The 141,037-nt window shown below is 53.5% G+C and overlaps 3 protein-coding genes and 1 long non-coding RNA gene across 6 annotated transcripts; 3 read left to right on the top strand and 1 right to left on the bottom strand.

Moving 5' to 3' along the window:
• Positions 1 to 2,840: 2,840 nt before the first annotated feature.
• On the top strand, positions 2,841 to 7,672 carry LOC128842714 (uncharacterized). Its single transcript, XR_008446096.1, has 3 exons — positions 2,841 to 3,233; positions 6,528 to 6,575; positions 7,488 to 7,672. It is a non-coding gene; the product is annotated as an uncharacterized LOC128842714 (long non-coding RNA).
• Positions 7,673 to 43,557: 35,885 nt separating this feature from the next.
• Positions 43,558 to 106,943, bottom strand: LOC128843732 (fibrinogen-like protein 1-like protein). Of its 3 annotated transcripts, none has more exons than XM_054040807.1 (4): positions 106,902 to 106,943; positions 46,641 to 46,784; positions 45,806 to 45,868; positions 43,558 to 44,649 (listed from the first exon to the last, which is right to left on the bottom strand). In XM_054040807.1, exons 1-4 carry the CDS (start codon positions 106,906 to 106,908, stop codon positions 44,021 to 44,023), a joined length of 843 nt encoding a protein of 280 aa, XP_053896782.1. In that variant the 5' UTR covers positions 106,909 to 106,943; the 3' UTR covers positions 43,558 to 44,020. The 3 variants fall into 3 exon arrangements, with proteins under 3 accessions (XP_053896782.1, XP_053896783.1, XP_053896780.1); XM_054040808.1 differs by lacking the exon at positions 106,902 to 106,943 and adding an exon at positions 48,161 to 48,253; XM_054040805.1 differs by lacking the exon at positions 106,902 to 106,943 and adding an exon at positions 48,134 to 48,166.
• Positions 77,243 to 82,591, top strand: LOC128843733 (fibrinogen-like protein 1-like protein). The gene is made up of 3 exons (XM_054040809.1): positions 77,243 to 77,336; positions 79,889 to 79,999; positions 81,387 to 82,591. Exons 1-3 carry the CDS (start codon positions 77,333 to 77,335, stop codon positions 82,064 to 82,066), a joined length of 795 nt encoding a protein of 264 aa, XP_053896784.1. The 5' UTR covers positions 77,243 to 77,332; the 3' UTR covers positions 82,067 to 82,591.
• Positions 106,944 to 114,837: 7,894 nt separating the features above from the next.
• Positions 114,838 to 119,656, top strand: LOC128843598 (fibrinogen-like protein 1-like protein). Its single transcript, XM_054040542.1, has 3 exons — positions 114,838 to 114,931; positions 117,480 to 117,590; positions 118,977 to 119,656. Exons 1-3 carry the CDS (start codon positions 114,928 to 114,930, stop codon positions 119,654 to 119,656), a joined length of 795 nt encoding a protein of 264 aa, XP_053896517.1. The 5' UTR covers positions 114,838 to 114,927.
• The last annotated feature ends 21,381 nt before the right edge of the window (positions 119,657 to 141,037 follow it).

Here is a 141,037-nt window from a genome sequence, read left to right as displayed (position 1 = left end):
CTGCTCTAATTGACCTGCATCAAGAATGTCTTTGTTTTACTTTCGATTTTCTATAGTAAGGCTATTGGGATCTCAGCATTAAAATACCGCCTCAGAAGGATTTTTTGAATGTTTTTAAGAAATTTCATAAATGGAGCACTGCACTTCCCCCAATTAATGAGTCTGATGTTTCATTTTTTAAGACCAAAGGTCCCTGCATCTTCCACGTATTAGAGTGAGTTGTTTTCCAGAAACCCAAAGGTGGAAGTTCATTAGCAATCTATTTGTGTGTAATACATTTTATAGTAACAAATAAAAAGGAAGTCACAACTGGTCTAGTCAAATTTGCTTCCTGCCCTCTAGTCAGGGACATATCTCCCTGCTGTCAACAGTTCTCTCCGGAAACAGCAAAAGAAAGATGCCAGATCAATCTATGAAACTGAAAAGGGTATTCCCAGAAACACTGAGAAAATAAATGCCAAGGGCTTTTGTTACACTTTTACCAGTGAGATCAGGAGTGAATAGGGTGACCAGATGTCCTGATTTTATAGGGACAGTCCTAGGGTTACCATATTCAAACATTTAAAAAAGAGGACGCTTCACGGGGTCCCAGTCCCGCCCCGCCCACCCCAACTCCGCCCCTTCCCCGCCCCCGCCCCATCCCCATCCCTTCCCTTCCCCGCCCCCCATTCCAACCCCTTCCCCAAAGTCTTTGCCCTCTCCTCTGAGCACCCCGCATTCCCCCTCCTCCCTCCTGCTCTGATCTTGGTTGGGGGTTGCTAAGTGCTTCCCTGCTCCCCACTGGCCCTGCAGCCCCTGCACCCCCCCACCCCTGCAGTTTCTGTGGCCCCTGCTCCCCACTGGCCCGGCAGCTCCTGCACCCCCCCAACCCTGCAGCCTCTGTGCCCCCCCGCCTGCCCTGCTCCTCCTTGCCCTGCAGCCTCTGCACCCCACCGCCTGCCCTGCCCCTGTGCCCCTGTCTGCCCCTGCCTGCCCTGCTCTTCCTCGCCCTGCAGCCTCTGCACCCCCCCCCCGCCTGCCCTGCTCCCCTAGCAGCCTCTGCCTGGTGGGGGCTTCGGATTCTCAGCGGCGACCGGGGCACTGTGGGTCCCTGCAGCCCCGGCACACGCCGCACTCCCTGCCCCGTGCCGCAGCCTCCTTCCTGCCGCGCGGGGTGACGGGGCCGCAGGAAGGGTCCCCCAGTGGCCGGGGAGTCCCCGCCCATGAGGGAAGCCCAAGCTGCTGGCTGGGCCCGGCCTCCCCATGGTCCTGCGGGCTCCGCTGGGGTGCGCGGTCTGCCTGGCCTGCAGGGGCAGCAGCGGCCCCTTCACCGCCTTCTGCAGCTGCGCCCCTCTACCTGAGCTCGCTACAATGTAGCTGGGCAGCTGGGCTGCACTGCGGACCCGACAGGTTGTGCTGGGGCCGGGCGGACCCTGGCTTATGCTGCCTCCCTATTTCCCCGGACAAGTCCGGCTTTTTGGCAATTCCCCCCGGACGGGGATTTGAGTACCAAAAAGCCGGACATGTCCAGGGAAATCCGGACGTATGGTAACCCTAGACAGTCCCGATTTTGGGGGCTTTTTCTTATATAGGCTCCTATTACCCCTCACCCCCGTCCCGATTTTTTACACTTGCTATCTGGTCACCCTAGGAGTGAATGCACCAAACCGAAAACTCACTGCTGCGGAAATAAACACTCAGGGCTAGACTCTGCTTGGAGACAGCAGAATCTGCTACCATTTGCTGCTCTGAGGTGTACAGTACCTCACAGAGCTGGGGAAAGGAGGCAAGACCATGGCTGGCAGTGCAGGAGAGAGTAAGGTGCATCGCTGGCCTCCCCTCTGCGCTGCTATGGTGCCGAGCACCCCCCTCACCAGGCCCCCCAGGCGGGGGGGGGTGAGGTGACACCCCCACGTGCCCCAGGCCGGGTCAAGCCGTGGTGGGGTCCCTGTGCCTTTAAGAGCAGGGCTGGGCTGAGCCGAGCCGGCGGGGGGGGGCTCCGCTCCCGGCTGCAGGCTGATGCCGGAGCCTGGCCAGGCTCGTCTCCTGCACCAGCTCCGGGCGAGGCTTTGCTGCAGCTCCTCCACTCCCCCAGGGCCTGGCCGCCGCACGGTGGGGGGGAGGGGTTGCTTGAAGCAGGGCAGGACCCTGTGGGGGCCGAGGGCTGAACAGGCCTGGCAGGGCGGTGCGGGGGCTGCTGGAGGGGGGAAGCTGGGGAAGGGGTGGCACGGCCTCAACCCCCTGGGGCTGCCTGCCCCGTGGAGGAGGGAGAGGGGCATAAGCCGCAGCAGGACCCCAGCCCCCCGGGGGAGAGAATTAGGGCCAGCCCAGGGAGGCAGGGGCAGCCCCAGGGGTGCTGGGCGCGTGCAGGGCAGAGCCCCGGGAGAGCCCCAGCCCCGTGGCGGGCAGTGCTGCAGAGGAGGCGCCCAGGCCTCCCAGCGGGCGAGGGGAGCCCCAGGCAGGGGGAGCCGGGCCGCCAGGACCTATCTCTTGCGGCCGCTCCATGCTGCTCCCAGTACCGCTTTCCGCCGGTGCGGCTGCCCTGTCAGCCGCTTTTGGATCTTTAAATAGCCATCTGGGGGAAATCCCGGACATTTTTAGCTTTTTACAAATTACCTCCGGACGGCTATTTAAAGACCCAAAAGCCGGACATGTCCAGGGAAACCCGGACGTATGGTAACACTAACAAAGTCAAACATATCCTTCAATGCTGCTACTGTTAGCAGAGCTGCTGAAATGATTGAACATCTTAATCACCAGAGTCTCAATGTCAACTTGTAGGGTATTGCTAGCATGTTTCACGGTGTTGTGCACAACATGGGCAGGGCAGGTTGCTGGCAAGATATTTTCATTTTGTTTTTTTCAATTCTGGTACACTGATTGTCGCTTTCCATAATTCATGTTTGCATTATCAGCACTGTAGGAAGACACTTTGTTTAGGTCTAGTTTGTGTGTCGTAAGTTTTTCCAAGATGTGTTGCTTATTGCCTCTGCAGTCTCTTCGCTTTGCTCATAGAAGTCTAACAGTTTATCTTGGACCTCATGTTCAGGTGTCCAGTATCTCAGTGATAAGGGGAAGTTTTCACATTGCCCTTGTTAGATGCATCTGTGGCAACTGAGAAATAGGGACCATCTGGCTTGCTGAGGTCTTTTAAAAAATTTGTTGAGAGCGGTGACAGCAGATTTTTGATCGATGCCTTTGCTTTCGTCCGGCCACAGCTGATGTGCTTCGCAATCGTTGAATCTGGATACAAGGTAGGTGCCAGTTTAAGTTCACAGTCACATGAGCGATGGGAGTGTTGATGGACTACTGTATGGTAAACTTGAGTTAGCTCAGTAGCAATAACCTTGTTATTGAAGGATTCATTTGGCTTGCTGGGGAAAAAAAAAAAAAAGTGAGTCCAGGGTATTGCTCTTGTGAGTCTGGGTGTTTTGTCCATGATTTTTTGATTCAGCATGATGCTTAACATCAGACTCACCGCCATGGCAAATGCTAAATTCCTTCCTGCATGCTTTACAAAAGGCTTTTGAAACACACTCATAGGATTTCCGAATCCAGGTGTAAGTGGCTTCCCATTCTGTCCTGTATCTGCACTGTCTTTTTTGTTTTTTGGTACTTGGCTCCTCCCTTGCCGTTGCCATTTCAGGTGGGGTTTTTGGCTGAAGACCGTTAGCTAGATAGCTAGCCACTGAAAAGAACTGCGCAGTCTCTGTGCTTCTTACGTGTTATTACGGGCCCACTGTAGTTTGTCCTACGGTATGCACCGTGGTTCACAACTGTAAACTACATATTCCTACCGTAAATTTACATTACATCGGAAAACAACCTGAAAAACCCAAATTGCCAGTAGATAACCGATCACAATCGGGTTTAATGGGACATTCCCAATCAACTAATTTTCTATTTCACTACCAAATGTAAAATTTTACCTGACTATCAGGACAAATGGTGTCCCAATTGTACCTCAAGCAGATGTACACTGCCAGGGGCAATCCCTGCTTGCTAATGTGGGTAAGTGACCTGGGCAGCAGCTTAGCAGTGCTCAGCCCCGGCCTGCCCTGCATAGAATCAGCATCTGCAGAGGCAGGTGCCTCCTTTCTTTGGCTCTGCCGTGAGCAAGGTGGACCGGTCTGCACACACTCTGCTGGAGAGGAGGATGCAGCCTCTGACACTTACCTCAGGGACCTGCCAGCTGCTTCCTGGGAGCCACCTCAAGTAAACACTGCTGGGACCCACCCCTGCATTCCCTACCCCCGCCATCAGTTGAGGAGGTGAGCAGCAGGAAGGGCAGGGCCAGCCAGGGACAATGGGGCATGAATAGCATAGCCAGAGGCACACTGGTCTGGCTGGCCCTGTGCTACCAGGATGATCCTTCCTATTGGGGGTGGGCCCATGCTGCACCACACACCTCCCCTGCCCGGTGCCCCCTGGATCCATTATGCTTTGCACCCCCTGAACCCACTGTGCCCAGAGCTCCCCCACAACAAATGCGCAGTGTTGTGCACACTACCCCTACCCAGCACTCACCCACAGCCCCACCACAGCTGCCCAGCACCCCACACAGAACACCCCTACTCGCTAGTCTCCCAATACACAGATTTCCCCTCCCTCCCTGTGCCCTTCCCCACAGCCCCACCACCACAACTACACAATGCCCCACACAGAACCCCCCCGGCCCAGTGCCCTGACACACCCATCTCCCCCACTTCCCAGCACCCCCCCCGCAACAGGCCCCCACTGCCTAGCACCCCAAAACAAAAATCTCCCCCACTGCCCAGCGCCCTCCACACCCTCACAGCCCAGCACCCACACACACACACACACACCCCCCTCCCAGACACTCACTCCATCACACCCTGCCCCCTTCCCTGGCTGCACTCACCAGCCCTGCCCTGCTGGGAGGTCTCTGGCTCCTAGGGTGAGAGGAGTCTCCAGACTCTCCACGTGCTGCGCCCACCACAAGCATGAGCTCCGTGGCAGGTGGCTCCCATTGGCCAGGAAAGGCGGGCACCAGTGGGCGCTGCCAGAGTGGGGCTTTCAGGCACCGGCAGCATGCAGAGCCCTCCCCTCCCCGAGACAGAGGGACCTGCCAGGGGGCGAGGTAAGTCCCAGCGGTGCTTACCTGGAGCGGCTCCCAGGAAGCATCTGGCAAGCAGGTCCCTCTGGCTCCTAGGGTTGTGGGTCAGGTTGAGGGGGGAGAATGGGGGGTCTCTGCCTGCAAGCCCCGCCCCTGCAGCGGGTGGCAGAGACCTCCGCGCCACCTCTGTGCCTGGGGCTGCACTGCAGGCTCCTACCGGCGGGCAGGCGCCGGGAGCTGTGCTGCCCCAGGAAGAAGAGGTGAGCAGCGCCGGCAGCAGCTTGCGGTCCTTCTCCATCAGACGGTCCCGATATCGGGACAAAGTACATCCTGACCAATGTAAGGTCAGGACACTGGACAAGTCCCCTAAAATCGGGACTGTCCCGATAATATCGGGATGTCTGGTCACCCTAGGGTGAGATCCCTCATTTTCCCTCTGTTTCCTTTTCTACCTCGGGTATTAACCTTTAATAATGTAACTTATTTTGTTTAGGCTCTCCTTGAGTAGTTATCACTATTAGTCCATAAATAACTTTACTCTTGTGTTTGTATCTTCCACATTTATTCTGCAGCAATGCTTCTTTTATCTAAGCTACAGATCCCTGTAGCGCCCAAAAATACTCTGGGGTTTGCTCATCAAGTGGGTTACTACCAGTACGTTTGTGATGTAAGAGTGGGGATAGGGACATGCTAAATCTGGGATAAATAAGTGTGTCAGCTTGAAAGTGTTGTTTGACTCATTCCATTGGGCACACAAGCAGTACATTGATAGACTTATACAACCACCCCACCTACAGAAGAGTAACCCTAATAAATGAGCATACCCCAAAGTATTGTGCAAAGCTGGTCACAAATTGTTGAACGCAGGCAGCATGTGACCCTAATCACATGTTAATTGTTGAGTAGTTGCTGTGGAGTAGGGAAACTGAGGCTCAGACCTAAGCAAGCTCCTTTTTCAGACCAAGCTCCTTTAGCTCGCTCTCTCTCTCTCTCTCTCTCTCACACACAATCTCCTGTTAAGAATCTTGCTTAGAATACCTGTAGAACTGTGCAAGAAGGAGTTAAGCGTTGTGCCTTAAAAATAAAGGTTTTACAGCAATACTGTTAGTAGTGAAAAAGAGGTGCTTTACAACAGCTTTATACATAAGCAGTACATGAACAGAATTATCAGGAGGAAAAAACCTAAACAAGTAACCCCAATAAATGAGCATACCTCAAGTAATGGGCAAATCTGGTAAAAGTACACAAATACTAATGGTCTTCCTAGCTAACTGCATGAATAATCAAGAATCTTTACAATAACTGTATAGTCATTTCTTAAATGGTTTGCATACCTGTAATCATGGTGATTTATTTATTGCTCCCCATTTCTCTATTGTTTATCTGTGTGGTCTCTGTCTGGTTATTTCTAGTGGGATTGATTCATCAAATATTACTGAAATTGTGCCTTTACTTTTATCATGTGTTGTAGGTTATTGATGCATATTTGAGCTGTGTGGTTGAGGAAGCAGATGGAAAGGTAGGCTACTTACTATGATGGTACATGAAAGTATACATTGATTCAATAAGTAAACAATCACATGTGGCACAACATATTTAAGTCCAAATACCCTGGAAATATCAACATAAACCTGAAATTGCAACATTTCAGTGTATTTACTGCTGCCAAACATTTACTGAAATGTATTTGGAGGTGCATATTGGACATACAATACTTGACTAACTGAGGGCCACAGTTAGTGGCTGTACAGTTCAGTGGGTCCATTAAACACAAGTATGCGAACAGCTTAATCAATTTTTTACATTAAGTAAGACAGAGCACATTGATTACAAATCTTTGTTTTTACAGGACTCTTGCATATCTGATTTGTAACACTAAGGATCCCTTGCATGTCTGTCTATATTAAATTCATTATGTTTTTGATGTGCCAGAATTATTAATGCATTAATAACTTTGTTGACTGTCAACGGGTACAAGCCATCTCATCAGTAGTTTCCACTGTCATTCTCTCAGGCAGAACACCACAAATGAAAGTGAAGGTAAATGCTAACACTTTCGTACATAGCATTAATTAATAAATCAAGATTTGCATTTTCAGTGTTGGTTGTAACATTCATCATTTCATAGCGATATATTTATTTTTAAGAAAGGGTGGAGGACTACTGCATATACTGCAACCTTGTCAACTGTGATAAGGAAAGTGAGGATTGCACGATGCTAAGAAATATAGCATTGTATAAGAAATAAATGCCATAAACTGCCCAAGGATCATGATTCTTGTAAAAATTCCATAGCAGTAAACATTTTAATCATGCTGATAGGCATATGTTAGGAAATGCTGACATGTGGAAGGAATAGCATGAGTGACTGCAAAGTATGTTGTCATTATAACTTCTGTGATTTCATTTTCTCAATTGTTACTTATCAAAGGCCCAGTGTGATTCTTGCAAGAGGTGGGCACATATGCCCTGCATTACAGAAGGAACCAATCAAGACTACCTGACTGATGAGAAGAAAGTACAACTGCAAAAAAAAAAGTGCATAGTTCACTTCTTTACAAAAAGGAAAAAACCACCATTATGTTTAAATGCCTCTTGTTCAAAACATAATGCAACCAAAATAATTTTTTAAATTTATATACCAGATTATAATAAATGTTTTTTATTTTAAAAAAGTTCTCTGTATTTGTGTTCATGTGTATAATGCCAATCATAAAAGCAGCAAGGAGGAAGCAAATCATGACTGTTTTCGACCACAAAACCACTTCCCTCCTGATTCGCAACTATCCCTGGACCATGGGCAGTCAAGTCATTGGAAATATGCAAGGAGGAAGCCAGTGAAAAAAAATGAAAGGGGTCACTCTGGTAGCACCTTGGGCTCAGGGGCATGCTCTGTACCCCCAAACCTTACCTCCCTCACTTTTCACGTATTCACACACAAAAGTGAAACAGCGCGCCTCAATCATCCAATAGACCAATTTGTCACATTAGCCAGGAGGAAGCAGATCATGAGTGTTTTTGACCAAAAACCCCATGCCTCCTGATTCGCAACCCCATGGACCAGGCAGTAGCAGGTCCTGAGAAGTAGCCCAGATTGTCACGTTGCATGGCGGAAACTGCACCTAGTTGCAGAACAGGAGGGTTGCTATGTATTGTCACACCTGGAGAAAAGATAAGATCATCCCCAAGCCCACAGCCCAGCCTGGGGGGAGAAAGATGGGGAGGATGTTATGCAAAACTCTGAGGCCAGGGTGCTGTACAGCAGCCCCGCGAGTCTGGGGAGGGGTCCTGGCCCTGAGCCTACCTGCTGCAGGGAGAGGTGCCCCACCGCTGCCCCCTCCCCATGACCCGAGGTGGCCAGGCTCCCCGGTTCCCCCGCTACACGGCCACTCCTGGGCACTGCCCTCCCTGCAGCCCCTGCAATCCCGGCTCCCCCTCCCGTGGAGAGGGGCACAACGGTCCCCAGCAGGGGGCTGGCAGTGGAAGAGCCCCTCCGTGTTTCCCTCCCCGCCCCCCATGGGCCAGCCGCAGAAATCAGAGAGAGTCCAAGCTGTATTGGAAGGGATTTAGCCAGGTCTGTAGTTGCACTTAAAGTATTAGAAATATTCCCAAAATAATTGCAGGGTTTAAGCAGTTGGGGTACCTGAGTGGCACCAGTGCTACTCATGACACACATATAACCATCCTATGCTCATCTTTTGAAGCAAATGAGTACATTAACAGCAAAGAATACTACTCCATTATGCATGCCTTTTGGACACCACAACACATTCATGGATGTCTACATCAGATGAACAGGCAGGGTGCATAATGCCAAGGTGTTATGAAGGTCCAGCCTGTCTGAACATAGACAAGTTGGTACATTGTCCCCCCCAATACAGTTATCAATGGGCTGACCTTCTCCAATGATTTTAGTTGATTCCGCATACCCTCTGCTGCCCTGGTTGACAAAGTGTTATTCTGATTTACACTAACAGGACAAGAGGAAGTTCACAGCACACTGAGCAATTGGTGGAATGTGCCATTGGCCAATGGAAAGAAAGATGGTACAGGATCTGTTACAGCAATAGCCATGAAGGACACCTTGTGTGGTCACATTCTCAAGCTGCATGGGAATACACTGGTTAATGGATGTGTCTGGCACACTAGGGCTGGTGCTAGAGATAAAATATGTTTATGCATGCATTAAAGAAATAAACATTCCTTCCACTTTAAAGTTTATTGAAGCTAAATGTGGAGAGACCAGCTGGTCTAGTCTGGTTCAAAGATCATAGGCAGTATATTTTCTGTATTAACGTTAAGTGTGCAAGTTGATAAATTACAGTTAACAAGAGAAATCATTAGCTGGTGTAAAGCAGCACAGCTCAACTGAAATCAGTCAGTTGTCACCACATGAAGAGCTCACCCTATGTTTTTAAGTATATGCCAAAATGCCCAGATGTGCCAAGAGTTAACAGGACTGTAGGAACTTCATATTTTATTTTCTTACTTTAAAACACCTGTTTGAGTTAAGCTTTCATTTAAAAAAATATCAGTTGAATAATATTGTGCAATCCCACACCAGAAAAAATTGCAGAAATATCTGAAGACAGTAGGACCATGGTTCTTCTGTCTAATGGAAAGACTGTTTTTTGGGAGGATTTTATTATTTGTTTCAGTAAGACATTAGCAATCTCTCATATGCTATTTTAGTATTCAATAGTTAGCATTAACTAGTTAACTTTACATTTCCAACACACTCGACAAATTCTAATCTTGAATTCATATGTAAAATAGTCAAATAGCTGAAATTTCATTTGCAAATTGCAAATTGTGAAAGTTTAGAGACAGATTCTGCAACCCTTACTCCTATTGAGTAACTTATCCATGCAAGACAGGTTTCAGAGTGGCAGCCGTATTAGCCTGCATCAGCAAAACAACGAGGAGTCCTTGTGGCACCTTAGAGACTAACAAATTTATTTGGGCATAAGCTTTCGTGGGCCAAAACCCACTTCATCAGATGCATGGTGTGTAACATACAGTAGGGAGGTATAAATACACAGCATATGAAAAGTTGGGAGTTGCCTTACCAAATTGGGGGGGGGGTCAGTGCTAATCAATTCAATTAATGTAGAAGTGGGCTATTCTCAACAGTTGACAAGAAGGGGTGGAAATCATTTTTGTAGAGCTAATGAGGCCAGTGTAAACAAGGTCGCCCATTTCAAACAGTTGACAAGAAGGTGCGAGTATCAGCAGGGGGAAGTTAGTTTTTGTAGTGATCTGTGACAGAGTTGGGACTCACCACCGCTGCACCTCCCACTGGTTGCTCTGGGAATTAGCTCAGTCCATGGGGAGCGCCCTCTGCTGGTGGTGTCCCGTCCATTGTCTGTTCCTCCCTGGTGTCTGGACCCATGTTGCTCCCCATTCGGCGGGATCCTCTTCAGGACACTGCTCTCTAGCAGTGCCCCCTAGTCCATCCTCACCCCCTTCTGGGGGGGGGGTTTAACAGCAGTCTTTCTCTGCACCCCAGCCACAGTGGTCAACCACACCCCAAAGTGTGACCCCCATGTGTCAGGGGTCTGGTGCAGTTTGCTACTGCCACATCCAATAGCTGGGTGTCCGTGCAAGGGGGGGACCCAGGCCCACCCTCCACACTGGGTCCCGACCCAGGGACCGTTTGGCAGCAGCCTTCCTGCCCTCCTTCTCGCCCATTGTGCATCTCTCTCCCTGGGCCACTTCCCCTTTGGTCCCCTTCAGCCTGGCAGGTAGCGGGCTGGAGATTCCTTCGGCTCCCCCGAGGCTGCGCTGCGCTGTAGTCACACAGAAGACAGACCTTCACCCTTTGAAGGCCTGGGAGAGACTGCCTGCTCCTCTCCTAGGCAGCCTTTATATAGGGCCTAGCCTAGCTCTGATTGGCTGGCTCTAATCTCAGCCCTGATTGGCTCTCAGTAGGCCCTTCTCTAATTGGCTGCCGGCCTGTGCAGCTGCTCTGGCCTACTCTAGCCTCCTCTCGCATGGGGGTGGGGCAGCCGCCCCACCACATGATCCATCCTCTCCCAGCATTTATTCAGGCCTAATTTGATGGTGTCCAGTTTGCAAATTAATTCCAGTTCTGCCGTTTCTTGTTGGAGTCTGTTTTTGAAGTTTTTTTGTTGAAGAATTGCCACTTTTAAGTCTGTTATTGAGTGTCCAAGGAGATTGAAGTGTTGGTTTTTGAATGTTATAATTCCTGATGTCAGATTTGTGTCCATTTATTCTTTTGCATAGAGACTGTCTGGTTTGGTCAATGTACATGGCAGAGGGGCATTGCTGGCACATCTACCAATGTGATACATGCCATCATGTGCCAGCAATGCCCCTCTGCCATGTACATTGGCCAAACCCCCCACTTGGTAAGGCAACTCCCATCTTTTCCCATGTTTTTAAATAAAGACACAGTTCAAAGTTGTGGCTGCAGCAGGGCAGTCAAAACCAGGAGAATGGGAAAAGATTCTGGATTTGTTTTTTGGTAACAAAATAGCAGATAAGAGATGTAGTAAAAGAGAGAAAGACAGTGCCCCACACTGAGCCTTAAGGTGGCTCTGTGTAATTAAACTGTTGCTTTTCTAAGGGTACATAAAAACTCTGTGAGCACAAAAGAAATAGTTACACTTTATGTAAAAATTGATATGGCTAATGTTATAGAAGTTAAACTATGAAAGGAATGTGCATTTTCCCCAGAACATGTGCAGTGTATATTGTAGAAGGGGTAAGAGAAATGCAAAAACCTTATAAACTTGCTCTGCTGTATAAAAGGGGAAACTGAGGCACAAACTCAAACATTAACAGAAGACGTTTTGGCACTAATTCAGGAAACAGTGTTCAAAGTTGCCTTAGACAAGGTTTAGTTGGTGCTACCTCAGGTTACACACCTGGGCATAGTCATTGGACAAGAAGAGGGACAGGTAGATCAGAGGAAGGTAAGGGCACTGGTAGAAATGCTGGCCCATACTGAGACCTACTCTTTAAGAGTACTGCTAGGAAGATTCAATTTTCTTAGCTCACACATTTATAAATATGCTGAAATAACTCACTCATTGTGGAAACTGCTAAAGAAAAAGACAAAATGGGAATGGGGAAAAGAGCAGGACTCCACTTTCACCCTGCTAAAACAGAAGGCTCTCAGAGCCCCAGTCCTGTGTTTCCCTGATGAATCACAGCCTTTTGTTATTCATTTGGCAGCTAACAACATGGCCTTGGCTGCCACACTATTACAAAATATTGAAAATCAGGCATGTAAAAGCCCACAACAAGGGAACAGGCAAGGAAGCCATTTGGAACAGTCAGGTAGATACAATAGCCCAGCAACATAGTATAGCAATTGTAACTAGAAGCCAAGCTAAAGGCACCCCCACGGAGGCCCCTGAGCCAATGGATTCTGCTATAAATCACTGCACTCCAGGAAAAGTGGAAGGGCAAGAGCTGATTAATGTATCCCATCAGTTCATGCATGAGGGAGTAAAAGGAACCTGGAATAGGGTAAAACAAGTTGCCGAATGGAAAAACGTGGAAGATGATGTTAGAACATGGGTAAGGAATTGCATTCGGTGTGCACAGGTTAAAGCACGACCCCATGATGCACCAACAGAGGCTCGGACCCTGGCATAGACTTCAGATTGATTTTAGTGACAAGTTGCCAAGAAGTAAAGGCGGCTTTCCATACTTGTTAATAATAATTGATTCTTTTTCAGGATGGGTAGAAGCATTTCCCACTAAAACTAATAGCACCAAGGTGATAGCTAAGAAGGTTTTAATGAAGCAGTATGTAAATATGATACCCCTGAAATAATAGATTCCGATAAAATGGGGGGGGCATTTGTGGGAGAAGTTTATACATCAATGTTACAAGCATAAGAAATTTAAACAAAAATTAATATATCATACCGCCCACAATCCTTAGGTCAGGTAGAGCACATGAACCGCACCATTAAGGAAGCATTACGGTAAGTAGTAAGCCATACCAGAAAGGATTGGCCAGACAAGCTGCCTCTGATTCTAGCAGCTATCTGCAGCAGCGACAGGCTGAAAACCAAGCCTTTCCAAGTCATGTTTAGACACTCAATGCACCTTATGATTGACCCTCGCCACCTAATACAAGATCAGGGAGAGACCCCTAATGTAACACAGCATGAATATTTGCAGTGGCTTAAACAACTGCAAGAAGATAAAACCACTCTTCAATATAGGGTCAATCAAGCTATCGAACAAATGAATAAAAAAATCCATGCACAAAAGCATACCGAAACAGCCCTATGGGAAACAGGGGATCAAATCATGTATCTCAGATTGGGAAAAAGGGGCCACTCCCTGGAATTACAATGGTCAGGACCCTATTCCATAGTGGACCACCTCAGCCCATTGGTATACCATATTGAACTTTTGCATGAATAATAATGTCTTGGACTTTTTACAAGAAAGGACTCCTGGGATTCGGAACATAAGACGCTGCTCGACCACTACTACCCTCCAAATCCATGAAACATCAGATTTGGCAGTCCCTGTTCATGGGGGCCTGTATGTCCCAGCAGGGCCGGCTCTAGGCACCAGCAAAACAAGCTGGTGCTTGGGGCGGCACATTTTTAGGGGCGGCATTCTGGTGCAGGCCATGCCACCCCTAAAAATGTGCCCCGGCCGCCCTAACTCACCTCCGCTGCTGCCGCTTGAGCACCGCTGCTTGCCGTCCCTCCCTGGCTCTCAAACCCGTGAGGGAGGGGGAGATCCCAAGCGGCCGAGGCGCGCGAAACAGCTGATTCGCGTGCTGCGGCCGCTCAAGATCTCCCCCTCCCTCCCGGGTTTGAGAGCCTGGGAGGGAGGGGGAGCAGCGGCGCGCAAATCATCTGTTTCGCGCGCCGCGACCGCTTGGGATCTCCCCCTCTCTCCCAGGTTTGAGAGCCTGGGAGGGAGGGGGAGACCTCGAGTGGCTGTGGTGCATGCGCTGCTTCTCCCTCTCCCTCCTAGGCTTGAGAGTCTGGGGGAAGGAGGCAGGGCTGGGGATTTGGGGAAGGGACGGAGTTGAGGCGGGGCTGGGAGTGGGGTAAGAAAAAAATGGGGATGCGGGGGGCAGCCAAAATTGTTTTTGCTTGGGCAGCAAAAATCCTAGAGCCGGCCCTGTGTCCCAGATATTTAAAAATATCTTGGGGGAGCACACTGCAATCTCTTCCCTGGTCAAAGATAATTTCCTCCTAACTAATCAATTATGGATCCCCGTCAGGGAACCAGGAATCCTCTTAGAATGTATGATAAATATACAAAACAAATCCTGAGGCCACTAGGAAATACCAATATTTGTGCCTGGGATGGGGAAGTGGGACTTAAGGTTCACCTTATGAACATCACAGGAACAGCTGGAATTGGGAAATAAAACTGCCTTAGCCATGGGATGCACTGACATGCAGATTCTCAGTTTAGCATCACTTGAACATGAAATGTTCTGGATAATATCAGGAAATGTTAAAGTATTGGAACACCTTTTAAAACAATGGAAAAGATCTTTGTTTGATGCATATAAGCATGAATGGATACAGTAAGTCTCTAGCATGGCTAAGCCTGGACTATTACTCGGAAAAAATATTGTCAAAATTGCCCATCAACAATCTGTGGAGGCAGAGCAATGGAAAGTCAGTCCACTACCAAAATTGGCCATGGGATCTTTCTGGTTACCTAGCATTATGGGTCAGTGGGCCGGGAAAGAGAAAAGATTATTAGACACATGACAGTGTACAGAGTGGGACCCTCACAAATGGGTATGCCTCTCCCTGCCTGCCACCACAGAACCATGCAGTAGGGACACATCGCTAGGCACATGTGTCTGGGATGAGCTAGAAAATGTAACTCGTGTGGTATATAATGGACAATGTGTATGTGTTGTGTCCTGGGAAACAATATTTTGAGAGGATTATAGTATTAGCTGGCCACCAGTGGATGAGTGTAGATGCAATGTAAGCATTTTATACACTAAGAATCACACTTATTACCTTCCCAAGCTGGAGAAAGTCCAAAGTACTATGATTGCCCCCTTAGCTAATTTCTCCACATCTCTCCGTTTGGATTGGCAAGAGTTAGCTGATCATCTGCTTTTAGGTGCCAAAGTAACGCACTTTTTGCAAAAAAATCAAAAAGATATAGGGAAAGCGAGATCTCCAAATAACACATATAAATGGAGGCATGATTAAAATTGCTGACTCTGAAAGTTAACTCACTGCATATCATTGGTATGATGTTTTTACAGCCTGTTCGCCCACTTTCAAAGGCATATTCTCAATTATGCTTCATCCATTGTTAATTGTATTGGTACTATCCTGTACTTGCCTAATTGTGATGTTCTGTATGTGTTGTTGGACAAAAAGAATGTTTGTTAAATTGCAACCGCAAGCTCAAATTGCCTCTCAATATGTGGCTATGAAACAATTATATAAGATATGACCCACTCAAGAATTGTTCTTGAAGGGTTTAAAGGGGATATGAAGGAGCAGGATTTTATAATTGTACTAAGAGAATTAATGTATGATTTGATTTCATCCTGCCAGCCACTCTTTTTGAATAGCAGAAAGGAATGACCCTCTGGGACTATGGGATTCCATTTCCCATCTGCATTACAAATTGGACCCTTTTAGTTTTTTGTTTTAAGGTTTAGTTAGTAAGAGACAGGATCCTGTATTGTGTCTATGTTAAGTAGATTTAGAGGAACATTGAAGGCCTGGGCCTCAATGTGAATGGTTTTGGTTATAAAATTTAGCAAGGTTTAATTTACAATGTCTTTTCACTCGATATAAAATACCGCTGTTTGTATTCTCAAAGGTCTCCGTAAAAGACTGTTTGCGTGAATGAGGAATGCATGCATCAGGAAAAGATAAGGTGTGACGGCCATTGTTAACCAGATGGTCAAGAAAGGAGGAGCGAAGACACTTATCGAGACTTAGTGACGCAAGAGAACCCTCAACGCGCATCCATGATTGAGGATGGGCAGATTGACGATCCTGAGGTGGAGGCTGGCACCCCTAAAGACAATTGATTAAATCAAATCTGGGACAGGATGACCCTCAGGTGTTTTGGAATGTTAACATCAAAAGAGAATACCAATTAAGGAATAACCGGTCATAAAGTGACCCAGCAAAATCCATAGACTTCAACTGAGAAAAAGGACTATAAGAACAGGGTGCTTTGCCATGGGGCTTTGGGTTCATCTTGCCACTACTCCAGGAGCATCGGCTTGCGACCGACAGAGCCCGGCTCCCCTCTGCAACCAATCTGGCTGGCCACTAGATTGATCAAGACTCTGGACTGGTAACTATAAACATCGACCGACGGGACTTTGTGAATGGTGTGTGTGTGTGTGTGTGACTGAGAAGCATATGCTAACTGCTGTATTCTCAATAAATGCGGCGTGTTGCCTTCTCCCCTATAAAAGATCTCGTGTGCTTTGTTTAAGCATAACAGGGCCAGGAGTCCTGGGGCAGACTACAGGGATTGTTATGCCTGTGGGAGGCAGGGACATTTGAGAGGGCACTGTCCCTATGTGTTGGGGGCAAGCAGCCTCAGCCAGAACAGGGGAAGGGACAAGACCCTGGGAAGGCCCGTTGGGTGAAGAAACCCAAGAGGGGATGGACATGTTGGACCTGTGGGCAGTGAGGGCACCTATGGAGGGATTGCCCGGACCCAGGAAGCACAGCCCAGGGCAGCCCAGGGAGGGCTAGGCCCAGGAAGGAGTTGGAAAGGCCCGAGGCCAGGAGGAGGCCAGGAGTTTGCTTCTTGTGCCAGGGGAGGGGCCATATTAAGAGGCAGCTCTGGGAAATGGCTGTCCCGAGGAGCCAATCAGGCAAAGGCAGGTAGCAGCCAATCCAGGCCTGGTAGGGCTGGTATAAAAAGGGCTGTGAGCTAGGAGACAGAGGGTCTCACTCCAGCCTTGGGATGGGAAGGACTGGGCTGCCTGGGAGTACAGGGTACCGTCAACAGAGCAGGGCTGGGGAAGGGGCAGGCTGAGCTGGGGAGCTCAGGCCTGGCGACCTCCTAGGCTGAGGCCTGACAGGAAGGCCTAAGGAGGTACTGGGGCTGCAGGGAAAGACAGCAGGTTTAACCCCCTAGCCAATGATGAGTGGCTACTTCAGACTGCAGTTTGCCCAGAGTGACAGGACTAGATGAAAACTGGCAGTGGGTCACTGAGGCGAGGTGGGCTCTGGGGAATGGGGTTCCCTGGGTGAGGAGCAACACCCTGAGGTAAGGGGCACTGTAATTTGTGAGGTACATGAGGCCTACACAGGGTGGAAAGAAAGGGACTTCAGAGAGGCAGGTAAGAGCAGGGAGAAACCAGCCAGAAGAGGGTGCTCCTGAGCTAGATAAGTTAATTCCTGACTGACTAGGGTTACCATCTTTTAATTTTTAAAAAGGAGGACACTCCATGGGGCCCCGGCCCCACCCCAACTCTGCCCCTTCCCCGCCCCCAGCCCCGCCCCAACTCTGTCCCCTCCCCTGAACGCTCCTCCCCCTCCCTTGCTTCCCGCGAATCAAATGTTCGCGGGAAGCCTGAAACAGGGAGGCAGCAGGTAAGCTGGGGCTGGGGCGGGGTACAGCACGGCCCAGTCCGGCCCCCCTAGCCGAGCAGCTCCCTCTGGCGGACGGTCGGCCCAGGCCAAGAGTCTCTGGCCCCGGCGTCTCCCGCCTGGCTTGGCTTGGGTCTTGGGGCACTGGCCCCCGGCCAAGTGCCCGCGCCCCCAGCCCCAGCCGAGCACCGTGCCCCCGGCTCCCGGCCCAGCACTGCACTCCCGGCCCGGCCCCCGGCCCAGCACCGCGCCCCCGGCTCCCGGCCCCAGCCCCCGGCCTGGCCCCCGTCCCAGCAACGCGCCCCCGGCACCGCGCCCCCGGCCCCTGGCCCGGCACTCCCGGCTCCTGCCGAGCAGTGCCGGGCCCGGCCCCGCACCGCCGGCCCCGGTCCCAGCGGCCCCGGCGGAGCACCGCCGAGCCCTCCCTCCCTATTTTCCTGAACATGTCAGGCTTTTTGGGATTTCCCCCCGGACGGGGATTTGAGGCCCAAAAAGCCGGACATGTCAGGGAAAATCCGAACGTATGGTAACCCTAGGACTGACCAGCAGGAGGCGCTGCACTGGTGAGTCAGCAGCCTTGCTACAGAGCTGCTTACATTCTCATGCCAACACACGATTGTCATATCTAATGCACATTCTCATATAAAAGTAAGGTCTGATACTCAGATATTGAGTGCCTGCAGCTCCTACTGACTTTGAGCAGACCTACAGAGCTCAACAGCTCTAAAAACCAGGCCTTAAACCCACTGATATTTTAGTGGGGGAGGGGGCAAACAACTTGTGTTGATGTATGGTTATTTTCTAGTCCCACAAATGAGAAATTGAATGTACTCAAGGTACAAAACAGAACTATTTGTATTACTTTTCTGCCTTAGCAGCTGACTCTAATGGAAGAATTTGTCAAGTACTATTGACTAGTGTATGAAAGCAAAGTATGCTCTGTAGCCTGAGCACCAGGAGCACTTACTATAAAACACTGCCCTACTACAGGTACTAGAATTGCTTTTGAAACACATAGTGCATTGGAAAAATGTACAGCTGAGGCAAAAGAGAAGAAATGTTTGTTGCTAAAGGAAAAGTATGTAGGATTCTTGGGCTGGGATCCTGGATAAACAAATAAGTAAAGATAATTAAAAAGTTACCAACAAATACATATATATTTAGGAATTTCTTGGCCAAACTCAATACAATTACATGGACTTCAGTGGAAGTTTGCCTGAGTAACAAGGAAGTTGTCACTCAACAGTGGGCTCAGGATTTGGATGTATACCCCATATACATAGGTTGCTTTAACTGAGTTATAAGGGTTCAAATAATAGAGCCCATGCATGCCTACTGCTCTTTAACAATAAGTGTTTGTCTCAAGTACCAATCTCTCAATGACCAGATTACTCTGTGAACAGTGCTTAAGAAACCTGAGTAGAATTTTTCATTCAGTGTTCATAGGTTGATCTAAAAGGAATATGCAATGAGACAGGGCTCCAAGGGAGAAAAACAACAGGCCTTAACCAAAAGCAAACCAAATTGCCATTATAATTGTGATAAATGAAGTGTGTGTGTGTGTGTGTGTGTGGGGGGGGGGGGGGTTAAGAGCTCCCTTTTATGGACAGCCAGCCAGCCAGTTAGCTATAAAAATTCCTTAGTAGTTGTTCTCTACTTGCTTTACCTGTAAAGGGTTAAAAAGTCTCCCTGCATAGGTAAAAGGAAGGGAGTGGGCACTTGAGCAAAAGAGCCAATGGGAAGGCTAGAACTTTCTAAAATTGGGGGGGAAACTTCCCCTTTGTCTGTCTGTCTGTTGTTCTCGGGAAGAAGAAGGGACAGATCAGCGATGCTGTAAGAAGCTTTGGGCCAGGTATGAAAAATTATCAGATCATACCTAGAAACTACTCATTTAAAACCCCAGATATGTAAGTAGATCAGGAAATGTCTAAGAAGATGCAATTAGGTTTATCTCTGTTTGTTTCTTTATGGCTTGTGGACTCCTCTATGCTAACCCCAAATGCTTTTGTTTTGCTTGTAACCTTTAAGCTTGACCTCAGGAAGGTTATTCTTGATGTTTAATTCTTCTAAGTGGGTTTTTTAAATCTAGGAGTAGCCTGAGTTTTCAAATGTATTTTCTTTTCTTTTCTTTTTTTTTAAATAAAATTTACCTTTTTTAAGAACAGGATTGGATTTTGTGTCCTAAGAGATTTGTGCACATGTTGCTGAATTAGCTGGTGGCAACGGCTGATTTCCTTTGTTTTCTTTCTCAGCTCTTCCCCGGAGCTGGGGTGAAAGGGCTTGAGGGTACTCCACACCTTCTTGGTTTCTCAAAGGGGTTTTTGCACTTGGGTGGTGGCAGCATCTACCGATCCAAGCTCGGAGAAAAGCTGTAACCTTGGGAGTTTAATACAAGCCTGGAGTGGCCAGTATTAATTTTTAGAATCCTTCTGGGCCCCCACCTTCTGCACTCAAAGTGCCAGAGTGGCGAATAAGCCTTGACAACAATATAGCCATAACCTACCATTCTGTCAGGGTAAGGCAGCCACATCTCAGTTTCCCTCTCTAGTAGGATAATCTAGCCTTCTGGTCAAACCAACCCACATGTTCCAGGGTTTTAAGAGCCCCATAGTACAAGAGCTGTCCCCTCAGCAATCCTCCACCCAGTTCCTTATTCTGGGCCACCAGCTTCCCTCCAAAGCTCTGTGCACCCTCACACTGAGTCACAGTCCTCTGTCAAGGGTATATCAGCCTTCTTCTCTCTCCAGGGTACAGCAGTAATACTCTGTCTCTCCACCAAAGCCAATGTAGAGCTCACCTACTCCTTTCTATGACTCCAGCACAGTGGAACAGTTGTCTGGTCTGACCCCAAGCTACCCCAATACACTTTGCCCCACCTCAGGGTATTCCAGGAAACCCTCCAGTTGCTATCCCCAGCCAGGCTCAGTACTCAAAGACCAGACAGTTTTCTCCCTCCTAGGCTTTTCTTTTCTTCTTATGTGTGTGCACATCTTGGGCCTCCTTCTAGGCCCTTTTCACAGGCTTCTTCCAAAGTTGACAAAACTCAGAGCACTTGCTCATTTCCCAGTTTTCCCTTCAGTAGATGGCCCACAGCCAGCTCCTTCCTGGCTTATCGCAACACACAGCCAAGAGCAAGTCTTTCTCCCTCCCTAGTGATTCCCCCTCACACAGCAGAAACAGACCTGTCTTTATAGTTTCCTTTCCCATTATGCCTGACTTATAGGTCTATAGCTCACATGTGGCCTGAGCTTGCGTTCAGCTAACAGGCCACATGTTACCCTGCACATTCGTAACATCCCATGCAAGACTACACCTTCAATGTCTTCAGACCTGGCTCATGTCTGTTTATACCCCAGCCAACACATTGTTTCCAAGTGAGCGACCATACCTGAGAGTTCTCAACTGGTGGAAGGATCCTCACAAGATTTGCGTGGAAGTCCCCTTTTTGCATCTGCTGCCATCAAGTGTCATCACCCCAAACACCTCCTTCTGAGCTGGGGTTCCCGTTTCCAAGACTCCACTGGGCAATAGACTCCAATGCATCTCTCTATGTCAACATTCTGGAATGCAGGGCAGCTTGCTACAGGTATCAGTACTTCCTTTGCAACATCAAGGGCTGCTCAACAACAGGGTAGCAATGTACTACGTAAATCATAAAGGGGGAGCAAGATTCCAATCCTTATGTGCAGAATCACTAAAACTGTGGAACTGGTACATTTCCCACTGCATAGACATCTTGGTGGTCTACCTTCCAGGTCTGCAAAATACCATATCAGATTCCTTGAGCTTGATCTTTCAGAACATTTGTCTGTCATGGGGGTCTCGCAGAGGTAGATCTCTGCATTGCTATCCAATGGTAAGTGCCAATGGTTCTGCTCAAGCAGGTGTTATGATTTAACACTGTGGGGGATGCCTGCTCATCCCAAGGCCTTGCACCTCCTTGTAAACCTACCCTTTACCATAGATTCTCAAGGTCCTGAACAAACTGAAACAAGAGCAAGCAGTAGCTATTCTCTTAGCATCACCCTGGCTAAGACAAGCATGGTTCCCAGATTTAATTCGCCTCCCCCTGCAAAAAGAAGAACAGGAGTACTTGTGGCACCTTAGAGACTAACAAATTTATTAGAGCATAAACTTTCGTGGACTACAGCCCACTTCTTCGGATGCATATATATATATATATGCATATATCTCTAAGGTGCCACAAGTACTCCTGTTCTTCTTTTTGCGGATACAGACTAACACGGCTGCTACTCTGAAACTCCCCCTGCAAATGACTCTCTGCCTTCCTCTCAGAGCAGATCTCCTGACACCAGCACTATAATCCATCCCAACCTCTGCACCTCTAGGTCTAGCTACTCAATGGTTCTCAGTTATAGAATTGGACTGCTCTCACAAAATCAAATCCTTTCTCCTGGGCAGTAGAAAACTGCCTCAGGGAAACTTACCAGCAAAAGTAGAAACATTTCCAGACCTTGTGTACTCAAAGATCCACATCACCTTCTGAGTCCTACCTACCTCACAAATGTACTTGACTACCTGCTGAATTTAAAGATGCAAGGGTTGTCAGACAGCTCAGTTAGAGTACACCTGGCTGCCACTACAGCATCCACCCATCCATTGAAGAGTTTTCTGTTTTCATGCACCCCACAACAACTCGCTTGTCTACCTGTTTCCTCAAATCAAAGAACCTACCCTTCCTTGGAAACTTAACCTAACTCCTAACCCCTTAAGGAATCCTCCATTTGAACCTATGTGTAGCTATTCATTCCTCCATCTGTCCTTCCAGACTTTGTTCCCTGTAGCCATATCTTTAGCCAGAAAGGTAGAAGAGCTAGAGGGTGTTCATGGCTGACCCTCCCCCCACTTTATGACCTCCACTGATAAAGTGATCTTGTATCCCCATCCTCACTTCCTGCCTCAGATCTCCTTAGAATTCCATCTCAGTCAGGACATTTGACTGCCAGCATTTTATCCCAAGCTTCATTCCTCAAGGGAAGAGGCTATCCTCCATACCCTTACCTCTCACCTCAATGGAACTAGAGCCCTTCGGGGCTTCCCCCAGACTCTATTTCCTTCACTGACAGAATGAAGGGTCAGCTGATTTCAACTCAAAAACTCTATGTGGATTTCTGGATGCATTTCAGCTTGTTACAAAGCTTCTGGGGTGCATCCTCCTCCAACAATAACTGTCCATTCCACCAGAGGTTAGTCCCCTTCAGTAGCCCTTCTTAAAGGCATACCCATCACAGACATCTGCAGGGCTGTGAACTGGTCCTCTGTTCACATGTTCTACAAGCACTATGCTATCCTGCCTACTTCCAAGATGGATATGGTCTTTGGTGATGCTGTTCTCTAAACAGTGCTGCATCCAATTCTTCAGCACTTGCCTTTATGTTGAAATACTGCTTGGGTGTCTCCTACCATGGAGCTCTCATAGAGATAATAACTCAAAGGAAAAGGACGGGTTCCTTGCTGTCCACCCTTCCCTACATACCTTTGCAATGGAGCATGATGATATATAGTACACAGGCACGGCCACTGATGAAAATCTCCAATCAGGAGTGCATGGGTGTGCACACATCTTAGTGGCGGAGCACCCGTAAGGACAAAAGATGTTGAACTGCAGTTGCTGTACATGTATGTAACCTCTCCTTTTGTGGCGCTGAGTAAAAATGTGAGGGCATCAAACCTCAGTAGCAATGTCACCAATCAGTCTTAAAGATTCTCTAATCACAGTAGACCATCTGCTCAGCTGATGTAAAATGGCAGAGCTTCATTGAGTCTGGCCCTGTATTTGTGAAATTGATGAGGATCAATTCCTTCATTACTAGCTGGGCAGTCCAGATTCCTGAGAGTTCTGCTTCAGATATTATTTTCCATGGATTTGCATTTGATGTGCAGATATTCATGGGGCTGATTCTCCTCTCACACTGGTGAGAAACATAAGTAACTACTTTGAAGTCATTGGGCCAGATCCTGAGCTGAAGCCAATGGAGCCAATTTACATCAGTTGGGAATTTGGCTCAAAGGAGCATAGATTCATACATTCCAAGGCCAGATGGGACTATTGTGATCATCTAGTCTGAACTCCTGGATAACACGAGCCATAGAACTTCCCCCAAATAATTCCTGTTTGAACTAGAGCATATCTTTAAACTAAACAAACCCCACAAGATTTACCAAGGTAAAACCTACTTAAATGATGGGTATTGGGTACATTATCTTTCATCTCAAAGATAAATTTATAAGACTCAGCCTCTCTAGCACGCAAGCATTTTCTAATTAGGCTTTTCCAATCTCCATGTTTTTGGTTGATAGATATCATTTTACAAAACAACGTATTTTTCATTCGAGCTTTTAGAAACAAGGCTTCATTTCCATGTGTCTAGATGGCCACAGGGGCAGAGCTTTATCTAAATCCTCTGCTGAAGAAAATAGAGTCACATTGGTGTAACACCAATGAAAGAAAGATGAGAATTGGACTTAGTTAAGCTACCAATATATAAAGGACTCACATGTGCCACTTTAGATGTTGAGGGTGTTCTGAGGCAATCAAGAAGAGATACACAACTTTTAAGTTAGTGAATTTAATTGTATTTATGTATGCAGTTTTAATGGCAGGTGTCTCTGCATGGGGATAGAAGAGAAATGGCTGTTATGAACACTTAAAATTATGGCTACTCTGGATTTTAGAGTGAAGTAATTGAGAAAAAGGGATAAATATGCTAAACTTTTGAAGGTTACTAAAGATGCAGACTGATTGTGCTGTCCCTGAAGGGAATGTCTGTTACTAATACATTGCAATCAAGATTATTTAAAAAAAAAAGTTAAGGTGGGTAAGTTGTTAATAAAGGGAGAAAATAGTTTGTTGGGACAGCAGGAGGATCCTTTATTGAATTGCACCATAACACAATACTAAATATGAAACACCTGCTAAGGCGGAGGGGGCTAGTCCACCACTTGTCTCAATTTCAAAAGAAATAAAGAGTGATCAAACCCAATTATTTCCATAACCCCATTTCACAAAAGTTCACACGTTGAGAGGAAAGTGGGAAACAATAAAAACAAAAATAATAAACAAACAAATGGATATTTGCAGGCTCATCACAAATTGAAATGACAAATCCTTAAACAATTATTTATGTTTCAAAGTCTAATGAAGATAATTGGAGAGCCAAAGCAAATGACAGGAAACAAACAGTGATTTCAGAGCCAGATTCTCTCCTGCACAGCCCTCATAATTTGCTATTTGTCAATCTTTGCCATGGAAGTCAATGGAGAAATGTTGATTGACAGCAGCTGGGGGGGGGGGGGAGGTCTGGCTCCATGGCTTGTTCATGTACTATTTCTTTTGACTATTCAGTGGTGCATGGTTGGTTGCCTGCGGAAGTCAGATGGTATTATTGCTGATCCCTGATTGGATAACTGAAACAAAAAAAAAAAAAAAAAAAAAAAAAAAAGGGGAGAACAACAGTGAATAATGAATCATGCACTTCCAGGCTGACTTTCTAGGATTTGAGGACATTTTACTGAACACTCAGTGGTGGTCCGGAAGGGAGTGGGGCTGCCTGGGCATAGAGATGAGTGGGAGTAAACAAATAAGGCGGTGGTTTGGCATGTGGCTTGGGCAGAAAGGATGAGGTGTAAGAAGCAAAGATCATAGAGGAGTAGACTAGGGTTACCATATTTCAACACTGAAAAAAGAGGACACTCCACGGGGTCCTGGCCCTGCCCCAACTCCGCCCCTTCTCCACCCCCGGCCCCGCCCCAACCCCGCCCCTTCCCCAAAGCCCCTGCCCCAACTCTGCCCCCTCCTCTGAGCACCCTGCATTCCCCCTCCTCCCTCCCGCTCTGATCTTGGTTGGGGGTTGCTAAATGCTTCCCTGCTCCCCACTCGCCCTGCAGCCTCTGCGCCCCCCGCCTGCCCTGCCCCTGCACCCCCCTGCCCCTGCAGCCTCTGAGACCCCTGCTCCCCACCCGCCCTGCAGCCCCTGCACCCCCCTGCCCCTGCAGCCTCTATGCCCCCGCCTGCCCTGCTCTCCAGCTCACCCAGCAGCCTCTGCCTGCTGGAAGCTTCAGACGCTCAGCAGCGCGGGTCCCTGCAGCCCCGGCCGCAGCTTCCTTCCTGCCGCCGAGCACGTTCCCCGGCCTGTCTGTCCCCGTGGGAAACAGCTCCCGCGGCGCCGGGTTCCGAGCTGCGCGGGGCAATAGGGCCGCAGGAAAGGTCTCCCAATGGCCGGGGGGGTCCCCGCCCGTGAGGGAAGCCCGAGCCCCCCCCGTTCCCCACCTGAGCATTGTAGCTGGGGCAGCTGGGCTGTGCTGCGGACCCGGCGGATCGTGCTGGGCGGACCCTGGCTTATGCCTCCCTATTTCCCCGGACATGTCCAGATCTTTGGAAATTCCCACCCCCCCCCGAACGGGGATTTGAGCACCAAAAAGCCGTACATGTCTGGGGAAATCCGGACGTATGGTACCCCTAAGTAGACAGAAGCTAGCATGAACAGAGCCTTGCAAGACAAGGAACATGAAATGGATTTGGAAGACAAGCTAAGCAGAAGCCAAAGAGGGATTCCAAGAGGGAGTGGAGATGGTTGGAGTGGCAAGTGAAAGAGATGGTTTGCCCAGCATTGTTGTACACAGACTGAAGAGGGGGTGCACAGGAAGCTTTGCTAGATTGGGGCCAGGGAGCACAGCAACTTGCAGGGTCAAGCCAAAGATGTGCAGCTGGGCAGGTTTTGGCGAGTAGAGGGCACACATGGGTGCCACAAAAATTAACTATTAGTAGGCAGTGCACTCTCCATCCACAATCATTCCTTTACTGTCAGTAGCCCAAGGTTTAAAAAAACAAAACTGTGGGCTGTAGGCATAGCACTTAGCTTCCCATGCCTCTTTGTAGCCTTGCTCATACTACTAGGCTGGAACAACTTGGTGATCCCAGAGTAGCATGCTCATTAACATTTGGGGTCCCTAGAGCAGCATGTCCTGCTAATCCCTTTTGACTTTGCATTTATCTATGCAATGCTCTGCACCTGCACTGCATAGTGATCAAAACCTGCGTAGAATGATTTGTCTTTAATTTTTAAAAAAGGCAAAATACTCTTTACTTCCCGAACCTGGTGATAGGTACATAATTTCAAAGGACCTTCCCAACTACACCTTCAAGATCTATGGATGTGTCAGTCATGTGCAGATGGAGTAACTGCATTTAGCTGCCTGTTGCACATGCATTTACCCAGTGCCTACATGCAAACATACACTCATCTGTAAAAGAGGGTCTTTGCAAACACAAACAGATGCAACTGCGTGTTTTGTAGGTGAATTTTTAGAGGGCTTTCTAAATGTAGGACCCTAAATGAAGTAACATTAAGCACATGGTGTGCAACAACAGGAGAGCAACCCCATTGGTGAAAATTGTATTTTTTTCAATTGGAAACTCACAAATGGGTCACTTTGCTACTTCTCATTAGAAAATTCAGTAGGGCTCCTTCCTTCGAACTCTTGCTGCCAGGAATGGTCAATTACAGAAAGCACTATGAGCTTGATGCAATGTTCATTGAAGTCAATGGGATCCCTTTCATGGATGCCAAAGGAGATTGGATGAGCACCTATGTTGTTAGCATTTGCAAAATCCGGTCTTTAGCTTTTAATTAAAAATCTTTTTGTCAGACCACAGTGAGATTATGATGCAGTCAGAAATATGGATGATGTGCTCTGGCTATCTGTCTTGCTGAGAGACTGAAAAGCCTGCTTTCCAAAGCTAGTCAAATATGCTATATTAGCATAGGCTGTTGTGGGATTGGTAGTCCATTGGCTCCCCTTGTATGAAATTCTGTAACACGGGCACAATAAAGGTTAGTTTAATTCCAGAAACAAAAACTTTGTAATTTAAATGCCTAAATTACAAAACTCAAGCACTTTAAAAACAAGGCAATAAATACTTAAGGGCATCATAAATCTTGCACAACCCACAGCCATAAACACAGTCTTATTAAGCAAAAAGAAACGTTTTTAACATAGGTTGTGATATATATATATATATATATATATATATAAGTTGTTTTTCATGAAATATGTATTCCTTATTCTTGATAAGAATTACTTACTATGTGGGCAGTGTAAGATTTATGATGCCTTTAGCTATTCATTTCCTTGTTTGAGCCGCTGGATTTTGTAAGTGATGACATCCATAACGAAGCTGTTTGTCATTCAGCAGTTTACTTGGGTTTTGGTTCTAGACACAGCTCGTAAAGTTTTAAATAAATCGAATGGGACATGTCAGCAGATTATGACACTATAAAGGAGTGAGTAATACTGGCCAACCTAGTAGTGGCTCCTGCAGAATCCTGACAAGATACACATGTCCACATAGCTAAGTTAACCACCCATGCTCACAGATCACAGCCTCAACTTCACACTACAAAGGAAGTAAAAATCATTCAAAGTCTTGGGAAATTAAGTGTCAGACTCAAACTACAACATACATGGCTTAATTTCACAGCCAATGCCCAGCCCAGTACTGCTTCTCCATAATTAAGATGCAGAAGAATCCCATTCTGTGAAAATGTCACTGAAATCCCATAGTATATCACAGGCCAGACCTTAATATGCTACACATATTTTCTGAGTTTTTTTTTAAACCTTGTAAAAGAATTGAATAAAGCTGAAGTAAAATCTGAAACAAAGAGTCAGAGTCAAAATGTTTTGACTTTTTTGGAATTTTGGATTTTTTGACCAAAACAATTTGACACATATGATGAAATATTTTGGTTGACCCAAAATCTGCATTTTTGGCACACAAAAAAGGTTGCATCTGAAACGTTTTGCCCAGCTGTACTTTGGATGGCAGAGACCTGGCAAACTGGATCATTTGAGTGGACTGTAACAATAAACGGCGGAGAGGAGGCCACTAAGGTGGATCTTGTTGGACTCTTACTTCACAGCCAAGCCCTGGGGGTATTTGAAGATGGTGGGTCCCTTTGTGAGTTTCACACAGAAGCAAGGACACATCCTTTTCAGAGGGGAGGGTAGTGTGGTGAATCCATAGGGAGTGAATCTGTGGCTGCTCTGTTCCTACCACTCAGGAGGCTCAGAGGGAAAGGAAAGCTGTGTGGCAGTTGGGGGCCACAGGAGTAGAGTGTGTGGGGCTGTAGTGGGGCGGCTGCCTCACTCCCTGACAGTGTGGGCTGCCCTTATATAAATCCATGGTATGCCCACATCTTGAATACTGCATACAGATGTGGTCTCCTCATCTCAAAAGAGATATACTGGCATTAGAAAAGGTTCAGAGAAGGGCAACTAAAAATGATTAGGGGTTTGGAATGGGTCCCATATGAGGAGAGATTAAAGAAGCTAGGACTTTTCAGCTTAGAAAAGAGGAGACTAAGGGTAATATGAGAGAGGTGTATATAAAATCATGAGTGATGTGGAGAAAGTGAATAAGGAAAAAGTTATTTACTTGTTCCCATAATATAAGAACTAGGGGCCACCAAATGAAATTAATGGGCAGCAGGTTTAAAACAAATAAAAGGAAGTTCTTCTTCACACAGCGCACAGTCAACTTGTAGAACTCCTTGCCTGAGGAGGTTGTGAAGGCTAGCACTATAACAGGGTTTAAAAGAGAACTAGATACATTAATGGAGATTAAGTCCATTAATGGCTATTAGCCAGGATGGGTAAGGAATGGTGTCCCTAGCCTCTGTTTATCAGAGGGTGGTGGTGGACAGCATGAGAGAGATCACTTGATCATTATCTGTTAGGTTCACTCCCTCTGAGGCACGTAGGATTGGCCTCTGTTGGTAGACAAGATACTGGGCTGCACGGACCTTTGGTCTGACCCGGTACGGCCATTCTTATGTTCTTACATAGAAGTCTGTGGCCCCTAGACTTCTTAGACTACACATGTGTGGCCTCTACTTCTGTATTCATATCACACACACCCCACACTTCTGCATTCAAATCACCTTGAGATCAGGCTTCTAGGTGCTGTGCTGTTGAGATTGGGAATTCTCAATATGTGAGATGATCAAGCCTGTTCACTATAGTTATTTATAATATCTGATGAAATCATTAGATATTTTTGGGACTTCCTGACAGAAAATTCAATTTCTATTTGCTCTCTAATGTACTTGGGACTCGGATGTATGAATAAGATCTGTCATCAGCTTTTTGACTGTATATATGACATTTGGAACACAACACTGCAGAATCACATCCACTAGCAAGAGGATCAACAAACTCAGTGTACAGAACAAGTTTCCAAAGTTTCAGCAGCATTACACAACTAGGATATGGTCATCTATAAAGATGAATTGGAGACAGGCTCAGCTCATTTATTTTAAAAAGGAGTTAAGGAAATTCTAACTGTAACCCTTCTGCCAGGCCAAGTTGATAGCAGCAAGGGCCGGGTTCAGTACATAGGGGTCCCTTCCCAACAGCGTGACACAGAACCAGCTCGAGCCCCCACCCAGTGACCTGGGAAAATCTTACACAAACCCCTAGGCGCCTCGAAGAGGCAATATTTCCCCTCTCATAAGCACAGAGCCTCGGTGTAGCAGAAAATGTTTAATAACATGAGGTAAACGACATAGCATTAAATTGGGAAAACACCACAACTAGAGTTCATAGACCAAACCATGAGCGAAGACCCACCCCAGCAAATTGGGCCGTGTCCTCTCCCGTTGGTTCTTGAAACCAGCGACCCAAGAATCACCAAAGTCCCAAAAGTCCACCAATCCCAAAGTCTCTTGGGTCTAGCAACCCAAGAATCACAAAAGTCCCAAAAGTCCGACAACCCCCCAAAGTCTCTGTCCCTGATCAGTGCAGCCCCAGAGTCAAAGGGGGGGGGTGAGCAGGGTGTTAAGGGGCACCTTACGTGATCCGAGGCCAACCGGCTGCTTCTCCGTGGGGTTCCACCGCAGCCTTCACCACGAACTGCTCCACTCCACCCGCAGTCCCACTCCTGCCGTCCCACGAACTGCTCTGGCAGCTGCTCCGCTCCGCTCACCGACCTGTGAGCCGCGCCGCTCCGCTCACCGACCTGTGAGCTGCACCGCTCCACTCCAGCCGTCCCTTGGGCCGCTCCCACAAGGCTCTGCTCTGCTCGCTGCTCCTCCAGCCGCTCCGCTCACCGACCTGTGAGCCGCTCCGCTCCGCTCCCCCCCCCTAAGCTAAGTTAGCTTAGCAATATAGCTTCAGGCTCCCCCACTAGTTAACACAGCCTCAGTGATCTCAGCTCTTAAATAGCTTTAGCTCTTTTGTGATGTCAGCTCTTAGTGATTTCAGCTAGTAGTAGGGGAGCCCCAGTGCTGGTGCACTAGTGGCCCAAAGTGAACTCAGCTCAGCAGTCTGTAACTAGACTCCTAAGGGAATCAAAGTTAGCTCTGACATTCAACAGTGGAGAGAGGAGGAGGAGGAGGAGGAGGAGGAGGAGGAGGAGGAGCAATTGGTGTTTCAGGCCCACAAAAGGGACCCGCACCACCAGGTACCAATACCTGCCCCCAACCTCTCTCAATTCACTGGGTTTTGTAACCCATGCCCCTTGACAAGCAAATGCTACTTAGGTAATGGTGAATGACTCACTCAGTCCTTCTGTCATACAACAGTTCCACTGGCCTTGATTCACAGAATCAGGGTAACAAAACTTTATTCTTCCTGCCCCAATAACAGAGAAACTGGGGATCCCACACCAGCCAAAGTAACCACTTTGAGTTGCTGTTGTTTCATGCCAGGCGAGTGGGTGTGCCTATGCAAACAAGATCAGCCCCTGGAGTTCTTTTCCACACTCGCCATAATTCACCACCAGATGTCAGGGTAGAGCTCATCCTGACTCTGCTTACATAACTAACACTGCTGCCTGTGGACAATCTTGACTATGGGTGTGGGGGGCTACATTCACTTTCTGGAAAATGTTGCTGCCTAATCTCTATTTTTCTAGCATTTATGTGAACTAATTTTAAATAAATAGATCAATCTTGAAGAATATTTATTGACCTGATAGGACTTTGCTAAAATCTGTGGCTTAAGGGGCAAGACCCAATGGATCTTTGACTAACATGGTCTTTCTCCATATCAAGATTACAGCCATTTCCCTCTGGTCAGGGTCACACATTGGCCAGCTCACGCACCACCAGGAGCAATAGTTCTTAAATACAGATCAGTGTCTGTTATCTCCATGAGTTAAAATCACAGGCATGTTGTCCATGACTCAGTCTCCCAGACGTGAGTATTCACTTGTTACCATTTCCTGGAAAGTTTGTCTATAAATCAGTTGCCTTACTCACATTGCAGCTTGGGGCATTGGAGATCCAGTCCATCTTTTTCCTTGGCGATTTGGATTTTCTCTTCAGTGGAATTCTTTCCACAACTCCTTTTCTCCAGACCGTCCTCGAGTTGGATTTTAAGGCACCTTGATGTGCACATAACAGGGAGCAATGCTGAGATGAATGTGGATGGTGCCTGAAGAAACAGCAGTCCCATGATGGGACCACGGGCAGCCACCACTGAGTATCTGCCCAGCCCCCAGAGATGTGAAGTCATAGAAAATGTTCCCTCTGAACAGATATTAAATATCAACATCCACAGTACCCCCAGTGCCTCCCTAAGGAGCTAGAACCATTCCACAGGAGAGCAAAGTATTAGTACAAGAGCTAACTCTACTCTGTAATGTGATGGCGTCAGAGGAATTGTAGGAGTGTAACCAAGGACAGAATTTGGCCCAGTGACATACAGCTGAGCAGCTGCTCTATATCCTCAGTCATCCACTGCTTCTCAGTTACATACTCCAAGAAGCAATGTAAGTAGGAGCCAGGAAAGAAGGATCCGTCTTTATCAACTGCATTTGAATGTTCTTATTTTTAAGAATTGCTGGGGAGATTTAATGGAGACCTAATGACTACTCATGAGGGAAGATGGTTGAAGTACAGCAATTTGCCTTTGCCATCCTGCCTCATAAGGGCTCTGAAATGTGCACCAAAGAGCTATTAAAGACCATACCAGGATAGTGTTTAGATCCCTACATGTGAAAGCCTTTCACAAAAGGAGGCTAAGTTTAATAATCACCATTTTCTACTATGGAAACTATTTCAAGGAAGCCCAGTCCTTCTCCAGTTCACACCATATAGGAGTGAAAGACCTGGGAAAACAATTCAGTTCAGCTTAAACTTGATCTAACAGACAAAGTAAAGTGAAAAAGGCCACTCAAACAAAATTAAGAGTGTACACGCAAGGGTTTGCACTGGTTTAACTAAACTGGTTTAAATGAACTTTAGTTAAGCTGGTGCAACGCTCCACATAGACAAGGCCAACCTCTATGGCTGTGCAGCTAACTGTGCAATATACATTGTTTCCTTGCACAGGATCTCTCCATGGAGAGAGGGAATGAATAATCTAGAGACAGGAATGATAGAACCATCCAAAGCCCAGGCCTACATATCAGCAGCCTTGATGTTAATAAGGAGGCGGCAGTGGCAAAGAGTAGATGATGGAGCTCATTGTGTAATCCTGAACCTGGGAAACAAAACACCACCAGTTATACCAAGGCCATATTGACTGTGCCTTTAAACTCTACAGTCACCACTTGCAAACCTAGGTGTCTAAAGTTAGGCTCTTAAATCCATATTTAGGCATCTGAATTAAACTGCCTGATTGCCAAAGGCTCCCAGTTCCCACTGAAGACAGTGACAGTGACAGAGGTAGAGGCTCAGCATCTTGAAAAATCAGGCTGTTTACTTAGTTTCTTAGATGTAGATTTGGGTGTCTGACTTTCAGTACCCAAGTTTAAAAATATTGACCAACACCCTGCATTTCCCTAATCCTCCGTGTGGCTCTGCCTGGTCGGAAGGGAATTAGCAACATGGACCTCTAATTCTGAGTATTTCAGGCTGCATGCACATCAATTGACTTTTAACACAATGGAGAATGCAAGGCTCTTCATAGTGTAATGGAGAGATTTAGGTTAGATAATAGGGAAAACTTCCTAACTCTAAAGATAGTTAAGCACTTGAACAGGTTACCAAAGGTGGTGGTAGAATCTCAATCATTTGGAAAATGTTAACAGATTAGACACGTACCTGTTCTTCTTAGAGTGATTACTCCTGTGTATTCCACAGTAGGTGTGCGTGCTTGCCATGTGCACTGGTGCCAGAAGTTTTTCACTTAGCAGTACCCGTACTGGGGGAGCACCGCAGCGACCCCTGGAGTGGCGCCTGTATATCACGCTATAAGGGGAGCCACGGGCTCCCCCCACCCTCAGTTCCTTCTTGCCGCCAGTGAAGGTAGTCGGAACTTTTGTGCTCCAGCTCTACTGCAGCCCTTCTTCTCGACCTTAGTGGTACCGTTCCAGATTGTTCTTCAGTTGTTAGAGTGGGCTTGGGGCATGCCCCGTGCCCCAGGCTTCAAGTCGTGCGACTCCTGTCGCTGTTCTATACCCAAGAGCAACCCTCACGCTGAGTGTCTTCGCTGTCTGGGCGAGGCTCACATCAGCGACCGTTGCAAGATCTGCAGGTCATTCAAGCCAAGAACCAAGAAGGAGAGAGACCTCAGACTTCAAGCTCTCCTGATGAAGTCGGCGCTGACTCAGACACCGGTGCGCAGATCGGATTCGGCGCCATCCGCCACGTCGTTGGTACGTAGCAAGGCCCCTTCAACCAGTCGGCACCGCTCTCCCTCCAAAAAGCAAGGGAAGGGCTTGGCCTCACAACACCGCCGCGATAAGGACAAGGGGGAGGCTGGTCCCGCGCTGGTCCCTCGATCCCCCCCCGGGCTCAAAGGCTCCAACTCGTGTGGAGCGGAGCAGCCTGGTACCGTCGACCCAGGCATCCCCGCCGGTATGGATGCCGTCATCGCCGGAGGCAGTGCACACTGCGAAGGACATTATGTCTCTGCCCGTCCCAAGCTCGCAAACGGGTATGAGTCCTAGGTCATGAGGCAAGCCCCCTTTGGGTGCCCACCCAGGATGGGTGCAAGGATGTTTCATGCCCTAGGCGAAACTTCCACCTTGTGCCCCCCACCCCGAGCCCTGTGGCAGCTCTCTGCACCCCCCCTCCACCCTAAGGTTACCCCCCCCGCGGCAGCTCCCCCCGGCCCGCCATCGCCGCTCCATTTCTCCCGCCTCCCAGGCTTGCGGTGCCAATCAGTTGTTTGGCGCCGCAAGCCTGGGAAGGAGAGAAGCAGAGCGAGGCGGCATGCTCAGGGGAGGAGGCGGAGCAGAGGTGAGCTGGGGCGGGGAGTTCCCCTGCATGCCGCCCCCTGACCCTTACTTGCTGCAGGCAGCCCTCCCCACGCTCCCCTGCCCCAGCTCCCTCCGCCTAAATGCTGCTGCTGACTGGGGCGGCCGAAGATCCGGTTGCCGCCAAAGGACCCAAAATGCCGCCCCCCAAATGCTAGCGCCCTAGGCGACCGCCTAGGTCGTCTAATGGGTTGCACCAACCCTTTGCCCACCAGACCTCTCAGAGCAGCCGCAGTTACTGCTGCAAAGAGTGTTCCCTGCACCGCTCGGCGCGCAGCAACCGCTCTTCTGACAGCTCCCAGCCACCCTCGATGCCAGCCAGACCGTCCAGGCCGCTGTCGGGACGGGAGTCACGGGGATCCTCTACGTCGCCTGCCAGTGAGCGGAGGCACCGGGAACGTGGGTACTGGAGCCAATCTCGACGGGACAGACGTCGGTGCTCCTGTTCCAGCTCCCGCTCATCTAGACATCATGCCAGAGGCTCCCCTCAGGGTACCTTGGCGTCATGGCACCGGGCTTCACATCGCCGTTACGTGTACTGAAGCAGTTCGGTGCGTGGGTACCTTTCGTCGTCGAGATCCCGGTCCCGAGGGAGACGACGCCACAGACATCGCTCCTACCGCTCTCACACACCGAGCATTCTTTGGCAACCTCGGCCTTGGCACCCATCCCCCCAACCTTGGCACGCACCGTTCCACCGGGGCACATATTGCCATCCCACGCTCAGCCGAACCAATGGCAAGGGACCTTGTGGCAAGGACAGTGGTGCCAGTGGGCACCGTGGCCGTCGGTGCCAGCCCAACGGAGGCCCGTTCGGTCACCAGAGTGTCCTGGGCTCCATCGGCCTCCTCTGGCTGCCCAGAGGACAAGTCGGCAGGTCACAAGTCGGCAGACCCGCGCCAGGACTCTGACCTTGGTCTCGATGCCCCAGCACTGACCGAGGCACCCAGCTCCATACGGGCCCTGTCTCCAGTACTGGATGACACCATAGCAGTGCCTCTGCCATCGGTCCCGCAGGAGGACTTCAAGGCGCACCAGAACCTGCTAAAGCGGGTGGCTTCCAACTTCCAGCTGCAGGCCGAGGAGATGGAGGGTCCGTCTGATTCCCTCTTTAACGTTCTGTCTCCCTTGGCGTCGGGCCGTGTGGCCCTGCCTCTGCACCAGGGTATTGCCAACATCTCAAACTCCCTGTGGCAAACTCCTGCCTCCTTGGCCCCAATCTCAAAAAAGGCAGAGAGGAAATACTTTGTGACGGCGAAGGACCATGAATACCTGTATTCCCACCCGGGACCCAACTCACTCGTTGTGGAATCTGTAAACCACAGAGAGCATCAGGGCCAGCCCGTGCCCACCCCCAAAAACAAAGATGCCAGGAAACTGGACTCCTTTGGCAGAAAATTGTATTCATCAGCTAGCTTCCAGCTTCGCATAGCTAACCACCAGGCCTTACTGAGCAGATACGACTCCAACCTGTGGGAGTCCCTGCCTAAATTTGAGCCCCTCCTCCCAGACCGGGACAGGAAGGACTTCAAGGCTCTGAAAGAAGAGGGGTCGGCGGCGGCTAAAGCGGCCCTGCAAGTGGCATCCAATGCTGCTGACACGGCGGCCTGCTCGATGGCTTCCACGATCACCATGTGCAGGGCTGTCGACGGAAGCGAAATCACTGATGCAGGACCTCCCGTTCGATGGCAAGGCGCTCTTTGCAGACCAGGCAGACATCAGGCTGCAAGGGATGAAAGATTCCTGCACTACCTTGCAGACCTTGGGCCTCTGTCCCTCCGGCTAAGAATAAGGCCAAATCGCTTCCGGCAGCTCAGCCTGCAAGGAGCAGATATGAGCCCCCGTACAAAAGGCCCAGAGACCAGAAGCGTCGGTCTCAGCGGCAGTCCCGCTCTGCCCCGCGGCCTGGTCCCTCTAAGGGCAAGAGGCAGGGCAAGAGGCATTTTTGACTCTCTGCAGGGGGGCACCAGGCCTGTTGCCAGGGAGACCCCCCCCCCCCGATTAATAAAGTTTGTGTTCTGCAACCGATTGTTTGCCTTCCTCAGGGCGTGGTCCCACATAATTTAAGACCAATGGGTCCTCAGTACCATTTCCAAGGACTATGTGTTGCAGTTCACCTCACCCCCGCCAAATCACCTGCCCTCCATGATAGCCTGCGTCAGGAGGTGGATCAGCTGCTCCACCTAGGGGCAGTGGATAGGGTACCAGTTCAGTTCCAGGGCAAAGGGATCTACTCCCAATACTTCCTGATCCCGAAGGTGAAAGGGGGTCTCAGGCCTATTCTGGACCTGCGCAACCTGAACAGGTTCCTAACCCGTTCCAAGTTCCACATGGTGTCCCTGACCTCTATTATCCCCTCCCTGGATCCGGGGGACTGGTATGCGGCCCTGGATCTCCAGGACGCGTACTTTTACATCCATATTTTCGAGGGGCACAGACGCTTCCTCCGATTCATGGTAGGGATGGACCACTACCAATTTGCGGTCCTCCCCTTTGGCCTATCCACGGCTCCCAGGGTTTTCATGAAATGTATGTCTGTGGTGGCGGCCTACCTCAGGCAGGAGGGCATACAAATCTTCCCTTACCTGGACGACTGGCTCCTCAAGGGGGAGTCTCGTTTCGAAGTGGAGTCCCATATGGAACTGCTCCTCTTGACATGTGCTGATTTAGGCCTGGTCGTGAACGAGACCAAATCAATATTAGTGCCCATTCAGCGCATAGAGTTCATTGGGGCCCTGCTGGACTCCTCCAGGGCCACAGCCTCTCTCCCCCTGGACAGGTTTGAGACCTTAAGGGATCTCATCGCCTCAGTTACGGCCATCCCGGTGACCACGGCGAGGGCGTGTCTTGGGATTCTGGGACACATGGCGGCATGCACTTACGTGGTCCATCATGCCAGGCTCCGTATGAGGCCCCTCCAGGTATGGCTGGTCTCCCAGTTCTCCCAAGCTTGGGACGGTCTGGACAAGGTTTTCACAGTCCCGTCCCCGATACTGGCTTCCCTCCTATGGTGGTCCTGCCCAAGCAATATGCTGCAAGGGGTTCCCTTCAGGGAGGCCAACCCATCCATAGACCTGATGTCCGATGCTTCAGACCTCAGCTGGGGAGCCCACATGGGGGACTTGCAAACCCAAGGAACGTGGTCGGCCCCGGACTTGCCCCTTCACATAAACTTCAAGGAGCTCAGGGCGGTACGGCTGGCGTGCGTGGCTTTCCTCACGCACCTCCGAGGCAACATGGTCAGAGTCCTCACGGACAACACTGCTGCCATGTACTATATCAACAGGCAAGGCGGGACTCGCTCCCTAGCCCTCTGCCGGGAAGCCCTGAACCTATGGGAGTTCTGTATAGCCCACAATATCTCCCTGAGGGCGGCTCACCTCCTGGGCGCCCGCAATAAGCAAGCGGAACGCCTCAGCAGGGTCTTTTCCCCCCAGTACGAGTGGTCGCTCCACTCGGAGGTTGCTCACCAGCTCTTCCAAGAGTGGGGAGCTCCCCAGATCGACCTGTTTGCAATCCATCAGACCAGTGTTGCCCCAGGTTCTGCTCCAGGGGAGGGGTGGGGGAAGGTGCAATCGCCAATGCGTTCCTCCTGAGCTGGTCAGGCTAGCTCCTTTAAGCCTTTCCCCTATTCCCCCTCATCGCCAAGGTCCTTCAGAAGGTGAAAGCGGACAAGGCAAAAGTCACTCTCATAGCCCCGGCGTGGGCCCGCCAGCACTGGTACAGGCCCCTCCTATGCCTCTTAGCGGCCCCCTTGAGGGCGCTACCCCTCCGCCCGGACCGCCTCTCCTGGGATGGAGGGGGTGCCTCCTCCATCCCAATCTGGCCGCGCTTCACCTGACAGTGTGGCTGCTCCATGGCTGAATGAGGAGGAGAATAGGTGTTTGGAGCAGGTAAGGCGAGTCCTCCTGGAAAGCAGGAAACCGTCCACGTATCGGACGTACGTGGCGAAGTGGTCCAGGTTCGCCAGGTGGGCGAGTGAGCGGAGAATGTCCCCCTTTGCCGCACCTCTCCAGTTTATCCTGGACTGCCTCTTATCCCTTAGGGCCCACGGACTGGCACCTGCCTCTGCCAGGATGCACCTGGCGGCCATATCGGCCTTTCACCCGCGGTGCAAGGCCACTCGGTCTTCTCCCACTTGATGACCTCCTGTTTCCTGAAGGGCCTTGACTGTTCGTTCCCATATGCTAGGTCCCCCGTGCCACAATGGGACCTCAACCTGATCTTGTCCCGTCTCACGGGACCCCCCTTTGAACCCCTGGCCACGTGTTCCTGGTCACACCTCTTGTGGAAGGTGGCCTTCCTTGTGGCGAGCACGTTGGCCCGACGTGTCTCAGAGCTCAGGGCCTTAACCTCAGTACCCCCTATATGGTTTTCCATAGGGATAAAGTCCAGTTCCGCCCACACCCGACGTTCCTCCCGAAGGTGGTCTCTGCCTTCCATATGGAGCAGAGCATCTTCCTCCCCATGCGCTGTCCTAAGCCCCACTCCTCTAACAAACGCTGCCTACACACGCTTGATGTGCTTGGGGCATTGGCTTTTTATCTGGATCGGACTAAGCCATTCCACAAATCCTCTCAACTCTTTATTGCCTTAGCCAAGCGGGCAAAGGGGCAGCCCATCTCCACCCAGCGGCTTTCCCACTGGATCACCTCGTGCATACGCATGTGTTATGATTTGGCAGGGATTCCCCCGCCACCGATTGTCCAGGCACACTCTACGAGGGCTCAGGCCTCATCAGCTGCCTACGTCGCCCATGTCCCCATCCAGGACATTTGTAGGGCAGCCACTTGGGCCTCAGTTCACACATTTACTTCACATTACGTGATCGCCTCCCAGTCTAGGAATGACACCAGGTGTGGCAGGGCAGTACTTTGTCCCAAACCATCGTGAACTCCTACCCATCTCCAACAGATATTGCTTGGAATCACCTACTGTGGAATACACAGGAGCAATCACTCGAAGAAAAAAGGACAGTTACCTGTTCCGTAACTGGTGTTCTTCGAGATGTGTTGCTCCTGTCTATTCCACACCCCGTCCTCCTTCCCCTCTGTCGGAATTGTCCGGCAAGAAGGAACCGAGGGTGGGGGGAGCCTGTGGGTCCCTTTATAGCGCAATATACAGGTGCCACTCCAAGGGTTGCCGTGGTGCTCCCCCAGTACAGGTATTGCTAAGGGAAAAACTTCCGGCGCCGGTGCACGTGGCGAGCACGCACACCTACTGTAGAATAGACAGGAGCAACACATCTCGAATGCCAGTTACAGAACAGGTAACTGTCCTTTAGGGATAGTCTAGGTTTACTTGGTCCTGTCTCAGTGCAGGTGGATGGATTTGATGACCTCTTGAGATCGCTTTCAACCCTATATTTTTACAATTCCCCATTGAGGTGGCACAATAAGCAACTGAGGGCTCTTAATACTGTACTGATGCTCCCCATTATTTTAGAGACATACGTAAATGTTCTCCTTATTTCTGTGACTATATCAAAAAGAAAATTCTAATTTGCTAGCCTACTGCTTGGTGTTATACCCTTGGAAATACCTGTTGTGTCTACACTGCCCTGCAGTTTGGACTGTGAGGGCGTGAACAGCTTTGTGCACAAAGTGCTGTGCTGTAACTCCCCTGTGTGGATGCTGCAGGGGTGAACTTAAAGGTCCTGAGTTTGCACTAGTGTACACACCAAGCTAGCTGGGCCTTAGGTCCTGGTGCACAGCAGTGTATGGGTACTGCACAGCTGCTTACTACCTCGACCTTGGGAGCAGGTGGCAGGGGCGTGTGCAAAGCCTGAGCTCCACTTCCTGGAGCAGAACCAGGACGGGACACTGAACAGAATCACCCTCTCTCTAAAAAACAGATGGGCCCTCGTTTGCTGCCAGCACTTGTGCTGGTTGGTAGGATCTGGCTGGGTTGCTTCATGCAGCTTCTCTCTATCTGTAAAAAGCAACAGAGGGTCCTGTGGCACCTTTGAGACTAACAGAAGTATTGGGAGCATAAGCTTTCGTGGGTAAGAACCTCACTTCTTCAGATGCAAGTAATGGAAATCTCCAGAGGCAGGTATAAATCAGAGTGGAGATAACGAGGTTAGTTCAATCAGGGAGGGTGAGGTGCTCTGCTAGCAGTTGAGGTGTGAACACCAAGGGAGGAGAAACTGCTTCTGTAGTTGGATAGCCATTCACAGTCTTTGTTTAATTCTGATCTGATGGTGTCAAATTTGCAAATGAACTGGAGCTCAGCAGTTTCTCTTTGGAGTCTGGTCCTGAAGCTTTTTTGCTGTAAGATGGCTACCTTTACATCTGCTATTGTGTGGCCAGGGAGGTTGAAGTGTTCTCCTACAGGTTTTTATATATTGCCATTCCTGATATGTGACTTGCCCATCTGACTCCAGAACTCCATCTTGGAGCTGGACTTTGCATAGGAGAGAGGAGGGGGTCTCCACCTGCAAGAGAAAGTCTATTTAACCCCCTGGGAGACCCCTCCATTTTGTCTTCAGCTGGCTAAAGGGATAGCCTCTCCACCCCCAAGAATACCTGAAAGAGACTGGAACAAAGGACAGTAACTACAGGGAGTGTGAGTGATTGCTGGACCCAGACTAGAAGGAGACTAGTCTGTAAAAAGGAGCATTCTGGAACTCGGGAGGTTTTTATCTGTACCCAGTTGTATTACTGTATTAGACTCAAACATGCGTGTTTTATTTTATTTTACTTGGTAATTCACTCTGTTCTGTCTGTTACTACTTGAAACCACTTAAATCCTACTTTCTGTATTTAATAAAATCACTTTTTCCTTATTAATTAACCCAGAGTATTTATTGATACCTGGGGGGGGGGCGGCAAACAGCTGTGCATATCTCTCTATCAGTGTTATAGAGGGCAAACAATTTCTGAGTTTACCCTGTATAAGCAAGGGTGTGGAGAGGGGTCGAGGCAGGCAGGGACAGGGAGCGGGGTGGTTAGATGGGTCGGGGGTTCTCGGGGAGCTGTCAGGGGGGCAGGGGTGTGGAGAGGGGTCAAGGAGGCAGGGAGCAGAGGGGGTTGGATGGGTCAGGAGTTCTGGGGGTCCTGTCAGGGAGCAAGGAGCAGTTGGATAGGGCATGGGAGTCCCGGGGGTCTATTTGGGGGGTAGGGGTGTGAATATGGGGTGGGGGTGTGGATAAGGGTCAGGGCAGTCAGGGGACAGGTACGGTCCTAGGGGGGCAGTTAGGGTGGGGGGTTCTCAGGAGGGGAGAGTCAGGGGACAAGAAGCAGGGAGGCTAGATGGCGGTGGGATCCTAGGGGGCAGTTAGTGGCAGGGGTCCCAGGATGGCGCAGTCAGGGGACAAGGAGTGGGGGGGTTGGGCGTTCTGAGCGGGGCAGTCAGGGGGTGGGAAGTGGGAGGGAGTGGATGGGGGCGGGGCAGGGCGGGGGCGGGGCTAGAGCGGGGCTCCCCCCCATCCTCTTTTTTGATTGTGGAAATATGGTAACCCTAGCAGACAGGCCCCAGGGTGTGGGGGGGATGAGCTCCCTATAGAGCAGCAGCAGCCCTGAGAGAGCAGGTAGCATCTCTGTGAGGTCGACTCCCGCTGTGGCCGGGGGTCGCTGCCTTTTGGAGCGCCGGGCAAGGAGGATGGGGAGGGCCTGGCTCCCGGCTCGGCCGGAGATTGGCTGAGGTGAACAGGCTCGAGCTGCGTGCCCCAGCCACAGCCGCCCCCGCTCCACTCCCTGCAGAAGGGTGACAAGACACCCTACCATGCCACCTTTCCTTCTGCGCTGCTGCTGACGGCAGCACTGCCTTCAGAGCTGGGTGCCCGGCCAGTAGCCGCCGCTCTCCGACTGCCCAGGCCTCCCCACACACATGGGTCCCACGGGCATGGACAGCCCCCTGACCACGGAGCCTTCCTGGACCATTGCACCCTGGGCAGTTGCCCACTCCCAAATCCAGCCCTGCTCATTGACTTTCAATGGGCTCTGTGCTCCTAAGTAACTCGTGACCTTTGGAAAATCCCTCCCCCCATTTTTGCTTGTTGCTATGTGACTGTCCTACTGCGGCCAGCAAGCAACAGCCCTTACAGGAGACAGCCCCTGGATCTGTGACCTCTTCACCGAAGCACATGGCCAGGCAAAGCTGGGGGCAGAGCCCTGATTCTCAGGCTGAGGAGCGGCTCCGCCTGCTGTGGGAGTGGAATACACCCCGTGTCTGCCCCACAGGCTCTCTCTGGGTATTGTATCGACAGCAGGTAGCCCATAGTCTCCTCTCCCAGCATCCCAGTCTCTCCTCCCCAAAACGTGAGAAAGGACTGGTGGCCCAAGGAGTTACTTTTGGTGCAGTTGGCAGCAATGGGCCCATCCCAACAACCCTACACTAGGGCCTGATCCAATGCCCACTGAAGTCAATGGAAGATTGTCTGTTATCAACTGGCTTTGGACTAGGACCTACTTGCACACGTGGACAGTAATTCAAGGTACTGATTAAAGGGCCCCTCAGGCCACTGCTGCAGCTACCCAGATATCGTCAGACGTGCAGGCCTGGCTTTTAAATCCTGCTAGGCCATTGCCGAAAATTCCCTCACAGCAACCTGCAGACCCCTAAGACTGTGGGGCAACGAACCCAGCCAGGTCTGCCAGCCCAACTCCCCCAAGGCAGGACAGCTGAGAATACTGGGAATGGATCTACGCAGTACGGTGCCCACAAGAGCACAGCAGAGAGTAAGTGGCAGGGAACAGAAAGTTACCAACTGGGGCCACCACATTTAAAATGCCTTTTTAATGTGAAGCTTTAATCCCTGCTAATGAGCAGTAGAGCGGGTGTTTATAAAAACCCTTCTGTGTTTCTGGATTTCCCCACCCCTGTGACCTCTGGAACTGCCCATGAGTCTGAGAGCAAAAGACACTGAAAAGTCACTACGGATCCGAGTCATTTACTCTCCCCGGAGCTTCTACATCTGGATACTGCAGGTTTTGCAAATGATTCTTCTGATTACGAAAATCACTAAGTCAAGTCAACGCAAAGCACAAGTGCCCAGCAGAGATTAGCTCGGAAAGTGCACGGAAGAAAAGAAAAGAGAAAGTTGCCCCATTTTGGATAAACATGATACTTCCCCCTCCGAGTTGGGTGTGAGGTTTGGCCATGACACACGCTGACCCTTTTCCCTCCCTTTGTGGAGCAGGGGTTGGCCTCACTGCAGACAGGAGGGTGGGGAAGAGGTGACTAACAGTAGGACGCTGGTTTGATGAGGATGGCAGAGGCTTGGCAGTTCCCACTACAGAAACTACCCCAAGTGATGCTCCCTTTGACGTTCAGTCGAACAGAATGACAAGCCGAGTACCACCAGCCCCCCTCATAGCTAGACGCACAGTTCCCACTGGAAGTGTCCTGATCCAGGTCTTTAGCAGAGAACTTCATGTTGTCATGCACGGTGGTAGGATTGTTTGAAGTCATGGCGTCCCCTGCAGTCCCAGTGTAAGAGCCCAGCCTCAGCCTGTAGCCATTGGACTCGTCTTCCAGACCGAAGAGGTTGTAGTCTGCGTATTTCATGGTGCCGGATGAATCGTGGATGACAAACCTGACCTGGTAGACCTTCTGCTTGGCGATCCGATAGATGTACTCCGTCCCCAGCCAGTAGTCATCCTGCACGTTGCCAAAGCCGTACTTGTAGGTGCTCCAGGACTCAGCCCAGGTGATCTGTGTGTCGTGCCGGTTCCGCTGGAGGACCATCCAGCCCTTGCTGGTGCTGTTCAAGTCACAGTAAACGACAATCTGGTGGAATCCTGTGGGCTGGATGACGAAGACGCCACTGACCCTGTTCCAGGTTATCTCGCTGCAGTCCTTGGGCCAGACTGTGCACAAGAGAGAGATCGCTTTCACTAAACCCCGTGGAACAGAACCCTGCTCAGCTCTTCCCACCCTGGGTCAGTGAGAAAGGGCCCCTCCGGTGTGCCACAGACAGCAGTGTCTGCACTGACACCCCGCATGCTTTGCCAGCCCATTGTCAAAGAGGCTTCAACAAGGGATGCAGACACTGAGCCCGAATCTGCTGGCACAGCCCTGGCATTAGGTCCTGTCACCCACTCCTGGGCAGTTTATTCTCTAACTAGCTACTTTGTACGTGCACACGTAGGTTTCCCAGAAGACAAACAGGCCCCTGTTCATACTCTGCAGGGGTTTTCGGGGAGGTGTTTAACACGGCAGACACGATGCGTGGGACACTGCGAGCTAACAGCACCGTGTGTCCTGTGGGGTGATTGTATCTTACAGCAGCGGGTTCTGCACCCCCTCAGCTCTCAGCAAACTCCTGTGCCAAGGGCTCTCCAACAGGGCGTGTGTGCTGAGGCCACCGACACCAGCTGTCAGGGAAAGGAGGAGTCTGTGGAGTCAAAGGATCTTGCCACTCATCCCAAATTTTGGCTGCAAACTCCCCACACCTGCAGTAGTGAGGGACACGGCCCAGTGGGTCACAGCCCTGGGTCCTGGATCCCACACAGTCTATCAGTGGTGCCACTTTTCCTGCAGAAAGATCATGACCCAAAGCTTCTCCTCTGCAGGACACGTTACAGCCTGTGTGTATCAAGCCCTTTCCCCCACACCCTCCCACCCTCTGTCACCAGAGTTCCTGCTCCCAGGGGCCTGTATAATCCCTGGGGATTCCCCTATGGCCCGGTCAAACAATGCATCCCAATGCCTTGTTCTGCCCTGCAGGGAGAAGCTGTGTGAATAACTCTTGTTGTTCTTCATATCAGAGGGGTAGCCGTGTTAGTCTGAATCTGTAAAAAGCAACAGAGGGTCCTGTGGCACTTTTAAGACTAACAGAAGTATTGGAGCATAAGCTTTCGTGGGTGAATCTTGCGTCTGATGAAGTGGGCATTCACCCACGAAAGCTCATGCTCCAATACTTCTGTTAATCTTAAAGGTGCCACAGGACTCTCTGTTGCTTCTTGTTGTTCTTGCATCTCATTTCTGCAAGGCGTGTATAGGTGAAGCGTGGGATACTCTTACCGTGGGCCTCTGGTAACTGCGGGTCACTGGCTCGGCTGTGCCGCAGGTTCCCTTTCCCCTGATCTGTAGGGACAGGAATTGGGAGATCCGCGTGACATGAGGGGTTTTCAGAGACTGTCTCCCAAGCACCAGAGAGTGTTAGCAGTGCATTCGCCTCCCCTTCTCCGTGTCCCTGAAACCCTCATCCAGGACAAACCGTTCTTCTGCCCACACTTTTGCAAACCCCCCTCACCACTCTACCTGGCTTCCGTCTGCTCCTCTCCAGTCTGGCCCAAATGCAGCCACCAAACTCACCGCCCGCTCCCATGGCTCTGCCCACACCACCTTGTGCCTTCCAGTCCCTTCCCTGGCTCTGCAGCTCCTCCTGCAGCAGCTTCCAGCCCCCGCGCCTCCCCTCCAGCTCTGCACAGCCCTGCCCTGCCTAGCTCGAGCTCTGTGTTAATTCTGCACCAGTCGCCCTGCTGCCTGCGCACCCCCATCTCATCCCGTCTGCCCCTGCCTGGCTCGGGCCCACGCTGCACCAGTTCACTCCTCCGCGCCCCCTCTGCTGCCCAAGGCAACCAGCACCTCCTGGCTTTGTCCCATGCTGCTCCCTGCACTGCAATGGGCCAGCCCCTGTGCCCCCCCGAACCTCCCTCCCTCCCTCTCCTCCCTCAAACCACCAAAGAGCTCAGCGTGGTTTGAATAGAGAGCTACGGTTGGATTGTAATTTCTCCCAGTGGCTTCAGGCCTCTATAATCCCCAGGCAGCCAGTGAGTGACGTCCTGGGGCCCCAGGGCTGGCAGGGACCCCTAGGGCCAGAGGGGAGGGCTATAGAAGCAGACACATGACACACCTGCCTTCAGGTGCTTTGGGTGGATGTTCCGGATTGCATGAGTGGGTCCCTTTAAGATGTTCAGGTTGTGTATTTCCTGGGTGAGAACTGGGGCTGACAGGGCCAGCAGGCCGGCGAGGAGCAGGAGACGAGGGCACCGGGCAGCTGCAAAAGGGAAGAGCCGGTGAGAAGCTGGGAACACAAACCCGCCCTTCAGGAGCCGCGACTCCCAGTTCCCTCTGGCCTGGAACATCACAACCGAGAGCTGGGACTGCTGGACCCTCCCGCCTCGCCCAGCACAGACTGGCACTGCCGCCCTCGCCCATCAGTCTGGCTGGGCAGCCGGCCACCGGCCAGCCATGCACGGGGCAGAGAGGAGACGCTAGGAACCGGCCCCGTTGGGACAGAGACTCCCAGGAGGGGGGCGGGTGCTGAGGAGTTTGGGACTCGCCCTGGAGAAATGTTCCCGCCCCACAGAGACACCCCTGTGCCATGGAAATAACCGGGCAGGGGAGGGCGGGAGAGTGGGTGAGAGAAAGGGAAAATGGAGATTGGGGCTGGGGGGGCACTGAGAGCCCTGGGAAGGCCTGAAGGGTGGGTAATGAGAGCCCCACGGACAGGGGGGTGGGGGGTATGGCCACAGAGCCGCAGGGAGGGGAACCCTGAGGTGTGGGGGCTGGGTGGGTACTGGGAGTTCCTCCTGAAGGGACGGGGGTTGGCCAAGGTCACTCAGCCCCGGGGTGTGGGAGGGGGACTGGCTGAGGGCACTCAGAGCCCCAGGAAATGGGGGTGGGGTGGGGCTGAGGGGAGGGACTGGCCAGGGGCACTCAGAGCTCGGGGGAGGGGCTGTCCGGGGGGGGGGGGCACTCACAGCCCCAGGAGGTGGGTGGGGGAGGGGCACACAGGATTTCAGGAATTCCCTGGCAGTGAAGAGCTGCTGGCGGCAGGGAGGAGCCAGCCGTGACAATCCTCACTTGGGATCCCTGGCTGGGCTAGTGGCTATGGGGGCCCGTGGCCCAGCTGCAGCGGAAGGTGACCTGAAGGAAATGCCTCGGCCTCCGGCTAGGAAGGGCCTGGGCCAGACAATGACCCACCGCGCAGTGTCCCAGCTCCCTGCCCCACACCTGCGGAGCACGGCCCATCCTCTGTAGGGAGGTTGGCATGTACCTTAGTGATGCTTCCTCCATCCCCAAAGGCCTCTCCCAGCCAGTCTCTGGCAACCCCTGCCGTTCAGTACGCACATTACCCTGCTGTGACATACCGGGGGGGGGGAACCCCTCGGGGATGGGGGGGCTGTCACACAGCTGGGCAATTTAACCCAGCTGGGCCGGGGTGACTGTCTCCCTGGAGCTGGGGTCTCTGCCCAGGTGTCTCTCTGCCCTTCCCCCCAATTGCCCCAAGTTGCGTTCCAGCCCCACGTTCACACCCACAAGTGCTGGTGGGTTCCAATCCCAGCTGAACACGCCCACCCGGCCCTAGTGCGGAGCAGAATGGCCCAGCACTGCCCCACAGACCCTCTGGCTCTCCGAGCCCACTGTTACCCATCACCGCAGCACGTCTGGCCCAGACTGAACGCTGCTGCTCTGTGCAGAGAGGCTGGCACTTCTCGCTCCTGCCGTACGAGGGGCAGGTGCTGCTACCGACTGCTCTCCCTAACCCCCGCCCTGCTGCGCTCTGGGGATGCTGCCCTGCTGTGGAGCTCTCAGGTGTCTTGAACTGGAATTTGTTTGGAGAGACACTGCTAAGGAGCCTTATCAGCCCCGAGCAGAGAGTACCTGGGAGCCTGCCTGGGTCGGGCGGGTCTGGTACAGCCTCCCCGCAGATAAGGCTCTTCCCTGGACCTGCCACCCATTGGAATCTGGAACGATTCCCTCCGAGGTAACACACGGGGCAGCCAGGGCAGGGCAGGGCATGGCCTGCTCCTCGGGAGCGTTAGGGCTTTCAGGAGTCAGAGGTGCCAGCGGAGTAGGTTGTACGTTAAAGCAGCGAAGGCAGTTGGGGGGCAGAGGAATTGGGTGCTTTGCCATTGCACTTGATCAGCTCAATTTGAAAATTCTTTCAAAGGAAATCCAGATGTATAGATCTGACTGGGGTACATGTACACACATACACACGCACACTCACATGTGCACACACTCATGTGCACATACACGTACACACATACATACCCACATGTACACATACACATATATACAGACGTACACATACATGCACACACGCTGTCCCTGGAGCGCCCCAGGATGCGACTGACGGGGTGGCTGGCTATTATGGAGGCAGAAGGGGGTTGGGAGAAAATAATCAAGAAGAACTTTTGCTGAAAATGCAAACCTAAGCTGGAAATCTGTGCAGGGCTGGGCACAGCGAAAATGATCTTTTGAGCTACTCTTATTAACCGTGGTCCTGTACTTCCTGGTTTGCGTCAGACCCAGGCAGGAGACTGGGCTGCTGTCAGCTGTAGAAGCCATTGGAATGAGCCAGGTCAGAATGAGCCAGGCCCTCAGAGCCTTCTGCCACCAATCGCCCCAGCAGTCACTGATCCATACCAAACCACGTCCTTCCAGTTAGGCAGTTTCATATGCACACGTCAAACCCTTGGTTTGCCACTCAGACACTACGGTGATGGGCACAGTAAGGACCGAGAGACGCTAAACGGACAGACAGACAAGGAAATAGTGGCCCTGCCTACAGGTGTGTGTGTGGTGCAAACGGATGAACACCAGTTGCTGGCTGAAGGCACAACCTTAATTCCCGCATCTCCTGTCTGTCAGCTATCGTTCGCTTGGCAGCCTGAGCTCCGATTTCTAACGCAGCGTTTTGCTCTGGCCTATTGTGGTTCTCATGTCCGGGGGCGCCTTGGCCCCTGGTATCAGGAGCGGTGCAAAGGAGGCTGCTTTTCAAAGGTCCTTAAGTAGAGTTGTCAACTTTTTACTTGCACAAAACCAAATGCCCTTGACCCAACCCCTTTCATGCCCTTCCCCAAGGCCCCACCCCCACTCACTCCAGCCCAGCCCACCTCCCTCAGTCGCTCGCTCTCACACCCTCACTCACTTTCACTGGGCTGGAGCTGGGGGTTGGAGTGCAGGGAGGGGTGAGGGCTCCGGTGGGGATGCGGGCTCTGGGATTGGGCTGGAGATTAGGGGTTTGGGGTGCCAGAGGGGGATCCAGGCTGGGGCAGAGGGTTGGGGTGCGGACTCTGGGAGGGAGTTTGGGTGCGGGAGGGGGCTCAGGGCTGGGGTAGGGGATTGGGGTGGGGGTGTGGGGTCTGGGAGGGATTAGGGTACAGGAGGGGGTTCCGACCTGGGGCAGGGGGTTGGGGTGCAGGGTGTGAGGTCTGGTAGGGAATTTGGGTGTGGGAGGGGGTTCCGACCTGGGGCAGGGTTTCTGGGTGCGAGCTCCGGCCAGGCGGCGCTTACCTCAGCCGGCTCCTGGTCAATGGCACACCGGTGCTAATGCAGGCTCCTGACCCCTGGTCTCCCTCCGCTGGCAGGCTCTGAGCAAGGCCTGCCCAGAGAACCTGGATGATGAGCTCTCGATCCTGCTGACAGCACCCCCCAGCACAGACAAACTCCAGCACATCTTGGAGGTGAGCAGAATGGGGATGGGCCGCAGGGGTTTTACCTTAGCCCTGGGGACTCCGAGAAAGAAGAGACTGGAAAATCCATGTTTCTATTGGATCCTTCCGAGTACGCATTTGTGATATAAACTCACTGGGTGACCTTGGGGTAACTCACTTCCCCCTTACGGCAGCAGTCTTCTCCACTATCAAATCTACACTGGGGAAGAAGGACAGAAGCCCCGACAATCACCTTCACCTCTGGGTGTCTGGTCCTGGGAGCCGAAACCAACTGGACTATCTGCCCCATCTCCTAAACTGCCCTGTCTTTCCCTCCTAGGGCCTTGTCCTTAGTGCTCAGCCTGGCCCCTTCCCAGCTTGTCCCTGACTTTTAAAGGACGCTCCAAGCCCCTCCCATGCCCGCTTCCCTTGGGGTCTCTCTCCTGGCTGAGCACTGGCTGCCCTTCTATCTCTCAGCAGGCCTGGGTCCTAGTCACAGGCTGTGTCTTGTCACGTGACCCCCACACTTATTCCCTTCACCCTAGGGAGCTGCATCACCTGGGCCAGGTGCAGTTGAGCTCCAACCCCTTTCCTGGCCATCTCACCCTGGGACAGGTTGAAACTGGAAACCTGTGGGTAACAGTAACTGGTTGCTCGCAAAGGTGCTGAAGACACAATGGAAGAGGAAATCCTTTGGCCTGGATTGAAATTATTCCGACTGAAAGCGAATGAGAGAAAATAGGTCCAGAGTTCTCTTCCTAGCAGCAGAAAATGTAGCGATTGATAGAGGTTCAGGTCAGAAAGGACCATTATGTGCATCTAGTCGCCCCCCTGTATAACTCAGGGCCTAGAATGTGACCAAGTGGTTCCTTCAGCCAACCATAGCATGGGACTGAGCCAGAGCACGTCTTTTGGAACGACATCCACATGCAGGAGAGCCAGCTGGCTACCAGAAAATCTCTCTTCTGCAGTGACGTGGGGTCAAGGGACACGGGGGGGGAAAGACATGGAGGCTCTGACTAAACTTAGAGCAGCAAGGCCAGGAAAACCAGGGTTAGGTCCCAGACCTGGCTATCAGATCTGCTGTTTTCTATTCCTGGCTTTGGGACCATGAGGGAGTCTCTGCACCGCTGGGTGCCTCGGTTTCCCCAGCTATCAAATGGAGCTAATCAAGGTTTTGTTTGTTCTCCCCATTTTACAGGGTGGGAAACCGAGAAAAAGTTGGGACCTGTCTACACTACAGGTCTGTCGTGCGTTTGTAATCTGCTGACCCCCACAGAGCCTATGGACAACACAGCTCCTAAAGGTACGTTTGTTCTGTGCTTATCCCCTATGTACCAGCAGGGCTGGACAGCATTTCTCACTGTGATGTGGGGAGCAGGTCCTGGGTACTAAGGGTCTGAAGAAGCTCTCAAGGACTAATTTTTTTTAAATAATTTTTATCAATGAATTGAGAGAAAACATACAATCACTGCGGATAAGATTGGGGGGTGACAAAATACAGGCAGAGTGGTAATTCTTGATGGGGAGAGGGCAGTGATACAGAGCGATCTGGCTCATTCGGGCAGCTGGACCCATTCAAAGAAAACAAATTTGAGCAGAGCCCAATGCAAGGTCCTATACGTGGCAACAAGGCACGCCGGCCACACCTCCAGAATGGGGACGTGTATCCAGGAAAGCAGTGACTCTGAAAAGGATTTAGGGGCCAGAGTGGAGAAGCCACTCAACATGAGCTCCCAGTGTGATGCTGTGGTGAACAGGGCTAAAGCCATCATTAGACGAAGGAGCAGAGCCGTGAGTAGGATAGGGAGGTGACACAGCAGCAGTGAGACTGCTATTGGAATACTGCCTCCAGTGTTGGTGTCCTCCTTTGAAAAAGATGGTCCTAGAAATTGGAGCTGGGCAGCAAAGAGCCACCAAATGTTCTGAGGGCTGGAGAAAAATGCCTTCTAGTGAGCTATTGAAAGAGCTCAACCTGTTTAGCTTATCAAAAGAAGATTGAAGAGGACTTCATTGAAGTGTTGAAGTGCCTTAATGGAGAGAAAATACTGGGTATTAAAGGGCTCTCTAGTCTAGCAGAGAAAGGCAGAACAAGACCCAATGGCTGGAAGGTGAAAAGAGACAAATTCCTATGACAAATAAGGCACAAATATTCAACAGCGAGGATGATTGAACACAAGAAGAAGCTACCAAGGAAAGTGGTGGATTCTCCATCTCTTGATGTCATTAATAAAGACTAGATGCCTTTCCGGAATGTGTTTGCCCCCAAAGTAGCTATTGTGGTAGACAGGAGGCCTGTGATATGCAGGGGGTCAGATTAGATGCTCTAACTGTCTCTTCTGGCCATAAAGTCTACTCATTTCTGAGAAACCGAGTGTAGCATTGGGAGCAGCCTCTGCTGTTTTACTGTCTAGCCGGCTTGCTTCCTAGAATGAACACTCATTGAGCGGGGTGATAAACAGGGAGTAGCTCAAACCTCCAAAGTGTCTGCCCTGTGGCAGGACATTAGCACTGCAGGGGAGGGGTGGGTGTGGCAGTGACATCACAAAGGCCTTTTGCAGGACCTCAGACTATTGGCCAAAGGTGCAGGGGAGGTGGTGACCTCACAGGGAGATGCTGACATCAGCCAGGCAGGACAGGGGCGCAGGGCTAGGGAAACCTCAGAAACCCCTGTGGCTTTGCTTCAGCAAGTCTCCTTCTCGAGATCTCTCTTTGAGGTCTGAGAGAGTATTTGGGTTCATGTATGTGACCACCAGGAGGAACCTCTTTTGAGTTTTCTCCTTTCTTTTTCCTGATTTCACTAGAAAACTGACGTCCCTGTTTAGAAGGTAAGAGCCTCCGAGAGGTTTGGAACCTGTTCAGTCTGCTGCATCTGGCGCCAGCTGAATTTTAGGCATGGAAAACACTAGCTTAAGGTGGCCAAATTTTATTCCCCACCTGGGATTTTGTCCCTTAGAATCTCTGGGGACATTAAGGTTTGTCCTTTTTCTTTTACCTTTTCCTCCATCCCTCCCTCCTTTCTCTTCATCTCTTACTTCTTTTGTCCTTTCCTCTATTCCCCTCCCACCACCAGGAGGGGGGTGTGTGTGTCGTGGGGGGTGCTCTACAACTCCCATTGTGGGAGGTCCACCGAAAAATGTGGGGCTGAAATAGTGCTCAGACAGTGATCCCCAGCGGTGACCTGGGCCATCCTTTGGGCTCCCTGGTGAGAACCCTCATCCTCCCGCCCCTCGGTCTCTACCCTGATTGGCTGAGCAGGGGGTTATTGACAGGGAGGAGACTCAGGTCCCTGTTGTTTTCTTTTAAGACCAAGTAAATAGTCATAACCAGTCATATGTTCGACAAATTTTGCTGCTTCTCTGCAGTTCATTATTTTCTCTACCATTCCAGTTCTCCTAAAATACTTGCTGAATAATTACTATGAACTCTTGCTGGTCTGGAACTCACTTGAGAGCACTTTATTCAGGTCATTCAATGTCTGAAATTCAAGATCCGATGGTTAGTTTGAAAATCAGGGCTCTTGGGTCCTATTCCCAACTCTGCCACGGACTGGCTGTGTGACCTAAGACAAGTCAATTCTCCTTTCTCAGCCTTAGTTTCTCCCTCTTTCAAGTAGGGATAACAATCCGCCCCTACCTACCTCCCGGCGGGTGGAGGATGGGGATCTATTGGAGAGTGTCCCTAGGAGCAGTGCATAAGATGAGGTGTCCTATCGTGTTTACTCAGATCAGATTATGACATAATAGAATGGATGAAATAGTCTATTTTATTTTTTATTATGTTGCAATTGTTAAGAGCAGCAACTACTTAGCTCAGACTGAAACATCTCATCTAATTTTTGAGATCTAAGTGTCTCCTCTTTGTGTAGCTCAAACCTCCAAAGTGTCTGCCCTGTGGCAGGACATTAGCACTGCAGGGGTGGGGTGGGTGTGGCAGTGACATCACAAAGGGGTTTTGCAGGACCTCAGCCTATTGGTCAAAGGTGCTCGGGAGGTGGTGACCTCACAGAGAGATGCTGACATCAGCCAAGCAGGACAGGGGCGCAGGGCCAGGGAAACCTCAGAGTTCCCTGTAGCTTTGCTTCAGCAAGTCTCCTTCTCGAGGTCTCTCTTTGAGGACTGAGAGAGTATTTAGGTTCACGTACATGAGCGCCAGGAGGAACCTCTTTTGAGTTTTCTCTTTTCTTTTTCCTGATTTTACTAGAAAACAGACGTCCCTGTTTAGAAGGTAAGAGCCTCCGAGAGGTTTGGAACCTGTTCAGTCTGATGCATCTGGCGCCAGCTGAATTCTAGGCATGGAAAACACTAGCTTAAGGTGGTCGAATTTTATTCCTCACCTGGGATTTTGTCCCTTAGAATCACTGGGGACATTAGGGTTTGTCCTTTTTCTTTTACCTTTTCCTCCATCCCTCCCTCCTTTCTCTTCATCTCTTACGTCTTCTGTCCTTTCCTCTGTTCCCCTCCCACCACCAGGAGGACTCTGTGTGTGTGTCGTGGGGGGTGCTCTGCAGTGGGAACAGGGACAATTCTCCAACTTTGGGCAGTCGAGAGCCTGGGTGAGATAAGGGGCGTTAAAGCCCTTTGTGAAGGAGAAAGGGGAGTTTCACGGTGTTGAGCACCAAGGAATTCTAAACTTTGCTAAAACATCTAGTCTGCAGAAACCAGAAATGGTCGAGGCCACATTGTAACCATTGTCTTTTTTAAAGCCCATTGAGGGATGTGAGTCCCACCCTTTTAGGTATCTGGGGTGCTGGGAGAAGAAAAGAGGTGCCCGTCTCCATTTTATGGCCTCAACAAACTAAGTGCTGTGCCCCAGTTCTCGTCAGAGATCCCTGAAAAAGAACATCTTCCCATCCATTAACATACCTGGAAAGATACTGGAACTCCTTATTAAACAATCAGTTTGTCAGCACCTACAGGACAATTTGGTTCTTAGGACTAGTGAGCATGGACTTATCAAGAACAAATCATTCCAAACCAATCCTAGCTCCTTCTTTGGCAGGGTTACAGGCCTAGTGGAGGTGGGTAAACAGTAGATGTGATCCATCTTGGTGTTAATAAGGACATTCTCACAAACAAACTAGGGAGATGTGGTCTAGATGCAATTAGTATAATATGTGTGCCCAGATGGTTGCAAGCCCATACTCCAACAGCCCAGAACCAAACAGCAGGAAGCAGATCATGCAATGAACTCCTGCCAGTGCGTGTAGATTGCATTACGTGCACCCCTGTGGGGGAGGAGGAGCTGCTCTGGCTGGGGCAGGGATGGGGAGGGACCAAACAGGCTGGTTAGTGAGAGGCTGCCTTGACCCCAGACTCACGCCCGCTCCCCGCTCGGTTCCAGGATGGCCAGGCTCCTGAGGATGTTCAGGAAGAAGGCTCTGCAGGTGGCCCCAGAGCCTGAGGGAAGCAGCTGCCATCTTCCCCAGGAGCAGAGCGGCTCCTCCGTCCCCACTGGCGGGGAAGGAGCTCCCGGCCAGGCCAGGAGGTGGAAGTGCCCAGCCTTCTGGCGGAGAAAACCCGCTCCCAGCGCAGGCGCCGAGGTGGGAGAGGCCAGGTCGAAATGGAGCTGGGCCAGGATGCGGCTGGGCAGGCAGGACCCAGCGCAGGAGGGGAGCCGGGCAGGGTGACTCTGGGGCATGTTGTGTGGGCAGCAGCGGCCCCAGGAGCCCAGCCCTGATTCCCAGCAGGAGGCATCGCCCTGCCCCGTCAGAGAGGACCTTCCAGCCTCCCCAGGGCAGGAGGTGGAGGATCCCTGTCCCACCACCAGCAGCTCGGCCCGCTCCACAGGGGACAGCAGCAGTGCCTGGGACTCGGGCAGCAGCGAGGCCGATGGGCGCCGCAGCTTTGTTCCAGGTGAGGAGTCAGGCTGGGCTCAGGGAGAGGTGAGGGCGGGGCTGTGAACACCCTGGGCCCAGGCCCTCGATCAGTGCTATGGGGGTGGGTCCCCAGCCCAGGGGTCTGGCCTGAGCCACATGAACCCCACTGACACTAGATGCTGCCACTTTGGTCCTTGGTGCTCCAGTTCGGGGGAGGCACCTCTCAGGGAGTCCAGGACAGTCTGGGGGGGTCTCTTTGCTATGGGCTCCTGAAGGAGTTGGCTTTGGGGAGAGGCTCACTCCCAGGATCAGATACAGAGGGGCAGCAGGGTCCAGGGAACAGGTGCTATTCCTGCCACTGTCTGTCTGAGAAACCTTGGCCTTGTCATTCCCTGGCTTGGTGCCTCAGTTTCCCTTCTTGCCAGCCTGTGCCTATTTCACTGCAGTTTCACCTGCGTGTTGGTGCCAGTCCCATCCCCGCACTGCACAGTCTAATACCGGCTCCTCTCTCTTGCCAGCACCATGACGCCTGCCCTGGAGCCAGAGCTGGAGACCCACCTCCTCCGAGGTGCCCTGCACGCCGTCTTCACCCTGGGCATGGAGAAGGACACCGCCCAAGTGCAGGTAGATCATGCTAAAGTCATGGATAGATGAGCCAGCTGTCATCCAGCCATGAATCCTTGCTAATTGCCTGCAGTGGGATGTGAATGAGAGAGGCCAGGATATGTGTTTGGGGTCTCACCAGTGCTTCCCAGAGACCCCACTTCCCATCCTGTGGCAGATGTAGCCCCAGTTTCCCTAACTCTGACCCATGGCTCTCCCTTGCTTTCAGGATCTGCCTAGGGTCTTGCCAGACCTCCTGGACGCCATGCTGGGGAACCTGCTGGCAGAGTCCCCAGACACCGACAGGCTCCAGTACATCTTGGAGGTGAGCCCGATGAGAGGGATGGGGGCAATTTTACCTTCACTCTTAGATCCATTTTCCAGTCTGTCCTCCTAGCTGGGCCCCCAGTGGGCATCCTTGGTCAGGGCAGTCAGTGCAATGCCTCCTTTCCCCACAGCACATTAACTACTGGATCGTGTCCAGGGGGCCGCGAGAGAGAGCCAGGGCCGTTAAGAGCAGCACGGCCCTGCTCAGATCCACCATCACCCTCCCTGAGTTTGACGTAAGTGACCTCTGACCCCAGCTTCCTGACTCCAGGGGTAGGTGGGCTGGCTCCGACGGACTGTAGGATCTGCTGCTGCAGGGGCTGTGGGTTAGGAGTGTTCCTCTTGGGGAGGCAGAGGCAGAGCAGAGAGTGAGCCTGGCTTGAGTCAAGTTCTTCTTGTCCTAGTTAAGTGGTGACTCTGGGCTTTTAAGGGGACTGTGCTCCAGGTTCATGCCTCCCTGTCATCCTGGAGCAGCGGGAAGCAAGTCCTCATGGAGGGCCCTGCCCACAGCCCTGTGCTCCAGGCTTCCTTGGGGGCAGAGGAAATTAAGGGTCTGGCTCTAGCTCCTATCCTCTAGCATCTCCTGCAGAGGGGCTGAGGGGAAGGAGAGTCCTGGCCCGGGGGGGACTGGGAGCTGACAGGAAAATGCTGATGGAGTCCCCTCTCCCTCTCCCGTCCATTAGAACTCAGCGGAATTCCCCAGGATGGGTCACCACATGGCACAGCTAGCTCTGTCCGTCAGTGACCCAGCCAAGGACATCAGCCGGCAGGCCAGGGAGGGGGTTTACCGGCTCTACCAGCTGCTGCTGCACCAGAGGGGTAAGGAACCCAGCTGGGAAATGGCACCCGCTAGAAGAGTGAGACTGGGACCCCAGCCAATTTCTCTCAGACTGACCCCGGCTGGAGGATGAGTCTCTCTATCTCTTTCTGTGTTCCACACCACGCCCTGCAATTCTGTTGGGCCGGGCACGCAGCGAGGACTCTGCCCACTGTGCAGCCACCAATGGGATTGGAAGGACACAAGCCCTGCAACCAGAAGGACAAATGTGTGTGTGTCTCTCTCCCTGTCACCTACTCCCTCCTGGGGGAAACCCAGCAGCTGATGGGGGACAAGGTGAGCAGCTGCATTAGACTCAGGAGATTGGGGCGGGGCCCAGGCCTCATTCCCATCCTGTGGCCATTCGCTGGCCTGGCACAAGGAGCCTGGTGGGGAATGAAAGGGAGAGCAGGTGCTCCTGGGAAGGGAGATGAATTCACCTCCATGAGCAGGAGCGAGCCAGCTTGTCCGTGGAGCAGCTCCACCCAGCTCTTTAGCCAGGCTAATTAACGACAAGCTTTGCCTCATCCCAGACTTATGTTCTTAGGACAGGGTGCTATCGCTCTTGGGAAGGGCAGGAGAGTCCCCCAAGTGCCCTCTGCGAGACTCTCCTGTCCCACAGGGCCGCACCCAATTCCTAGTGGTCTGGTGTCTGTGTCACCTGAGCCACCACCCAGAGTTGCTCCCATCACTGGCAGCCTGGGAGGCCAAGGACTGACGGGTGATGGCGTCTGACCAGGCAGGGCTGAGGCACATGGGGCGGGGGGGACGCTTGTCCTGCTGCTGGCAAGGCTGGGCCCGTTCTGGAGAGAACAGGAGGATTCAGTCAGCAGTAGGGTTACCATGTCTAATAAATAAAAAAAGAGGACCCTCCACGGGCCCTGGCCCCGCCCATTTCCCCACCCTTAGCCCCGCCCCAACTCCGCTCCTTCCCCGCCCTAACTCTGCCCCCTCCTCCCTCCCACTCCCAGCCATGGGGAAAGGGCTGCCCCAGCGCTACCGGCTTCACGGTTTGCCGGGCAGCCCCCAGACCCTGCGCCCCCGGCCGGCGCTTCCCCAGCGCAGCTGGAACCTTAAAGTCTGAGAGGGGAGGAGCGGAGCAGCTCAGCTGGAGCCGGGGAGGAGAAGTGCCTGGCCCGTGGCTCGGGGTCTGGAGGCAGGGGGGGCTGCCCGAATCCGGTAGCACTGGCTCGGGCAGCTCGGCTCTTAAAGTCTGAGAGGGGAGGAGCGGAGCAGACCAGCCGCGGGAGGGGAAGTGCCCGGCCGGCATTTTCCCGAACATGTTTGGCTTTTTGGCAATTCACCCCGGACGGGGGTTTGATTGCCGAAAAGCAGGACATGTCCGGGAAAAACCGGACGTATGGTAACCCTAGTCAGCAGGGGCTGCCGATCCGTCCCATTCACCAGGGCTGCCATCCTGCGGCTTCCGCATTAGTGGCTGGGGAAAGGGAAATGGGATGGGGGTGACTTGGGGAAAGGTCTCAACCTCCCCACATCCCACTTCACTGCTGCCAGAATCCCTCCTGCCCCCCCCCCGCTACAGTCCCCTCCCTACCCAACCTGGGTGGGGCTGGAGGAGAGGGGTCTGAGAACTTGAGCTGTGGATTGGAGGTGGAACAGCTGTCAGGGGCACTGAGGGGGAAGTGGCAGGAGCTCCCCGTACAAGGAGGGCGGTTGCCACTGGAGGTCACTAGGAAGGACAACAAGACTCCATCCTGGGGGTCAGGAGGGGGAATCCATCCCTCAGAGGTGGGCAGGGGCTGGGTGGAAATGCTGCTGGTTCCAGGGGCCGTTAATCCCCCCTGATTCCTCGGAGGCGTCTGAGTCTCAGACAGGTTCTCGTTCCCTTGCAGCAGGAGGACGTCACGGCCAATGTGATGCGCCAGCTCCGTATCATTCGGCACTTGCGCCAGGTGCCCGAGGCGCTGCAGGGCCTGTGCCTCTGAGGCCACCAGCAACTCCCACTCTCTGCTGCAGGTACTGCTGTGGCTCTCTGTAAATGGGGAGCTAGTGGAAGGGGAAATGGAGCCCCCTGGCACTCACAGAAACCCTCTCCCCTCTCTGTGGAGCAGGGTCCTTTCCTCTGCCCCCAAATTCCTTCATCTGGGACAGGAGCTCTTTCCCTCACACCCATTCCCCTCCCCCCTTTCCTTGATCTACCCCCATCCCATTCCCCCTGCACCCAGGCAGAGCTCTGCCTGCCCCATATGGTGCAGAAAGGCCTGTGATATGCAGGGGGTCAGATTAGATGCTCTAACTGTCTCTTCTGCCCATAAAGTCTACTCATTTCTGAGAAACCGAGTGTAGCATTGGGAGCAGCCTCTGCTGTTTTCCTGTCTAGCCGGCTTGCTTCCTAGAATGAACACTCATTGAGCGGGGTGATTGTGACAATGCGGTTCTGGCGGAACCCAACTGAGAGTGCCAACTCAGGACAAATTGCTCAAACAGGGCAGTTACAGCCCAAGGCTGGGGTTTTTCCACCTCTAAGGCAAACCAAACCAGCCAGACTAAGAGGACTTCGGTCTCACCCCACTGGCTAACCGCAAGTCTCACAAGCAATCTCCTTAGACACTCCAGTTTCCCAGTATTACCACCAGTGCCACTCCTTATGGGGACAAATGGTTATGAAAACCAATACCCCAGTAAAAGAAAAAGGTTCTCCTGATCCCAAAGGATCAAGCCCCAGACCCAGGTCAATATACAAATCAGATCTTACCCACAAATCACGCTGTTGCCAATCCTTTAGAATCTAAAATCTAAAGGTTTATTCATAAAAGGAAAAAGATAGAGATGAGAGTTAGGATTGGTTAAATGGAATCAATTACATACAGTAATGGCAAAGTTCTTGGTTCAGGCTTGCAGCAGCGATGGAATAAACTGCAGGTTCAAATCAAGTCTCTGGAACACATCCCCCGCTGGGATGGGTCCTCAGTCCTTTGTTCAAAGCTTCAGCTTGTAGCAAAGTTCCTCCAGAGGTATGAAGCAGGATTGAAGACAAGATGGAGATGAGGCATCAGCCTTATATAGTCTTTTCCAGGTGTAAGAACACCTCCTTGTTCTTACTGTGGAAAATTACAGCAAGATGGAGTCTGGAGTCACATGGGCCAGTCCCTGCATACTTTGCTGAGTTACAAGGCGTATCTGCCTTCTCTCAATGGGCCCATTGTATAGCTGATGGTCCTTAATGGGCCATCAAGCAGGCTAGGCAGAGCTAACACCAGTTTGTCTGGGATGTCACCCAGAAGCATAGCATAAGTTTGAAATACAGACAGTATAGAGCCAATATTCATAACTTCAACTACAAAAGTGATACACACATATAGACAGCATAATCATAACCAGCAAACCATAACCTTGTCTTAGACACCCCATTTGACCCCCTTTATACAAGATTTGCGTGCCACTACAGGACCTTGGTTGCAACAATGATCTATATGGTCCCAGATTATATCAATAACGTCACAGTGATCCACAGGGAGTAGCTCAAACCTCCAAAGGGTCTGGCCTGCGGCAGGACATTAGCACTGCAGGGGAGGGGTGGGTGTGACAGTGACATCACAAAGGCCTTTTGCAGGACCTCAGCCTATTGGCCAAAGGTGCAGGGGAGGTGGTGACCTCACAGAGGGATGCTGACATCAGCCAGGCAGGACGGGGGCACAGGGCCAGGGAAACCTCTGAGTCCCCTGTAGCTTTCCTTCAGCAAGTCTCCTTCCCGAGGTCTCTCTTTGAGGACTGAGAGAGTATTAGGGGTCACGTACATGAGCGCAAGTCCGAAAATCCTATTCAAACTAAACCAGTTTGTTTCTTGAAATCAGAACAAGTGGCAATGAAAATTCTTTGTCACAATGTGTTAAATTGTCTCGTGGCACTCAAAGAGGAGACACTTAGATCTCAAAAATTAGATAAGATGCTTCAGTCTGAGCTAAGTAGTTGCTGCTCTTAACAATTGCAAAATAATACAATACAAATAAAATAAACTATTTCAGCCATTCTATTATGTCCTAATCTGATCTGAGTAAACATGATAGGACACCTCATCTTATGCACTGCTCCTAGTGACACTCTCCAATAGACCCAGCAGTCCTTATTTCCAGGCCCCTTCACTAACCACTGCTGCACACTCCCTCCCACAGCTGGCAATTACAACCAGGCCCTCATGTCCGGTCCCCCTGCTTTGAGAGGGAGTGTGCTCTGCTGGAGTGATTGGAGCAGGGAACTGGGAGTCAGGACTCCTGGGTTCCATTGCTGGTTTCCTATTGACCTGTGGGACTTGGGGTAAGTTGCTGCCCCCTCTAGGCTCTGTCCCCAGCAGTCAAATGGGGATTTCATACTTTCCCACTATTGGAAAGTGCTGGGAGAATCCCCCAGCAAAAGCTGCTCTGACAATGCTAAGCAGCATCTGTTTGCTTGTGAGAATGTCCTATGGGACTGTGTCAAAAGCCTTATTAACACCAAGATAGATCACATCTACTGTTTACCCACCTCCACTAGGCCCCTAACCCTGCCAAAGAAGGAGCTAGGATTGGTCTGGAATGATTTGTTCTTGACAAGTCCATGCTCACTAGTCCTAAGAACCAAATTGTCCTGCAGGTGCTGACAAACTGATTGTTTAATAAGCAGAGGCTGCTCCCAATGCTACACTCGATTTCTCAGAAATGAGTAGACGTTATGGGCAGCAGAGACCGTTAGAGCATCTAATCTGACCCCCTGCATATCACAGGCCTCCTGTCTACCACAATAGCTACTTTTGGGGCAAACACATTCCGGAAAGGCATCTAGTCTTTATTAATGACATCCAGAGATGGAGAATCCACCACTTTCCATGGTAGCTTCTTCCTGTGGTCAATCATCCTCGCTGTTGAATATTTGTGCCTTATTTGTCATAGGAATTTGTCTCTTTTCACCTTCCAGCCATTGGGTCTTGCTCTGCCTTTCTCTGCTCGATTAAAGAGCCCTTTAATACCCAATATTTTCTCTCCATTAAGGCATTTCAACACTTCAGTGAAGTCACCTTTCAATCTTTTTTTGATAAGCTAAACAGGTTGAGCTCTTTCAATAGCTCACTAGAAGGCATTTTTCTCCAGCTCTCAGAACATTTGGTGGCTCTTTGCTGCCCCAGCTCCAATTTCTAGGACCATCTTTTTCAAAGGAGGACACCAACACTGGAGGCAGTATTCCAATAGCAGTCTCACTGCTGCTGTGTCACCTCCCTATCCTATTTACGGCTCTGCTCCTTCGTCTAATGATGGCTTTAGCCCTGTTCACCACAGCATCACACTGGGAGCTCATGTTGAGTGGCTTCTCCACTATGGCCCCTAAATCCTTTTCAGAGTCACTGCTTTTCTGGATACACATCCCCATTCTGGAGGTGTGGCCGGCGTGCCTTGTGGCTACGTATAGGACCTTGCACTGGACTCTGCTCAAACTTGTTTTCTTTGAATGGGTCCAGCTGGCCGAATGAGCCAGATCGCTGTATATCACTGCCCTCTCCCCATCAGGAATTACCACTCTGCCTGTATTTTGTCACCCCCCAATCTTATCCGCAGTAATTGTATGTTTTCTCCCAATTCATTGATAACAATTATTTTAAAAAATTAGTCCTTGAGAGCTTCTTCAGACCCTTAGTACCTAGGACCTGCTCCCCACATCACAGTGAGAAATGCTGTCCAGCCCTGCTGGTACATAGGGGATAAGCACAGAATAAACGTCCCTTTAGGAGCTGTGTTGTCCATAGGCTCTGAACAACATGTGGGGGTCAGCAGATTACAAATGCACAACAGACCTGTAGTGTAGACAGGTCCCAGCTGTGTCTCGGTTCCCCACCCTGCTCTAAGTTTAGTCACAGCCTCCATGTCTTTTCCCCTGTGTCCCTTAACCCCACGTCACTGCAGAAGAGAGATTTTCTGGTAACCAGCTGGCTCTCCTGCATGTGGATGTCGTTCCAAAAGACGTGCTCTGGCTCAGTCCCATGCTATGGTTGGCTGAAGGAACCACCTGGTCACATTCTAGGCCCTGAGTTATACAGGAGGGGCGACTAGATGCACATAATGGTCCTTTCTGACCTGAACCTCTATCAATCGCTACATTTTCTGCTGCTAGGAAGAGAACTCTGGACCTATTTTCTCTCATTCACTTTCAATCGGAATAATTTCTATCCAGGCCAAAGGATTTCCTCTTCCATTGTGTCTTCAGCACCTTTGCGAGCAAAGAGTTACTGTTACCCACAGGTTACCAGTTTCAACCTGTCCCAGGGTGAGATGGCCAGGAAAGGGGTTGGAGCTCAACTGCACCTGGCCCAGGTGATGCAGCTCCCTAGGGTGAAGGGAATAAGTATGGGGGTCACGTGACAAGACGCAGCCTGTGACTAGGACCCAGGCCTGCTGAGAGATAGAAGGGCAGCCTGTGCTCAGCCAGGAGAGAGACCCCAAGGGAAGCAGGCATGGGAGGGGCTTGGAGCGTCCTTTAAAAGTCAGGGACAAGCTGGGAAGGGGCCAGGCTGAGCACTAAGGACAAGGCCCTAGGAGGGAAAGACAGGGCAGTTTAGGAGATGGGGCAGATAGTCCAGTTGGTTTCGGCTCCCAGGACCAGACACCCATAGGTGAAGGTGATTGTCGGGGCTTCTGTCCTTCTTCCCCAGTGTAGATTTGATAGTGGAGAAGACTTATGCCATAAGGGGGAAATGAGTTACCCCAAGGTCACCCAGTGAGTTTATATCACGAATGCATACTCGGAAGGATCGAATAGAAACATGGATTTTCCAGTCTCTTCTTTCTAGGAGTCCCCAGGGCTAAGGTAAAACCCCTGCTGCCCCTCCCCATTCTGCTCACCTCCAAGATGTGCTGGAGTTTGTCTGTGCTGGGGGGTGCTGTCAGCAAGATCGAGAGCTCGTCATCCATGTTCTCTGGGCAGGCCTTGCTCAGAGCCTGCCAGCGGAGGGAGACCAGGGGTCAGGATTATGGAACCTGCCAGGATGACAGCAGGCTCTGTAGTCCTTGCCCAGAGCAGCTCTCTGCAGAGGGCCTGGTGCACAGCAGTGTAGGGAACAGCCAAGCTGCTAGGGATGGGAGCTGGGCTTCCTGGCAGAGTCCAGCACCCAAAGCCCAGCATCTGCAAGGAAGGGATTCCCCACAGAGGGGCAACATCATCTCCCACACACAGGGAGTCTTCCCCTGACACTTGATTCATCCTATGGCCTGTTCCCATCTCTGCCCACCACACTCCCAACTCAGCAGCTCCAGCTACCGAAGGGAGCACGAACCAGACGCCTTCCTGCTCCTGTGACAGAGGAGTAGGTTGATGATCTACCTGGATGTGAGCGTAGGCCTTCCCCATGCCCAGGGTCTAGACTCCATTCAGGGCAGCGCACAGGAACTGCGATTCCTATTCTGGATCTAGTGGCAGCTTCAGTTTGCTGGCAGGAGACTGTACATGAGACCTTGCAGTTGCGGGGGTGACACAGGCACTAACATGTGCATGGGAGTTTGAGCAACAGGGCAGAGGCCTGTGTGGGGCAAGGAGGGCAGGGATTTGGGAAGCAAGAGCAGAGGATCAAACCCTTTCTTAATGTGGGTCGGGATGATCCCCATTTCAAAGATAGAGAAAGTGAGGCACCAGGTGGGGGAGTGACCTGGCCAGGATCACGTTACCGCTCAGTGGCAGGACTGCAAACAACCCGTTCCCTGATCTCCTCACTGGACGCTGCTGCCCCTCCTGTATGACCCCTCCATCCATCCTCGCCCACAGGCCATCCCCACCACTCTCCAATACCAGGCTGTTTCCACAATGGAAGCAGGCTTGTAACAGAGGTCACTCACCGAAAGATGCCCCTTCCTTCAAGGCCTGGGGTCACAGATTTCTTGGGCTAGCACGCTCGCCATCAGGTTTTTGGCTGGGAACTCAGCCCTTCGGTCAGGCGACCATCTTTTAGTCCACTCCTTCCTGGTTTGCGCTCATCCCAAACGAAAAGTCAAAAAATGTCTTTAACTGAAACAAGATCCTCTGTCCCTTGGGGGATTTTCCTCAGCCTGACTTTGGCTCAGCCTGCCCTTGCTGGCCTTGGTAGCCCTTCCTATGGCCCTGTACATCCCCTTCCTTAGAGACCATGGGAGAACCAGTCCTACCCTGGATTCTAGGCTCTGCCACAAGGCCCTGTACCGAACAGCTAGGCCTGCTCCTGTACCTTTGTTGCGGTTTCCCCAGGATTCCCCTCAGCTGGAGCTCACTCTGTAATCCATTTGGCCTAGCTCCAGGCTTTATAGCCCACAGGCCAAGCCCCCCGTTATATACCCTCCTCCTTAGAACCTGGCCCACGCGGGGGCAAGTTCTATTCTTCTCCAAGCTTCATCCCTCCTCATCTCATCGCTGTCACCGGCTGCGCGCTTGTACAGCCTGTGCGCAGTGTCTGCAGCTCCACTGCCAGCTCGCTCGGGGCAAACCTTCTCTTCTGCAGTATCCCGACGCTCTTCCTGCAGCCACTCAGTCTCATGAACAGCTGCTTGCAGAGCCTCTTCTGAAGCCTTTAGCGTCTTCTGTTGCCTTTTTGCTACTGCCGCTGCATATGCCAAAACCTTTTCGGTCAGGGTCTGAGAACCCCCCATGGACTGCTCCACCCTTGTGTTTGTTCCTCCTCCAGTCTGCTTCATCTCTGGGCCAATCATTTCGTCCTTCATCTCCCTGCAACACCCGACAGGGTGTGTTGGTGGAGGGTCTGCAAGGTCCATGGCCACGCCAGCCACGTCCACCTTACCTGCCTCATGGGGGTTTGTGTCAGAGGACACCTTCTCCTTTCTTTCTAACTTCTTAGGGCCCTGGCCCCTCGTTCAGCCACTCAGCAATTTCCTAAGCAGGCCGTGTCTTTTGATATGGCCTGCTTCTCTGCCCCCAAAACAAAGAACTCTTGCTCCCATCTTGGAATTAGGCCACGCTTGTACACTTTCTCATGCCCTTCTCCCTGGGCTAGCCTTCTCAGCACAGCCCAGGCATGCTCTCCTTCTCTGCTCTTTTTGTCCATGGGCATAGCAGACCCTGGGTTGATTTCCCTTTGCAGGATCTCTCACAGGTATTGCTGCTGCTGCGTCTGTAGCTGCACCTGCACTTCCTTCTGCGTCTGTTGGTTTTCTAGAAGCTGCTGGAGAAACCCCTAGATCTGCTTTGGCTGCTTAGCCAGTCCCTGGAACTGAAGTGGGAAATCCAGCGACCAGCTTGGTCCCTTGATACACCTGCTTGAGGGAGGGATAGCTCAGTGGTTTGAGCATTGGCCTGCTAAACCCGGGGTTGTGAGCTCAATCCTTGAGGGGGCCATTTAGGGATCGGGGCAAAAAACTGTCTGGGGATTGGTCCTGATTTGAGCAGGTGGTTGGACTAGATGACCTCCAGAGGTCCCTTCCAACCCTGATATTCTATGATTCCTTCAGCAACCAAGACTTCCCTCACGGATCACAGGGGGAACTCAATCCTGCCAACTATGCCAATCATAAATGAATCTACTCATCGTTAGGTGCCCCCCGGCGGCCAGGCATGGCATCACAGCCCTCTCGCTGGGCTAGCGTCCCCCATCCATGGTCGCTCCAGCACCACGGCAGTTTCTCTGCCTGGTAACTCAGGCCAGGTCACCACCTTTAGTCCACCCTTCTGGGGCCCAGCTTGCCTCACACTAAAAGTCCAAAGAGGTCTTTCCACAGACAGAAGTCCCTCTGCCATCGCTGGGGCACTTGCTCAGCCTGTAGCCCCCTTGCTGGGCTTGGGAACCCTCTCCAGGTGCGTGTACGCCGCCTCCTCTGGGGCCGGTAGGGGAATCCAGTCCCACCCTGACATTGATAGCAGCTCAGGGCCCTGGACCCAACAGCTAGGTCTGCACCTTTCTCTTTGCTGCACTTTTCCAACCTCTCTTCTCAAGTTCCCCTCCAGGCTTTCCTTGCTGCTCTGAACTTCCTACCTTGTTCTCAATCCTGTTGCTACCCCAGCTGGGGTGTATCACCACTGAAGTCTGGCTCTTTAGGGGAGTGGATATGGTGCCTCTCAGTTCGGGCTCATTCTGTAATCAGCTTTCTGTGAGTGCCAGGGGGCTCCATTTCTCCTTCCACTAGCTCCCCATTTACAGAGAGCCAGAGCAGTACCTGCAGCAGGGAGTGGGAGTTGCTGGTGGCCTCAGAGGCACAGGCCCTGCAGCGCCTCGGGCACCTGGCGCAAGTGCCGAATGATACGGAGCTGGCGCATCACATTGGCCGTGACGTCCTCCTGCTGCAAGGGAACGAGAACCTGTCTGAGACTCAGACGCCTCCGAGGAATCAGGGGGGATTAACGGCCCCTGGAACCAGCAGCATTTCCACCCAGCCCCTGCCCACCTCTGAGGGATGGATTCCCCCTCCTGACCCCCAGGATGGAGTCTTGTTGTCCTTCCTAGTGACCTCCAGTGGCAACCGCCCTCCTTGTACGGGGAGCTCCTGCCACTTCCCCCTCAGTGCCCCTGACAGCTGTTCCACCTCCAATCCACAGCTCAAGTTCTCAGACCCCTCTCCTCCAGCCCCACCCAGGTTGGGTAGGGAGGGAACTGTAGCGGGGGGTCAGGAGGGATTCTGGCAGCAGTGAAGTGGGATGTGGGGAGGTTGAGACCTTTCCCCAAGTCACCCCAGCCACTAATGCTGAAGCCGCAGGATGGCAGCCCTGGTGAATGGGACAGATCGGCAGCCCCTGCTGACTGAATCCTCCTGTTCTCTCCAGCAGGGCCGGCTTTAGGAAGGGCAGGGCCCAATTCGAACATTTTTGGCGGGGCCCCGGCAGGGATGACTAACAAAAAAAATAATGTAAAAAAAAGCCTTTCATTTCTTCCATGTATTATTTACTTTCCATAACTATATAAATAATAAAATTATATATTATGTACATTGCATCATATATGCTGTTGATCGGTTATTAATGAGCTTCGTTTCACGTGTGTGGGTCCCCGCCACTCCCCGGGGGTGTGCTAGGGTGACCAGATGTCCTGATTTTATAGGGACAGTCCCGATTTTTGGGTCTTTTTCTTATAGGATCCTATTATCCCCCACCCCCTGTCCCGATTTTTCACACTTGCTGTCTGGTCACCCTAGTGGTGTGCACATGTGTGGGGCCCAGCTGCTCCCTGCCCCCCTCATTGAAGCAGGTGTGCAGGGTTACTGCCCTGGGAACTGCAGGGCACCAGTGGACATGGGGCTGGCTGGAGGCAGGGCAGGGCTCACTGGAGGTAGGGTCTGGCTGCAGGCAGGGCAAGGGGTGCGGGGCTGGCTGGAGACAGGGGTGTGTGGGGCTGGCTGGCTTTGGGCAGGGCCGCAGGGGTGTGCGGCAGGGGTTGCCTGGAGACAGGGCAGGGGGTGCGGCAGAGGCTGGCTGTGGGCAGGGGGTGCAGAGCTGGCTGCAGGCAGGGCAGGGGGGCGGGGCTGGTGCGGGCAGAATGGGGGGGCGGGGCTGGAGGTAGGGCAGGGGTGCAGCAGGGGCTGGCTGCAGACGGGGATGCAGGGCTGGCTGGAGACGGGGCTGGCTGCGGGCAGGGCAGGCGGTGCGGGGCTGATGCGGGGACGGGGTGCAGCAGAGGCAGCCGGAGCCCCGGCCCTTTAAATAGCCCCCAGAGGTCTGGTACAGCCTCCCCCGAGATAAGGCTCTTCCCTGGACCTGCCACTCATTGGAATCTGGAATGATTCCCTCCGAGGTAACACCCGGGGCAGCCAGGGCAGGGCAGGGCACGGCCTGCTCCCCGGGAGCGTTAGGGCTTTCAGGATTCAGAGGTGTCACCGGAGCAGGTTGTGATTGTACGTTAAAGCAGCGAAGAAAGTTGGGGAGGCAGAGGAATTGGGTGCTGTGGCCCCCCCATGCCTGGGGCCTATTTGAAAGGCAGCTGTCACACTGTCCCCTTTATCGGGAGTGCCCACTACACCCATCTCATGTAGTCCTCGGCACGAGAAGGGGGAGCATGTTCCCAGCTGAACGGCGTTCGTCCAGGACTCACCGACCCCTATTCCAGGATGGGGGAGTGACTTGAGAGAGAGGTCACCATGTAGCCTGCAATTATCAGTGGCTTCTGGATTCCTCTGGGAAAGGGTTAACCAGGGGCTTAGTTTAGTCCACACTTGGCTTTCTCGGCAGTGCTGGACTTTGGTGGCAGGGAGGGGTCCAGCTCGCACCCTTTCACCTGGCAGGGAGAGTGACCTAAAGGTTAGGATGTTTTCACAGGCTATCGTAGTTACTGGGACCTTGGCAGGGAGGATTGGTGGCTTGTGGGGCATCGGATACCTCCCCTCCTCCTAGAGCTGTGCAGTAACCAGAACATTACCCCTGCGAGGAGAGGGTTTCGGGGACCCTGGGATCTTGGGAGCCAGGGCTTCTCTCAGCAGCCTGGAAGCCCAGGCCCCCCATCAGCCTGTCAAGCAGGTGGGCAGGCGGGTGAGCTGGCAGGGAGCCAAGCAGCTTTCCTTGCGAAACCTGCCTGCTTTCTGTTGGAAGGTTTGTCCAAATCGACATGTTCCCACGAAACGTTTGGATTTTGACAAGCTGGCAATTTCTGATGGAAAAACAGTTCCACTGGCAAATTCTGACCAGCGCCTCTCCTGACCGCACAGCTCCCTGCATCTCTGCCGAGCGTGGAATCAGAATGACTAGACACAGGTGGTTGTGCCCTGGGATGCCATCTCAGGCCAGCTCCCCCAGTGCTCCGGCGCTCACACTCTCCTAGTGGTGACGTCTGACCCTGGGGAGATGAAAGGCCTCTGCAGGTTGTTTCCTGCAGTGTGAGCTTTGGCTGCAGGCTTCTGTCCCCAGCCATGCCAGGAAGGAATCTGTCTAGCCAGGCTGGGCGTCCTCCCTCATCTGTGGTCAGAGGTCACACGGGCCCTTCCAGTGACAAGGTGGCAGCATCTGGCCCTGGGAAAACAGACATCTGCTGTGTGCTCACCCCAGAGATTTCTTTCTTTCTGCAAACTGAAGAGGCCTCTCTCCTGTAGCCTCAGCAGAGGCTGCGAGGAGGCCAGCAGGCCCTGTGGCCTCCCGCAGACTGGGGGAGGCCCTGACCAGTAGCTCTAAAGGCCAGAAGACCCCACAGGACAGGTGGGGAACGGGACTGTGACGTTACGTTGCTGTTCCATGGTTCCTTTCTCCTCAGCTGAAGAAGAAACTGAGCCCTGAAGCAAGGCACCAGACTGGCTTGTCCGTGCGGCTGACCCAGTATTCACCAGAGGTGGGAGAAGGAACAGTGAGGCTGGTGGGTTCCTTCTTCTAAAAAGAAAACAAATCAGAGCATGTTTTTACATCCGGCTTTTGACTCCCCGGCCAATGGGTGTGATCATCCCAGGTAGAAAAGTCAGCCTGTAATGCCCGGCTCCTGCTGGCTGCTCCGATGGAGACTCCACTTCCCCTCTCCTCCCCGTAAGGCAGGGGAACTGCCAGCCACTGCCTGGTACTGTCTGCACCCAGCAGCAACACTCCTCTACCTCCCACTGCCTTCTCCTCTGCTGAGGTCCCCCGTGCCCTGCCCTGGCACCCTCTCTGCTATGGGGTCAGACACGCGGGGAGAGCAGGGCAGGTCTGTGCCCTCAGCCCCGGGGCTCTCACACAGAGCTCTGCCCTCAGGCCCAGCCCTGAACATCACGGTGTCAAAGGAGCTTCTCCCACTATCACGGCAGCTCCTCCTGTTGGTGCCCAAAGCCCGGGACTCGCACTCAGCCCCTGAAAGCAGGGCCGGCTCCAGGCACCAGCCGACCAAGCACGTGCTTGGGGCGGCACCTGATAAGGGGCAGCCAATCTTGGAGTGGTGGGGTTTTTTTTTGAGGGGCGGGGAGGGAGTTTGGTCGCTGGGGTTGGGGTGGGTTGTTTTTGTTTTGTCGGCTGGGCGTGTAGGGGGCACTGGGGGGTGGGATTCGGCAGCAGTGCTCCCGGGGGGGTGGCGGCATGGCGGGGCGCTCCGCGGGGGCGGGGGCGCTGTTTGGCAGCACGGCTCGGCGGTGGGGTGTTTGGCGGCGCGGCACTCGGCGGGAGATATGTGTGGTGGTGGGAGGGTTCAGCAGCATGGCGCGGCACTCCGCGGGGGGGGTGTTCGGTGGCGCTCGGTGGGGGGGTTCGACGGCACGGCATTTGGCGGCGCTCCGCGGGGGGGGTGTTCGGCTCCACGGCGCTCCGCGTTGGTGGGGTGGCGTCGCGGTGCTGAGGGCGTGTGTTATGGCGGCGCTATGGAGGGCGGCACTCTTTTTTTTTGCTTGGGGCGGCAAAAAAATTAGAGCCAGCCCTGCCTGAGAGTTGGGAACATTGCAGCACGGCCCAGCCCCGGCTGCTGGGAGAGGAAGGCCACCCCACCTCCCTGGCTGGGAGAGCTGCCATGATCCCCCCATCTGCCAGCCCCAGTTGTTCCCTATGAATTTAAAGATGCGTTAGGCTCCTTGATTTCCTCGGCAGGAACAATGTTCTCATGAGTGTGTGCGCGCGTTCCCCTCCCTGACAAGCATGCAAAGCTGATCCGTCCACGGCCGAGTTCTCAGAACAGTAGTGTTCTTCTCTCTCTATTGAGCCCTGATGTATTAGAAGGTAAAACTCCTGTGAAAGGTGCGCTAGTAATGTTCAAAGCCGGCCGGCAATGCAGGTACTGCCACCAGGCTGCACGGTGATTCATCTCAGAGACATCTCATTAATTTAGCAAATACTGCCTGAAAGGAAGAGAGCGCCGGCCACCCAAACTGTTCACACAAATAAAATCCATATCAGACGCCGCTCACCTTTCCGAGGCGGCTTTGCCTTCCCCTCCCCTCTCCTCTGAAATGTGCGTGGATATAGGTGAGTAAGCAAAGGTGCACTCACACACAAACACACAGTGACACATCTATAATCATACAGTGCATCACTCTGTTCCTAGGATCTCAACAAAGTTCACCTCCGCTCATTAAAGGTGACATGCTAAACAATTGGGTTTGAGCTCTTATTTTTTTCTTCTTTATGGTGGATAAAGAAAGCATGAAAAGGCTTTTTTTTTTTAATTGTTTCTTTCTTGTTTTTCACTTTAGACATATCCAGTCTTAGCTTCCCTGTTTCTGCTGGTGGGCTCCAGGGGGAGTTTTCTAATCCCTCAAACCAAAGGAGCATGACCACTGAATATTTAGCAAAGAGAGCTTTTCTCCCTACTGTGTGTTCGGCATTAGAGTGAAATGGGTGCCAACCAGAACAACCGACCTCCTCCCCATGCACCTGTTTCAAGCAGCCTGACCAAAACCCCCTTCCTTCCTCCCTTGATCACTCAGGTTTCATATCCTTGGTACTTGTGAGAAAGCTGTGCAAATCTGTGATCACACTGAGTGTACTGTGCACGTCTTAGTATACTTCTCTGTCACCCTGTTTGGACTGTAAGTTCTCTGGGGCACAGACTGTGGGTGATAGTTTTGATTCTCTGGCACAGTAGGACGCTATAACAAGAGACAGGTTTCAGTGTGGTAGCCATGTTAATCCGTATCAGCAAAAACAACGAGGAGTCCTTGTGGCACCTTAGAGATTAACAAATATATTTGGGCATAAGCTTTCGTGGGCTAGAACCCACTTCATCAGATGACTTCATTAGAGTGACCTCCCACTTGGTAAGACAACTCCCATCTTTTCATGTGCTGTGTATATACCTGTTAGTCTCTAAGGTGCCACTAAGGACCATCCCAAACTGCCCCACCATCCGCTCCAATGCAAGGCATTTCTTTACAGCGCCTTCTCTGATATACACACACACACACGTTGCTGTGTGTATGTATTATTAAAAAGCCCTCTTGATCGCACACACTTCTCACCCTTGGGAGAGGACAAGGGAACAAATACGTGACGGGTGTTAGTCATGTAGCATAATGCACCACTGGAAGGTGCTGTGATACTGTGGTGGTGAACGTGGTATAATGACCTGCACAGAACAGAATAGCACGGGAGTGACACTTGAGGTATGTCTGTACAGGCCCAGCAAAAGTAGGGCCCAGCTGATAATGGTCTTTCAGCACTACCACGAGAGAAACGTTAAATAATAATAAACCGACCTCGTCAACCCAGTAGTTCTGTCGTCACCCATAGAGCCAGCCACGAAAAAAGAAGGGTGGACAAGATCTGCATTTCTAATGTAAAAGCAAATCAAACCCCACAGGGCTTTAACAACAACTACCCTTTATTCATCAGAAAGAAGCCAAAAGGAACGTGCCCTGTATTTGGTTCCGAGCACAGGTCCCCGTTTGAAGGATGTGCTGACCTCAGGATAGCCGTATAGGTTTGGTTGAGGGCACAGGCCTGGGCGTCAGGACACCTGGGTTCTATTCCTGACCTGCTCTTTAGCTTTGGTCACTTCATTTCTCCGTGCCTCTGTTTCCCCACCCACTTTTTGTCTGTGTAGACTGTAGGCTCTCTGGGGTGGGGCCAATCTCTTATCATGTGTTTGGACAGCGCCTAGCACCAGGGGGCCCTGGTCTCGTTTGTGGCCCCTAAGCCCTACCAAAATGCATTACCTAGGGAGGTGGTGGAGTCTCCTTCCTTGGAGGTTTTTAAGTCCCGGCTTGACAAAGCCCTGGCTGGGATGATTTAGTTGGGAATTGGTCCTGCTTTGAGCAGGGGGTTGGACTAGATGACCTCCTGAGGTCCCTTCCAACCCTGATATTCTATGATTCTATGACTCTATGACTGTCCTCTGTGCACAAACCCTAGCCTCTCCCCTGCCCCCCACATCTCCCTGAGCCTCCCTCCTGCCTCCCTTAGCCTCCTTCCTGTCCCCATCCCCCTGTACCCCCCTCAGCCTCCCTCGGCTCCCCACACCCCGGCCCCCTTAACCTTCCCCCACATTCTTCTGCCCCCTGCCCCCACATGCCCCTGCACCTCCCTCAGCCGCTCTTATATCCCACATGATCACCTCCAACCCCCTCAGCCTCCCCTCTGCCCCATCCCCATGCCCCCCTCAGCCTTCCCCCTGCCCCCCACACTCCCTGGCCCCCTCAGCCTTCTCCCTGCCCCCCACACCTACTACCCCTGTCAGCGTTCCCCCTGCACACTCTGTCTCCTCATGCCCATATCCCTCTGTCCCCCTCAGCCTGCCCCCTATCCCTGCCCCCACACTCCCCTGCAACCCGCTCAGCCTTCCCCCCACATCCCCTCACAGTCCCCATGCGCTGTCCAGGCCCTGAACCATGGCCTCAGCCAGTCTGCCTGTGGGCTCGGCTTCTGTCGGATCCTGTCTCGGAGTGTGGGGGGACTCAGGGCCCTGCACCCCCGGCTTCCTGCGATTCACCATGACTCTCAGCCAGCCAGTAAAGCAGAAGGATTATTTAGACGACAGGGACACAGTTCAAGACAGGTCCCGCAGGCGCAGAAAACAGGACCCCCTCAGTTAGGTCCATCTTGGGGTCCTCGGGCACCCCAGCCCCCTTGGGAGGTCAGAGCCCTGTCTGCCTCCCAGCCATTCCACCAGCCAGCTCCTGAAACTCTCCCTTCAGCGACCCCTCCCACAGCCTTTGTTCAGTTTCCTGGGCAAAGGTGTCACCTGGCCTCTAACCCCTTCCTGGATTCTCATGTTACATGCTCAGGTATTCTCCGGTCAGTCTCCCATCCCCCAATGCAGACTATCCCAGCCACACTCCCCTGTCAGCATTCAAAGACCACAGTAAGAACAGTCCCAGTTCCTCACAGATGCGTAGCCAGAATCAGCCAGAATCCACTGGAAGCTGCTTTATCAGTTTGTTGGGGCAGCCAGACTTATGGGGCCGGCTGCAGCTGGCATTCGGGGTGTGCGGGCGGGGGGAGGAGGCAGCATGAATTGCATGTGGGAGATTCATTCGTTGTTTGTGTGACAGCACAAACTCCCCCTCATCCCAAAACCTGGTCCCCAAATGAGCAGACTGGAGCACATCACACTAAGCAAACTGGTGCCACGTGCAACAAAATAAACAGGTCCCATCTCGTGTCCTTTGTTGCACATTTCAATGGCGTGTGCCAGGTGCTGGCAGGTTGCAGGGTCGAGAAGCGTGCATGCGGGTGAACCGCCTGGGTGCTCTTTTCCAGAACTATACGGACGTGGAGCTGTTCCCTCTAATGCACCAGTTCCTGCCCCCTGTATCCCAGCCAGAGAGCTGGGACACAGAGAGCAGCTGCCTTGACAGTCGCTGAATGAATCCAGTTTGATCCTCTCCCCTGTGGGACAGATGCAGCAGCAGCGCAGTCTCGCTCCAGCCCATCCCACTCAGGTATCTCCTCACCCGGCCGTGACCTGTCAGGACAATGGCGGGAGCAGGGGTTCAGTCTCTGTAACCTCACGTGCTAAGCAGGGGTTAGTGATACCAAATGGTACTGAAAGTCCGAGGGGGGTGGGGAGAGGGGTTCCCACCGGGTGTGTGGGTTTGGTGAAAGGCGCCTACAAAACGTTGGGTCTGCCCAGTGCTTAAAGACAGAGCTGACTGGACTCAGCTGGAAGTCCTGGTTTCTTCTCAGTGATCCCTAGAGCTGAAAACACTGTGAAGCAGGTTGACCTGGGCACCATAGAGCCGGTGCTGTGGTGAAAGACAGTACAGGGGGGAGCAGCAGCGAGGTTCCCCCTAGCCAGGGAAGTCACTAAGAGCTGGACTCACTCCGGGCTGGAGGCCCCTCAGAGCACGGCATCGCAGCTCCAGGCAGAGACGGCAGCATGGAGCAGCAGCGGTGCAGAGCAGAGGCAGAGGCATCCCTGGCCCACCCCTTCTCTCCCTGGGGCAGGAGGCCAACCTTTCCCCCCCCCCCCCCGAACACCCCCTGAACTCTCAAACTCTGCTGAGCTGGGCCCGTAAACCGGGTAAGGGGACAGCAGAGGGAAAATGGGAGGGGTGTGCCAAAGGGACATTCGTCCATTGGACTCTCTCATCGCAAGCTGGGAAACTGAGGCAAGGGGCTGCTGCCCAATGGATTGTAGGGCGGGCGTTTCACTCACAGTTCACATACTGCTGAGTCACTCTTGTGGTGGTTTCCCCAGTTCATACTGCGTTTCTTTCTCCTCTGAATAAAAGTTCTCGTGTGTTAGACACAGACTCAGTGCTCGCAACGGGGCAACAGCTGCCTGTTAGGGGCGTGCTGGTCAGTTTCCCAGATTTCTGGGAGGGGCGCTCCAGCTGGTTCTGCTTTGCAATGCTAAGAGGAACCCCGAGATCCTGATTCTCGTCCTTGTCACTGCCAATACCACCTGGCACAAGCGTTACACCCCCATCGCGTTCTGCACAACCCCCGTTCCTGCCATCTCCTCTGGCTTGATCCTCTCCATTTAGTGCGTCCTTCGTCTGGAAGGCCGATGATACGGTAATGCCCCAGAGTCCCACTGAGAAATTAAATCCCTGGCTCACACCTGCCCGGCTTCAGAAACGTTGGCGTTCTCGGGGAGGAGGGAGGGAGCCCAAGAAATCTGGTATCTGCGGTAAATAAAGGATGGGCAGACGTTCCGGTGGGGGCTCCTTCCCTACCCACAGGCCAGGCTTGAGGCCAGCGGTTGAGAAAGATAAGCTGGGTGTGGAGTGGCGCTTTCCCCATAAAGGCATGGAGCCCCGGCTCTGGTTTCTGATGTGGAAGTGGGACGCTTCAGGTTGCTAACTCGCCCGCTCAGCTGCAGCGTCGGGATGGGTGAGTTTTATTGAAATGCCCAGTATTTCACACAGCCTGGAGATGTAGGGCCAGAGCCTGGTGGTGGGCACCAGAGCCCCAGGCGGTGTGGGCACGTGGGGGAGGTGCAGTGGCAGGGCATGCTATGTGGCCCCTGTGGGACACCATATGCCCTGAGTGCCCGGGCACAGGAAGGAACGTGCCCAGACAGACACAGTAACTACCGCATAGAGAGGGGCAGCCTGCACTTGCCCCTCAGCCCGGACAGGTGCACAAGGGGGAGGGGAGCCCTGGTGCATCCTCTGCTTTCCCGACCCTGCCTGGCCGAGGCACAAGGGATGGGGGTGCAGTGAGGTACATGCTGCTTTTCCTTTGAAACGGAGCAGCATTTCCCCCAGCAAGTGCATGCTGCAGCATGAGCCTGGCTAGCTAGGAGTCTGGCAGTGCCTCCTGGTGGGTAAAGAGTGCCCCGGGGCCATGGGGTACCAGGAGCCTGGCGGGGATCTCCTGCCTAGCGCTCTGCTGGACCCTAGGCAGGAATCCTCCCTCCCTGCCCCAGGTACCTTTGGGCATTGGGGCCAAAGTACTTTAGAACACAAAGGAACTAGCATAAGCCATGTTTTAAAAATGGGGAAACTGAGGTATGGTGCAGTGTAATGAGTTTTCCAAGGTCACAGGTTGAACTCAGGCCCTCTGTGTCTTAGACTATTACAGTGTGTGAACGGCTGCTAGCTGGCAGCGTCCCCGCTCCTCTGGGGCGTCCGGAGAAGGGGAGGCGTGTTTTCAAGGATGAGTGACTCCAGATTGTTATTTCACTTCAGTTCCAAACATTGTAGTTCTGGCTTGTCAGACTTACTGAAATCCTTCTCCTTTAAAGCGTTAACCCTTTGCCTGCCATGGGTTACGCCTCTCTCCTCCCTCTCACAAGGATACCTGAGATTGCTGGCAGCGTGTCACAGTTACTTGGGCTGTGACATTGTCTGAAGAATTTGGGGTCCAGGCAGCTCCAAAAAGAAGGTGTTTCCAATGAAATCTGTCTGGGGATGATGTCTGGGCAAAGTGTTTCCATTGCAACAGTGTGTTACTGTGTGTCGTTTACACGGTGTTCTCTCTCTCTCTCTCTAATTCGTTTGCACGTTTGTATCACGGTCACTTTTGGGGTTAGTTGTGGACTTTCTAACTTTGCAACACCACATGAATACACTGATGGCTGACAGAAAGCACGGTGCCGGACTCCAGTGCGGCTTTAGCCTGTTCTGGTTTGACACACACACACACACCCTGCCCGGCCCGCCCCGCCCCGCCCCGCCCCACAAAAAGCTGCCATTTTGCAACTGTCATGGGCCGGCAGCAGCTATAATCAAACTTGGGACCTCTGGAGCTTCACACGTGAGCCTCTGCTGTAGGGTTCTCAACCTATTTACCATTCGGGGCTGCATATGCCGTGCTCTGCGTTATGTGGGCTGTAGCTACACAAGATGTAATACCAGGGCCGTGATAGATATACCTGGGGGGAGGCGGGGGGTGAATGAGCCGGTTTCTGTCCAAGAGTCTGGATTGCTCTGGGCTGCTGATCCCGGCAAGGTCATTGTGAATCCCTGCGCTGAGTGCTGAAGGTGGCCTGGGAAAAGCATGTGTGGGGCGTGGGAGGGGTGTCTATGTTAATCCCGGCTGAAATAAATGGCCATGCCCTTGCTAGGGCAGCGCTTACAGTGCACCCCTCGGGGACCTGGCTCCATTTTGAACTCTTTTTGGCCAGGACTGTGGCCCCTGGCGACTCTGCCCACTTTAAGCCTGGCCTGAGCTGGGCCCACAGAACAGCTGCAGTGTCAGCAGCGTGTCCCCCTCTGGGCTGCTGGGCTGCAGTGCAGGGGGCAGCATGCCTGGCGTGGGGCACACAGCAGCTCTGTGCCCTGGGCCCCTGTCACCTGGCGCTCATCTGAGGGGGGCAGAGCCCTGCCGGAGGCTGCCCAGCTGCTGTCTCTGTGTGGGTGAGCGGGCACTGCCCTCCGGCTGGTGGTAGTGACTGTGGACGGGGGGAGCTGGGACAGAGGGGGTTGCTCTGAGCAGCAGTCCCCTTGCAGCGGTGCAGCGCGGGGAGAGAGGAGGCAGCTCCTTCCCCACCACAGGGAGCGCTCCAGCCGGCCCTGACCTGCCCGGGACCCGGGAGCCAGGCAATCGGAGCCGCAATCTTTGAATGGTTTTTACCATGCAGCTGAGTCCCAGCTGTGTGCTAATCGGGCCGGCTGCAGAGACGGAGACAGTGGCCGGGCCGGGGGAGAGGTGAATGGTGGGCTTCACCCCGTCTCCAGAGACTTGGGCCCACCCCCCCCATGCTGAGCCCCTTTGAACATCCAGCCATGTCCTGCGGTGCCTACCTGGGAGCTGAGCTCTTCTGAAAATCTGGCCCAGTAGTTGAGCCCTCTGAAAACTCTGGCCTTAGCGTCTAAGGGTAACATTTTCAAGAGTGGCTAAGTCACTTAAGTGCCTAAATCCCAGTGACTTCTAGTGGGATTTAGGCACTTGTGAAACTCTCTCCTGGTCTCATGTCCAGCGGTTTCTGTCCCCTGCAGGGTTCCAGTCCAGCTCTCTCCTGCTTCTGTCTGCGCTGTCCATGATGGCGCTCCTTTGCGTAGCCCCCGTGCAGGGCAACGGGGCCCTGGCCCACAAGAAGGTCGAGAGGGGTGAGTAGAGAACCCGTCGGAGAGCTTCTATCATCTGCCATATCCGAGATCAGGGCATTGTGGGCCTGATTCTGCTCCTCTCCCCCATGCCGGGGTCACCCCTAGATCCACTTATCCACTGAATGCACCTTCCAGCCCCCCCGCCAGCGCTGGGCCCAAAGAAACGCTGAGTTCTCCGAAGGGATCGCAAGGCCGGCCTGCGCTAGTGAGCCCACAACTCCCATTCGCAGGCCTCCAGCGCCTGGGAATGGGCCAGCCGGGGTGGGGGAGGTGCTGCTCGACTGGCTGTTTGCTTTACACAGCTTCGTTATCCCTTTCTCCGGTAACGGCTGCCAAGCCCCCGGCAGTGACTGAAGAGCGCTGGTGCCAACCGCAGGGCAGCGTGTGGGAACCAGGCACCCCCCCCAAAATTGGCTGGGAGTTCTACCCTTCCATCTCACCAACTCCTATACTAGGGCTAGCCCCGGCTAACAGCTGGGGATCTCTCGCTCATGCCTAGAAGCCTTGCCCCCAGAGTCCAGGCAGCAGGGAGAGCCAGTTCCTCCTTGTCAGGGGTTTTCATTCCCTTCTCCCCACACCTCCAGCGGCTCTGGGAGCTGCTCAGGGGCTTGCCCAGGCAGGTCAGGGGCCGAGCCAGCTCCAGAGGTGGCCCTGAGTCCCTGCCCCCGCTGTGCTCAGCAGCTCCTCCCCCTCGGCTCAGCTATGGGGGAGGGGCACACAGGGGGATTGTCTGGGGGGTAGGGGAGCTGGGGAGCTCAGGCTCGAGGGAGGACCCTGGGGAGGGGAGGGGCAGTATAACCACAGAGCTCTCATTCTACCAGGATCGTTCGGGACAATTTCCACCCCAAAGACAAGCCCCTCGATAGGATGTCTGGAATTTTCAAAGGCGCCACAGGGAGTTGGGTGCCCAAATCCCACTGAATTCCAATCACAGTCGGGTGTCAAACTCCCTTAGGCTCTTTGAAATCTCCCATTTAAATTGTCACTGATGGGTTTCATAATTAACATTCGCTGAGATGGATCTGGCAGCGTCTCCCCCACCCTCCCCAAACGATTTCTTCAGCAGTACGGACTCAGGAAGGATACAGAGCCTTGGTTTACACTTGATTCATCTCTTCAAGGTTTCTTCAAAACCAGCAGAGCAAGAAACTATTCTTATTTTATTTTATTGGTAAAATGAAAGTGTAAGATCTGGAGCCGGATTCTGTGGCCAGGAATGGCCGGGGCGGATTCTGTGGCTGTAGTATTGTGAAATACACAGGATCTGCCTCTAAAAACCCAGCCTCCAGTTACCCCAGGGTGATTTGATTGAGCTAGCTAGCGCACTCTCTCTCTCTCTCCCTCCCCTCCCCCCCGCCCCCTTATCCTGATGTTCGTGGCATTTCAGGGTTCCCCAAAGACTGCAGCAACATCCCCAGGGACAGCCCAAGTGGGGTCCATGTCATCCAGCCAGCAGGCTCTCCCCCTCGAGTGGTGTGGTGTGACATGGACACCGAAGGCAAAGGCTGGACCGTTGTGCAGAGAAATTCTTACAACACAGAGATCACCTGGAAGGAGTCCTGGAGCACCTACAAGTACGGCTTTGGGAACGTGCAGCAGGATTACTGGCTGGGCAACGAGTACCTGTCCCTGCTCACGCAGCAGAACATCTACAAGGTCCGCTTTGTGGTGGAGGACAAATCCAACAACACTCGCTACGCAGAGTACGACATCTTCAGTGTCGAGGATGAGCCCAGCGGGTACCCACTGAGGCTGGGCAGGTACTCTGGGGACAGCGAGGACTATCTCACCATCTACCACTCCGGCCTGGGGGGCATACACGACAACATGAAGTTCAGCACGACTGACAAGGATCAGGACCAGGCCAGTGGGAATTGCGCAAGTAGCTATGGAGGCTGGTGGTACGACAAGTGTCAGAACGTCCTGCTCAATTGGAAAGGCTACATCTACTGGGCAGGGTTCTGTAAGAGTGGGGAGTGCAAGTCTTCCCTCATCCTGGGTAAGCCAACAGACGTGTGCTGGATCCAGCAGGAGGAGCCCATCCTCCTTGGGAGCCGGCGCCGCTGAGAAGGGGAGACAATATTAGATCAGACACGGCGCGCCAGCCCCCACCTAATCAGTGCAGTCCCTGCAATGCCTCCACTCTGCTCACCCCCTTCCCTGTTGGCTTCTGCACGGTAAATCCCCTGGAATAAACGCTGAGAGCCGACCCCGCCGGTGCGTTCGAATTACACGAAGAGTGTGATTGGTGTGTATAACTGGATCCCCACTTCCACTCTGCCTCGCTGAGTCATGTCACTCACTATGACTTTAGACCCACATTAACCTCTGCTTCTCCCAGCCCTGCCACTGCCCCTTGGCATTAGTGATCAATGAATCATGACACTGGATTTCTAGCAACTGTCATTGAGTATTTAAATGGGGGATGACTCAAAGCCACGACTTTACGTCTGAATCCTGCATGTATTAGCAGTGGTGAGTTTGGGTTCAAAAACCTGCCCTCTGTGTTTTTAATAAATATGGTTATTACATGAGAAAACATTGCAACAGTAATTAGTTGCTGATAAACCACTGAGATTAGTCAGACGTGCAACGAAACCGCACAATAAAGATATTGGTGTCCCTCTTCAACCCAAGGGACTAGTCAAAGTTTGGGGCCCTGGGGATGTTCCAGTGGGGAGCAGAAATTGGCCGGCTTGTCTCTTTCACACACGCACCAGCTCAGAACAATGCTCGGTGGCATCCTCTGCCCACCTGGGGCTAGTTTCTGGGCACACGCCATCATGGCTTGTTCTACACGAGGCCCCCTTACCTGTTGCTTCCAGCTGTCTTAAATGAAGAGTGCGTCCTCACAGCTGTGTCAATGAGATTTTAACTCCACCCATCACATGGTATAATCCAGCTCCTAGCAGTGTATTTATCTGTCAGGCTGACGTCCTCTGAGCATCTCTGAGCATTTCCTGCCTGTTTGGCTTCAGTCACTTCAATCAAAGTTCACTGTGACCAGATGCTGAACACCATTAATGCTAACAGCCAGGGGCAGGAGCACACCCCCCTCCCCCCCGAACAGGGAAAGAACAGGCTAAAGAACAAGTCAGCTGGGCCTGATGAAGTTCACCCTCGGGCAGGGCTCCCAAATCATGGGCTGTAGCCCAAAGATGGACCATGACGTAGTCCTGGCTGGTCCACTGGCAGGGGTGAAAATGGGGGGGAATGTGAAGGGGCACTGCCCCCCCCCAACTGCATCTTTCCATTCCCCTCCTGACTATGGCCCTTCAGTGCATCCCCAGGACACAAGGCCCTGTCTAATTGGCCTTCCTGACAGAGCCTGCGTGGAGAGCGGGCGTAGGGGGGAGTTTGGGGGGCAGGTTTGGAAAGAGGGATGTTTTCAGGGGGAGGGAAGCTGGGAGCCGCTGAGGTGCAGCTGGAAGGTTTCCTCCTCCCTCCTCAGCATCTGGGGTGCAGACGGGGGGGAGGGGGTTGCTATTTTGCAGTTGGGAGTATCCGGGACCCCTGCCCCCCTGTGCACTAAGCTGTCCCCTCCATCTCGGTTGCTGGTGGTGAGGTGGGGGTGTGCTGTTTTGCAGTGGGGGAGCGGGGGATCCCCCTGCCCAGGGCACTGACCTCTCCCCTTCCCGCCTCCCATCTCCGCTGTCCGTGCTGGGAGCCGCCCCCACCCCCCACTCTGCCCATTGCAGGCTGCGCTTGGTGCCCCCCACAGCCAGCCATCCCTCGCCAGGCTGGAGCATGACGCTGCAAGCGGGGACATCCTCAGCCTGTCCCGGGCAACCAGCTCGCTCAGCCGTTTTGCTGACTGGGGGCTCCCTGCCAAACCCAGGGTTCCCCTGCACCATTCCCCCCAACTTGGGGTCCCACACACACCCCAACTCCCCCCTGAACATGGCTACCCCCCCCTTCCAAAACAACCTGAACTCTTCATACGCCACAGCCCACCCCCGCCCCTCCCCATGAGCCACCTGGCAGCAGTGCCCTCCATCGGACCAAACTGCTCTCCGTGTCGCCCTCCCACCCCCACCCCCCAGGGCCAGGCTGGCGCTCTCTGGGGCTGGACTCCGGCTGTGACTGGGGTTTCATCACTCCTGCTTCACAGATGTATACAGAGCACTGTATAACCAGAGTTGTCATAACTATAAAGGGAAGGGTAACAGCTCTCCAGTGTACAGTACTATAAAATCCCTCCTGGCCAGAGACTCCAAAATCCTTTTACCTGTAAAGGGTTAAGAAGCTCGGATAACCTGGCTGACACCTGACCCAAAGGACCAATAAGGGGACAAGATACTTTCAAATCTTGGTGGGGGGAAGGCTTTTGTTTGTGCTCTTTGTTTGGGAAGTCATTCGCTCTTGGGACTGAGAGGGACCAGACATCAATCCAGGTTCTCCACATCTTTCTGAACAAGTCTCTCAGATTTCAAACTTGTAAGTAAACAGCCAGGCAAGGCGTGTTAGTTTTTACTTTGTTTTCTCAACATGTAAAATGTACCTTTTACTAGAGTGTTTACCTCTGTTTGCTGTACTTTGAATCCGATTTCTAACGCAGCGTTTTGCTCTGGCCTATTGCTCTTTAAGTTTGATTACCCTGTAAAGTTATTTTCCATCCTGATTTTACAGAGATGTTTTTTACCTTTTTTCTTTAATTAAAAGCCTTCTTTTTAAGAACCTGATTGATTTCTCCTCGTTTTAAGATCCAAGGGGTTTGGATCTTGATCCACCAGGAGTTGGTGGGAGGAAGGAGGGGAATGGTTAATTTCTCCTTGTTTTTAGATCCAAGGGGGTTGGATCTGTATTCACCAGGGAATTGGTGAAAGGTTTCTCAAGGCTTCCCAGGGAAGGGAATCCACTTGGGAATGGTGGCAGTGGACCAGATCTAAGCTGGTAGTTAAGCTTAGCAGTTTTCATGCAGGCCCTCACATTTGTACCCTAAAGTTCAGAGTGGGGAAGCAGCCTTGACAAGAGTCTAGTGACTCTCTCACCCTGGGCTCTCCCCAGTATAGACTCTTGTTCACACTAGCCAAATGATGTTCAAATGCTGAGAAGGAGCAGGGAAGAGGCACAGAAATGACTTGTGGCCTGGCCAGCACACCTTCGAGCAGGCAACCCGAGGGGCTGCAGCTAGTCAGCTTGACTAAGCAGTTCCGACCTCTGTCATTAAGGTCTATAGTCACCCAGCAGGAGGAGGTAGCTGCATTTCAGGTTTTTGGTCTAGCAGACAAAGGTGTAAGGAGAGCTGGCAAAGCTGATGTTAGAAACATTGACATTGGAAATCCATGTAAGTGTAGAAGAGTGACGGAACCAATCGTGCGGGGACGTGGGAATTCACTCTCACCTGGCCTCTGGGGATGGAGGCAGCACGTGGCTCGCACTTCTCGCTCCTGCCGTACGAGGGGCAGGTGCTGCTACCGACTGCTCCCCCTAACCCCCGCCCTGCTGCGCTCTGGGGATGCTGCCCTGCTGTGGAGCTCTCAGGTGTCTTGAACTGGAATTTGTTTGGAGAGACACTGCTAAGGAGCCTTATCAGCCCCGAGCGGAGAGTACCTGGGAGCCTGCCTGGGTTGGGCGGGTCTGGTACAGCCTCCCCCCAGATAAGGCTCTTCCCTGGACCTGCCACCCATTGGAATCTGGAATGATTCCCTCCGAGGTAACACACGGGGCAGCCAGGGCAGGGCAGGGCATGGCCTGCTCCCCGGGAGCGTTAGGGCTTTCAGGAGTCAGAGGTGCCAGCGGAGTAGGTTGTACGTTAAAGCAGCGAAGGCAGTTGGGGGGCAGAGGAATTGGGTGCTTTGCCATTGCACTTGATCAGCTCAATTTGAAAATTCTTTCAAAGGAAATCCAGATGTATAGATCTGACTGGGGTACATGTACACACATACACACGCACACTCACATGTGCACACACTCATGTGCACATACACGTACACACATACATACCCACATGTACACATACACATATATACAGACGTACACATACATGCACACACGCTGTCCCTGGAGCGCCCCAGGATGCGACTGACGGGGTGGCTGGCTATTATGGAGGCAGAAGGGGGTTGGGAGAAAATAATCAAGAAGAACTTTTGCTGAAAATGCAAACCTAAGCTGGAAATCTGTGCAGGGCTGGGCACAGCGAAAATGATCTTTTGAGCTGCTCTTATTAACCATGGTCCTGTACTTCCTGGTTTGCGTCAGACCCAGGCAGGAGACTGGGCTGCTGTCAGCTGTAGAAGCCATTGGAATGAGCCAGGTCAGAATGAGCCAGGCCCTCAGAGCCTTCTGCCACCAATCGCCCCAGCAGTCACTGATCCACACCAAACCACGTCCTTCCAGTTAGGCAGTTTCATATGCACACGTCAAACCCTTGGTTTGCCACTCAGACACTACGGTGATGGGCACATTAAGGACCGAGAGACGCTAAACAGGCAGACAGACAAGGAAATAGTGGCCCTGCCTACAGGTGTGTGTGTGGTGCAAACGGATGAACACCAGTTGCTGGCTGAAGGCACAACCTTAATTCCCGCATCTCCTGTCTGTCAGCTATCGTTCGCTTGGCAGCCTGAGCTCCGATTTCTAACGCAGCGTTTTGCTCTGGCCTATTGTGGTTCTCATGTCCGGGGGCGCCTTGGCCCCTGGTATCAGGAGCGGTGCAAAGGAGGCTGCTTTTCAAAGGTCCTTAAGTAGGGTTGTCAACTTTTTACTTGCACAAAACCAAATGCCCTTGACCCAACCCCTTTCATGCCCTTCCCCAAGGCCCCACCCCCACTCACTCCAGCTCAGCCCACCTCCCTCAGTGGCTCGCTCTCACACCCTCACTCACTTTCACTGGGCTGGAGCTGGGGGTTGGAGTGCAGGGAGGGGTGAGGGCTCCGGTGGGGATGCGGGCTCTGGGATTGGGCTGGAGATTCGGGGTTTGGAGTGCCAGAGGGGGATCCAGGCTGGGGCAGAGGGTTGGGGTGCGGACTCTGGGAGGGAGTTTGGGTGCGGGAGGGGGCTCAGGGCTGGGGTAGGGGATTGGGGTGCGGGTGGGGGTGTGGGGTCTGGGAGGGATTAGGGTACAGGAGGGGGTTCCGACCTGGGGCAGGGGGTTGGGGTGCAGGGTGTGAGGTCTGGTAGGGAATTTGGGTGTGGGAGGGGGTTCCGACCTGGGGCAGGGTTTCTGGGTGCGAGCTCCGGCCAGGCGGCGCTTACCTCAGCCGGCTCCTGGTCAATGGCACACCGGTGCTAATGCAGGCTCCTGACCCCTGGTCTCCCTCCGCTGGCAGGCTCTGAGCAAGGCCTGCCCAGAGAACCTGGATGACGAGCTCTCGATCCTGCTGACAGCACCCCCCAGCACAGACAAACTCCAGCACATCTTGGAGGTGAGCAGAATGGGGATGGGCTGCAGGGGTTTTACCTTAGCCCTGGGGACTCCGAGAAAGAAGAGACTGGAAAATCCATGTTTCTATTGGATCCTTCCGAGTACGCATTTGTGATATAAACTCACTGGGTGACCTTGGGGTAACTCACTTCCCCCTTACGGCAGCAGTCTTCTCCACTATCAAATCTACACTGGGGAAGAAGGACAGAAGCCCCGACAATCACCTTCACCTCTGGGTGTCTGGTCCTGGGAGCCGAAACCAACTGGACTTTCTGCCCCATCTCCTAAACTGCCCTGTCTTTCCCTTCTAGGGCCTTGTCCTTAGTGCTCAGCCTGGCCCCTTCCCAGCTTGTCCCTGACCTTTAAAGGACGCTCCAAGCCCCTCCCATGCCCGCTTCCCTTGGGGTCTCTCTCCTGGCTGAGCACAGGCTGCCCTTCTATCTCTCAGCAGGCCTGGGTCCTAGTCACAGGCTGTGTCTTGTCACGTGACCCCCACACTTATTCCCTTCACCCTAGGGAGCTGCATCACCTGGGCCAGGTGCAGTTGAGCTCCAACCCCTTTCCTGGCCATCTCACCCTGGGACAGGTTGAAACTGGAAACCTGTGGGTAACAGTAACTGGTTGCTCGCAAAGGTGCTGAAGACACAATGGAAGAGGAAATCCTTTGGCCTGGATTGAAATTATTCCGACTGAAAGCGAATGAGAGAAAATAGGTCCAGAGTTCTCTTCCTAGCAGCAGAAAATGTAGCGATTGATAGAGGTTCAGGTCAGAAAGGACCATTATGTGCATCTAGTCGCCCCCCCTGTATAACTCAGGGCCTAGAATGTGACCAAGTGGTTCCTTCAGCCAACCATAGCATGGGACTGAGCCAGAGCACGTCTTTTGGAACGACATCCACATGCAGGAGAGCCAGCTGGCTACCAGAAAATCTCTCTTCTGCAGTGACGTGGGGTCAAGGGACACGGGGGGGAAAAGACACGGAGGCTCTGACTAAACTTAGAGCAGCAAGGCCAGGAAAACCAGGGTTAGGTCCCAGACCTGGCTATCAGATCTGCTGTTTTCTATTCCTGGCTTTGGGACCATGAGGGAGTCTCTGCACCGCTGGGTGCCTCGGTTTCCCCAGCTATCAAATGGAGCTAATCTAGGTTTTGTTTGTTCTCCCCATTTTACAGGGTGGGAAACCGAGACACAGTTGGGACCTGTCTACACTACAGGTCTGTCGTGCGTTTGTAATCTGCTGACCCCCACAGAGCCTATGGACAACACAGCTCCTAAAGGTACGTTTGTTCTGTGCTTATCCCCTATGTACCAGCAGGGCTGGACAGCATTTCTCACTGTGATGTGGGGAGCAGGTCCTGGGTACTAAGGGTCTGAAGAAGCTCTCAAGGACTAATTTTTTTTAAATAATTGTTATCAATGAATTGAGAGAAAACATACAATCACTGCGGATAAGATTGGGGGGTGACAAAATACAGGCAGAGTGGTAATTCTTGATGGGGAGAGGGCAGTGATACAGAGCGATCTGGCTCATTCGGGCAGCTGGACCCATTCAAAGAAAACAAATTTGAGCAGAGCCCAATGCAAGGTCCTATACGTGGCAACAAGGCACGCCGGCCACACCTCCAGAATGGGGACGTGTATCCAGGAAAGCAGTGACTCTGAAAAGGATTTAGGGGCCAGAGTGGAGAAGCCACTCAACATGAGCTCCCAGTGTGATGCTGTGGTGAACAGGGCTAAAGCCATCATTAGACGAAGGAGCAGAGCCATGAGTAGGATAGGGAGGTGACACAGCAGCAGTGAGACTGCTATTGGAATACTGCCTCCAGTGTTGGTGTCCTCCTTTGAAAAAGATGGTCCTAGAAATTGGAGCTGGGCAGCAAAGAGCCACCAAATGTTCTGAGGGCTGGAGAAAAATGCCTTCTAGTGAGCTATTGAAAGAGCTCAACCTGTTTAGCTTATCAAAAGAAGATTGAAGGGGACTTCATTGAAGTGTTGAAGTGCCTTAATGGAGAGAAAATACTGGGTATTAAAGGGCTCTCTAGTCTAGCAGAGAAAGGCAGAACAAGACCCAATGGCTGGAAGGTGAAAAGAGACAAATTCCTATGACAAATAAGGCACAAATATTCAACAGCGAGGATGATTGAACACAAGAAGAAGCTACCAAGGAAAGTGGTGGATTCTCCATCTCTTGATGTCATTAATAAAGACTAGATGCCTTTCCGGAATGTGTTTGCCCCCAAAGTAGCTATTGTGGTAGACAGGAGGCCTGTGATATGCAGGGGGTCAGATTAGATGCTCTAACTGTCTCTTCTGGCCATAAAGTCTACTCATTTCTGAGAAACCGAGTGTAGCATTGGGAGCAGCCTCTGCTGTTTTACTGTCTAGCTGGCTTGCTTCCTAGAATGAACACTCATTGAGCGGGCTGATAAACAGAGAGTAGCTCAAACCTCCAAAGTGTCTGCCCTGTGGCAGGACATTAGCACTGCAGGGGAGGGGTGGGTGTGGCAGTGACATCACAAAGGCCTTTTGCAGGACCTCAGACTATTGGCCAAAGGTGCAGGGGAGGTGGTGACCTCACAGAGAGATGCTGACATCAGCCAGGCAGGACAGGGGCGCAGGGCTAGGGAAACCTCAGAAACCCCTGTGGCTTTGCTTCAGCAAGTCTCCTTCTCGAGATCTCTCTTTGAGGTCTGAGAGAGTATTTGGGTTCATGTATGTGACCACCAGGAGGAACCTCTTTTGAGTTTTCTCCTTTCTTTTTCCTGATTTCACTAGAAAACTGACGTCCCTGTTTAGAAGGTAAGAGCCTCCGAGAGGTTTGGAACCTGTTCAGTCTGCTGCATCTGGCGCCAGCTGAATTTTAGGCATGGAAAACACTAGCTTAAGGTGGCCAAATTTTATTCCCCACCTGGGATTTTGTCCCTTAGAATCTCTGGGGACATTAAGGTTTGTCCTTTTTCTTTTACCTTTTCCTCCATCCCTCCCTCCTTTCTCTTCATCTCTTACTTCTTTTGTCCTTTCCTCTGTTCCCCTCCCACCACCAGGAGGGGTGTGTGTGTGTCGTGGGGGGTGCTCTACAACTCCCATTGTGGGAGGTCCACCGAAAAATGTGGGGCTGAAATAGTGCTCAGACAGTGATCCCCAGCGGTGACCTGGGCCATCCTTTGGGCTCTCTGGTGAGAACCCTCATCCTCCCGCCCCTCGGTCTCTACCCTGATTGGCTGAGCAGGGGGTTATTGACAGGGAGGAGACTCAGGTCCCTGTTGTTTTCTTTTAAGACCAAGTAAATAGTCATAACCAGTCATATGTTCGACAAATTTTGCTGCTTCTCTGCAGTTCATTATTTTCTCTACCATTCCAGTTCTCCTAAAATACTTGCTGAATAATTACTATGAACTCTTGCTGGTCTGGAACTCACTTGAGAGCACTTTATTCAGGTCATTCAATGTCTGAAATTCAAGATCCGATGGTTAGTTTGAAAATCAGGGCTCTTGGGTCCTATTCCCAACTCTGCCACGGTCCGGCTGTGTGACCTAAGACAAGTCAGTTCTCCTTTCTCAGCCTTAGTTTCTCCCTCTTTCAAGTAGGGATAACAATCCGCCCCTACCTACCTCCCGGCGGGTGGAGGATGGGGATCTATTGGAGAGTGTCCCTAGGAGCAGTGCATAAGATGAGGTGACCTATCGTGTTTACTCAGATCAGATTATGACATAATAGAATGGATGAAATAGTCTATTTTATTTTTTATTATGTTGCAATTGTTAAGAGCAGCAACTACTTAGCTCAGACTGAAACATCTCATCTAATTTTTGAGATCTAAGTGTCTCCTCTTTGTGTAGCTCAAACCTCCAAAGTGTCTGCCCTGTGGCAGGACATTAGCACTGCAGGGGTGGGGTGGGTGTGGCAGTGACATCACAAAGGGGTTTTGCAGGACCTCAGCCTATTGGTCAAAGGTGCTCGGGAGGTGGTGACCTCACAGAGAGATGCTGACATCAGCCAAGCAGGACAGGGGCGCAGGGCCAGGGAAACCTCAGAGTTCCCTGTAGCTTTGCTTCAGCAAGTCTCCTTCTCGAGGTCTCTCTTTGAGGACTGAGAGAGTATTTAGGTTCACGTACATGAGCGCCAGGAGGACCCTCTTTTGAGTTTTCTCTTTTCTTTTTCCTGATTTTACTAGAAAACAGACGTCCCTGTTTAGAAGGTAAGAGCCTCCGAGAGGTTTGGAACCTGTTCAGTCTGATGCATCTGGCGCCAGCTGAATTCTAGGCATGGAAAACAGTAGCTTAAGGTGGTCGAATTTTATTCCTCACCTGGGGTTTTGTCCCTTAGAATCACTGGGGACATTAGGGTTTGTCCTTTTTCTTTTACCTTTTCCTCCATCCCTCCCTCCTTTCTCTTCATCTCTTACGTCTTCTGTCCTTTCCTCTGTTCCCCTCCCACCACCAGGAGGACTCTGTGTGTGTGTCGTGGGGGGTGCTCTGCAGTGGGAACAGGGACAATTCTCCAACTTTGGGCAGTCGAGAGCCTGGGTGAGATAAGGGGCGTTAAAGCCCTTTGTGAAGGAGAAAGGGGAGTTTCATGGTGTTGAGCACCAAGGAATTCTAAACTTTGCTAAAACATCTAGTCTGCAGAAACCAGAAATGGTCGAGGCCACATTGTAACCATTGTCTTTTTTAAAGCCCATTGAGGGATGTGAGTCCCACCCTTTTAGGTATCTGGGGTGCTGGGAGAAGAAAAGAGGTGCCTGTCTCCATTTTATGGCCTCAACAAACTAAGTGCTGTGCCCCAGTTCTCGTCAGAGATCCCTGAAAAAGAACATCTTCCCATCCATTAACATACCTGGAAAGATACTGGAACTCCTTATTAAACAATCAGTTTGTCAGCACCTACAGGACAATTTGGTTCTTAGGACTAGTGAGCATGGACTTATCAAGAACAAATCATTCCAAACCAATCCTAGCTCCTTCTTTGGCAGGGTTACAGGCCTAGTGGAGGTGGGTAAACAGTAGATGTGATCCATCTTGGTGTTAATAAGGACATTCTCACAAACAAACTAGGGAGATGTGGTCTAGATGCAATTAGTATAATATGTGTGCACAGATGGTTGCAAGCCCATACTCCAACAGCCCAGAACCAAACAGCAGGAAGCAGATCATGCAATGAACTCCTGCCAGTGCGTGTAGATTGCATTACGTGCACCCCTGTGGGGGAGGAGGAGCTGCTCTGGCTGGGGCAGGGATGGGGAGGGACCAAACAGGCTGGTTAGTGAGAGGCTGCCTTGACCCCAGACTCACGCCCGCTCCCCGCTCGGTTCCAGGATGGCCAGGCTCCTGAGGATGTTCAGGAAGAAGGCTCTGCAGGTGGCCCCAGAGCCTGAGGGAAGCAGCTGCCATCTTCCCCAGGAGCAGAGCGGCTCCTCCGTCCCCACTGGCGGGGAAGGAGCTCCCGGCCAGGCCAGGAGGTGGAAGTGCCCAGCCTTCTGGCGGAGAAAACCCGCTCCCAGCGCAGGCGCCGAGGTGGGAGAGGCCAGGTCGAAATGGAGCTGGGCCAGGATGCGGCTGGGCAGGCAGGACCCAGCGCAGGAGGGGAGCCGGGCAGGGTGACTCTGGGGCATGTTGTGTGGGCAGCAGCGGCCCCAGGAGCCCAGCCCTGATTCCCAGCAGGAGGCATCGCCCTGCCCCGTCAGAGAGGACCTTCCAGCCTCCCCAGGGCAGGAGGTGGAGGATCCCTGTCCCACCACCAGCAGCTCGGCCCGCTCCCCAGGGGACAGCAGCAGTGCCTGGGACTCGGGCAGCAGCGAGGCCGATGGGCGCCGCAGCTTTGTTCCAGGTGAGGAGTCAGGCTGGGCTCAGGGAGAGGTGAGGGTGGGGCTGTGAACACCCTGGGCCCAGGCCCTCGATCAGTGCTATGGGGGTGAGTCCCCAGCCCAGGGGTCTGGCCTGAGCCACATGAACCCCACTGACACTAGATGCTGCCACTTTGGTCCTTGGTGCTCCAGTTCGGGGGAGGCACCTCACAGGGAGTCCAGGACAGTCTGGGGGGGTCTCTTTGCTATGGGCTCCTGAAGGAGTTGGCTTTGGGGAGAGGCTCACTCCCAGGATCAGATACAGAGGGGCAGCAGGGTCCAGGGAACAGGTGCTATTCCTGCCACTGTCTGTCTGAGAAACCTTGGCCTTGTCATTCCCTGGCTCGGTGCCTCAGTTTCCCTTCTTGCCAGCCTGTGCCTATTTCACTGCAGTTTCACCTGCGTGTTGGTGCCAGTCCCATCCCCGCACTGCACAGTCTAATACCGGCTCCTCTCTCTTGCCAGCACCATGACGCCTGCCCTGGAGCCAGAGCTGGAGACCCACCTCCTCCGAGGTGCCCTGCACGCCGTCTTCACCCTGGGCATGGAGAAGGACACCGCCCAAGTGCAGGTAGATCATGCTAAAGTCATGGATAGATGAGCCAGCTGTCATCCTGCCATGAATCCTTGCTAATTGCCTGCAGTGGGATGTGAATGAGAGAGGCCAGGATATGTGTTTGGGGTCTCACCAGTGCTTCCCAGAGACCCCACATCCCATCCTGTGGCAGATGTAGTCCCAGTTTCCCTAACTCTGACCCATGGCTCTCCCTTGCTTTCAGGATCTGCCTAGGGTCTTGCCAGACCTCCTGGACGCCATGCTGGGGAACCTGCTGGCAGAGTCCCCAGACACCGACAGGCTCCAGTACATCTTGGAGGTGAGCCCGATCAGAGGGGTGGGGGCAATTTTACCTTCACTCTTAGATCCATTTTCCAGTCTGTCCTCCTAGCCGGGCCCCCAGTGGGCATCCTTGGTCAGGGCAGTCAGTGCAATGCCTCCTTTCCCCACAGCACATTAACTACTGGATCGTGTCCAGGGGGCCGCGAGAGAGAGCCAGGGCCGTTAAGAGCAGCACGGCCCTGCTCAGATCCACCATCACCCTCCCTGAGTTTGACGTAAGTGACCTCTGACCCCAGCTTCCTGACTCCAGGGGTAGGTGGGCTGGCTCCGACGGACTGTAGGATCTGCTGCTGCAGGGGCTGTGGGTTAGGAGTGTTCCTCTTGGGGAGGCAGAGGCAGAGCAGAGAGTGAGCCTGGCTTGAGTCAAGTTCTTCTTGTCCTAGTTAAGTGGTGACTCTGGGCTTTTAAGGGGACTGTGCTCCAGGTTCATGCCTCCCTGTCATCCTGGAGCAGCGGGAAGCAAGTCCTCATGGAGGGCCCTGCCCACAGCCCTGTGCTCCAGGCTTCCTTGGGGGCAGAGGAAATTAAGGGTCTGGCTCTAGCTCCTATCCTCTAGCATCTCCTGCAGAGGGGCTGAGGGGAAGGAGAGTCCTGGCCCGGGGGGGACTGGGAGCTGACAGGAAAATGCTGATGGAGTCCCCTCTCCTTCTCCCGTCCATTAGAACTCAGCGGAATTCCCCAGGATGGGTCACCACATGGCACAGCTAGCTCTGTCCGTCAGTGACCCAGCCAAGGACATCAGCCGGCAGGCCAGGGAGGGGGTTTACCGGCTCTACCAGCTGCTGCTGCACCAGAGGGGTAAGGAACCCAGCTGGGAAATGGCACCCGCTAGAAGAGTGAGACTGGGACCCCAGCCAATTTCTCTCAGACTGACCCCGGCTGGAGGATGAGTCTCTCTATCTCTTTCTGTGTTCCACACCACGCCCTGCAATTCTGTTGGGCCGGGAACGCAGCGAGGACTCTGCCCACTGTGCAGCCACCAATGGGATTGGAAGGACACAAGCCCTGCAACCAGAAGGACAAATGTGTGTGTGTCTCTCTCCCTGTCACCTACTCCCTCCTGGGGGAAACCCAGCAGCTGATGGGGGACAAGGTGAGCAGCTGCATTAGACTCAGGAGATTGGGGCGGGGCCTAGGCCTCATTCCCATCCTGTGGCCATTCGCTGGCCTGGCACAAGGAGCCTGGTGGGGACTGAAAGGGAGAGCAGGTGCTCCTGGGAAGGGAGATGAATTCACCTCCATGAGCAGGAGCGAGCCAGCTTGTCCGTGGAGCAGCTCCACCCAGCTCTTTAGCCAGGCTAATTAACGACAAGCTTTGCCTCATCCCAGACTTATGTTCTTAGGACAGGGTGCTATCGCTCTTGGGAAGGGCAGGAGAGTCCCCCAAGTGCCCTCTGCGAGACTCTCCTGTCCCACAGGGCCGCACCCAATTCCTAGTGGTCTGGTGTCTGTGTCACCTGAGCCACCACCCAGAGTTGCTCCCATCACTGGCAGCCTGGGAGGCCAAGGACTGACGGGTGATGGCGTCTGACCAGGCAGGGCAGAGGCACACGGGGGGGGGACGCTTGCCCTGCTGCTGGCAAGGCTGGGCCCGTTCTGGAGAGAACAGGAGGATTCAGTCAGTAGTAGGGTTACCATGTCTAATAAATAAAAAAAGAGGACCCTCCACGGGCCCTGGCCCCGCCCATTTCCCCACCCTTAGCCCCGCCCCAACTCCGCTCCTTCCCCGCCCTAACTCCGCCCCCTCCTCCCTCCCACTCCCAGCCATGGGGAAAGGGCTGCCCCAGCGCTACCGGCTTCACGGTTTGCCGGGCAGCCCCCAGACCCTGCGCCCCCGGCCGGCGCTTCCCCAGCGCAGCTGGAACCTTAAAGTCTGAGAGGGGAGGAGCGGAGCAGCTCAGCTGGAGCCGGGGAGGAGAAGTGCCTGGCCCGTGGCTCGGGGTCCGGAGGCAGGGGGGGCTGCCCGAAACTGGTATCACTGGCTCGGGCAGCTCGGCTCTTAAAGTCTGAGAGGGGAGGAGCGGAGCAGCTCAGCTGGAGCCGGGGAGGAGAAGTGCCTGGCCCGTGGCTCGGGGTCCGGAGGCAGGGGGTCTACCCGAAGCCGGTAGCACTGGCTCGGGCAGCTCGGCTCTTAAAGTCTGAGAGGGGAGGAGCGGAGCAGACCAGCCCCGGGAGGGGAAGTGCCCGGCCGGCATTTTCCCGAACATGTTTGGCTTTTCGGCAATTCCCCCCGGACGGGGGTTTGATTGCCGAAAAGCAGGACATGTCCGGGAAAAACCGGACGTATGGTAACCCTAGTCAGCAGGGGCTGCCGATCCGTCCCATTCACCAGGGCTGCCATCCTGCGGCTTCCGCATTAGTGGCTGGGGAAAGGGAAATGGGATGGGGGTGACTTGGGGAAAGGTCTCAACCTCCCCACATCCCACTTCACTGCTGCCAGAACCCCTCCTGCCCCCCCCCGCTACAGTCCCCTCCCTACCCAACCTGGGTGGGGCTGGAGGAGAGGGGTCTGAGAACTTGAGCTGTGGATTGGAGGTGGAACAGCTGTCAGGGGCACTGAGGGGGAAGTGGCAGGAGCTCCCCGTACAAGGAGGGCGGTTGCCACTGGAGGTCACTAGGAAGGACAACAAGACTCCATCCTGGGGGTCAGGAGGGGGAATCCATCCCTCAGAGGTGGGCAGGGGCTGGGTGGAAATGCTGCTGGTTCCAGGGGCCGTTAATCCCCCCTGATTCCTCGGAGGCGTCTGAGTCTCAGACAGGTTCTCGTTCCCTTGCAGCAGGAGGACGTCACGGCCAATGTGATGCGCCAGCTCTGTATCATTCGGCACTTGCGCCAGGTGCCCGAGGCGCTGCAGGGCCTGTGCCTCTGAGGCCACCAGCAACTCCCACTCTCTGCTGCAGGTACTGCTGTGGCTCTCTGTAAATGGGGAGCTAGTGGAAGGGGAAATGGAGCCCCCTGGCACTCACAGAAACCCTCTCCCCTCTCTGTGGAGCAGGGTCCTTTCCTCTGCCCCCAAATTCCTTCATCTGGGACAGGAGCTCTTTCCCTCACACCCATTCCCCTCCCCCCTTTCCTTGATCTACCCCCATCCCATTCCCCCTGCACCCAGGCAGAGCTCTGCCTGCCCCATATGGTGCAGAAAGGCCTGTGATATGCAGGGGGTAAGATTAGATGCTCTAACTGTCTCTTCTGCCCATAAAGTCTACTCATTTCTGAGAAACCGAGTGTAGCATTGGGAGCAGCCTCTGCTGTTTTCCTGTCTAGCCGGCTTGCTTCCTAGAATGAACACTCATTGAGCAGGGTGATCCACAGGGAGTAGCTCAAACCTCCAAAGGGTCTGGCCTGCAGCAGAACATTATCACTGCAGGGGAGGGGTGGGTGTGACAGTGACATCACAAAGGCCTTTTGCAGGACCTCAGCCTATTGGCCAAAGGTGCAGGGGAGGTGGTGACCTCACAGAGGGATGCTGACATCAGCCAGGCAGGACAGGGGCACAGGGCCAGGGAAACCTCTGAGTCCCCTGTAGCTTTCCTTCAGCAAGTCTCCTTCTCGAGGTCTCTCTTTGAGGACTGAGAGAGTATTAGGGGTCACGTACATGAGCGCAAGTCCGAAAATCCTATTCAAACTAAACCAGTTTGTTTCTTGAAATCAGAACAAGTGGCAATGAAAATTCTTTGTCACAATGTGTTAAATTGTCTCGTGGCACTCAAAGAGGAGACACTTAGATCTCAAAAATTAGATAAGATGCTTCAGTCTGAGCTAAGTAGTTGCTGCTCTTAACAATTGCAAAATAATACAATACAAATAAAATAAACTATTTCAGCCATTCTATTATGTCCTAATCTGATCTGAGTAAACATGATAGGACACCTCATCTTATGCACTGCTCCTAGTGACACTCTCCAATAGACCCAGCAGTCCTTATTTCCAGGCCCCTTCACTAACCACTGCTGCACACTCCCTCCCACAGCTGGCAATTACAACCAGGCCCTCATGTCCGGTCCCCCTGCTTTGAGAGGGAGTGTGCTCTGCTGGAGTGATTGGAGCAGGGAACTGGGAGTCAGGACTCCTGGGTTCCATTGCTGGTTTCCTATTGACCTGTGGGACTTGGGGTAAGTTGCTGCCCCCTCTAGGCTCTGTCCCCAGCAGTCAAATGGGGATTTCATACTTTCCCACTATTGGAAAGTGCTGGGAGAATCCCCCAGCAAAAGCTGCTCTGACAGTGCTAAGCAGCATCTGTTTGCTTGTGAGAATGTCCTATGGGACTGTGTCAAAAGCCTTATTAACACCAAGATAGATCACATCTACTGTTTACCCACCTCCACTAGGCCCCTAACCCTGCCATAGAAGGAGCTAGGATTGGTCTGGAATGATTTGTTCTTGACAAGTCCATGCTCACTAGTCCTAAGAACCAAATTGTCCTGCAGGTGCTGACAAACTGATTGTTTAATAAGCAGAGGCTGCTCCCAATGCTACACTCGGTTTCTCAGAAATGAGTAGACGTTATGCGCAGCAGAGACCGTTAGAGCATCTAATCTGACCCCCTGCATATCACAGGCCTCCTGTCTACCACAATAGCTACTTTTGGGGCAAACACATTCCGGAAAGGCATCTAGTCTTTATTAATGACATCCAGAGATGGAGAATCCACCACTTTCCATGGTAGCTTCTTCCTGTGGTCAATCATCCTCGCTGTTGAATATTTGTGCCTTATTTGTCATAGGAATTTGTCTCTTTTCACCTTCCAGCCATTGGGTCTTGCTCTGCCTTTCTCTGCTCGATTAAAGAGCCCTTTAATACCCAATATTTTCTCTCCATTAAGGCATTTCAACACTTCAGTGAAGTCACCTTTCAATCTTTTTTTGATAAGCTAAACAGGTTGAGCTCTTTCAATAGCTCACTAGAAGGCATTTTTCTCCAGCCCTCAGAACATTTGGTGGCTCTTTGCTGCCCCAGCTCCAATTCCTAGGACCATCTTTTTCAAAGGAGGACACCAACACTGGAGGCAGTATTCCAATAGCAGTCTCACTGCTGCTGTGTCACCTCCCTATCCTATTTACGGCTCTGCTCCTTCGTCTAATGATGGCTTTAGCCCTGTTCACCACAGCATCACACTGGGAGCTCATGTTGAGTGGCTTCTCCACTATGGCCCCTAAATCCTTTTCAGAGTCACGGCTTTTCTGGATACACGTCCCCATTCTGGAGGTGTGGCCGGCGTGCCTTGTGGCTACGTATAGGACCTTGCACTGGACTCTGCTCAAACTTGTTTTCTTTGAATGGGTCCAGCTGGCCGAATGAGCCAGATCGCTGTATATCACTGCCCTCTCCCCATCAGGAATTACCACTCTGCCTGTATTTTGTCACCCCCCAATCTTATCCGCAGTAATTGTATGTTTTCTCCCAATTCATTGATAACAATTATTTTAAAAAATTAGTCCTTGAGAGCTTCTTCAGACCCTTAGTACCCAGGACCTGCTCCCCACATCACAGTGAGAGATGCTGTCCAGCCCTGCTGGTACATAGGGGATAAGCACAGAACAAACGTACCTTTAGGAGCTGTGTTGTCCATAGGCTCTGAACAACATGTGGGGGTCAGCAGATTACAAATGCACAACAGACCTGTAGTGTAGACAGGTCCCAGCTGTGTCTCGGTTCCCCACTCTGCTCTAAGTTTAGTCACAGCCTCCATGTCTTTTCCCCCGTATCTCTTAACCCCACGTCACTGCAGAAGAGAGATTTTCTGGTAGTCAGCTGGCTCTCCTGCATGTGGATGTCGTTCCAAAAGACGTGCTCTGGCTCAGTCCCATGATATGGTTGGCTGAAGGAACCACCTGGTCACATTCTAGGCCCTGAGTTATACAGGAGGGGCGACTAGATGCACATAATGGTCCTTTCTGACCTGAACCTCTATCAATCGCTACATTTTCTGCTGCTAGGAAGAGAACTCTGGACCTATTTTCTCTCATTCACTTTCAGTCGGAATAATTTCTATCCAGGCCAAAGGATTTCCTCTTCCATTGTGTCTTCAGCACCTTTGCGAGCAAAGAGTTACTGTTACCCACAGGTTACCAGTTTCAACCTGTCCCAGGGTGAGATGGCCAGGAAAGGGGTTGGAGCTCAACTGCACCTGGCCCAGGTGATGCAGCTCCCTAGGGTGAAGGGAATAAGTATGGGGGTCACGTGATAAGATGCAGCCTGTGACTAGGACCCAGGCCTGCTGAGAGATAGAAGGGCAGCCTGTGCTCAGCCAGGAGAGAGACCCTAAGGGAAGCAGGCATGGGAGGGGCTTGGAGCGTCCTTTAAAAGTCAGGGACAAGCTGGGAAGGGGCCAGGCTGAGCACTAAGGACCAGGCCCTAGGAGGGAAAGACAGGGCAGTTTAGGAGATGGGGCAGATAGTCCAGTTGGTTTCGGCTCCCAGGACCAGACACCCATAGGTGAAGGTGATTGTTGGGGCTTCTGTCCTTCTTCCCCAGTGTAGATTTGATAGTGGAGAAGACTGATGCCATAAGGGGGAAATGAGTTACCCCAAGGTCACCCAGTGAGTTTATATCACGAATGCATACTCGGAAGGATCGAATAGAAACATGGATTTTCCAGTCTCTTCTTTCTAGGAGTCCCCAGGGCTAAGGTAAAACCCCTGCTGCCCCTCCCCATTCTGCTCACCTCCAAGATGTGCTGGAGTTTGTCTGTGCTGGGGGGTGCTGTCAGCAGGATCGAGAGCTCGTCATCCATGTTCTCTGGGCAGGCCTTGCTCAGAGCCTGCCAGTGGAGGGAGACCAGGGGTCAGGATTATGGAACCTGCCAGGATGACAGCAGGCTCTGTAGTCCTTGCCCAGAGCAGCTCTCTGCAGAGGGCCTGGTGCACAGCAGTGTAGGGAACAGCCAAGCTGCTAGGGATGGGAGCTGGGCTTCCTGGCAGAGTCCAGCACCCAAAGCCCAGCATCTGCAAGGAAGAGATTCCCCACAGAGGGGCAACATCATCTCCCACACACAGGGAGTCTTCCCCTGACACTTGATTCATCCTATGGCCTGTTCCCATCTCTGCCCACCACACTCCCAACTCAGCAGCTCCAGCTACCGAAGGGAGCACGAACCAGACGCCATCCTGCTCCTGGGACAGAGGAGTAGGTTGATGATCTACCTGGATGTGAGCGTTGGCCTTCCCCATGCCCAGGGTCTAGACTCCATTCAGGGCAGCGCACAGGAACTGCGATTCCTATTCTGGATCTAGTGGCAGCTTCAGTTTGCTGGCAGGAGACTGTACATGAGACCTTGCAGTTGCGGGGGTGACACAGGCACTAACATGTGCATGGGAGTTTGAGCAACAGGGCAGAGGCCTGTGTGGGGCAAGGAGGGCAGGGATTTGGGAAGCAAGAGCAGAGGATCAAACCCTTTCTTAATGTGGGTCGGGATGATCCCCATTTCAAAGATAGAGAAAGTGAGGCACCAGGTGGGGGAGTGACCTGGCCAGGATCACGTTACCACTCAGTGGCAGGACTGCAAACAACCCGTTCCCTGATCTCCTCACTGGACGCTGCTGCCCCTCCTGTATGACCCCTCCAGCCATCCTCGCCCACAGGCCATCCCCACCACTCTCCAATACCAGGCTGTTTCCACAATGGAAGCAGGCTTGTAACAGAGGTCACTCACCGATAGGTGCCCCTTCCTTCAAGGCCTGGGGTCACAGATTTCTTGGGCTAGCACGCTCGCCATCAGGTTTTTGGCTGGGAACTCAGCCCTTCGGTCAGGCGACCATCTTTTAGTCCACTCCTTCCTGGTTTGCGCTCATCCCAAACGAAAAGTCAAAAAATGTCTTTAACTGAAACAAGATCCTCTGTCCCTTGGGGGATTTTCCTCAGCCTGACTTTGGCTCGGCCTGCCCTTGCTGGCCTTGGTAGCCCTTCCTATGGCCCTGTACATCCCCTTCCTTAGAGACCGTGGGAGAACCAGTCCTACCCTGGATTCTAGGCTCTGCCACAAGGCCCTGTACCGAACAGCTAGGCCTGCTCCTGTACCTTTGTTGCGGTTTCCCCAGAATTCCCCTCAGCTGGAGCTCACTCTGTAATCCATTTGGCCTAGCTCCAGGCTTTATAGCCCACAGGCCAAGCCCCCCGTTATATACCCTCCTCCTTAGAACCTGGCCCACGCGGGGGCAAGTTCTATTCTTCTCCAAGCTTCATCCCTCCTCATCTCATCGCTGTCACTGGCTGCGCGCTTGTACAGCCTGTGCGCAGTGTCTGCAGCTCCACTGCCAGCTCGCTCGGGGCAAACCTTCTCTTCTGCAGTATCCCGACGCTCTTCCTGCAGCCACTCAGTCTCATGAACAGCTGCTTGCAGAGCCTCTTCTGAAGCCTTTAGCGTCTTCTGTTGCCTTTTTGCTACTGCCGCTGCATATGCCAAAACCTTTTCGGTCAGGGTCTGAGAACCCCCCATGGACTGCTCCACCCTTGTGTTTGTTCCTCCTCCAGTCTGCTTCATCTCTGGGCCAATCATTTCGTCCTTCATCTCCCTGCAACACCCGACAGGGTGTGTTGGTGGAGGGTCTGCAAGGTCCATGGCCACGCCAGCCACGTCCACCTTACCTGCCTCATGGGGGTTTGTGTCAGAGGACACCTTCTCCTTTCTTTCTAACTTCTTAGGGCCCTGGCCCCTCGTTCAGCCACTCAGCAATTTCCTAAGCAGGCCGTGTCTTTTGATATGGCCTGCTTCTCTGCCCCCAAAACAAAGAACTCTTGCTCCCATCTTGGAATTAGGCCACGCTTGTACACTTTCTCATGCCCTTCTCCCTGGGCTAACCTTCTCAGCACAGCCCAGGCATGCTCTCCTTCTCTGCTCTTTTTGTCCATGGGCATAGCAGACCCTGGGTTGATTTCCCTTTGCAGGATCTCTCACAGGTATTGCTGCTGCTGCGTCTGTAGCTGCACCTGCACTTCCTTCTGCGTCTGTTGCTTTTCTAGAAGCTGCTGGAGAAACCCCTAGATCTGCTTTGGCTGCTTAGCCAGTCCCTGGAACTGAAGTGGGAAATCCAGCGACCAGCTTGGTCCCTTGATACACCTGCTTGAGGGAGGGATAGCTCAGTGGTTTGAGCATTGGCCTGCTAAACCCGGGGTTGTGAGCTCAATCCTTGAGGGGGCCATTTAGGGATCGGGGCAAAAAACTGTCTGGGGATTGGTCCTGATTTGAGCAGGTGGTTGGACTAGATGACCTCCAGAGGTCCCTTCCAACCCTGATATTCTATGATTCCTTCAGCAACCAAGACTTCCCTCACGGATCACAGGGGGAACTCAATCCTGCCAACTATGCCAATCATAAATGAATCTACTCATCGTTAGGTGCCCCCCGGCGGCCAGGCATGGCATCACAGCCCTCTCGCTGGGCTAGCGTCCCCCATCCATGGTCGCTCCAGCACCACGGCAGTTTCTCTGCCTGGTAACTCAGGCCAGGTCACCACCTTTAGTCCACCCTTCTGGGGCCCAGCTTGCCTCACACTAAAAGTCCAAAGAGGTCTTTCCACAGACAGAAGTCCTTCTGCCATCGCTGGGGCACTTGCTCAGCCTGTAGCCCCCTTGCTGGGCTTGGGAACCCTCTCCAGGTGCGTGTACGCCGCCTCCTCTGGGGCCGGTAGGGGAACCCAGTCCCACCCTGACATTGATAGCAGCTCAGGGCCCTGGACCCAACAGCTAGGTCTGCACCTTTCTCTTTGCTGCACTTTTCCAACCTCTCTTCTCAAGTTCCCCTCCAGGCTTTCCTTGCTGCTCTGAACTTCCTACCTTGTTCTCAATCCTGTTGCTACCCCAGCTGGGGTGTATCACCACTGAAGTCTGGCTCTTTAGGGGAGTGGATATGGTGCCTCTCAGTTCGGGCTCATTCTGTAATCAGCTTTCTGTGAGTGCCAGGGGGCTCCATTTCTCCTTCCACTAGCTCCCCATTTACAGAGAGCCAGAGCAGTACCTGCAGCAGGGAGTGGGAGTTGCTGGTGGCCTCAGAGGCACAGGCCCTGCAGCGCCTCGGGCACCTGGCGCAAGTGCCGAATGATACGGAGCTGGCGCATCACATTGGCCGTGACGTCCTCCTGCTGCAAGGGAACGAGAACCTGTCTGAGACTCAGACGCCTCCGAGGAATCAGGGGGGATTAACGGCCCCTGGAACCAGCAGCATTTCCACCCAGCCCCTGCCCACCTCTGAGGGATGGATTCCCCCTCCTGACCCCCAGGATGGAGTCTTGTTGTCCTTCCTAGTGACCTCCAGTGGCAACCGCCCTCCTTGTACGGGGAGCTCCTGCCACTTCCCCCTCAGTGCCCCTGACAGCTGTTCCACCTCCAATCCACAGCTCAAGTTCTCAGACCCCTCTCCTCCAGCCCCACCCAGGTTGGGTAGGGAGGGGACTGTAGCGGGGGGTCAGGAGGGATTCTGGCAGCAGTGAAGTGGGATGTGGGGAGGTTGAGACCTTTCCCCAAGTCACCCCAGCCACTAATGCTGAAGCCGCAGGATGGCAGCCCTGGTGAATGGGACAGATCGGCAGCCCCTGCTGACTGAATCCTCCTGTTCTCTCCAGCAGGGCCGGCTTTAGGAAGGGCGGGGCCCAATTCGAACATTTTTGGCGGGGCCCCGGCAGGGATGACTAACAAAAAAAATAATGTAAAAAAAAGCCTTTCATTTCTTCCATGTATTATTTACTTTCCATAACTATATAAATAATAAAATTATATATTATGTACATTGCATCATATATGCTGTTGATCGGTTATTAATGAGCTTCGTTTCACGTGTGTGGGTCCCCGCCACTCCCCGGGGGTGTGCTAGGGTGACCAGATGTCCTGATTTTATAGGTACAGTCCCGATTTTTGGGTCTTTTTCTTATAGGATCCTATTATCCCCCACCCCCTGTCCCGATTTTTCACACTTGCTGTCTGGTCACCCTAGTGGTGTGCACATGTGTGGGGCCCAGCTGCTCCCTGCCCCCCTCATTGAAGCAGGTGTGCAGGGTTACTGCCCTGGGAACTGCAGGGCACCAGTGGACATGGGGCTGGCTGGAGGCAGGGCAGGGCTCACTGGAGGTAGGGTCTGGCTGCAGGCAGGGCAAGGGGTGCGGGGCTGGCTGGAGACAGGGGTGTGTGGGGCTGGCTGGCTTTGGGCAGGGCCGCAGGGGTGTGCGGCAGGGGTTGCCTGGAGACAGGGCAGGGGGTGCGGCAGAGGCTGGCTGTGGGCAGGGGGTGCAGGGCTGGCTGCAGGCAGGGCAGGGGGGCGGGGCTGGTGCGGGCAGAACGGGGGGGCGGGGCTGGAGGTAGGGCAGGGGTGCAGCAGGGGCTGGCTGCAGACGGGGATGCAGGGCTGGCTGGAGACGGGGCTGGCTGCGGGCAGGGCAGGCGGTGCGGGGCTGATGCGGGGACGGGGTGCAGCAGAGGCAGCCGGAGCCCCGGCCCTTTAAATAGCCCCCGAGTCCCCCGCTATCCCAGGGCTCTGGGGGCTATTTAAAGGGCCCAGGGCTCCCCTGCTTCTTCCGCCCCGGCCCTTTAAATGGCCGCGGGAGCCCTGGGGAAGCAGCGGGGCTCCAGCGGCTATTTAAAGGGCCGGGGCGGTAGAGGCAGCGGGAGCCCCGGACTTTTTAAATAGCCCCCAGAGCCCCGCAGCCCTACCCCAGGGCTGCAGCAGTGGGGGTCTGGTGGCAATTTAAAGGGCCTGGGGCTGGGGCTCCGGCCCCTGCTGGGAGCCCAAGTCCTTTAAATTGCCCCCTGGGGAAGCCGGGCCACCCTGGTACAGCGCACCGGCTCTTGCCGGTACACCATACCGGGGCTTGGGCTCGGGGCCCGATTCACGGGAATTGGTTGAATTGGCCTAAAGCCGACCCTGGTGGGGGTATGGCCACAGAGCCGCAGGGAGGGGAACCCTGAGGTGTGGGGGCTGGGAGGGTACTGGGAGTTCCTCCTGAAGGGACGGGGGTTGGCCAAGGTCACTCAGCCCCGGAGTGTGGGAGGGGGACTGGCTGAGGGCACTCAGAGCCCCAGGAAATGGGGTGGGGGGGTGGGGCTGAGGGGAGGGACTGGCCAGGGGCACTCAGAGCTCGGGGGAGGGGCTGTCCGGGGGGCGGGGGGCACTCACAGCCCCAAGAGGTGGGTGGGGGAGGGGCACACAGGATTTCAGGAATTCCCTGGCAGTGAAGAGCTGCTGGCGGCAGGGAGAAGCCAGCCGTAACAATCCCCACTTGGGATCCCTGGCTGGGCTAGTGGCTATGGGGGCCCGTGGCCAAGCTGCAGCGGAAGGTGACCTGAAGGAAATGCCTCGGCCTCGGCCTCCGGCTAGGAAGGGCCTGGGCCAGACAATGACCCACCGCGCAGTGTCCCAGCTCCCTGCCCCACACCTGCGGGGCACGGCCCCTCCTCTGTAGGGAGGTTGGCATGTACCTTAGTGATGCTTCCTCCATCCCCAAAGGCCTCTCCCAGCCAGTCTCTGGCAACCCCTGCCATTCAATACGCACATTACCCTGCTGTGACATACCAGGGGGGGACCCCTCGGGGATGGGGGGGCTGTCACACAGCTGGGCAATTTAACCCGGCTGGGCAGGGGTGACTGTCTCCCTGGAGCTGGGGTCTCAGCCCAGGTGTCTCTCTGCCCTTCCCCCCAGTTGCCCCCGGGCGAGGTGGGAGCGCCCCACGTTGCGTTCCAGCCCCACATTCGCACCCACAAGTGCTGGTGGGTTCCAATCCCAGCTGAACACGCCCACCCGGCCCTAGTGCGGAGCAGAAGGGCCCAGCGCTGCCCCACAGACCCTCTGGCTCTCTGAGCCCGCTCTTACCCATCATCGCAGCACGTCTGGCCCAGGCTGAACGCTGCTGCTCTGTGCAGAGAGGCTGGCACTTCTCGCTCCTGCCGTATAAGGAACAGGTGCTGCTACCGACTGCTCCCCCTAACCCCCGCCCTGCTGCACTCTGGGGATGCTGCCCTGCTGTGGAGCTCTCAGGTGTCTTGAACTGGAATTTGTTTGGAGAGAAACTGCTAAGGAGCCTTATCAGCCCCGAGCAGAGAGTACCTGGGAGCCTGCCTGGGTCGGGCGGGTCTGGTACAGCCTCCCCCGAGATAAGGCTCTTCCCTGGACCTGCCACTCATTGGAATCTGGAATGATTCCCTCCGAGGTAACACCCGGGGCAGCCAGGGCAGGGCAGGGCACGGCCTGCTCCCCGGGAGCGTTAGGGCTTTCAGGATTCAGAGGTGTCACCGGAGCAGGTTGTGATTGTACGTTAAAGCAGCGAAGAAAGTTGGGGAGGCAGAGGAATTGGGTGCTGTGGCCCCCCCATGCCTGGGGCCTATTTGAAAGGCAGCTGTCACACTGTCCCCTTTATCGGGAGTGCCCACTACACCCATCTCATGTAGTCCTCGGCACGAGAAGGGGGAGCATGTTCCCAGCTGAACGGCGTTCGTCCAGGACTCACCGACCCCTATTCCAGGATGGGGGAGTGACTTGAGAGAGAGGTCACCATGTAGCCTGCAATTATCAGTGGCTTCTGGATTCCTCTGGGAAAGGGTTAACCAGGGGCTTAGTTTAGTCCACACTTGGCTTTCTCGGCAGTGCTGGACTTTGGTGGCAGGGAGGGGTCCAGCTCGCACCCTTTCACCTGGCAGGGAGAGTGACCTAAAGGTTAGGATGTTTTCACAGGCTATCGTAGTTACTGGGACCTTGGCAGGGAGGATTGGTGGCTTGTGGGGCATCGGATACCTCCCCTCCTCCTAGAGCTGTGCAGTAACCAGAACATTACCCCTGCGAGGAGAGGGTTTCGGGGACCCTGGGATCTTGGGAGCCAGGGCTTCTCTCAGCAGCCTGGAAGCCCAGGCCCCCCATCAGCCTGTCAAGCAGGTGGGCAGGCGGGCGAGCTGGCAGGGAGCCAAGCAGCTTTCCTTGCGAAACCTGCCTGCTTTCTGTTGGAAGGTTTGTCCAAATCGACGTGTTCCCACGAAACGTTTGGATTTTGACAAGCTGGCAATTTCTGATGGAAAAACAGTTCCACTGGCAAATTCTGACCAGCGCCTCTCCTGACCGCACAGCTCCCTGCATCTCTGCCGAGCGTGGAATCAGAATGGACTTGACACAGGTGGTTGTGCCCTGGGATGCCATCTCAGGCCAGCTCCCCCAGTGCATCTGCTGTGTGCTCACCCCAGAGATTTCTTTCTTTCTGCAAACTGAAGAGGCCTCTCTCCTGTAGCCTCAGCAGAGGCTGCGAGGAGGCCAGCAGGCCCTGTGGCCTCCCGCAGACTGGGGGAGGCCCTGACCAGTAGCTCTAAAGGCCAGAAGACCCCACAGGACAGGTGGGGAACGGGACTGTGACGTTACGTTGCTGTTCCATGGTTCCTTTCTCCTCAGCTGAAGAAGAAACTGAGCCCTGAAGCAAGGCACCAGACTGGCTTGTCCGTGCGGCTGACCCAGTATTCACCAGAGGGGGGAGAAGGAACAGTGAGGCTGGTGGGTTCCTTCTTCTAAAAAGAAAACAAATCAGAGCATGTTTTTACATCCGGCTTTTGACTCCCCGGCCAATGGGTGTGATCATCCCAGGTAGAAAAGTCAGCCTGTAATGCCCGGCTCCTGCTGGCTGCTCCGATGGAGACTCCACTTCCCCTCTCCTCCCCGTAAGGCAGGGGAACTGCCAGCCACTGCCTGGTACTGTCTGCACCCAGCAGCAACACTCCTCTACCTCCCACTGCCTTCTCCTCTGCTGAGGTCCCCCGTGCCCTGCCCTGGCACCCTCTCTGCTATGGGGTCAGACACGCGGGGAGAGCAGGGCAGGTCTGTGCCCTCAGCCCCGGGGCTCTCGCACAGAGCTCTGCCCTCAGGCCCAGCCCTGAACATCACGGTGTCAAAGGAGCTTCTCCCACTATCACGGCAGCTCCTCCTGTTGGTGCCCAAAGCCCGGGACTCGCACTCAGCCCCTGAAAGCAGGGCCGGCTCCAGGCACCAGCCGACCAAGCACGTGCTTGGGGCGGCACCTGATAAGGGGCAGCCAATCTTGGAGTGGTGGGGTTTTTTTTTGAGGGGCGGGGAGGGAGTTTGGTCGCTGGGGTTGGGGTGGGTTGTTTTTGTTTTGTCGGCTGGGCGTGTAGGGGGCACTGGGGGGTGGGATTCGGCAGCAGTGCTCCCGGGGGGGTGGCGGCATGGCGGGGCGCTCCGCGGGGGCGGGGGCGCTGTTTGGCAGCACGGCTCGGCGGTGGGGTGTTTGGCGGCGCGGCACTCGGCGGGAGATATGTGTGGTGGTGGGAGGGTTCAGCAGCATGGCGCGGCACTCCGCGGGGGGGGTGTTCGGTGGCGCTCGGTGGGGGGGTTCGACGGCACGGCATTTGGCGGCGCTCCGCGGGGGGGGTGTTCGGCTCCACGGCGCTCCGCGTTGGTGGGGTGGCGTCGCGGTGCTGAGGGCGTGTGTTATGGCGGCGCTATGGAGGGCGGCACTCTTTTTTTTTGCTTGGGGCGGCAAAAAAATTAGAGCCAGCCCTGCCTGAGAGTTGGGAACATTGCAGCACGGCCCAGCCCCGGCTGCTGGGAGAGGAAGGCCACCCCACCTCCCTGGCTGGGAGAGCTGCCATGATCCCCCCATCTGCCAGCCCCAGTTGTTCCCTATGAATTTAAAGATGCGTTAGGCTCCTTGATTTCCTCGGCAGGAACAATGTTCTCATGAGTGTGTGCGCGCGTTCCCCTCCCTGACAAGCATGCAAAGCTGATCCGTCCACGGCCGAGTTCTCAGAACAGTAGTGTTCTTCTCTCTCTATTGAGCCCTGATGTATTAGAAGGTAAAACTCCTGTGAAAGGTGCGCTAGTAATGTTCAAAGCCGGCCGGCAATGCAGGTACTGCCACCAGGCTGCACGGTGATTCATCTCAGAGACATCTCATTAATTTAGCAAATACTGCCTGAAAGGAAGAGAGCGCCGGCCACCCAAACTGTTCACACAAATAAAATCCATATCAGACGCCGCTCACCTTTCCGAGGCGGCTTTGCCTTCCCCTCCCCTCTCCTCTGAAATGTGCGTGGATATAGGTGAGTAAGCAAAGGTGCACTCACACACAAACACACAGTGACACATCTATAATCATACAGTGCATCACTCTGTTCCTAGGATCTCAACAAAGTTCACCTCCGCTCATTAAAGGTGACATGCTAAACAATTGGGTTTGAGCTCTTATTTTTTTCTTCTTTATGGTGGATAAAGAAAGCATGAAAAGGCTTTTTTTTTTTAATTGTTTCTTTCTTGTTTTTCACTTTAGACATATCCAGTCTTAGCTTCCCTGTTTCTGCTGGTGGGCTCCAGGGGGAGTTTTCTAATCCCTCAAACCAAAGGAGCATGACCACTGAATATTTAGCAAAGAGAGCTTTTCTCCCTACTGTGTGTTCGGCATTAGAGTGAAATGGGTGCCAACCAGAACAACCGACCTCCTCCCCATGCACCTGTTTCAAGCAGCCTGACCAAAACCCCCTTCCTTCCTCCCTTGATCACTCAGGTTTCATATCCTTGGTACTTGTGAGAAAGCTGTGCAAATCTGTGATCACACTGAGTGTACTGTGCACGTCTTAGTATACTTCTCTGTCACCCTGTTTGGACTGTAAGTTCTCTGGGGCACAGACTGTGGGTGATAGTTTTGATTCTCTGGCACAGTAGGACGCTATAACAAGAGACAGGTTTCAGTGTGGTAGCCATGTTAATCCGTATCAGCAAAAACAACGAGGAGTCCTTGTGGCACCTTAGAGATTAACAAATATATTTGGGCATAAGCTTTCGTGGGCTAGAACCCACTTCATCAGATGACTTCATTAGAGTGACCTCCCACTTGGTAAGACAACTCCCATCTTTTCATGTGCTGTGTATATACCTGTTAGTCTCTAAGGTGCCACTAAGGACCATCCCAAACTGCCCCACCATCCGCTCCAATGCAAGGCATTTCTTTACAGCGCCTTCTCTGATATACACACACACACACGTTGCTGTGTGTATGTATTATTAAAAAGCCCTCTTGATCGCACACACTTCTCACCCTTGGGAGAGGACAAGGGAACAAATACGTGACGGGTGTTAGTCATGTAGCGTAATGCACCACTGGAAGGTGCTGTGATACTGTGGTGGTGAACGTGGTATAATGACCTGCACAGAACAGAATAGCACGGGAGTGACACTTGAGGTATGTCTGTACAGGCCCAGCAAAAGTAGGGCCCAGCTGATAATGGTCTTTCAGCACTACCACGAGAGAAACGTTAAATAATAATAAACCGACCTCGTCAACCCAGTAGTTCTGTCGTCACCCATAGAGCCAGCCACGAAAAAAGAAGGGTGGACAAGATCTGCATTTCTAATGTAAAAGCAAATCAAACCCCACAGGGCTTTAACAACAACTACCCTTTATTCATCAGAAAGAAGCCAAAAGGAACGTGCCCTGTATTTGGTTCCGAGCACAGGTCCCCGTTTGAAGGATGTGCTGACCTCAGGATAGCCGTATAGGTTTGGTTGAGGGCACAGGCCTGGGCGTCAGGACACCTGGGTTCTATTCCTGACCTGCTCTTTAGCTTTGGTCACTTCATTTCTCCGTGCCTCTGTTTCCCCACCCACTTTTTGTCTGTGTAGACTGTAGGCTCTCTGGGGTGGGGCCAATCTCTTATCATGTGTTTGGACAGCGCCTAGCACCAGGGGGCCCTGGTCTCGTTTGTGGCCCCTAAGCCCTACCAAAATGCATTACCTAGGGAGGTGGTGGAGTCTCCTTCCTTGGAGGTTTTTAAGTCCCGGCTTGACAAAGCCCTGGCTGGGATGATTTAGTTGGGAATTGGTCCTGCTTTGAGCAGGGGGTTGGACTAGATGACCTCCTGAGGTCCCTTCCAACCCTGATATTCTATGATTCTATGACTCTATGACTGTCCTCTGTGCACAAACCCTAGCCTCTCCCCTGCCCCCCACATCTCCCTGAGCCTCCCTCCTGCCTCCCTTAGCCTCCTTCCTGTCCCCATCCCCCTGTACCCCCCTCAGCCTCCCTCGGCTCCCCACACCCCGGCCCCCTTAACCTTCCCCCACATTCTTCTGCCCCCTGCCCCCACATGCCCCTGCACCTCCCTCAGCCGCTCTTATATCCCACATGATCACCTCCAACCCCCTCAGCCTCCCCTCTGCCCCATCCCCATGCCCCCCTCAGCCTTCCCCCTGCCCCCCACACTCCCTGGCCCCCTCAGCCTTCTCCCTGCCCCCCACACCTACTACCCCTGTCAGCGTTCCCCCTGCACACTCTGTCTCCTCATGCCCATATCCCTCTGTCCCCCTCAGCCTGCCCCCTATCCCTGCCCCCACACTCCCCTGCAACCCGCTCAGCCTTCCCCCCACATCCCCTCACAGTCCCCATGCGCTGTCCAGGCCCTGAACCATGGCCTCAGCCAGTCTGCCTGTGGGCTCGGCTTCTGTCGGATCCTGTCTCGGAGTGTGGGGGGACTCAGGGCCCTGCACCCCCGGCTTCCTGCGATTCACCATGACTCTCAGCCAGCCAGTAAAGCAGAAGGATTATTTAGACGACAGGGACACAGTTCAAGACAGGTCCCGCAGGCGCAGAAAACAGGACCCCCTCAGTTAGGTCCATCTTGGGGTCCTCGGGCACCCCAGCCCCCTTGGGAGGTCAGAGCCCTGTCTGCCTCCCAGCCATTCCACCAGCCAGCTCCTGAAACTCTCCCTTCAGCGACCCCTCCCACAGCCTTTGTTCAGTTTCCTGGGCAAAGGTGTCACCTGGCCTCTAACCCCTTCCTGGATTCTCATGTTACATGCTCAGGTATTCTCCGGTCAGTCTCCCATCCCCCAATGCAGACTATCCCAGCCACACTCCCCTGTCAGCATTCAAAGACCACAGTAAGAACAGTCCCAGTTCCTCACAGATGCGTAGCCAGAATCAGCCAGAATCCACTGGAAGCTGCTTTATCAGTTTGTTGGGGCAGCCAGACTTATGGGGCCGGCTGCAGCTGGCATTCGGGGTGTGCGGGCGGGGGGAGGAGGCAGCATGAATTGCATGTGGGAGATTCATTCGTTGTTTGTGTGACAGCACAAACTCCCCCTCATCCCAAAACCTGGTCCCCAAATGAGCAGACTGGAGCACATCACACTAAGCAAACTGGTGCCACGTGCAACAAAATAAACAGGTCCCATCTCGTGTCCTTTGTTGCACATTTCAATGGCGTGTGCCAGGTGCTGGCAGGTTGCAGGGTCGAGAAGCGTGCATGCGGGTGAACCGCCTGGGTGCTCTTTTCCAGAACTATACGGACGTGGAGCTGTTCCCTCTAATGCACCAGTTCCTGCCCCCTGTATCCCAGCCAGAGAGCTGGGACACAGAGAGCAGCTGCCTTGACAGTCGCTGAATGAATCCAGTTTGATCCTCTCCCCTGTGGGACAGATGCAGCAGCAGCGCAGTCTCGCTCCAGCCCATCCCACTCAGGTATCTCCTCACCCGGCCGTGACCTGTCAGGACAATGGCGGGAGCAGGGGTTCAGTCTCTGTAACCTCACGTGCTAAGCAGGGGTTAGTGATACCAAATGGTACTGAAAGTCCGAGGGGGGTGGGGAGAGGGGTTCCCACCGGGTGTGTGGGTTTGGTGAAAGGCGCCTACAAAACGTTGGGTCTGCCCAGTGCTTAAAGACAGAGCTGACTGGACTCAGCTGGAAGTCCTGGTTTCTTCTCAGTGATCCCTAGAGCTGAAAACACTGTGAAGCAGGTTGACCTGGGCACCATAGAGCCGGTGCTGTGGTGAAAGACAGTACAGGGGGGAGCAGCAGCGAGGTTCCCCCTAGCCAGGGAAGTCACTAAGAGCTGGACTCACTCCGGGCTGGAGGCCCCTCAGAGCACGGCATCGCAGCTCCAGGCAGAGACGGCAGCATGGAGCAGCAGCGGTGCAGAGCAGAGGCAGAGGCATCTCTGGCCCACCCCTTCTCTCCCTGGGGCAGGAGGCCAACCTTTCCCCCCCCCCCCCCGAACACCCCCTGAACTCTCAAACTCTGCTGAGCTGGGCCCGTAAACCGGGTAAGGGGACAGCAGAGGGAAAATGGGAGGGGTGTGCCAAAGGGACATTCGTCCATTGGACTCTCTCATCGCAAGCTGGGAAACTGAGGCAAGGGGCTGCTGCCCAATGGATTGTAGGGCGGGCGTTTCACTCACAGTTCACATACTGCTGAGTCACTCTTGTGGTGGTTTCCCCAGTTCATACTGCGTTTCTTTCTCCTCTGAATAAAAGTTCTCGTGTGTTAGACACAGACTCAGTGCTCGCAACGGGGCAACAGCTGCCTGTTAGGGGCGTGCTGGTCAGTTTCCCAGATTTCTGGGAGGGGCGCTCCAGCTGGTTCTGCTTTGCAATGCTAAGAGGAACCCCGAGATCCTGATTCTCGTCCTTGTCACTGCCAATACCACCTGGCACAAGCGTTACACCCCCATCGCGTTCTGCACAACCCCCGTTCCTGCCATCTCCTCTGGCTTGATCCTCTCCATTTAGTGCGTCCTTCGTCTGGAAGGCCGATGATACGGTAATGCCCCAGAGTCCCACTGAGAAATTAAATCCCTGGCTCACACCTGCCCGGCTTCAGAAACGTTGGCGTTCTCGGGGAGGAGGGAGGGAGCCCAAGAAATCTGGTATCTGCGGTAAATAAAGGATGGGCAGACGTTCCGGTGGGGGCTCCTTCCCTACCCACAGGCCAGGCTTGAGGCCAGCGGTTGAGAAAGATAAGCTGGGTGTGGAGTGGCGCTTTCCCCATAAAGGCATGGAGCCCCGGCTCTGGTTTCTGATGTGGAAGTGGGACGCTTCAGGTTGCTAACTCGCCCGCTCAGCTGCAGCGTCGGGATGGGTGAGTTTTATTGAAATGCCCAGTATTTCACACAGCCTGGAGATGTAGGGCCAGAGCCTGGTGGTGGGCACCAGAGCCCCAGGCGGTGTGGGCACGTGGGGGAGGTGCAGTGGCAGGGCATGCTATGTGGCCCCTGTGGGACACCATATGCCCTGAGTGCCCGGGCACAGGAAGGAACGTGCCCAGACAGACACAGTAACTACCGCATAGAGAGGGGCAGCCTGCACTTGCCCCTCAGCCCGGACAGGTGCACAAGGGGGAGGGGAGCCCTGGTGCATCCTCTGCTTTCCCGACCCTGCCTGGCCGAGGCACAAGGGATGGGGGTGCAGTGAGGTACATGCTGCTTTTCCTTTGAAACGGAGCAGCATTTCCCCCAGCAAGTGCATGCTGCAGCATGAGCCTGGCTAGCTAGGAGTCTGGCAGTGCCTCCTGGTGGGTAAAGAGTGCCCCGGGGCCATGGGGTACCAGGAGCCTGGCGGGGATCTCCTGCCTAGCGCTCTGCTGGACCCTAGGCAGGAATCCTCCCTCCCTGCCCCAGGTACCTTTGGGCACTGGGGCCAAAGTACTTTAGAACACAAAGGAACTAGCATAAGCCATGTTTTAAAAATGGGGAAACTGAGGTATGGTGCAGTGTAATGAGTTTTCCAAGGTCACAGGTCGAACTCAGGCCCTCTGTGTCTTAGACTATTACAGTGTGTGAACGGCTGCTAGCTGGCAGCGTCCCCGCTCCTCTGGGGCGTCCGGAGAAGGGGAGGCGTGTTTTCAAGGATGAGTGACTCCAGATTGTTATTTCACTTCAGTTCCAAACATTGTAGTTCTGGCTTGTCAGACTTACTGAAATCCTTCTCCTTTAAAGCGTTAACCCTTTGCCTGCCATGGGTTACGCCTCTCTCCTCCCTCTCACAAGGATACCTGAGATTGCTGGCAGCGTGTCACAGTTACTTGGGCTGTGACATTGTCTGAAGAATTTGGGGTCCAGGCAGCTCCAAAAAGAAGGTGTTTCCAATGAAATCTGTCTGGGGATGATGTCTGGGCAAAGTGTTTCCATTGCAACAGTGTGTTACTGTGTGTCGTTTACACGGTGTTCTCTCTCTCTCTCTCTAATTCGTTTGCACGTTTGTATCACGGTCACTTTTGGGGTTAGTTGTGGACTTTCTAACTTTGCAACACCACATGAATACATTGATGGCTGACAGAAAGCACGGTGCCGGACTCCAGTGCGGCTTTAGCCTGTTCTGGTTTGACACACACACACACACCCTGCCCGGCCCGCCCCGCCCCGCCCCACAAAAAGCTGCCATTTTGCAACTGTCATGGGCCGGCAGCAGCTATAATCAAACTTGGGACCTCTGGAGCTTCACACGTGAGCCTCTGCTGTAGGGTTCTCAACCTATTTACCATTCGGGGCTGCATATGCCGTGCTCTGCGTTATGTGGGCTGTAGCTACACAAGATGTAATACCAGGGCCGTGATAGATATACCTGGGGGGAGGCGGGGGGTGAATGAGCCGGTTTCTGTCCAAGAGTCTGGATTGCTCTGGGCTGCTGATCCCGGCAAGGTCATTGTGAATCCCTGCGCTGAGTGCTGAAGGTGGCCTGGGAAAAGCATGTGTGGGGCGTGGGAGGGGTGTCTATGTTAATCCCGGCTGAAATAAATGGCCATGCCCTTGCTAGGGCAGCGCTTACAGTGCACCCCTCGGGGACCTGGCTCCATTTTGAACTCTTTTTGGCCAGGACTGTGGCCCCTGGCGACTCTGCCCACTTTAAGCCTGGCCTGAGCTGGGCCCACAGAACAGCTGCAGTGTCAGCAGCGTGTCCCCCTCTGGGCTGCTGGGCTGCAGTGCAGGGGGCAGCATGCCTGGCGTGGGGCACACAGCAGCTCTGTGCCCTGGGCCCCTCTCACCTGGCGCTCATCTGAGGGGGGCAGAGCCCTGCCGGAGGCTGCCCAGCTGCTGTCTCTGTGTGGGTGAGCGGGCACTGCCCTCCGGCTGGTGGTAGTGACTGTGGACGGGGGGAGCTGGGACAGAGGGGATTGCTCTGAGCAGCAGTCCCCTTGCAGCGGTGCAGCGCGGGGAGAGAGGAGGCAGCTCCTTCCCCACCACAGGGAGCGCTCCAGCCGGCCCTGACCTGCCCGGGACCCGGGAGCCAGGCAATCGGAGCCGCAATCTTTGAATGGTTTTTACCATGCAGCTGGGTCCCAGCTGTGTGCTAATCGGGCCGGCTGCAGAGACAGAGACAGTGGCCGGGCCGGGGGAGAGGTGAATGGTGGGCTTCACCCCGTCTCCAGAGACTTGGGCCCACCCCCCCCCATGCTGAGCCCCTTTGAACATCCAGCCATGTCCTGCGGTGCCTACCTGGGAGCTGAGCTCTTCTGAAAATCTGGCCCAGTAGTTGAGCCCTCTGAAAACTCTGGCCTTAGCGTCTAAGGGTAACATTTTCAAGAGTGGCTAAGTCACTTAAGTGCCTAAATCCCAGTGACTTCTAGTGGGATTTAGGCACTTGTGAAACTCTCTCCTGGTCTCATGTCCAGCGGTTTCTGTCCCCTGCAGGGTTCCAGTCCAGCTCTCTCCTGCTTCTGTCTGCGCTGTCCATGATGGCGCTCCTTTGCGTAGCCCCCGTGCAGGGCAACGGGGCCCTGGCCCACAAGAAGGTCGAGAGGGGTGAGTAGAGAACCCGTCGGAGAGCTTCTATCATCTGCCATATCCGAGATCAGGGCATTGTGGGCCTGATTCTGCTCCTCTCCCCCATGCCGGGGTCACCCCTAGATCCACTTATCCACTGAATGCACCTTCCAGCCCCCCCGCCAGCGCTGGGCCCAAAGAAACGCTGAGTTCTCCGAAGGGATCGCAAGGCCGGCCTGCGCTAGTGAGCCCACAACTCCCATTCGCAGGCCTCCAGCGCCTGGGAATGGGCCAGCCGGGGTGGGGGAGGTGCTGCTCGACTGGCTGTTTGCTTTACACAGCTTCGTTATCCCTTTCTCCGGTAACGGCTGCCAAGCCCCCGGCAGTGATTGAAGAGCGCTGGTGCCAACCGCAGGGCAGCGTGTGGGAACCAGGCACCCCCCCCAAATTGGCTGGGAGTTCTACCCTTCCATCTCACCAACTCCTATACTAGGGCTAGCCCCGGCTAACAGCTGGGGATCTCTCACTCATGCCTAGAAGCCTTGCCCCCAGAGTCCAGGCAGCAGGGAGAGCCAGTTCCTCCTTGTCAGGGGTTTTCATTCCCTTCTCCCCACACCTCCAGCGGCTCTGGGAGCTGCTCAGGGGCTTGCCCAGGCAGGTCAGGGGCCGAGCCAGCTCCAGAGGTGGCCCTGAGCCCCTGCCCCCGCTGTGCTCAGCAGCTCCTCCCCCTCGGCTCAGCTATGGGGGAGGGGCACACAGGGGGATTGTCTGGGGGGTAGGGGAGCTGGGGAGCTCAGGCTCGAGGGAGGACCCTGGGGAGGGGAGGGGCAGTATAACCACAGAGCTCTCATTCTACCAGGATCGTTCGGGACAATTTCCACCCCAAAGACAAGCCCCTCGATAGGATGTCTGGAATTTTCAAAGGTGCCACAGGGAGTTGGGTGCCCAAATCCCACTGAATTCCAATCACAGTCGGGTGTCAAACTCCCTTAGGCTCTTTGAAATCTCCCATTTAAATTGTCACTGATGGGTTTCATAATTAACATTCGCTGAGATGGATCTGGCAGCGTCTCCCCCACCCTCCCCAAACGATTTCTTCAGCAGTACGGACTCAGGAAGGATACAGAGCCTTGGTTTACACTTGATTCATCTCTTCAAGGTTTCTTCAAAACCAGCAGAGCAAGAAACTATTCTTATTTTATTTTATTGGTAAAATGAAAGTGTAAGATCTGGAGCCGGATTCTGTGGCCAGGAATGGCCGGGGCGGATTCTGTGGCTGTAGTATTGTGAAATACACAGGACCTGCCTCTAAAAACCCAGCCTCCAGTTACCCCAGGCTGATTTGATTGAGCTAGCTAGCGCGCTCTCTCTCTCTCTCCCTCCCCTCCCCCCCGCCCCCTTAACCTGATGTTCGTGGCATTTCAGGGTTCCCCAAAGACTGCAGCAACATCCCCAGGGACAGCCCCAGCGGGGTCCATGTCATCCAGCCAGCAGGCTCTCCCCCTCGAATGGTGTGGTGTGACATGGACACCGAAGGCAAAGGCTGGACCGTTGTGCAGAGAAATTCTTACAACACAGAGATCACCTGGAAGGAGTCCTGGAGCACCTACAAGTACGGCTTTGGGAACGTGCAGCAGGATTACTGGCTGGGCAACGAGTACCTGTCCCTGCTCACGCAGCAGAACATCTACAAGGTCCGCTTTGTGGTGGAGGACAAATCCAACAACACCCGCTACGCAGAGTACGACATCTTCAGTGTCGAGGATGAGCCCAGCGGGTACCCACTGAGGCTGGGCAGGTACTCTGGGGACAGCGAGGACTATCTCACCACCTACCACTCCGGCCTGGGGGGCATACACGACAACATGAAGTTCAGCACGACTGACAAGGATCAGGACCAGGCCAGTGGGAATTGCGCAAGTAGCTATGGAGGCTGGTGGTACGACAAGTGTCAGAACGTCCTGCTCAATGGGAAAGGCTACATCTACCGGGCAGGGTTCTGTAAGAGTGGGGAGTGCAAGTCTTCCCTCATCCTGGGTAAGCCAACAGACGTGTGCTGGATCCAGCAGGAGGAGCCCATCCTCCTTGGGAGCCGGCGCCGCTGAGAAGGGGAGACAATATTAGATCAGACACGGCGCGCCAGCCCCCACCTAATCAGCTGGGCCTGATGAAGTTCACCCTCGGGCAGGGCTCCCAAATCATGGGCTGTAGCCCAAAGATGGACCATGACGTAGTCCTGGCTGGTCCACTGGCAGGGGTGAAGATGGGGGGGAATGTGAAGGGGCACTGCCCCCCCCCAACTGCATCTTTCCATTCCCCTCCTGACTATGGCCCTTCAGTGCATCTCCAGGACACAAGGCCCTGTCTAATTGGCCTTCCTGACAGAGCCTGCGTGGAGAGCGGGCGTAGGGGGGAGTTTGGGGGGCAGGTTTGGAAAGAGGGATGTTTTCAGGGGGAGGGAAGCTGGGAGCCGCTGAGGTGCAGCTGGAAGGTTTCCTGCTCCCTCCTCAGCATCTGGGGTGCAGACGGGGGGGAGGGGGTTGCTATTTTGCAGTTGGGAGTATCCGGGACCCCTGCCCCCCCGTGCACTAAGCTGTCCCCTCCATCTCGGTTGCTGGTGGTGAGGTGGGGGTGTGCTGTTTTGCAGTGGGGGAGCGGGGGATCCCCCTGCCCAGGGCACTGACCTCTCCCCTTCCCGCCTCCCATCTCCGCTGTCCGTGCTGGGAGCCGCCCCCACCCCCCACTCTGCCCATTGCAGGCTGCGCTTGGTGCCCCCCACAGCCAGCCATCCCTCGCCAGGCTGGAGCATGACGCTGCAAGCGGGGACATCCTCAGCCTGTCCCGGGCAACCAGCTCGCTCAGCCGTTTTGCTGACTGGGGGCTCCCTGCCAAACCCAGGGTTCCCCTGCACCATTCCCCCCAACTTGGGGTCCCACACACACCCCAACTCCCCCCTGAACATGGCTACCCCCCCCTTCCAAAACAACCTGAACTCTTCATACGCCACAGCCCACCCCCGCCCCTCCCCATGAGCCACCTGGCAGCAGTGCCCTCCATCGGACCAAACTGCTCTCCGTGTCGCCCTCCCACCCCCACCCCCCAGGGCCAGGCTGGCGCTCTCTGGGGCTGGACCCCGGCTGTGACTGGGGTTTCATCACTCCTGCTTCACAGATGTATACAGAGCACTGTATAACCAGAGTTGTCATAACTATAAAGGGAAGGGTAACAGCTCTCCAGTGTACAGTACTATAAAATCCCTCCTGGCCAGAGACTCCAAAATCCTTTTACCTGTAAAGGGTTAAGAAGCTCGGATAACCTGGCTGACACCTGACCCAAAGGACCAATAAGGGGACAAGATACTTTCAAATCTTGGTGGGGGGAAGGCTTTTGTTTGTGCTCTTTGTTTGGGAAGTCATTCGCTCTTGGGACTGAGAGGGACCAGACATCAATCCAGGTTCTCCACATCTTTCTGAACAAGTCTCTCAGATTTCAAACTTGTAAGTAAACAGCCAGGCAAGGCGTGTTAGTTTTTACTTTGTTTTCTCAACATGTAAAATGTACCTTTTACTAGAGTGTTTACCTCTGTTTGCTGTACTTTGAATCCGATTTCTAACGCAGCGTTTTGCTCTGGCCTATTGCTCTTTAAGTTTGATTACCCTGTAAAGTTATTTTCCATCCTGATTTTACAGAGATGTTTTTTACCTTTTTTCTTTAATTAAAAGCCTTCTTTTTAAGAACCTGATTGATTTCTCCTCGTTTTAAGATCCAAGGGGTTTGGATCTTGATCCACCAGGAGTTGGTGGGAGGAAGGAGGGGAATGGTTAATTTCTCCTTGTTTTTAGATCCAAGGGGGTTGGATCTGTATTCACCAGGGAATTGGTGAAAGGTTTCTCAAGGCTTCCCAGGGAAGGGAATCCACTTGGGAATGGTGGCAGTGGACCAGATCTAAGCTGGTAGTTAAGCTTAGCAGTTTTCATGCAGGCCCCCACATTTGTACCCTAAAGTTCAGAGTGGGGAAGCAGCCTTGACAAGAGTCTAGTGACTCTCTCACCCTGGGCTCTCCCCAGTATAGACTCTTGTTAACACTAGCCAAATGATGTTCAAATGCTGAGAAGGAGCAGGAAAGAGGCACAGAAATGACTTGTGGCCTGGCCAGCACACCTTCGAGCAGGCAACCCGAGGGGCTGCAGCTAGTCAGCTTGACTAAGCAGTTCCGACCTCTGTCATTAAGGTCTATAGTCACCCAGCAGGAGGAGGTAGCTGCATTTCAGGTTTTTGGTCTAGCAGACAAAGGTGTAAGGAGAACTGGCAAAGCTGATGTTAGAAACATTGACATTGGAAATCCATGTAAGTGTAGAAGAGTGACGGAACCAATCGTGCGGGGACGTGGGAATTCACTCTCACCTGGCCTCTGGGGATGGAGGCAGCACGTGGCTGGCACTTCTCGCTCCTGCCGTACGAGGGGCAGGTGCTGCTACCGACTGCTCCCCCTAACCCCCGCCCTGCTGCGCTCTGGGGATGCTGCCCTGCTGTGGAGCTCTCAGGTGTCTTGAACTGGAATTTGTTTGGAGAGACACTGCTAAGGAGCCTTATCAGCCCCGAGCAGAGAGTACCTGGGAGCCTGCCTGGGTCGGGCGGGTCTGGTACAGCCTCCCCGCAGATAAGGCTCTTCCCTGGACCTGCCACCCATTGGAATCTGGAACGATTCCCTCCGAGGTAACACACGGGGCAGCCAGGGCAGGGCAGGGCATGGCCTGCTCCCCGGGAGCGTTAGGGCTTTCAGGAGTCAGAGGTGCCAGCGGAGTAGGTTGTACGTTAAAGCAGCGAAGGCAGTTGGGGGGCAGAGGAATTGGGTGCTTTGCCATTGCACTTGATCAGCTCAATTTGAAAATTCTTTCAAAGGAAATCCAGATGTATAGATCTGACTGGGGTACATGTACACACATACACACGCACACTCACATGTGCACACACTCATGTGCACATACACGTACACACATACATACCCACATGTACACATACACATATATACAGACGTACACATACATGCACACACGCTGTCCCTGGAGCGCCCCAGGATGCGACTGACGGGGTGGCTGGCTATTATGGAGGCAGAAGGGGGTTGGGAGAAAATAATCAAGAAGAACTTTTGCTGAAAATGCAAACCTAAGCTGGAAATCTGTGCAGGGCTGGGCACAGCGAAAATGATCTTTTGAGCTGCTCTTATTAACCGTGGTCCTGTACTTCCTGGTTTGCGTCAGACCCAGGCAGGAGACTGGGCTGCTGTCAGCTGTAGAAGCCATTGGAATGAGCCAGGTCAGAATGAGCCAGGCCCTCAGAGCCTTCTGCCACCAATCGCCCCAGCAGTCACTGATCCACACCAAACCACGTCCTTCCAGTTAGGCAGTTTCATATGCACACGTCAAACCCTTGGTTTGCCACTCAGACACTACGGTGATGGGCACAGTAAGGACCGAGAGACGCTAAACAGGCAGACAGACAAGGAAATAGTGGCCCTGCCTACAGGTGTGTTTGTGGTGCAAACGGATGAACACCAGTTGTTGGCTGAAGGCACAATCTTAATTCCCGCATCTCCTGTCTGTCAGCTATCGTTTGCTTGGCAGCCTGAGCTCCGATTTCTAACGCAGCGTTTTGCTCTGGCCTGTTGTGGTTCTCATGTCCGGGGGCGCCTTGGCCCCTGGTATCAGGAGCGGTGCAAAGGAGGCTGCTTTTCAAAGGTCCTTAAGTAGGGTTGTCAACTTTCTACTTGCACAAAACCAAATGCCCTTGACCCAACCCCTTTCATGCCCTTCCCCAAGGCCCCACCCCCACTCACTCCAGCCCAGCCCACCTCCTCAGTCGCTCGCTCTCACACCCTCACTCATTTTCACTGGGCTGGGGCGGGGGGTTGGAGTGCAGGGAGGGGTGAGGGCTCCGGTGGGGATGCGGGCTCTGGGATTGGGCTGGAGATTAGGGGTTTGGGGTGCCAGAGGGGGATCCAGGCTGGGGCAGAGGGTTGGGGTGCGGACTCTGGGAGGGAGTTTGGGTGCGGGAGGGGGCTCAGGGCTGGGGTAGGGGATTGGGGTGCAGGTGGGGGTGTGGGGTCTGGGAGGGTTTAGGGTACAGGAGGGGGTTCCGACCTGGGGCAGGGGGTTGGGGTGCAGGGTGTGAGGTCTGGTAGGGAATTTGGGTGTGGGAGGGGGTTCCGACCTGGGGCAGGGTTTCTGGGTGCGAGCTCCGGCCAGGCGGCGCTTACCTCAGCCGGCTCCTGGTCAATGGCACACCGGTGCTAATGCAGGCTCCTGACCCCTGGTCTCCCTCCGCTGGCAGGCTCTGAGCAAGGCCTGCCCAGAGAACCTGGATGACGAGCTCTCGATCCTGCTGACAGCACCCCCCAGCACAGACAAACTCCAGCACATCTTGGAGGTGAGCAGAATGGGGATGGGCCGCAGGGGTTTTACCTTAGCCCTGGGGACTCCGAGAAAGAAGAGACTGGAAAATCCATGTTTCTATTGGATCCTTCCGAGTACGCATTCGTGATATAAACTCACTGGGTGACCTTGGGGTAACTCACTTCCCCCTTACGGCAGCAGTCTTCTCCACTATCAAATCTACACTGGGGAAGAAGGACAGAAGCCCCGACAATCACCTTCACCTCTGGGTGTCTGGTCCTGGGAGCCGAAACCAACTGGACTATCTGCCCCATCTCCTAAACTGCCCTGTCTTTCCCTCCTAGGGCCTTGTCCTTAGTGCTCAGCCTGGCCCCTTCCCAGCTTGTCCCTGACCTTTAAAGGACGCTCCAAGCCCCTCCCATGCCCGCTTCCCTTGGGGTCTCTCTCCTGGCTGAGCACAGGCTGCCCTTCTATCTCTCAGCAGGCCTGGGTCCTAGTCACAGGCTGTGTCTTGTCACGTGACCCCCACACTTATTCCCTTCACCCTAGGGAGCTGCATCACCTGGGCCAGGTGCAGTTGAGCTCCAACCCCTTTCCTGGCCATCTCACCCTGGGACAGGTTGAAACTGGAAACCTGTGGGTGACAGTAACTGGTTGCTCGCAAAGGTGCTGAAGACACAATGGAAGAGGAAATCCTTTGGCCTGGATTGAAATTATTCCGACTGAAAGCGAATGAGAGAAAATAGGTCCAGAGTTCTCTTCCTAGCAGCAGAAAATGTAGCGATTGATAGAGGTTCAGGTCAGAAAGGACCATTATGTGCATCTAGTCGCCCCCCCTGTATAACTCAGGGCCTAGAATGTGACCAAGTGGTTCCTTCAGCCAACCATAGCATGGGACTGAGCCAGAGCACGTCTTTTGGAACGACATCCACATGCAGGAGAGCCAGCTGGCTACCAGAAAATCTCTCTTCTGCAGTGACGTGGGGTCAAGGGACACGGGGGGGAAAAGACATGGAGGCTCTGACTAAACTTAGAGCAGCAAGGCCAGGAAAACCAGGGTTAGGTCCCAGACCTGGCTATCAGATCTGCTGTTTTCTATTCCTGGCTTTGGGACCATGAGGGAGTCTCTGCACCGCTGGGTGCCTCGGTTTCCCCAGCTATCAAATGGAGCTAATCAAGGTTTTGTTTGTTCTCCCCATTTTACAGGGTGGGAAACCGAGAAAAAGTTGGGACCTGTCTACACTACAGGTCTGTCGTGCTTTTGTAATCTGCTGACCCCCACAGAGCCTATGGACAACACAGCTCCTAAAGATACGTTTGTTCTGTGCTTATCCCCTATGTACCAGCAGGGCTGGACAGCATTTCTCAGTGTGATGTGGGGAGCAGGTCCTGGGTACTAAGGGTCTGAAGAAGCTCTCAAGGACTAATGTTTTTAAAATAATTGTTATCAATGAATTGAGAGAAAACATACAATCACTGCGGATAAGATTGGGGGGTGACAAAATACAGGCAGAGTGGTAATTCTTGATGGGGAGAGGGCAGTGATACAGAGCGATCTGGCTCATTCGGGCAGCTGGACCCATTCAAAGAAAACAAATTTGAGCAGAGCCCAATGCAAGGTCCTATACGTGGCAACAAGGCACGCCGGCCACACCTCCAGAATGGGGACGTGTATCCAGGAAAGCAGTGACTCTGAAAAGGATTTAGGGGCCAGAGTGGAGAAGCCACTCAATATGAGCTCCCAGTGTGATGCTGTGGTGAACAGGGCTAAAGCCATCATTAGACGAAGGAGCAGAGCCGTGAGTAGGATAGGGAGGTGACACAGCAGCAGTGAGACTGCTATTGGAATACTGCCTCCAGTGTTGGTGTCCTCCTTTGAAAAAGATGGTCCTAGAAATTGGAGCTGGGCAGCAAAGAGCCACCAAATGTTCTGAGGGCTGGAGAAAAATGCCTTCTAGTGAGCTATTGAAAGAGCTCAACCTGTTTAGCTTATCAAAAGAAGATTGAAGGGGACTTCATTGAAGTGTTGAAGTGCCTTAATGGAGAGAAAATACTGGGTATTAAAGGGCTCTCTAGTCTAGCAGAGAAAGGCAGAACAAGACCCAATGGCTGGAAGGTGAAAAGAGACAAATTCCTATGACAAATAAGGCACAAATATTCAACAGCGAGGATGATTGAACACAAGAAGAAGCTACCAAGGAAAGTGGTGGATTCTCCATCTCTTGATGTCATTAATAAAGACTAGATGCCTTTCCGGAATGTGTTTGCCCCCAAAGTAGCTATTGTGGTAGACAGGAGGCCTGTGATATGCAGGGGGTCAGATTAGATGCTCTAACTGTCTCTTCTGGCCATAAAGTCTACTCATTTCTGAGAAGCCGAGTGTAGCATTGGGAGCAGCCTCTGCAGTTTTCCTGTCTAGCTGGCTTGCTTCCTAGAATGAACACTCATTGAGCGGGGTTATAAACAGGGAGTAGCTCAAACCTCCAAAGTGTCTGCCCTGTGGCAGGACATTAGCACTGCAGGGGAGGGGTGGGTGTGGCAGTGACATCACAAAGGCCTTTTGCAGGACCTCAGACTATTGGCCAAAGGTGCAGGGGAGGTGGTGACCTCACAGAGAGATGCTGACATCAGCCAGGCAGGACAGGGGCGCAGGGCTAGGGAAACCTCAGAAACCCCTGTGGCTTTGCTTCAGCAAGTCTCCTTCTCGAGATCTCTCTTTGAGGTCTGAGAGAGTATTTGGGTTCATGTATGTGACCAACAGGAGGAACCTCTTTTGAGTTTTCTCCTTTCTTTTTCCTGATTTCACTAGAAAACTGACGTCCCTGTTTAGAAGGTAAGAGCCTCCGAGAGGTTTGGAACCTGTTCAGTCTGCTGCATCTGGCGCCAGCTGAATTTTAGGCATGGAAAACACTAGCTTAAGGTGGCCAAATTTTATTCCCCACCTGGGATTTTGTCCCTTAGAATCTCTGGGGACATTAAGGTTTGTCCTTTTTCTTTTACCTTTTCCTCCATCCCTCCCTCCTTTCTCTTCATCTCTTACTTCTTTTGTCCTTTCCTCTGTTCCCCTCCCACCACCAGGAGGGGTGTGTGTGTGTCGTGGGGGGTGATCTACAACTCCCATTGTGGGAGGTCCACCGAAAAATGTGGGGCTGAAATAGCGCTCAGACAGTGATCCCCAGCGGTGACCTGGGCCATCCTTTGGGCTCTCTGGTGAGAACCCTCATCCTCCCGCCCCTCGGTCTCTACCCTGATTGGCTGAGCAGGGGGTTATTGACAGGGAGGAGACTCAGGTCCCTGTTGTTTTCTTTTAAGACCAAGTAAATAGTCATAACCAGTCATATGTTCGACAAATTTTGCTGCTTCTCTGCAGTTCATTATTTTCTCTACCATTCCAGTTCTCCTAAAATACTTGCTGAATAATTACTATGAACTCTTGCTGGTCTGGAACTCACTTGAGAGCACTTTATTCAGGTCATTCAATGTCTGAAATTCAAGATCCGATGGTTAGTTTGAAAATCAGGGCTCTTGGGTCCTATTCCCAACTCTGCCACGGACTGGCTGTGTGACCTAAGACAAGTCAATTCTCCTTTCTCAGCCTTAGTTTCTCCCTCTTTCAAGTAGGGATAACAATCCGCCCCTACCTACCTCCCGGCGGGTGGAGGATGGGGATCTATTGGAGAGTGTCCCTAGGAGCAGTGCATAAGATGAGGTGTCCTATCGTGTTTACTCAGATCAGATTATGACATAATAGAATGGATGAAATAGTCTATTTTATTTTTTATTATGTTGCAATTGTTAAGAGCAGCAACTACTTAGCTCAGACTGAAACATCTCATCTAATTTTTGAGATCTAAGTGTCTCCTCTTTGTGTAGCTCAAACCTCCAAAGTGTCTGCCCTGTGGCAGGACATTAGCACTGCAGGGGTGGGGGGTGTGGCAGTGACATCACAAAGGGCTTTTGCAGGACCTCAGCCTATTGGTCAAAGGTGCTCGGGAGGTGGTGACCTCACAGAGAGATGCTGACATCAGCCAAGCAGGACAGGGGCGCAGGGCCAGGGAAACCTCAGAGTTCCCTGTAGCTTTGCTTCAGCAAGTCTCCTTCTCGAGGTCTCTCTTTGAGGACTGAGAGAGTATTTAGGTTCACGTACATGAGCGCCAGGAGGAACCTCTTTTGAGTTTTCTCTTTTCTTTTTCCTGATTTTACTAGAAAACAGACGTCCCTGTTTAGAAGGTAAGAGCCTCCGAGAGGTTTGGAACCTGTTCAGTCTGATGCATCTGGCGCCAGCTGAATTCTAGGCATGGAAAACAGTAGCTTAAGGTGGTCGAATTTTATTCCTCACCTGGGATTTTGTCCCTTAGAATCACTGGGGACATTAGGGTTTGTCCTTTTTCTTTTACCTTTTCCTCCATCCCTCCCTCCTTTCTCTTCATCTCTTACGTCTTCTGTCCTTTCCTCTGTTCCCCTCCCACCACCAGGAGGACTCTGTGTGTGTGTCGTGGGGGGTGCTCTGCAGTGGGAACAGGGACAATTCTCCAACTTTGGGCAGTCGACAGCCTGGGTGAGATAAGGGGCGTTAAAGCCCTTTGTGAAGGAGAAAGGGGAGTTTCATGGTGTTGAGCACCAAGGAATTCTAAACTTTGCTAAAACATCTAGTCTGCAGAAACCAGAAATGGTCGAGGCCACATTGTAACCATTGTCTTTTTTAAAGCCCATTGAGGGATGTGAGTCCCACCCTTTTAGGTATCTGGGGTGCTGGGAGAAGAAAAGAGGTGCCTGTCTCCATTTTATGGCCTCAACAAACTAAGTGCTGTGCCCCAGTTCTCGTCAGAGATCCCTGAAAAAGAACATCTTCCCATCCATTAACATACCTGGAAAGATACTGGAACTCCTTATTAAACAATCAGTTTGTCAGCACCTACAGGACAATTTGGTTCTTAGGACTAGTGAGCATGGACTTATCAAGAACAAATCATTCCAAACCAATCCTAGCTCCTTCTTTGGCAGGGTTACAGGCCTAGTGGAGGTGGGTAAACAGTAGATGTGATCCATCTTGGTGTTAATAAGGACATTCTCACAAACAAACTAGGGAGATGTGGTCTAGATGCAATTAGTATAATATGTGTGCCCAGATGGTTGCAAGCCCATACTCCAACAGCCCAGAACCAAACAGCAGGAAGCAGATCATGCAATGAACTCCTGCCAGTGCGTGTAGATTGCATTACGTGCACCCCTGTGGGGGAGGAGGAGCTGCTCTGGCTGGGACAGGGATGGGGAGGGACCAAACAGGCTGGTTAGTGAGAGGCTGCCTTGACCCCAGACTCACGCCCGCTCCCCGCTCGGTTCCAGGATGGCCAGGCTCCTGAGGATGTTCAGGAAGAAGGCTCTGCAGGTGGCCCCAGAGCCTGAGGGAAGCAGCTGCCATCTTCCCCAGGAGCAGAGCGGCTCCTCCATCCCCACTGGCGGGGAAGCAGCTCCCGGCCAGGCCAGGAGGTGGAAGTGCCCAGCTTTCTGGCGGAGAAAACCCGCTCCCAGCGCAGGCGCCGAGGTGGGAGAGGCCAGGTCGAAATGGAGCTGGGCCAGGATGCGGCTGGGCAGGCAGGACCCAGCGCAGGAGGGGAGCCGGGCAGGGTGACTCTGGGGCATGTTGTGTGGGCAGCAGCGGCCCCAGGAGCCCAGCCCTGATTCCCAGCAGGAGGCATCGCCCTGCCCCATCAGTGAGGACCTTCCAGCCTCCCCAGGGCAGGAGGTGGAGGATCCCTGTCCCACCACCAGCAGCTCGGCCCGCTCCCCAGGGGACAGCAGCAGTGCCTGGGACTCGGGCAGCAGCGAGGCCGATGGGCGCCGCAGCTTTGTTCCAGGTGAGGAGTCAGGCTGGGCTCAGGGAGAGGTGAGGGCGGGGCTGTGAACACCCTGGGCCCAGGCCCTCGATCAGTGCTATGGGGGTGGGTCCCCAGCCCAGGGGTCTGGCCTGAGCCACATGAACCCCACTGACACTAGATGCTGCCACTTTGGTCCTTGGTGCTCCAGTTCGGGGGAGGCACCTCTCAGGGAGTCCAGGACAGTCTGGGGGGGTCTCTTTGCTATGGGCTCCTGAAGGAGTTGGCTTTGGGGAGAGGCTCACTCCCAGGATCAGATACAGAGGGGCAGCAGGGTCCAGGGAACAGGTGCTATTCCTGCCCTGCCACTGTCTGTCTGAGAAACCTTGGCCTTGTCATTCCCTGGCTCGGTGCCTCAGTTTTCCTTCTTGCCAGCCTGTGCCTATTTCACTGCAGTTTCACCTGCGTGTTGGTGCCAGTCCCATCCCCGCACTGCACAGTCTAATACCGGCTCCTCTCTCTTGCCAGCACCATGACGCCTGCCCTGGAGCCAGAGCTGGAGACCCACCTCCTCCGAGGTGCCCTGCACGCTGTCTTCACCCTGGGCATGGAGAAGGACACCGCCCAAGTGCAGGTAGATCATGCTAAAGTCATGGATAGATGAGCCAGCTGTCATCCTGCCATGAATCCTTGCTAATTGCCTGCAGTGGGATGTGAATGAGAGAGGCCAGGATATGTGTTTGGGGTCTCACCAGTGCTTCCCAGAGACCCCACTTCCCATCCTGTGGCAGATGTAGCCCCAGTTTCCCTAACTCTGACCCATGGCTCTCCCTTGCTTTCAGGATCTGCCTAGGGTCTTGCCAGACCTCCTGGATGCCATGCTGGGGAACCTGCTGGCAGAGTCCCCAGACACCGACAGGCTCCAGTACATCTTGGAGGTGAGCCCGATGAGAGGGATGGGGGCAATTTTACCTTCACTCTTAGATCCATTTTCCAGTCTGTCCTCCTAGCTGGGCCCCCAGTGGGCATCCTTGGTCAGGGCAGTCAGTGCAATGCCTCCTTTCCCCACAGCACATTAACTACTGGATCGTGTCCAGGGGGCCGCGAGAGAGAGCCAGGGCCGTTAAGAGCAGCACGGCCCTGCTCAGATCCACCATCACCCTCCCTGAGTTTGACGTAAGTGACCTCTGACCCCAGCTTCCTGACTCCAGGGATAGGTGGGCTGGCTCCGACGGACTGTAGGATCTGCTGCTGCAGGGGCTGTGGGTTAGGAGTGTTCCTCTTGGGGAGGCAGAGGCAGAGCAGAGAGTGAGCCTGGCTTGAGTCAAGTTCTTCTTGTCCTAGTTAAGTGGTGACTCTGGGCTTTTAAGGGGACTGTGCTCCAGGTTCATGCCTCCCTGTCATCCTGGAGCAGCGGGAAGCAAGTCCTCATGGAGGGCCCTGCCCACAGCCCTGTGCTCCAGGCTTCCTTGGGGGCAGAGGAAATTAAGGGTCTGCCTCTAGCTCCTATCCTCTAGCATCTCCTGCAGAGGGGCTGAGGGGAAGGAGAGTCCTGGCCCGGGGGGGACTGGGAGCTGACAGGAAAATGCTGATGGAGTCCCCTCTCCCTCTCCCGTCCATTAGAACTCAGCGGAATTCCCCAGGATGGGTCACCACATGGCACAGCTAGCTCTGTCCGTCAGTGACCCAGCCAAGGACATCAGCCGGCAGGCCAGGGAGGGGGTTTACCGGCTCTACCAGCTGCTGCTGCACCAGAGGGGTAAGGAACCCAGCTGGGAAATGGCACCCGCTAGAAGAGTGAGACGGACCCCAGCCAATTTCTCTCAGACTGACCCCGGCTGGAGGATGAGTCTCTCTATCTCTTTCTGTGTTCCACACCACGCCCTGCAATTCTGTTGGGCCGGGCACGCAGCGAGAACTCTGCCCACTGTGCAGCCACCAATGGGATTGGAAGGACACAAGCCCTGCAACCAGAAGGACAAATGTGTGTGTGTCTCTCTCCTTGTCACCTACTCCCTCCTGGGGGAAACCCAGCAGCTGATGGGGGACAAGGTGAGCAGCTGCATTAGACTCAGGAGATTGGGGCGGGGCCCAGGCCTCATTCCCATCCTGTGGCCATTCGCTGGCCTGGCACAAGGAGCCTGGTGGGGAATGAAAGGGAGAGCAGGTGCTCCTGGGAAGGGAGATGAATTCACCTCCATGAGCAGGAGCGAGCCAGCTTGTCCGTGGAGCAGCTCCACCCAGCTCTTTAGCCAGGCTAATTAACGACAAGCTTTGCCTCATCCCAGACTTATGTTCTTAGGACAGGGTGCTATCGCTCTTGGGAAGGGCAGGAGAGTCCCCCAAGTGCCCTCTGCGAGACTCTCCTGTCCCACAGGGCCGCACCCAATTCCTAGTGGTCTGGTGTCTGTGTCACCCGAGCCACCACCCAGAGTTGCTCCCATCACTGGCAGCCTGGGAGGCCAAGGACTGACGGGTGATGGCGTCTGACCAGGCAGGGCTGAGGCACATGGGGGGGGGACGCTTGTCCTGCTGCTGGCAAGGCTGGGCCCGTTCTGGAGAGAACAGGAGGATTCAGTCAGCAGTAGGGTTACCATGTCTAATAAATAAAAAAAGAGGACCCTCCACGGGCCCTGGCCCCGCCCATTTCCCCACCCTTAGCCCCGCCCCAACTCCGCTCCTTCCCCGCCCTAACTCCGCCCCCTCCTCCCTCCCACTCCCAGCCATGGGGAAAGGGCTGCCCCAGCGCTACCGGCTTCACGGTTTGCCGGGCAGCCCCCAGACCCTGCGCCCCCGGCTGGCGCTTCCCCAGCGCAGCTGGAACCTTAAAGTCTGAGAGGGGAGGAGCGGAGCAGCTCAGCTGGAGCCGGGGAGGAGAAGTGCCTGGCCCGTGGCTCGGGGTCCGGAGGCAGGGGGGGCTGCCCGAAACCGGTAGCACTGGTTCGGGCAGCTCGGCTCTTAAAGTCTGAGAGGGGAGGAGCGGAGCAGACCAGCCGCGGGAGGGGAAGTGCCCGGCCGGCATTTTCCCGAACATGTTTGGCTTTTCGGCAATTCCCCCCGGACGGGGGTTTGATTGCCGAAAAGCAGGATATGTCCGGGAAAAACCGGACGTATGGTAACCCTAGTCAGCAGGGGCTGCCGATCCATCCCATTCACCAGGGCTGCCATCCTGCGGCTTCCGCATTAGTGGCTGGGGAAAGGGAAATGGGATGCGGGTGACTTGGGGAAAGGTCTCAACCTCCCCACATCCCACTTCACTGCTGCCAGAATCCCTCCTGACCCCCTGCTACAGTCCCCTCCTTACCCAACCTGGGTGGGGCTGGAGGAGAGGGGTCTGAGAACTTGAGCTGTGGATTGGAGGTGGAACAGCTGTCAGGGGCACTGAGGGGGAAGTGGCAGGAGCTCCCCGTACAAGGAGGGCGGTTGCCACTGGAGGTCACTAGGAAGGACAACAAGACTCCATCCTGGGGGTCAGGAGGGGGAATCCATCCCTCAGAGGTGGGCAGGGGCTGGGTGGAAATGCTGCTGGTTCCAGGGGCCGTTAATCCCCCCTGATTCCTCGGAGGCGTCTGAGTCTCAGACAGGTTCTCGTTCCCTTGCAGCAGGAGGACGTCATGGCCAATGTGATGCGCCAGCTCCGTATCATTCGGCACTTGCGCCAGGTGCCCGAGGCGTTGCAGGGCCTGTGCCTCTGAGGCCACCAGCAACTCCCACTCTCTGCTGCAGGTACTGCTGTGGCTCTCTGTAAATGGGGAGCTAGTGGAAGGGGAAATGGAGCCCCCTGGCACTCACAGAAACCCTCTCCCCTCTCTGTGGAGCAGGGTCCTTTCCTCTGCCCCCAAATTCCTTCATCTGGGACAGGAGCTCTTTCCCTCACACCCATTCCCCTCCCCCCTTTCCTTGATCTACCCCCATCCCATTCCCCCTGCACCCAGGCAGAGCTCTGCCTGCCCCATATGGTGCAGAAAGACCTGTGATATTCAGGGGGTCAGATTAGATGCTCTAACTGTCTCTTCTGCCCATAAAGTCTACTCATTTCTGAGAAACCGAGTGTAGCATTGGGAGCAGCCTCTGCTGTTTTCCTGTCTACCCGCCTTGCTTCCTAGAATGAACACTCATTGAGCGGGGTGATCCACAGGGAGTAGCTCAAACCTCCAAAGGGTCTGGCCTGCGGCAGGACATTAGCACTGCAGGGGAGGGGTGGGTGTGACAGTGACATCACAAAGGCCTTTTGCAGGACCTCAGCCTATTGGCCAAAGGTGCAGGGGAGGTGGTGACCTCACAGAGGGATGCTGACATCAGCCAGGCAGGACAGGGGCACAGGGCCAGGGAAACCTCTGAGTCCCCTGTAGCTTTCCTTCAGCAAGTCTCCTTCTCGAGGTCTCTCTTTGAGGACTGAGAGAGTATTAGGGGTCACGTACATGAGCGCAAGTCCGAAAATCCTATTCAAACTAAACCAGTTTGTTTCTTGAAATCAGAACAAGTGGCAATGAAAATTCTTTGTCACAATGTGTTAAATTGTCTCGTGGCACTCAAAGAGGAGACACTTAGATCTCAAAAATTAGATAAGATGCTTCAGTCTGAGCTAAGTAGTTGCTGCTCTTAACAATTGCAAAATAATACAATACAAATAAAATAAACTATTTCAGCCATTCTATTATGTCCTAATCTGATCTGAGTAAACATGATAGGACACCTCATCTTATGCACTGCTCCTAGTGACACTCTCCAATAGACCCAGCAGTCCTTATTTCCAGGCCCCTTCACTAACCACTGCTGCACACTCCCTCCCACAGCTGGCAATTACAACCAGGCCCTCATGTCCGGTCCCCCTGCTTTGAGAGGGAGTGTGCTCTGCTGGAGTGATTGGAGCAGGGAACTGGGAGTCAGGACTCCTGGGTTCCATTGCTGGTTTCCTATTGACCTGTGGGACTTGGGGTAAGTTGCTGCCCCCTCTAGGCTCTGTCCCCAGCAGTCAAATGGGGATTTCATACTTTCCCACTATTGGAAAGTGCTGGGAGAATCCCCCAGCAAAAGCTGCTCTGACAGTGCTAAGCAGCATCTGTTTGCTTGTGAGAATGTCCTATGGGACTGTGTCAAAAGCCTTATTAACACCAAGATAGATCACATCTACTGTTTACCCACCTCCACTAGGCCCCTAACCCTGCCAAAGAAGGAGCTAGGATTGGTCTGGAATGATTTGTTCTTGACAAGTCCATGCTCACTAGTCCTAAGAACCAAATTGTCCTGCAGGTGCTGACAAACTGATTGTTTAATAAGCAGAGGCTGCTCCCAATGCTACACTCGATTTCTCAGAAATGAATAGACGTTATGCGCAGCAGAGACCGTTAGAGCATCTAATCTGACCCCCTGCATATCACAGGCCTCCTGTCTACCACAATAGCTACTTTTGGGGCAAACACATTCCGGAAAGGCATCTAGTCTTTATTAATGACATCCAGAGATGGAGAATCCACCACTTTCCATGGTAGCTTCTTCCTGTGGTCAATCATCCTCGCTGTTGAATATTTGTGCCTTATTTGTCATAGGAATTTGTCTCTTTTCACCTTCCAGCCATTGGGTCTTGCTCTGCCTTTCTCTGCTCGATTAAAGAGCCCTTTAATACCCAATATTTTCTCTCCATTAAGGCATTTCAACACTTCAGTGAAGTCACCTTTCAATCTTTTTTTGATAAGCTAAACAGGTTGAGCTCTTTCAATAGCTCACTAGAAGGCATTTTTCTCCAGCCCTCAGAACATTTGGTGGCTCTTTGCTGCCCCAGCTCCAATTCCTAGGACCATCTTTTTCAAAGGAGGACACCAACACTGGAGGCAGTATTCCAATAGCAGTCTCACTGCTGCTATGTCACCTCCCTATCCTATTTACGGCTCTGCTCCTTCGTCTAATGATGGCTTTAGCCCTGTTCACCACAGCATCACACTGGGAGCTCATATTGAGTGGCTTCTCCACTATGGCCCCTAAATCCTTTTCAGAGTCACTGCTTTTCTGGATACACGTCCCCATTCTGGAGGTGTGGCCGGCGTGCCTTGTGGCTACGTATAGGACCTTGCACTGGACTCTGCTCAAACTTGTTTTCTTTGAATGGGTCCAGCTGGCCGAATGAGCCAGATCGCTGTATATCACTGCCCTCTCCCCATCAGGAATTACCACTCTGCCTGTATTTTGTCACCCCCCAATCTTATCCGCAGTAATTGTATGTTTTCTCCCAATTCATTGATAACAATTATTTTAAAAAATTAGTCCTTGAGAGCTTCTTCAGACCCTTAGTACCCAGGACCTGCTCCCCACATCACAGTGAGAAATGCTGTCCAGCCCTGCTGGTACATAGCGGATAAGCACAGAACAAACGTACCTTTAGGAGCTGTGTGGTCCATAGGCTCTGAACAACATGTGGGGGTCAGCAGATTACAAATGCACAACAGACCTGTAGTGTAGACAGGTCCCAGCTGTGTCTCGGTTCCCCACCCTGCTCTAAGTTTAGTCACAGCCTCCATGTCTTTTCCCCCGTATCCCTTAACCCCACGTCACTGCAGAAGAGAGATTTTCTGGTAGCCAGCTGGCTCTCCTGCATGTGGATGTCGTTCCAAAAGACGTGCTCTGGCTCAGTCCCATGCTATGGTTGGCTGAAGGAACCACCTGGTCACATTCTAGGCCCTGAGTTATACAGAAGGGGCAACTAGATGCACATAATGGTCCTTTCTGACCTGAACCTCTATCAATCGCTACATTTTCTGCTGCTAGGAAGAGAACTCTGGACCTCTTTTCTCTCATTCACTTTCAGTCGGAATAATTTCTATCCAGGCCAAAGGTTTTTCCTCTTCCATTGTGTCTTCAGCACCTTTGCGAGCAAAGAGTTACTGTTACCCACAGGTTACCAGTTTCAACCTGTCCCAGGGTGAGATGGCCAGGAAAGGGGTTGGAGCTCAACTGCACCTGGCCCAGGTGATGCAGCTCCCTAGGGTGAAGGGAATAAGTGTGGGGGTCACGTGACAAGACGCAGCCTGTGACAAGGACCCAGGCCTGCTGAGAGATAGAAGGGCAGCCTGTGCTCAGCCAGGAGAGAGACCCCAAGGGAAGCGGGCATGGGAGGGGCTTGGAGCGTCCTTTAAAGGTCAGGGACAAGCTGGGAAGGGGCCAGGCTGAGCACTAAGGAACAGGCCCTAGGAGGGAAAGACAGAGCAGTTTAGGAGATGGGGCAGATAGTCCAGTTGGTTTCGGCTCCCAGGACCATACACCCAGAGGTGCAGGTGATTGTCGGGGCTTCTGTCCTTCTTCCCCAGTGTAGATTTGATAGTGGAGAAGACTGATGCCGTAAGGGGGAAGTGAGTTACCCCAAGGTCACCCAGTGAGTTTATATCACGAATGCATACTCGGAAGGATCGAATAGAAACATGGATTTTCCAGTCTCTTCTTTCTAGGAGTCCCCAGGGCTAAGGTAAAACCCCTGCTGCCCCTCCCCATTCTGCTCACCTCCAAGATGTGCTGGAGTTTGTCTGTGCTGGGGGGTGCTGTCAGCAGGATCGAGAGCTCGTCATCCATGTTCTCTGGGCAGGCCTTGCTCAGAGCCTGCCAGTGGAGGGAGACCAGGGGTCAGGATTATGGAACCTGCAAGGATGACAGCAGGCTCTGTAGTCCTTGCCCAGAGCAGCTCTCTGCAGAGGGCCTGGTGCACAGCAGTGTAGGGAACAGCCAAGCTGCTAGGGATGGGAGCTGGGCTTCCTGGCAGAGTCCAGCACCCAAAGCCCAGCATCTGCAAGGAAGGGATTCCCCACAGAGGGGCAACATCATCTCCCACACACAGGGAGTCTTCCCCTGAAACTTGATTCATCCTATCGCCTGTTCCCATCTCTGCCCACCACACTCCCAACTCAGCAGCTCCAGCTACCGAAGGGAGCACGAACCAGATGCCTTCCTGCTCCTGGGACAAAGGAGTAGGTTGATGATCTACCTGGATGTGAGCGTTGGCCTTCCCCATGCCCAGGGTCTAGACTCCATTCAGGGCAGCGCACAGGAACTGCGATTCCTATTCTGGATCTAGTGGCAGCTTCAGTTTGCTGGCAGGAGACTGTACATGAGACCTTGCAGTTGCGGGGGTGACACAGGCACTAACATGTGCATGGGAGTTTGAGCAACAGGGCAGAGGCCTGTGTGGGGCAAGGAGGGCAGGGATTTGGGAAGCAAGAGCAGAGGATCAAACCCTTTCTTAATGTGGGTCGGGATGATCCCCATTTCAAAGATAGAGAAAGTGAGGCACCAGGTGGGGGAGTGACCTGGCCAGGATCACGTTACCGCTCAGTGGCAGGACTGTATGACTCCTCCAGCCATCCTCGCCCACAGGCCATCCCCACCACTCTCCAATACCAGGCTGTTTCCACAATGGAAGCAGGCTTGTAACAGAGGTCACTCACCGATAGGTGCCCCTTCCTTCAAGGCCTGGGGTCACAGATTTCTTGGGCTAGCACGCCCGCCAGCAGGTTTTTGGCTGGGAACTCAGCCCTTCGGTCAGGCGACCATCTTTTAGTCCACTCCTTCCTGGGTCGCGCTCATCCCAAACGAAAAGTCAAAAAATGTCTTTAACTGAAACAAGATCCTCTGTCCCTTGGGGGATTTTCCTCAGCCTGACTTTGGCTCGGCCTGCCCTTGCTGGCCTTGGTAGCCCTTCCTATGGCCCTGTACATCCCCTTCCTTAGAGACCGTGGGAGAACCAGTCCTACCCTGGATTCTAGGCTCTGCCACAAGGCCCTGTACCGAACAGCTAGGCCTGCTCCTGTACCTTTGTTGCGGTTTCCCCAGGATTCCCCTCAGCTGGAGCTCACTCTGTAATCCATTTGGCCTAGCTCCAGGCTTTATAGCCCACAGGCCAAGCCCCCCGTTATATACCCTCCTCATTAGAACCTGGCCCACGCGGGGGCAAGTTCTATTCTTCTCCAAGCTTCATCCCTCCTCATCTCATCGCTGTCACCGGCTGCGCGCTTGTACAGCCTGTGCGCAGTGTCTGCAGCTCCACTGCCAGCTCGCTCGGGGCAAACCTTCTCTTCTGCAGTATCCCGACGCTCTTCCTGCAGCCACTCAGTCTCATGAATAGCTGCTTGCAGAGCCTCTTCTGAAGCCTTTAGCGTCTTCTGTTGCCTTTTTGCTACTGCCGCTGCATATGCCAAAACCTTTTCGGTCAGGGTCTGAGAACCCCCCATGGACTGCTCCACCCTTGTGTTTGTTCCTCCTCCAGTCTGCTTCATCTCTGGGCCAATCATTTCGTCCTTCATCTCCCTGCAACACCCGACAGGGTGTGTTGGTGGAGGGTCTGCAAGGTCCATGGCCACGCCAGCCACGTCCACCTTACCTGCCTCATGGGGGGTTTGTGTCAGAGGACACCTTCTCCTTTCTTTCTAACTTCTTAGGGCCCTGGCCCCTCGTTCAACCACTCAGCAATTTCCTAAGCAGGCCGTGTCTTTTGATATGGCCTGCTTCTCTGCCCCCAAAACAAAGAACTCTTGCTCCCATCTTGGAATTAGGCCACGCTTGTACACTTTCTCATGCCCTTCTCCCTGGGCTAACCTTCTCAGCACAGCCCAGGCATGCTCTCCTTCTCTGCTCTTTTTGTCCATGGGCATAGCAGACCCTGGGTTGATTTCCCTTTGCAGGATCTCTCACAGGTATTGCTGCTGCTGCGTCTGTAGCTGCACCTGCACTTCCTTCTGCGTCTGTTGGTTTTCTAGAAGCTGCTGGAGAAACCCCTAGATCTGCTTTGGCTGCTTAGCCAGTCCCTGGAACTGAAGTGGGAAATCCAGTGACCAGCTTGGCCCCTTGATACACCTGCTTGAGGGAGGGATAGCTCAGTGGTTTGAGCACTGGCCTGCTAAACCCGGGGTTGTGAGCTCAATCCTTGAGGGGGCCATTTAGGGATCGGGGCAAAAAACTGTCTGGGGATTGGTCCTGATTTGAGCAGGTGGTTGGACTAGATGACCTCCAGAGGTCCCTTCCAACCCTGATATTCTATGATTCCTTCAGCAACCAAGACTTCCCTCACGGATCACAGGGGGAACTCAATCCTGCCAACTATGCCAATCATAAATGAATCTACTCATCATTAGGTGCCCCCCCGCGGCCAGGCATGGCATCACAGCCCTCTCGCTGGGCTAGCGTCCCCCATCCATGGTCGCTCCAGCACCACAGCAGTTTCTCTGCCTGGTAACTCCGGCCAGGTCACCACCTTTAGTCCACCCTTCTGGGGCCCAGCTTGCCTGACACTAAAAGTCCAAAGAGGTCTTTCCACAGACAGAAGTCCTTCTGCCATCGCTGGGGCACTTGCTCAGCCTGTAGCCCCCTTGCTGGGCTTGGGAACCCTCTCCAGGTGCGTGTACGCCGCCTCCTCTGGGGCCGGTAGGGGAACCCAGTCCCACCCTGACATTGATAGCAGCTCAGGGCCCTGGACCCAACAGCTAGGTCTGCACCTTTCTCTTTGCTGCACTTTTCCAACCTCTCTTCTCAAGTTCCCCTCCAGGCTTTCCTTGCTGCTCTGAACTTCCTACCTCGTTCTCAGTCCTGTTGCTACCCCAGCTGGGGTGTATCACCACTGAAGTCTGGCTCTTTAGGGGAGTGGATATGGTGCCTCTCAGTTCGGGCTCATTCTGTAATCAGCTTTCTGTGAGTGCCAGGGGGCTCCATTTCTCCTTCCACTAGCTCCCCATTTACAGAGAGCCAGAGCAGTACCTGCAGCAGGGAGTGGGAGTTGCTGGTGGCCTCAGAGGCACAGGCCCTGCAGCGCCTCGGGCACCTGGCGCAAGTGCCGAATGATACGGAGCTGGCGCATCACATTGGCCGTGACGTCCTCCTGCTGCAAGGAAACGAGAACCTGTCTGAGACTCAGACGCCTCCGAGGAATCAGGGGGGATTAACGGCCCCTGGAACCAGCAGCATTTCCACCCAGCCCCTGCCCACCTCTGAGGGATGGATTCCCCCTCCTGACCCCCAGGATGGAGTCTTGTTGTCCTTCCTAGTGACCTCCAGTGGCAACCGCCCTCCTTGTACGGGGAGCTCCTGCCACTTCCCCCTCAGTGCCCCTGACAGCTGTTCCACCTCCAATCCACAGCTCAAGTTCTCAGACCCCTCTCCTCCAGCCCCACCCAGGTTGGGTAGGGAGGGGACTGTAGCAGGGGGTCAGGAGGGATTCTGGCAGCAGTGAAGTGGGATGTGGGGAGGTTGAGACCTTTCCCCAAGTCACCCCAGCCACTAATGCGGAAGCCGCAGGATGGCAGCC

Source organism: Malaclemys terrapin, chromosome 9, assembly GCF_027887155.1.
Source record: "Malaclemys terrapin pileata isolate rMalTer1 chromosome 9, rMalTer1.hap1, whole genome shotgun sequence".
Classification (NCBI taxonomy): domain Eukaryota; kingdom Metazoa; phylum Chordata; order Testudines; family Emydidae; genus Malaclemys; species Malaclemys terrapin.
The sequence above is the reverse complement of the archived record's forward strand: the minus strand, read 5'-3'. Positions and strand labels throughout refer to the sequence as shown.

Excerpts from the sequence above, each read along its gene's own strand:
- LOC128843733 (XM_054040809.1), top strand. Across the intron at positions 80,000-81,386 it reads CCACAAGAAGGTCGAGAGGG|GGTTCCCCAAAGACTGCAGC; the intron begins GTGAGTAGAGAA and ends GTGGCATTTCAG.
- LOC128843598 (XM_054040542.1), top strand. Across the intron at positions 117,591-118,976 it reads CCACAAGAAGGTCGAGAGGG|GGTTCCCCAAAGACTGCAGC; the intron begins GTGAGTAGAGAA and ends GTGGCATTTCAG.
- LOC128843732 (XM_054040805.1), bottom strand. The coding sequence starts at position 48,164 with ATGGGTAACAGTGGGCTCGGAGAGCCAGAGG. Across the intron at positions 46,785-48,133 it reads TGGGCTCGGAGAGCCAGAGG|CTGCCCGGTGCCCTCGTCTC; the intron begins GTCTGTGGGGCA and ends TCCCTTTTGCAG. Across the intron at positions 45,869-46,640 it reads CCCAAAGCACCTGAAGGCAG|ATCAGGGGAAAGGGAACCTG; the intron begins GTGTGTCATGTG and ends CTGTCCCTACAG.